Source organism: Lygodium microphyllum, chromosome 30 (assembly GCF_053477565.2).
Source record: "Lygodium microphyllum isolate KBCC chromosome 30, Lygodium_microphyllum_v1.1.10, whole genome shotgun sequence".
Lineage (NCBI taxonomy): Eukaryota > Viridiplantae > Streptophyta > Polypodiopsida > Schizaeales > Lygodiaceae > Lygodium > Lygodium microphyllum.
The window spans coordinates 61,162,353-61,271,257 of record NC_141164.1 but is presented as its reverse complement, the minus strand read 5'-3'; the positions used below and the strand labels follow the sequence as shown (position 1 = coordinate 61,271,257).

Genomic DNA, 108,905 nt, shown 5'->3' with positions numbered 1-108,905 from the left:
CATAAAGTAGCTTATGAAACCAAGCTACCTCACATGCAGCCATTGCTGCACCCCTGTACTCAGCCTCTGTGCTCGACAAGGCAACTGTAGGCTGTTTCTTGCTACTCCAAGTGACTGCAGCACTCCCAAAAGAGAACGCGTATCCACTGGTAGATCGTCTATCAGAAATACTACCAGCCCAATCAGCATCAGTGTATCCATGCAACTGTATGTGAACCCCAGTCTCATAAAATAGTCCATACTGCAATATGGACTTCACATACCTGAGTATGCGTCTAGCCGCATCCAAATGTGGTTTCCTTGGAGCCTGCATAAACTGACTTACCAATCCAACAGCATAGCTCAAATCTGGCCTGGTAATAGTCATATAAATCAAACTTCCTACTATGCGTCTGTACATAGTAGGGTCTTCTAGAAGCTCACCTGCATTTGTGCTCAGCTTCACATTCTGCTCCAAAGGAACTGAAATAGGCTTACAGCCTGTCATCCCATATTTGGACAGCATGTCCAATCCATACTGCCTCTGCAAGAGCTGTATCCCACTTGGTGATCTAATCACCTCAATGCCCAAGAAATAACGCAACTCTCCCAAATCCTTCATCTCAAACTTCTGCTTCAATAGCATTTTCACATGAAGGATATCTTCATCACTGTCACCTGTCATAATCAAATCATCAACATAAATGTCAAGTAGCATAATATCTTTCTCTGTTTTTCTCACATAAAGTGAGAAATCTGCCTTGGAAATCTGAAAGCCAATAGTGACAAGATACTGTCCTATCTTGTCAAACCATGCTCTAGGTGCTTGCTTCAAGCCATACAAGGCTTTCTTCAACCTGCAAACAAACTCAGGATGAATAGCATGCACATAACCTGGTGGCTGCTCCATATAGACCTCTTCTTGCAAATCACCATGCAAGAAGGCATTCTTTACATCCATCTGATGTAAAGACCATCCCTTTGATGCAGCCATAGCAATGATTGCTCTTACGGTTGCTATCCTTGCAACCGGACTGAATGTTTCTTCATAGTCAATGCCATATGTTTGTGCATACCCCTTGACTACTAATCTTGCCTTGTATCTATTCACAGAACCATCTGCATTGTGCTTCACCTTATAAACCCACTTACAGCCAATTTCATTTTTACCTTTAGGCAAAAGTACCAATTCCCATGTAGCATTTGCTTCCAAGGCATCCATTTCTTCATCCATGGCTTTCTCCCATTTTTCTTTTCCCATGGCTTGCTCAAAAGAAGTGGGTTCTGGTTCCTGTATCACTTTGACCATATATGCATAGTGAATGGCTGTAAATCCATCATATTTTAACCTATCCACAGGATACCTAGCTCTCGTAGACCTGCGCAAAATAGATTCACTCCCAGGTGCTCTCAAAACATCCCTGGTCTTCCTTACTCCAGGTGTAACAATAGAAGGAATACCCAACTCATCATCAATGCTCTATTCTGAGCCATTGGATTCACCATCCACATAAGAGTGACCTGCATTCACATCAAACATGGGCTGATCAACCTTCTCTTTTTCTTTTCGTGATACATGCATACCACTATCTGCATTGCTTTGAGAAGATTCCCCTGATCTCAATCTGCCTGTCCATGGCGAAGAATGTGAACCACTGCTAGAGGACGCTCCAGGTCCACTAATATTTTGTGACTGTTGCTGTGAATTCTGTGCAGCATTACCATTTTGTGCATCTACATCATCAATCACATTTACTGGTTTATACCAGCTGCTCATCTCATCAAAAACAACATCTCTACTCATTGTAAACTTACGAGTAGAAGGGTTATAGCATCTATACCCTTTTTGCTGCAGAGAGTAACCAATAAAGATGCACTTCTCAGCTTTTGGATCCAACTTGGATCTCAGCTCATCTGGCACATGTACATAGGCAATGCAACCAAAAATTTTCAAATGAGAAATATCTGGTTTCCTACCAGTATACCTCTCCTCTAGAGTCATCCCATGTATTGCTGCAGTGGAAGTCCTGTTCATTATGTAGACTGTTATAGCAACTGCTTCAGCCCAATAAAAATCTGGCAGGTCTTTTTCATTGAGCATGGCACGAGATACCTCTCCAATATGCCTGATTTTCCTTTCTGCAATTCCATTTTGTTGTGGGGTATGACTGCATGAATATTGCTGCTTTATGCCATGCTCCTGCAGGAACCTTGCAAACTCATTTGAGAGGTACTCTCCCCCTCCATCTGACCTTAGGCATTTTATCTGCAGGCCTGTTTCTTTTTCAACCATAGCTTTAAGAGTTTTGAAATGCCCAAAAACTTCACTTTTCTTTTTCATAAAATACACCCAAACTTTTCTGCTATAGTCATCAATAAATGTGACAAAATAATGACAGCCTCCAAGAGATGCAGCTTTAGTAGTCTACACATCATAGTGGATTAATTCCAATGGCTTCTCACTCTCTTGAACATGTCTAGGAAATGGTTTCCTTGCCTGTTTTCCAAACTGACAGGCTTCACATACCTTATGCATTTCTGCAACCTTGAATTTGGGCAATCCTGCAACAATATTTTGGGCCTGCATTGATTTAAGTCGATGTACATTAACATGACCAATGCGTTTATGCCAGATATCAATATCTGTAACTACACAGGTCCCATGTGCAAACATTGCTGCACTCAATTCAGACATGTCTGCATCCAATGTAAACATTTTGCCCTTCTTCTTTCCTTTTGCTATCAAGCGACCTTTATTTTTCATACCCTCAACAAAGCATCCATGAGGATTAAATCTGACCTGCAAGCCCTGCTCAACCATTTGACCAACAGAAACCAGATTCTTGGTGATATTCGGGACATGAAATACATCGGATAGGTATTTCTTTTTCCCATCCTACATAGACAAAGGAATTTTTCCAATCTGCACAATAGGATGTGCAGTATCATCACCAGTCTCCACAAATCCTGGTTTTTCCATTTTCCTTGCATCCTCCATCCATTCTGCATGACCTGTCATGTGGTTTGATGCACCTGAGTCAACATACCATACATCATTGCTTTCTTCTGCACTTGTCACAGAATTGTTCATGTGCTGCACCATAAACAAATGCTCATTTCTGTCATCACCCTGTCTACTAGAAGATGCATAATTCCCTTGTTGCAGTTTTCCATTCATGATGTCATTCTGCTTTTTATAGCAGTCTTTAGCCATATGACCCATTTTACCACAGTAGTAGCATTCAACATTACTGTTTGCATTTTGGCCTCTTTGCCATCCACCACGACCTCTTTGGCTCCCCCTGCCTCTAGAGTTACCACGTCCTCCTCCATAGGACTGGTTTTCTTGAGTTTGCTGCATATTCTGATTTCTACCACGGCCTCCATATCGGCCTCCTCTACCTCTGCCTCTACCTCTTCCAGCATTTGAGTAGAAGACAGCTTCTTTTGAAGTTCCTCCTGAAGAAGATGCACCACCATTTCTCTGCTCCTCAGAAATTAGAAGAGCAATCAACTCCTCAAAATCAGGAAATCTTTCACGGACGGAAATGGATGTTCGGAACTGTGCATAATCCTTTCCTGGACCATTCAAGGTCACTGAGACTAAATCATCATCTTCCACTGGCGACCCAATGGAAGCAAGTGCATCTGCAATCTTCTTCACCTTCATGTGGTAGTCATTGATGCTCATACTTTCTCTTTGCACATTGTGCAACTCTTGCTTGAGCTGCATTTTCCTGGCTTGCGTATTTGTGCTATACATTTTTGACAAAGTATCCCATGCCTCCTTTGGCGTACTTGCATCTTGAATATGCACAATCATAGAGTCTGAAATGTTGATAGACAGCCAGTACATAACTTTCCTGGCTCTCTCATGCCATGCTTTAAATGCCTGCATTTGCTGTTGATTGGGAACATCAGGAAGAACTGGTTCTTCTTCATTTCCTGCAACAAATTCCCAATATCCTTTTCCCATAAGGAAATTTGTCATTCTAAACTTCCATGCTTGGAAGTTGTTCTTGTCAAGCTTTTCAGTGACAATCTGTGAGAGAGAATCAGACCCCATTACAGAACACTGCAAAAAATTATGTCACTGCAAAGAATACAGCTTTAGCCTCACAAAGGCAAATCTACAAAACTGACGAAAGTGGTATTTGACCACACAGTCACTTCCTAGTGACGATTTTGCATCAATAGGAAACAGGGTTGATTCTGTAACTCCCAATGTCTCTGCGCACAAGCATACAATGCAATTTCTACAGTAACTTTTCACCGACCTGTAGAACAGTGGCTGCATAGCATAAAACTGGGCCTTTTCCTGAGTGCGTGCAGAAAACTTCCGCCTCCAAAACAGACCCTGAAATGGCCTCAAATCAAAAAAACAAGGTCGCCGGGGGCTAAAGCCTATACCCGCAACATATACTGCCCTCTTGCTTCACCGCGAAGGGCGTCTCAACCTAAGACAATGCACTCCTGCACTTTCCGGCTGTGCTACCTGCAGAGATCTGCTCCCAAAACAGAAAATGAAAGCAACACTGCTCCTCTTACCAGAACACCGTGAGCTTGGCTTGCTTTCTTCAGCTCCTTACCACGAACAAGGCTCTGATACCATGTCAAGATTGTGGGAGAGAAGGAAGGAGTCTCACTTGTAGCTTTCTTGCTTGCACAATGGGGGAATACACACAGAGGTGGAGGCTGAAAACAGTTTTCCTCTTCTTAGTTGTGTAAGCCAAAAAGAACTCTAGTACAAAGAAATAGAAGAACCCTATATATGGGTCTCAAACCAAACTCAACTAACTAAGGTGGCATACTAACTGAGCCACGAACTAGAGTAGATAAGGATAGCTATCATGTAGCTATTATTCATGGGTGGTGTACCAACCGCATCTACAACTGACAAGTCGGTGACATAAATGCACAACGGTCACCCTGGCATATCACGAGTGGAGCTCGATATCTCAACATGTTGCACAATGTTAGGAAAATTTGGGCTAGAAAGATGCGCCTTGACCTGAATAAGAACTCTTGAGAAGAAATCTTGAAGAGATATGGCTTGGTTGAAGAGATATGGTTGCTCCAATGGAGGTAGGTAGGTACTGTCTATGGCAACCAAGAGAGATAGAGTGAAGATGGAGGTGGAAGATAAAGGGTTTATGTTAAGATGAGCTAATCAAAGATTGAGAGGAGCTGAAGGAGTGATTGTAGAGCTAAGCCATGCCCGACTAGGCTCTAATACCATGTAGAAAATGTCGAATCTAGAGCATGGCTATGGAGGTTGAAAGAGGAAGAGTGAATTCATGAGGTAACAGACATCAAGACCAAATGTCACACAAGTGGATTAGGTTCCAAGATGGAAACTTGGACTCATAAACACAATCTTGTGTTGTGGACTGACAATGACATAGACACTTTGCTAGAAGTACAAAAGTACTATGACATTGCATTCAAAAGAGAGCAAGTACAATGCTTTATATGAATAGACTAGGCTGCACTTTCCACTACTGTGCATATGGGATTCTGCATCCTAAGCCCACACTGCTCCATATACAAAGAGGCTAAGATGAGTGTGATTGCCGATATCTCAACACCCATAATAAACCCTAATGTAAGAGGAGGCATCATGCAAAATATATACTAATGTTGGTAGCTCCTCTTAATGTTGCTATGCCAATGAGTAGCCAAATGGGCTTGTTAAATAGTAGAATCCAAATGATAAATCCCAATTTAATATAACTAATCAACCACCAATACCTAACTAGGTGGTTAAGCCATTGGCATACCTAGCAGATGATTATGATTATGAGTCTAGTGCATCAAATGTTCTTAGGAAATCCAAGGACACAATGAAGCATTATATTAACATGATATCTGAACAATATAGATAAATAGCCATAGATGTAAACTTATTGAAGAAGCAACAAAACTTAAGAGGAAGTCAATGCCTCAATGCCCTTAAGAGGGTGGTTCGTCAAGGTTTTGTTGTAAATGGTGTGGTAGTGAATACTTCCCTCAAAATTGTCCCAATGTTAAATGCAACTTATGCAAAAAGTCTAGCCACTTAGCCAACACCTGCTAGAGCAAGATTAGTTCCCTTTAGCAAGGATGTAGACAACTAGGTCCTATTAATAGTCAAGGACAAGGAAACAATCTTCAGCAAGATGGGAGACCAAAGTAGATTTTGCAAAGATGAAAGGCTCTAATGGAAGAACTACTAGTGGTAGTGGTGTAAGTTTGATAGGAAAAGTGCATGTTAATGGCACCGATGCTTCTAATTGGCAAGTAATTATGAGAGGTCAGAAGGCCAAAGAGGAAGATAGAGATAATGTAAAACCTATTAAGAAAATCCCTAAATAGGAGTATAAGAGCAAGAAAATTCTTAACCGTGATATGCGAGATGGTCCTTTGAAGGTTTTTGATGGAAAAGAAAACCTAAATAAGAAGTGGATGAAGAAGAAAGTGAAGGCCAAGAAAGAGGCATCTAATTCTATGAAGTGACCAAGAGAGCGAATGGTTTGATGAGAGAAGAGAACTATTGCTAACTTTTAGGAATTTGATTTAGCAGGTTCTCTTTGTAAGGTCAAGTGCAATGTTAACTTTTGTAGTTAATTAAACTATATTTGGGAGTATGTAAGGAGTTTAAAAAGGTCCTACATAGTGGATATATTGTCGAACCCTTGGGTATAGTCTGTGTCGGTGAAGACTAGTTTGATCATGTTGAAAAACATTGCCCAAGGGTGCCAACTTATATTGATGATATATTGGTAGACCATGCCATTGTGGATATAGGATCCTCCATCAATATTATGAGCTCAAAATTGATGGAGAGGCTAATATTAGAGATCGAAAAAGATGCCTCCAAAATTCTAAGGATGGGCATATGATAGTTTGAGACAACCGGAATGTTGTATTACCAAAGTTCATGTAACGATTTGCTAATATTGAATGTATCCTGGACTTTAGGGTCATTAGTTTTGCAGAGTGGCTAAGCTACCAAGTACTATGAGGAAGGTCATGGATCTTGCAATCCAACTACCAAGTCGATGTAGCAACTGGTCATTTGATCTTTGACAGAGGTGCTAGATGAGTTATAATCAATGCTTACCTAGAATCACCTTAAAGTGAAACAACATACATATCCTCAATGGAATCGGATGCGCTAGAGGGGCCTTCTAGTAAAAGTGAGACTTTGTTGAGTGATGAATCAAGAGAGGAGTCTACTATGGAGAAAATTTACCAAGTAAGTCTAAAAAAGCCTATAGAAGCTCAGGATAGAATTCCAGATACAAATGTGATAGAGATAACCTTAGTACATTGAATGATTTGTGACCGATCAAATTAGGGTATATACTTAGTATAGAAGAACGAAGGGACTATGTGTCCTTAATCCAAGAATTTTGTGATATATTCACTTGAAATTATGACAAATCGAGGGGTATTCCCCCTAGTTTAGATGTGCATACTATTACCCTAAAAGAGGGAAGTCGATTGTCCAACAAAAAGTGAGGCACATGCCTTTTGAGATAAGGGACAGGTTATTCAAAGAGTTATAAAATTTATGTAAGGCTAGCCTGATATTTCCTACACACCACATGGAGTGGTGTTCATCGGTGGTTATCAAGAAGAATAAGAAGAATCAAATCTCACTTTGCATTGATTTTAGAGAGCATTTAGCAGGTAGAGATGTATACACCTTTATTGATCAAATCTTAGATCAGTTAGTAGGTAGAGATGTATACACCTTTATGGATTGCTTCATCAGCTACGATCAAATGGCCATCGCAAGAAGAACAAGCTAAAGATGACATCCTTAACCATATTTTGAACCTTTGCATATCATGTCATGGCCTTTAAGTTATGTAATGCACCTAGTTCTTAGAAATTTACGATCAATAAAACCTTCGGTGACATTTTCCCAAAAGAGCTAAAAGTTTTCATTGATGACCTAGGAGCAGCTACCACTAGGGAAAGATAGTTTATAGTTTTGTAAAAATATATTGAGCTCTACAAGAAATTTTGCATTGTATTAAATCTAAGGAAATGTGTATTTGGGGTGCCCTATGGATTATTAATAGGCTTGTGGTTAGTTCGGTTGGAATTGGAATTGATAAGAAAATATTAAAGTCATTGTCACTATGAGTCCACTGAGAAACCCCAATGAAGTGCATAGTTTTCTATCGTCACTCGCATATTATTAACAATTCATTAATGCACTTGTTGAAAGGACATTGCCATTGACAAATTTATTATGCTTCAACTACTCATTTGTTTAGAGTGATACATGTAAAATATCCTTCAATGATGTGAATCAAAAATTGGCTAAAAAAGTGCCAATCCTAAAAGCACCCAAAATAGGTGAGACATTCTATGTGCTTTTGGCAGCCACAATGTATAGCATCAACTGTGATGCTTAGCTCAGCTATGGGAGGAGAAATGGAACCATTTGATTGCATTCTCTAGTTGAAAATTGGGTATGTTTGAACTTAATTATACGTATATTATGAAAAAATTATGCTTAGAAATTATCTTTTCTATGAAGAAATCTAGGCATTATATCCTATACGAGAAAGTAGTATTTTATAAAAAGGAAGAGGGGATGAGTTTATTGTTGAACAAGTTGTAGACTATCTGATTACCTAGTGTAGAGGCGATTAACCGCCAAGACCCACGGACCACTTATTGTTTCAAGCGTTCCAAGCGATCTCTAATGGCTATCTCTCACCTAGTCGACGCGCCTTCAAACCTACGAGTGTAGTGAGCTTACCTCAATGCCAAAGTGAGTTGCCTCCTCCCTCGCACACAACACCGGTAGCTCCACGATCCTAGATGTGCTAGCTCAAGCATCCTCAAGCCTCCTCCATCATGCTCCATCCACCATAGCCGCATGCACAAGAAAAGAGAAGAGAAGAGGAGATGGTGAAGACCTTCACCCTCTTCATCCCTCACTCCCTCACACTCTCACAGTACCTCTCTCAAGAGCACACACAAGTAAGGTGAAGAGAAGAAGAGAGGACTCTTGTTAGCCACACACCAAAGAATGAGCTTTCATTCACTTTTTTTACTTTATATATAAACCCTAAAATCCCATGGGAACCCATCCCCTTTTACATGACCGGCCATTGTGGCAAGGTCCTTTTTCCTATTTTCCTCTTCTAGCCTCATGCCTTAAGCCTACACCTATCCTTTTTTTGCAAATAGCACAAGGGGGAGCCTAGCGCTCTTTTACAAGATTTTTTTAGAGTTTTTTTAGGCGCCTTCCATTTAAAATTACGCTTTTGCCTCAGCTTAGCTTTAGGGGCTGCCTTTGTGCATTTGCTTTTTTTTGTCATTTTTCCACTCTTTGCTTCATATTTCCGCCATCTCGAATTGAGGCTAACATTACCCCCCTCCGAGACAGGTGCCAGTCCCATGGTACTTTGAGCTCTTTGTTGTGGAAGGGTGGATTTTGGGCAAGTGGCCCTTGCCATGCACTTGGGAGGAATATGAGTTCGTGTTCGTCAAGATTCTCGAGATGGCCAAAGCCTTGATTGACAGAGTGAGATTTCTAGTGAGCAAGATCTTAAATAGAGATTGCCCACATCCTGTAGAGCAAACAACAAGCCAAGAGCTAGAAGAGCAAGAGCGATTAGCCGACTGTGACTCTTCCTTTCTACAAAAATGGTATGCTCTATGTCTCCAATGGGAACAAGAGGGCTGCCAAATTATGACCAATGTCGAGTAGAGACAAGCACTCAAAACCATTGAGTACAATCCTACCTATATGGCTCCTACCTCGTTCCCCAGAGTTTTGGCCATCACAAGCAAACGACCTTTAGAGAAACATGTCATGGCCCATCCCTATTTGGATCGACTCCTGATTGAGGAAGAACTACATGTTGCATGCAGGATGAACTCTAGAGACTTCCTAGCTGATGTCCTGATCTACATTATGCAAATAGGCATTAGGCCTCAAAACATGGATAGTCACATTCACTTAGAGTATAACTCACAGTTCTATGCTTGGGTCATGAAGAAACAAAGCACCAGAAGCAAGTGCTTCATGCCCTTAACCCTTCATCCTCCAATCCTAGAAAGGATTTTCATCATTCTTGTGGGGGGGGAGGGTAAGGTGGAAAAGAAAACATGAATTGAAATTTAGAACTTTAAACCAAATTTCAAAAGCAAAAAAGGATGAATAAAGGAAACTTGTACTTGAAGAAAATCTTTTATGGAATTCGTGCTTGGAATGTGTGGATTGCTTGAAGTATAAAAAGTTTCCATTCCTTAGTGGAACACCGCACCATTCCATAATGTTTGATCTTAAAGTTTTCCTTTTTTGCAAAAAATACTCTCAAATGAGCTAATTGTATATTGTTATGCCATAACAAGAACTCAAGATGGTAGGCCAACTCCCGTTCTTAGAGGAAGAGTACAAGAAGTATTGATTGGCCACTAAAATGAAAGTCTACGATTAGCTAAAGTACCACAGCATCAGCAATTTGGGAGAGTTGGTAAACAAGGAAGGTGTGGTGAGAAAAATAGTCAACCAATGCAATCTCCATAGATACATAGAGAAGGTTGACTAGAAGATTGACCATGGCAAGTACACGGAATTCCTAAGGACTTGCGATGTCCAAAGGAATAGTGGCATGGTGACCATTAGGCAAGGTGAAACCTCTAGAAGGGTGGAAGTTGCCTTAATCTAGAAATTGTGGAGAAGGCACTGGGATTAGTAGAGAAGCCAGAGAAGAGGCCAAAGAGGGATGTGCCTTCTCCATGATCCCTCACCCTCACACACTCACACACTCACTCTCTCAAGCACACACAAGCAAGCAAGAAGGAGAGATTACTTTTGCTACACACCAAAAAATGAGCTTTTCATTCACTTTTTGAGTTTATATATAAAACCCTAAATCCCTTGGGTACCCATCCCCTTTTTACATGACCGGGCATCTTGCCAAGGTTCTCTTTCTCCATTCCCTTCTAGTTGCCTTATCTCTTCACCCATGTCCATTTAGACCTTACAACTTGCACAAGAGGGAGCCTGGCACTCTTATAAAATGAATTACATTGCACCCTGTACTTTCCTTACGAGAGCCCTCAGAGGTTCTCCCTCATCCTTAAGAGATCCTTGCTAGAATATTTGGTGCTTTCCAACATTCTTTCTGAGCACCTTGTTGGAATATTTGATGCTCTTCTTCGTCCTTGAGAGCACCTTGCTAGAATCTTCGATGGTCTCCCACATTTTTTTTGAGCTTGCATTCTCCTCCACCTTTCCTACTTGGGCAGAATGAGCTTCTTCATTCACTTTTTGACTTGGGCTTCATCGGTCTTTCCCTACTTCCTTTTGGATGTGTGATCCTTGTCTGTGACATGTCTTGTGACATTGTAACACCATCAAGTATTCGGGTGCTTCCGTTCCCCATTGTGTCAGGTTCTTCTCCCTCTCTTGGTTCCACCTACTGTTAAGCCTTCCTTCCATGCTTATTACATCCTCCACCACTTTGGTCGATAGCACTCTGCATAAGGTGGAGGGAAATTTGAAGGTGAAGTCGAAGGGTTGGTGTCCATTTTCTTTTTGCTCCCACACTATAAGCTCCGCATTCCAATCCACTGGGAAGCATTGCACTCGTGGTGGAATGGGCACTTTAGGGGCTATTATTGGTTGGGCTTTTAATCTTCTCTTGTTTGCTCCAATTGCTCCAACATCCTCACCCTTTTCTTCTTGAGTTTTGCTTTTCTCTTAGTAGTGATGTCCACTTCTTGTTGCATTTCTGGTTGTGGAGAGGGAGATTGTGGTACTAGTTTCTCTTTTGGCTGTCCCATGTCAAACTTCTAGGAGTGGCCTTTGCCTTTTAGCATCACTCCTAGCCTCTTATGGCTCTACTTCCTTGGGATTGGATGTGCAACCTATGTCTTAGAGCCTTGTGGGCAATCTCCAACTTTCTCCTTAATGATCCAACGGCCTCCTCTTCTAATTATGTGGAATCTAAGAGAGTATTGAGGAAGGCACTTTGTTGGGCTTCCAAGCTTATTTGCATGGCCTATGTCCTGCTTTGTGCTAACACCTTGTGACCTTCTGCAAGGGCTAGTCGGCTCACCAAGGCTCTTATTCGTCCTTCACTCCTGCCTACCCATTCGTCTGCTCTTCTTTTCATCTCTTCCAAGCTTTTATCGTGTTTGTGGGCTAAGGCCCTTATTCTCTACTCTTGCTCCTTGATTTCTCTTTCCAGTCTTTTCTACTCTTCTAGCTCCACATTCACCATCTTCTCCAACTTATCCATGTTTTCTTGGTAACTTTGGGCTCTCTCTTCTTCCTCGGTTGCGAGCTCCTCCATGGCATCTTGGACCATCATCATCTATCCTTGCAGCTCTTCTTGTTGTAGGATTAGGAACTTGTACTCCCTTTGAAGCCCCATTAGCTCTTGATTTTTGTCTTCAAGTTTTCTTTGCCAGTTGTCCTCCTGCTCCTTCCTTAACCCTAAGCGCCACCTTTAGCTCACTTATTTCATGTTAATACTGTTGCAAATCAGAGTTGGAGGCTTGAGAGAGTGTGCACAAGAGGGAGAGAGAGAGCTCAAGTACAAGACAAGATCTTATTTAGTTAGTTGCTCAAAGTACTAGTACACTCTCCTCTACATGAGTCTCTACTTTAGGCTATTTATATAGCCACTGGAGGAGTTAGGGTTAGGGTTTCCCCTGTCCTCCAGCCCTTTTACACCTCACTACCCTTATCCTCTCTAATGTAGGGAGAGTTCCTATGTTTATCTTTCAATACCCCCCCTCAATGCCAGTTGGCATCGGATACAAACGTACTCCCCTTAATTCTCAATGAGATGCATTTATAAATCATGCTACAAGAAAAGGTTATATGTAGAGAGTGTTACAAGACTCAAAAAAGTCGGTCACCTGTGGATTGGGAGGTAAAGTTGACCTCCAATTCCTTAAGTACTTCTGGAACACCGAGACACTTACTGGTGATATGCCTGGTCTTTTTGCATTTATTGCACTTCAGTTGTTAGGATATTTCTTCTAGCAGTTGCTCATAATATAGGGCATGATATTTTGTGGTTACAAGTTCATGTAGTTTGGCTTCTAGGTGGCTTTGCGGTTGGCATTTGGACACCCATTTGAGTTGTTGCTTAGTGGTCTTGGGTCTAGCTCCCTTAGATTGCGATCATTTCATTTTGGTAGGGTGGGACAAGTCACGACCCCCCTCCTTAGACCTTGCACACTTGGTTCCTCCACCAGTGGTACTGCAGGCTATGATGGAGCCACGCTACCCTTGATGAAAGCTGTCACTATCTGAACATTGTCAATGGTGAGATGAATGTGCTACGAGTCATAGTCGACATTGCAATGTGCTTGTGTTTTGAATGCCTATCCTAGCAACAATTCCTTACGAGCAACCTTGGTGTTAAGTATCACATAGAAGATCATGGGTAGGCTTTCAGACTTGATAGAGACTGCTATTTTGCATTTTCCCAGTAGTGGGTAGGACTATCCCCCAAATGAGTTGAGTTTGGCATTAGTAAACTACAATTGGGATGACTGACCAATGAGGGTCCAATGATCATGTGCAAGAATATTAAAGTCAACTCCCTCATCAATAAGTATATCAAAGGCATTTGTCTTTTGGGCAATTATTGATATGCATAGTTAAGCAGGTTTATGGCTTCCTCATCCTCATCCTCTATCTCGGTGATGGTGGCAACTCTTATGTTGATAGGGGCTTTTAGCATTGGAGGATCATGTGGTGGGTGCGCTGGTGTTGGTCAATTGCTAGAGCTCCTAGCCATCATGTAGAGTGGCACTAATGGTGGGATCCTACTCTTTGATGGGACATCTAAGATGATCTGACTTTTTGGGACCCACTAGCTGCCCTAACAACCTACTTATAATCTTCCTCATCATCTAAGAATGACAGATTGATGGTGGCTAGCACATGCATCCAATCCCACTCGTCCTCAAGGTAAGGGATATACTTTGTTAGTAGCCCGTAAGAATTCCTAGCCTATGAGTCTCCTTTCAGATAGAAGAGATGGCATCTAGGTCAACCAACATGGTCTTCTAGGTATACATCTCAACTCTTACAACCTCCAATCTATTGCCTAAGAATATAAGACCATCGCCCTAATCTTCTATCACTCGTGAGTTTTGCATCTAGGGTTGGCCTAGTAGAATGTCGTAGTGCACTCCCTTCATGACTATGAAGTTCACTAAGAACTAGACTCCTGCTATCTTTAAGGGCCAATCTTTTAGCACTCCAAATGGTCAAACCTTCATTCTATTAGCTAGCATGATATTAAACCTTGCGGTCTCCACAAGTGGGTTACCCCAATCCTACGAGATTGCATGGCTAAGCTCACTGATTCTAGCTCCTGTATCTACAATTCCCTTTCTTGTAGCATCTCCTAATGCATTTCTAGGTAAGACAGTGTGCATCTCTGTGCCTTCCCAAAAGGCATTTACATGTAAAGACTTAGGCACTAAGTTCAAGGTTATGCTTGGTATGTGTGTTACTGCATCATGGTTAGGCAAGTCAGTCACTCCAAGGTTGTCATGTCATTCTACACACTATTTCAACCTTGTTGTAGCATTGGGTTCTGCCTGAGCAGCTCTTCCAGAGGTAGGGTTATAGGAGTTGATATCAACATTGTGAGCAAGTTGCCAACTACCTACTTTTCATTAGCCTCTACACTCTTTTGCTAATGATCTTGGAAAGTCTGCCTACTCGTGGCATTTAGGCTATGTCTAGGTAGTGCTACGTGTGGTGCAGATGTGTTTCTTGATCTTAATCGAGTAGGCAAGACTAGTGTACTCACACTAGAGAGCTCATCAACCTCATCTTTGATCATGGGTTCTGCATCCTTTAGGTGAACTTGGGCTTCTCTCACTCTCTCATTGATCTTATCAACCACTTCTAATTGGTGCCTCAGATCGAGATATTCTCCAATCAAGAAGCTCGCTTAGTGTAAGGTTGGCTTCTAGTGTTCTCTCCCTTTCCGCATTTGGTCCTATCCTATTTCGGTTGGCAAGCGCCAAGACGCATTGGACCTCACAAATTTCTATGTCTTGCCTCATCTTTTGAGGTCATTGCTCTTGATTTTAGGTAGCTATGCCTTGTAGTGCCCTCCTGGCCAACTTTCGCTCTTACTCAAGATTAGCTATGATGTCTTCAACTGGTCCACTATGATGCTCTATTTTAGTTTGCAAGTCATACTAGGTTATCATTTGCTGGATGTCGACTGGAATTCTCCCCATTCAAGCTTGACATTTTTTAGGTTAGCGCTGGTTCTTGACATGCTGCGATTTCTTGGGTAACTAGGGTATCAATCAAATTGATCAAGTCGAGTAGGGATGTGTCCCTAATTGTGCCTATCATTATTGCTCCCGAAGCGGCTCACCAATTTGAGTCTCTCTGTACTTGGTGATTGGGGCCCTTGCCCACTATTCGATGTTTGGGGTCTCCTCCTACTAGTGGTTCATTCAACTTATCTTATTTTGCATGAATTCCTTGTTATTTAAAACAATCCTCAATGTTACGGGTACTCAGATGCTAGTGGTGTGCTCCTCAAAGTGCACTGTGCAAAATCAGGCTCTCTGCTTTTTTGGTGTGCATCAAATGTTCAATTGATGTAGTGTGCAAATTTAATGTAAACAATACAGTGTAGCATATGCTTTTCCCAATCCTTTTGTGTGTTTAACGGCTACTCTAGCTAGTTCATTCTGGTCTCTATACGGTGGTCTCTATACGGTGTCCTAGATGGGTGGTTTGAGGGGTAGTAGGTTTGGTCAATCAATATGGGTCTCTATTGGGACATGTGGTTGAGGATCAATGGTGGCTGCGGTTGTTTTTCGGACCGTTAGATCATGATTTGTGAGTCTTGTGGCCCTATGAGCCTTTCCATGTGTTTGGAGGCCTACGAGGGTGTCGTCTAGATTGGGCTTTACCCTGGGGTGGGTCCAATTTTCTAGAATTTGGCTTCTATGTAGCTTGTCCGAGTGACAATGTCCAAGTGCCTGACTCGAACCATCCGAGTCCGAGTAGTTCAGATGAATGGGCACTCCGCCATCCAAGGCCAAATATGCGAGCATCCGAGTGGATAATTTTGGGGTGTCTGAATTTGGCCGTCCGAGGCCAAGGTCATCTGTCCGAGGCCGACTGGCCATCTGAGGCCAAATAACATTGTCGAGTTCAGGTTTAGGACTCGGACTGGTATGGTTTGTCCGAGCGAACTAGGGACTCAGACTGTCCAAGAGGCGAGACTTGGACAACTGTGGATCCATCCCGAGTAGTGCGACGCCGCGAGTTTCATGATGATCAAAATCTTGTCGAATCTCATGCACATCTTGATCAATCTTCCATCTCTAATCCTAAGATCAATCATCCAACACAGGGGCACACTCAGAGCTTACATGCAAGGCTTGAAGACGCAATGGTGAAGATCACCAAGCATGAAATGGTTTCTAGCCCTATAGCTCTCTCTCTCTCTCTCTCTCTCTCTCTTGAGCTCTCTCTCTTAACTGACACAAATGAGCTCTCTCTATGCCCTCTTGGCTTCTTAAATCCCTCTTTGCTTAGTCTTTTACATCCTCCTTCTCTCTCTTTGCTGTCTTAATGCCCTAAAGCTCTCTTTTCCCTGTTTTTTCCTATTTTGGGTCTGCTATTACAGCAAAATCCCTACTATGTGTTTCTCTATTTTCCTTGTTTTTTTAAACCTAAATGCATCCAATCACAAGCAACCACTTACACTAATCCAATCTACTTATCTAAATCCAAAAAACTAGAAAAACTTACTTGCAAAGGAGATCGAATACCTCTTCAACTCCCTCGCTTAATACCTATCTCAAGCATCAGTTCGGGCACCCTACTTCAATGCTCGATTCAAAGCGTGCAAGCACTCAAAGCTTGAATCAGTTGGTCCGGACAATGGAACCAAAATGTGGAAGCTTCTCACTCAATCGCCAAGACCCACAGGCCGCTTATTGCTTCAAGTGTTTCAAGCCAAGTGTAATGGCTACCTCTCACATAGCGTGTACGCACTCTCACACCTACGAGTGTAGTGAGCTTACCTTCATGCTCAATTGAGTTGCCTCCTCCCTCAAGCTCTCTGATAGCTCCACAATCCAAGGTGCAAGCTAAGCAAGCTCCATCCTCAAGCTCCAAGCTCCATTGCTATGCGTGAGACAAGAGAAGATGAAATAAGAGAGGAGAAGATAGAGAGAACTTCTCCACCACAATCCCTCACCCTCACACACTCACTCCCTCATATCCCCTCACTCAAGAACATGCTCAAGCAAGCAAGCAAGAAGAAGAAGAAGAAGAAGAAGAAGAAGAAGAAGAAGAAGAGAGCTAGTTTTGGCCACACACAAGAATGAGCTTCTTCATTCACCTTTTGCCTTTTATACAAAACCCTAATCTCCTTTGGCCACCCATCCCTTTTTACATGCCTGGCCATTTTAGCCTAGGTCCTCTTTTCCTATTCCCTTTCTATTTGCATTATGCCTTCACCCATGCCCGTCCACATTTACAAATTGCATAGGAGGGATCCTAGCGCTCTCTTACAAAAATTTAGGGTGCGCCTTTGCATTTAAAATGCACCTTTCCTCTTTTGTGCTCGCCCTAAACTTTTAAGGTTGTCCTTGCACTTTTAAGGTACTTTTGACAAAGGACCTTGGACCAAATGACAAGTTCTTATTTACCTCATGGTGCATATTAGAAATAGGAGTGTAATTCTATTATCCAAATCTACAATCCTCGACAATTATCAAGGGTTTTGATGTGTAGGGGAGGAATGGAAAACTCCCCATCTTTGCTTCTTGGTCTGAACATGGTAGGATCCATGTTTAAAATGATGCTTTCTACAAACAATGCCAAGTTGATGAGCCCCTTTAGCTGCTCATATAAAAATCTAGCAACACTTTTGCAACCTCCATATCATCATTTCCTAGTGGCTCTTGATAAATAGAGGTGAAAAATGTGTAGAATATGGGCCAAAACTACCTTCTCATCCATGCACTTACCTTACTATGCCTCTTTGGTACCTCAAAGTAAGTCAACCAATTAGAGGCTACGAAATCTAAGCACATGAAAATCCTTCCTTGAGTCTACAAGGTTATACATCTCATGTACGTGAGACTTACTGAATTAACTTCCTCTCAAATGGCAGATGTGGATGACACCAATGCAAATTTTCATCTTTAAAGTTCAAGAACAACAATCTAATGAGAAAAATGTCATAATAAAGTAATAATGACAAATGCATGCAACACATCAACTCACAAATAGGCATGTTATGGTGCACTTTTGCTTCTTTGTAGCAGTAGTTAGCCACTTAGGGTGAAGATTTTAAACTATTTTCCTTCTTCTTATTAAAGGGGAGGAATGAGGATCCGAATCATTGTTAGATGATGAAATTCATATGAGTGACCTAGATGGGAAGGAGAAGGAGGTGGAGGTCTCTTCCGACCTTTGCATGAACTGTAAGGGGATTTTGTAGGTCATGTGGAATGTTTCTCTCTATAGTCCTTTTGCTTTCCTTGCTATATGGCTCAGAGATCTCCTCTTTCCTACTTGCATTGCATGTCATTGTAGCTTCATCTTGGTCCACATCCATTCATGGTGACTGCCCAAACCACTATTTTCAACATTCCAAACTAATCATTATCTTATATAGCAATGCATAGGTCTTGAAGATAATAATTAAAACATTTAACTCCTAAACATTTGAGTTTTTTTAAAGACATATTAGTTTTCCATCTCCATTAGCAGTGTTGAAGAGTAGAAAAGCTATACCATCAATCCATTTTCACTTAGTAGCCTCTTCTCTTCAATCATCTCTTAATACGAGTGGCACAGTGGTATAGAGGACATACTATATTAGAGGGTATACTCCCCATATGAAGACTATAGAAAGATAAAAAATTCATTGTAATAGAAGGGACAATACCACTATTAAGTCTATTATGGAGGGATTACATCTTGGGTGGATGATTTCCATTGACACCTCTCATGCCTGGATGAGTATATTTACCAAAGGATACCTTTTCTTATATAGTTTTCACTAGAGAGAGAGAGAGAGAGAGAGAGAGAGAGAGAGAGAGAGAGAGAGAGAGAGAGAGAGAGAGAGAGAGAGAGAGAGAGAGAGATTATATAGTTTTAGTGCAATAGGATAGAAGACTTGTGAGAGAGGTACTCAAAGTTCACATGATGGTTTTGCTAAAGTAGTGGCTCATTGGGACTATATATGATACTTAAAACTTAAGTCCAAGGGCTTGCATAAATGGATAGTTAAAGGTACTAGGCCTATGATAGTAGGCCTCTCCAAATATAAAAGGAGACCCAAGTGAGTGGATTTTGGGGAAATCAGTTTATAGAGAGACTATCCATATAGGAGATAGGTAAGCAACATAATGCATGAGTAGTGAGTGAGTAGAAGAAGAGCCTTGAATGATTTGGAGATATTGAAATACTTAGATTGATAATAAAATGACTTTTTTATATAGAAAAGAGGGTTACAATTTTAGTCCTATAGGCATGAGAAACTTTTAACAAGATCAACAACAAGGAAGAGTAGCAAAAGAAGACACTTGACTCTAAAATAGAAGTGGCTACAATGTTGCTTTGATCCTTTGAGGCAATGTAAAAATATAATGATACTAGATTAGGGTGTAGGGAGGGAGTAACATGGCACTAGTAACCCATGCATCATAATACATAGAAGCTCCTAGAGAAGGCAAAAGAGAAGTAGGAGGATGAGAAAACTTGTTTGAAGGTAGCATGATCACGAAATAGATGCACAAGGATATAATAAATTCAAAGGATCGCTCATGGGGAAGAGAGAGGAAGGGAAGATTTGTGATGCAAGAAAGAGGGAAACTATATTGGACATGTAAAAGTAAGATATCAATAAGAACATGGAGGAGAAGCTTGAAGGGCCTTCATGAAGGATCACACTAGATGTGGACATGTATTATGCTTCAATTCTAAAGCGTCTCTTGTTTTCTTCCCAAGGAAACTTCCTAAAACTATAATTCACTACGTGATGAATATGATTCTCAAAGGAAAAGGAATAGTCCACCGAATTGGCTAAGGTGGCAGATGCTTTTACAAGGTGTGTTTGATAAAAAGGAAGTGTACAAAAAATATTGGCTTAAGGGGTGTACTTCTTGGACTTGGATCTTGTATATGCCATGCCATGGCAAGTAGTAGAATTGGAAGATAATTCCATTAAGGAGTGCTCAATTTGGGTTGAAATATTTAAAAAAATTTACTATCAAAATTTACTTGTGGAAAGATTTATATATTCCTCCACTTGTGAGCCCATTCAAAATAGGTCTACCTACTTTAGGATTCTAGAGAAGAAATTATAATTGGTTATTTAGAGCCATTTTTACAGTATTTTTCATGCAAACTAGATGGTTTTGTTATGTACTACATAATATATCTCATAAAAACCAATAAAAATTAAATTGTAAAGACATATTTGATGGTGCTAAGATGGAGTTAGAAGTGGAGAATTTTGAGATATTTTAGGTTGGAATTTTTAGAGATAAAAAATCAATAAGTGGCAAAAGCAAACACGATATGATATTTTTAGTGGATGCGAGTAGAATTTTAGAGATGGAAGAAAACCTAGGTAGAATTTAGCATATATGCATAGAATTTGGGTCAAGAAGCCATGGGTGGGATTAGAAATAGGTCAGAGATGTGGAAGGGTGCCAAGGGGAACAGGTGCAAGTGTGAAAGTTATAAAATTTGAAGAAGGGAATAATGAAGAAGTTGGAGAGGCCTATCTTGTGAAGAGGGAGTTGCTCAAGAGAGAAAGAGAAGCCAAGAATGTGGGCGCCATAATCCTGGGAGCATGCTAATCATTTGTTGTAGCATTTGCTTTAGATTTATTCATCTATGGGCTGCAAATGATTACTTCTTCTCTCTACTTCCATTCTATTCCGTTCTTGAAGCCTATTTCTTCACGTAGAAGGAGCAATTTATAACAAGATTTAGGAAGGATTAGCAAATATTAGTGGAAAATAAAGGAGATTAGGGAGAATCAAGGTTGCTAGGTATAGAAGGAGAGGAGGAGCACCCACCACTATTATCATACATGGCCTATGATTTTCTTTCTTGAAAAAAATAGATATTCTTCTTTTACTTGAAATGAAAGTGAAATCTTAAGTTTAAATGGTAAATAATGTTAAAAAGGTGGATCTTTTGATTTATGTATATTAAATCAATAGAATGGAGTTTAATTGTTGCTTTGTATGAATAAAAGTGAAGGGGAAGAATACGAAGGGGAAAGGAAGAAGAAGGAGAAGAGGTAGAAGAGTAGGAAGGAGAAGGAAGAAGAGAAGAAGAGTAAGGAGTAGAAGGAGAAAGAGAGAAGAAGAAGAAGAAGAAGAAAGGGAATAAGAAGGTAGAAGAAGAGAAGAAGATGGAGTGAAGACGAAGGAGAAGACAAGTGTAAGAATAGATATAGGAAGTATTTCCTCCTATTTTACCCTTGTTTTTCGAGGCTGATGCAACCTTACATGTTTTAGACTAGCTTTTTCAATAGCCTTCTACTGCTCCATCTTGCTTCGTGTCATGCACTTTGAAGGACTTGTAGTGGAAGGACATACATCCTCATCCCTTATTCTCTTTTCCTTGAAAATAGCATCCATATTATGTTCCCTAGCCAAATATGCATAGGCAATAAATGAATCAATTGGAGTATCCCATCTAATTTTACCTTGTATACTTTGACTAGCTAGCACCTAACAATTCAACCCTTGCACAGGCCAAAGCACATGACCACACTGTAGATTTTGCATGAGCTTTACATGCATGCAAAGAACCATATGATTTCTCAAGTTCCAATCCATATATGGTATCATGTACAGCTACAAATGTATTTCTTGCTGCTAATTCTTCCAATGGCTTTTGCATATCCCCTTGCCAAAGTTTGGCTCAAGAGGCAACCTTGTTTCAATTGCATGAATCTTTCCATCTTTCCAAAACATCAAGTTCTTTGCTTCTACATCACAATAAGCCATACACTCCTACTTTTCATGCTGCAAGTTATTGCACCATATACATCGTCTCTTAAACCGTTCTCTAATAGGCCTTTAGGCTGTTGCCCACCCCTTCTCTTCCACTTTCTCGTCCAATTTTACAACCTCTGAGTGAAGGTCTATCATATTCAAGTGTAATTCACACAATATTTCAACAATTCATCCACAACATATTCTTTTTGGGTGAACGACAGGCATAACAGATTATTTAGCCATAGATATAGATAGCTTTGCTGCAATTTTAGGACTTTTCATAGAAACTATAGGCGTAGATCCTATTCCCAATCACAGTCTTATCCTTTCTTGCTTCACAATCATATTTACAACATTGGTGACATGTGCCCACTCAGATTTCAGCCCAGTTTTTGAGGTTTCATCTTAGCCAATCAATAAATTTCTCCTACAATATAGAGTCAATAGCTTTCAAGAATACTTCAACTTTTTGACTTTCCAAAAACTACTAGTCATTCACATCCAACTAAGCATAATGGCTTTCCAATTTAGACAACAAGGTTGTAGCAGCAAGACCCTTGTTAGGTTTTTCCACCCAATCTATAAATGTCTTTCATGTAACTAATCCTATGTCTTCAAGGAAAAACTCCTCTCTGAGAATCTTCTTAGAGGCAACCAAATCAGCATCTCTTTGATATAATTCAACCAATCGCTCTTGCAATGCATGCATAGTAAGATAGGAACAATATCAGCTCCATGCATACTAAGAGGAACCCCATGAAAAATCATATTGTTTGCATATACCCATAGATAGGCCAATATATTCTTTCCATTAAACTTGTTCATCTCATGTTCCACATCTTGCAAAGCATGCACAACTGCAACATCAAGTTTTTCAAAATTTTGCCTTCTTTATTATTGTTGGGCTTGTTGCTACTGTGACTGCAATAGCAAGACCAATTGATACATAATATCTCATGAACCAACAATCAACGAATCCTCCATGATTACACCGCTTCCGTCGACCTTCACATTGAGTTCACTAATGTTGGAGCGTATAGGGTTGAAGGTATATCGTAGGGATAAGAGACAAAAGGGTGTAGGGAGATTGAGAGAGAAAAGAAGATGAAAGAACACAAAGTGGTAGTGCATCTCAATGTGTTTTGTCCTAGAATGGAACACTGGATTCCTAGCTAGCTATATGCTGCTCATGTTATCATAGTGAATGACAACTAAACCATCTCCCTCCACATCCAAATCACCCAATAACTTTAATAGCCATACCACCTCACATGTTGCCATAGTAGCACCTCTATACTCAACCTCTGTACTCGATAAAGCAACTGTAGGTTGCTTTTTACTGCTCCATGTAGCTGCTGCACTACCAAGGGAAAACATGAATCCGCTACTAGATCTTCTATTTGACATGCTACCATCCCAATTTGTATCTGTGTATCCAAACACCTATACATCCTTACCTACCTCATAAAAAAGTCCATAATGTGAAGTGGACTTCATATACCTCAATATGCATCTAATTGCATCCAAATGAGGCTTTTCTAGCATCTGCATAAACTGACTAACAATAACATCATAATCAACCAGTGCTGCATAACTGACTATACTAATCAACTGGTGCTATAACTATGCTAGATGTAGGTAGGTGCAACAAACTAAATATAATAAGTGATAAGTCAGTGGCCATGTGAGGATCATAATGACCACCAACGTGTTGTGTAGATGTGTGGACCCATCTAGCTAGGCGGTCCATGATCAATGTCTGCATGTGAGTGTTGAGCTTGCCATCTCAACATGGGACGATAGCCCAACACAAACTGAGACTATGGGTCAGTATACATACTAATAAATGAATAATATCTGCTAAACATAATCCACAAGCTGTAGTTAGCTATCATCTCCAAATCTCATGCATACATCAATCTATTGATGGAGGATGATAGGTGGCACTACTGTAGATAAGACATATAAATAAGAATACAAAAATCCGTATAAATATCCTCTATGGACCTTCATAAGCACTTCATCCTTGTAATTATAGTTTTATTACAAAAGCAAAACATGGTATAGATGCAATCCCAAATCCAAGGAAAACTCTATCTTTGTTGTCTATACTTTGGCTACCAAAGGTAGAGATTAAGAATCAAGGGGATAGAACTCAAAAGAAGCCCTATTTGAGCATCAAATCTCCATTTTCAGCTTGTTGTCCTGTTTTTGATTGTTATTCACAGCCCAAAATAGTCCACATGAAGAGCATAAACCCATCATCAAAACTCCTCTTTGATGTTCAGGGAAGGTTCTCCTAATATTCAGGACCAAGAATATAGTGAGAGATCACCTCAAAGACCCTACAAGAGATGAAGATCTTCTAGGAGAGATTGTTGCCTTATCTTCTCTTATTTTCCATGTTTCAAAACAATCCCAAAATACACTCCTCTCTCCTCTCCCATGCATGAGCCTCTAGCCCACTTACTTTCTTTGGCTCTTTCCCCCACCTTTCACTAATTGATCTGATGCATCGAGGATAGAAGATGATTGCAATGAGAGCTCAGATATTGAGAAAAATATGCTTGGTTACATAGGGATTTAAGCAATCATGTGGGGTTTATATCTTCTGATTAACATATATATAAATTGATTTTTAACATTTGATGCACAACCCTTAACATTCCATGTGTAAAATTTCAATTTTGCTGATAGTGTCAATTGATCACTATAGGAGATGGTTTGACCAACAACTCATGATTTTTGAAGAGAGCAAAGAAACTCTAATCCACCAAGAGGATCCTTGCCAGTTGTTTGATTGACAATCTCTTACTAGTATTTTTGTTGCTAGCCTTCCCACCATTAGACTTGGGGTCGTAACATTCTCCTTATCAACTTTGCTTGCATGCATGCTGGTTTGCTTGCTCTGATTCTTATTGGCTTGCGAGGGGCTTTGGTCACTAAGGTGATGGTTTCTTGGTTGGTTCCTTTAATTTGGGCCTCTTGTGGGCAAGCTCTTTTGGATGAACCTCTTTCTTTGAGGGATCCTCCATCTCTTGCCCAATGGTCTTGTTGGCTTGGCCCCACCATCTCCCTAAGCTTTAGAGCCTTCAGCCACATGTGTGGCTAGAGTGCATGTAGCCTTCGATGGACAATTTCTAGCAAAGTGACCATTGTTTTTTCATAGATAACATGCATTAGGAAGTGCCAAAATTTTAATATTGAGAACCATTTCCATATCCCCGTTGATTTGAAGCTAGAGGAACTGTGGTGGCTCATTCCTCTTGTCCTAGAGGACACATGTGCAACCAGTAGACTTGAGCAATCCCCATGTGGTAGCTAGTCTGGGGGCATACGCAACTTTGTCTAGGGTGCTTCTTCCATTAGCTAGGGAGGCATGTCGCAAAACTCAACCCATAATGGGCATTCATGTGTGATGACACCGTCAAGGGAAAAAGAGGACGAATGTGGGAGGGCATACACCAGGTTGCCTTGATATCCAATTGCAAAAGCTAAGAACCAATCTTACTCAGCTTTCGATCCCAAGACCACCATGTAAAAACCTATGCCACAACCAACCTAAAATGAAGCAAGTTGATCTTACCTTGATAGGTTGTTTCGAACCATTTGGAAAAGTCTTCCTCCACAGGAGGCCTTCCTATAAAATAAAAATAAAGCCCACTAGCCAATTGAGCCACATACCATTGTCAAACCCTATTAAGCACCAATGAGACCGACGCTTTGTGTACCCTTGCTCCCTCCTACACCTTTGCCTTACATGCTTCATTGTGATGCTATTGGTGGTCCTTCCTTAGATAGTAGTCTATCTCGGCCATGTCAAAGTTGTAAAATATTACACGGCGCAGCGAACAGAATCTGAGAAAGAGATAGAGAGTACACAACAGATAAGAGGAGAATCAGTAAAATTCTTTAACTCCAAACAACTGATACAAAGATGGCTCTGTCCACCCGTGCGCTTCCAATGAATGAAGCTTAGATGGCGATCTAGACAGAAGATAGGTGAAGAGCTTAAGGCTAGCTGGAACAACAACTCTGACTGGGTGAAAGATGAGTGTGAGATGGCTGCGAAGGGGTTTAGCTTTTATAGCCCGCGAAGGTCGTTAGGTCGGCCTGCTGACCGACCTACCATATGAGCCTCCACTAGTCGGCCAGGGAATATTCCAGGGAATATTCCCTTTACCATCGGGTCGGGGGCGCTGCCCCCGGACCCCCGCCAGGGGGGCCGCTGCCCCCGGACCCCCGCCAGGGGGGCCGCTGGCCCCCCTGGGACCCCCCAGCCAGGGGCCGCTTCCGCGGCCCCCGGACCCCACAATAGGGGCCCCTTTTAACTCCCTTACCACGCAACTCAATGCAATGTGCCTCGAGTTGCTACCAGCATAACCACTCCGTCTAACCCAAAGATTAGACCCACAACAGTCACCTTTTTGCCATCCGGTCACATAGACCTCATCTGATATACAAGTCAGGACTCAACCAATGTCCGGGCTCACATTTGGCTTCTCCTCATAATGGGGGCCTTACAACTTTGAGCACCATGGATCATTGGTAGCACCTAATGAGGGTGGGGCATTGATCATATCTAACACCCCCCCTCAATGTCCACCCATAGGTGAACTATCTCCTCGGCCCAATGCCGAGTCTCTGAAGATGAACTTGAAGCAGATCCTTCGTAAGTGCTTTGGTGAAGATATCTGCTCCATTCTCCTCTGTTGGACAGTAGACCAATTCCACTATCCCATCCTCCATCAAATCACGCACATAGTGATACTGGATCTCTATATGTTTGGTGCGTGCATGAAACACTGGATTTTTGGCAATGGCGATGCAACTCTGATTGTCACATCTCAGCACAGTTGGTTCTTCATCCTGCACTCCCATATGCCATAGAATCCTTCTCAACCATACGGCCTCACATGCAGCAAAACAAGCTGCCTTGTACTCTGCTTCGGTAGAAGACAATGCCACTGTTGGTTGCTTCTTACTAATCCAAGAGAAAATTCCTGAACCCAAAGAGAAACAATAACCAGAAACTGACTTCCTGGAATCAATGTCTCCTGCCCAATCTGAGTCACAGTTCCCCACAAGAGAAGTTCCGAAACTGTATGTGATACCATAGTCAAGAGTTTTCTTCAAGTATCTGAGCACCCGCATCCCAGCCTTCCAATGACTCTCATGAGGTTTGTTTGAGAACCTGCTCAAAACACCAACAGCAAAACTGATATCTGGTCTGGTGTTACACAAGTAGATTAGACTGCCGACCAACCTCCTATACCTCCCAATGTCTGCTAGTGCTGATGTATCCTCAACGGATAACTTTACATTCACCTCCATAGGTGTAGCTATCTCCTTGCACTCGGTCATGCCAAATGCCTTCAAGATCTCCCATGCATACTTCTTCTGAGAGATGAAGATCTTTCCTGGCTCTTGCCAGACTTCAATCCCCAAACAATAGTGCAGCAAGCCCAAGTCTGTCATTTCAAACTCAAAACTCAAAGCCTTTCGAGTTTGGTTGATCATATCTTCATAGTCACCTGTAATAAGAAGGTCGTCCACATATAGGACAATCACTACAGACTTTTTACCATCCCTGTAAACATACAAGTTAGCATCTGAGGCACATCTTTTGAAGTTTAGGTTTAAAAAGAACCTATCTATCCGCTGGTACCATGCTCTGGGGGCTTGTTTCAGCCCATACAATGCCTTCTTCAGTTTACACACTTTGTTCTCAGAATGGGGGGCCTCAAACCCTGGTGGCTGAGCCACGTACACCTCCTCCTTGAGGTCACCATTTAAGAACGCTGACTTAACATCCATTTGGTACACTGGCCACTTCTTGTGGGCAGCCACTGCAAGTACCGTGCGAATAGTGGTCATTCTGGCAGTTGGGGCAAATGACTCTTGAAAATCAAACCCTTCAACTTGTGAAAATCCTTGGGCAACCAGTCTAGCTTTGTACTTTTCTAAGGTACCATCAGCCTTGTACTTTACCTTCCAGATCCACTTGGTGCCAATAATCTTCCGCTTTGCTGGCCGATCCACTAGCTCCCAAGTGTCATTCTTCATTATGCTGTCATACTCCGCCTGCATAGCAGCCTTCCATGATGGATCTGCAAGTGCTTCTTCTAAGTCAGTTGGCTCCTTTACTTCTCTCATAATCTCAACCATCAAGGCCATGTTGACTATGTGAGCAGAAGCCCTCCTTTGCTCCTCTATTCTCTGAGACCTCCTTGGTCCGTCTGCCTTCTCCTCAACAGATGCAGGCATAGGATTATTGTGGTCATAGAGCTGCTTCACCCAGCGCGGCAATGGCTTTTCCGGTGGGGTGATGTCAGGTTGGTGAACTTTTTCCTCATCATCTGAAGATGATGCTTCCTCCTCCTTAAGGATAGGGATAGCTCTCGGGACAGGTTCATAGTGGACTACTTCTTCGCTTGATGATAAAGTGGAAGACCTTGCCTTCTCCTCCTCCACTGTATGCGGATCCTCCTTGAACACCACATCACGGCTCGCGATGATCTTCTTTGCCTCTTGGTCATATAACTTGTAAGCCTTCTGCTCATCACTATAACCCAAGAAGATACATTTTCTGCTTTTTGGTTGTAACTTGTTTCTCTTCTCATCTGGAACATGTGCATAACATTCACATCCAAAAATTCTGAAATGTGAAACAGATGGTTTCTTACCAGTGTAAGCCTCATGAGGTGTTTTTCCCTTGAGAGCCTTTGTGTAGCTCCGATTTAGAATGTAGACTGCAGTATTAACAGCTTCAGCCCAAAAATGGTTAGGCAATCCCTTGCCCTTTAGCATGCATCTTGCCATCTCCACAATGGTACGATTCCTGCGTTCCACAACACCATTCTGCTGAGGTGTGTGAGGCGTCGTCAATTGACGCTTGATCCCTTTGCTCTTGCAAAAGCCTTCAAACTCCTTTGAGTTGAACTCACCACCACCATCTGTTCTAAATTTCTTCACACTTTTCCCTGTTTCATTCTCAACAAGTATTAGCCATTCTTTAAACTTACCAAAAGCTTGAGCCTTATCACGAAGGAAGTACACCCACATCTTCCTACTGTAGTCGTCGACAATCAACATAAAATAAGAAGATCCCCCCAAGGCCTGTGTAGGCATCTTACCACACAAGTCAGCATGCACCAACTCTAGAGGAGCATGTGCTCTATTCTTGCTTTCTTGTGGAAATGCCTTTCTCTGTTGCTTGCCCATCATACAAGCTTCACATGGTTCCTTCAATTCAGTTATTGTAGGTAGGTGAGCAACCATACCTTGCTTTTGCATCTCCTTCAATACTGCAAATCCGATGTGTCCAAACCTTTCATGCCAAAGCTTACTTGTGCCCACTCCAGCGGTGGCTGTAAGAGCACTTAGCTCATACAGGTTGTTCCTTCTTTCTCCTTTGCCAACAATTGTGCCAGCACTATCAATAATTTCTGCACCTGTCTTCTTGAACCTCACTTCATGACCAAGATCAGTTATGGCAGCAACTGATAAGAGATTTCTCCTGATTTCGGGAACATACAACACATTTGAAAGCTTTTTGACTTCACCATTTGCAGCAACAAAAGAAATAGTACCTGTGCCCGCAGCAGGGCATTTAGCATCATTTCCAACCGTCACAGTGATGGATTCTTGTAGAGGCTGCATAGAACTGTATAGACCTTTCTTGTTGGTCATGTGACGGGAGGCCCCACTATCCAACACCCAAGAGTCAGTGGTAGATTCTTCTTGCGCCGAGGAGCACACTTCCTCAATGGTCGCCATGAATAATTCCAACTCTGCTTCAGCCGTATTGGCTGTCTCTTTCCCTTTAGTTTTAAGGGTACCATTCTTTTCATCTGCCTTCTTGACACGACAATCTGCAATCGCATGTCCTTTCTTCTTACAGTAGAAGCACTCTCCTTGAAACTTCTTCTTGCCGCCCTTTTTCTTTTTGTCACCATCATTTTTGGTGGAGGAAACACCTTTGCCTTTTGCATTGGCAGAGAATGCAGCATCTCCATTGTTGCTTCCTTCTCGGGCTTTCAGCCTCAACTCCTCCTCCATTAATAATGCACAAAACTCCTCAAAAGTCAAAGCTTGAGGTCTCACCTGAGTATTAAGGGCAGTTACTAGTCCATCAAACTTTTGTGGACAAATCCGAAGACACCTCCGAGCTAGCTCTTCGCTAGTCTTTTGTATCCCAGCGCCAGCCATCTGGTCGTGCAGATTCTTAATCCGAGTGATGAATGCTTCAACCGTCTCTCCTTCAGCAAACTTCTCCGCTGCTAGTTGATTCTCCAAGTTTTGAATCCTTGTTTGGTTTCGTGTTTCATACTGACTCCTTAGTACATTCCAAGCCTCTGACGCTTTGGTTGTATGCTGAATCAGAGTCAAAACACTGTCAGAACAGCTTGTAACTAAGGCACACAATGCATCTGCATTCCTTCGTTTCCAAGCTCGTAGAAGATCTGCATTCGGAGGAATCATCACACTAGGATTTGATGGGTCGGGGGTAGGCTGTGGTTCTGCGTCAGTCCCCAGCACAGTCTCCAGAAGCTCATAAGAATCAAGGATAGTAGTAATTTTGAACTTCCACAAGGTGTAGTTTGTACCATCTAACTTGCCTTCGCTGAAGGTTGGTGGACGAATCCTCAGTGTTTGAATAGCCGGTACAGCAGCACCACCTCCTGCACCGCTTCCTGATGCGCCAGAACTGCTTCCCGGAGTCGACATCGTTTCTCTTTGCTGTTGAAGCCTTTGCCTCTTGCACTCTCTCCGATCTCTAGAGCCCCCTGGGCTCTGATACCATGTAAAATATTACACGGCGCAGCGAACAGAATCTGAGAAAGAGATAGAGAGTACACAACAGATAAGAGGAGAATCAGTAAAATTCTTTAACTCCAAACAACTGATACAAAGATGGCTCTGTCCACCCGTGCGCTTCCAATGAATGAAGCTTAGATGGCGATCTAGACAGAAGATAGGTGAAGAGCTTAAGGCTAGCTGGAACAACAACTCTGACTGGGTGAAAGATGAGTGTGAGATGGCTGCGAAGGGGTTTAGCTTTTATAGCCCGCGAAGGTCGTTAGGTCGGCCTGCTGACCGACCTACCATATGAGCCTCCACTAGTCGGCCAGGGAATATTCCAGGGAATATTCCCTTTACCATCGGGCCGGGGGCGCTGCCCCCGGACCCCCGCCAGGGGGGCCGCTGCCCCCGGACCCCCGCCAGGGGGGCCGCTGGCCCCCCTGGGACCCCCCAGCCAGGGGCCGCTTCCGCGGCCCCCGGACCCCACAATAGGGGCCCCTTTTAACTCCCTTACCACGCAACTCAATGCAATGTGCCTCGAGTTGCTACCAGCATAACCACTCCGTCTAACCCAAAGATTAGACCCACAACAGTCACCTTTTTGCCATCCGGTCACATAGACCTCATCTGATATACAAGTCAGGACTCAACCAATGTCCGGGCTCACATTTGGCTTCTCCTCATAATGGGGGCCTTACAACTTTGAGCACCATGGATCATTGGTAGCACCTAATGAGGGTGGGGCATTGATCATATCTAACAAAAGTCATTACACTAAAGGGCAAGCTTGTAGTCCCGTAGAGATGATCGGGTCTCCTCTTGCATGTCTTCCACCCTCTAGTGTTTACCCTGTGATGCAAGCATGCATGCATGTGTGCCAAGTGGCTCAGTAGCATAGTGTAAATGCGCTACCATGTTTAGGCCATGAATGCTTGGTAAGTGTGTTAAAATTCTGAAGTTAATGCCACAATAGGCTCCATGTTGCACCACGTTTCACTCCTTTGCACACTTTCAATTTTGTTTTTTGAGTAGGTTCTACTTGCTTGAGAACATCAAAGCAAAGATCAAATGAACACATATATAGAAAATCATCCCCACATGATAAGAAGTCAAGCCTAACTCTTAGTCCATGTATTGTGAGATCTCCCCATCATGTTTATTTGTCTTGTGAGATCTCTCCATCATTTTGAGAGGACCTCTCTCTCTCTCTCTCTCTCTCTCTCTCTCTCTCCATGCCTCCTTGAACTCTTTTTTCAATGTGAATGAACTAACTCGTTCTTTAGTCAATAGCTAGTGGCATGCTCTCCGCAATGGAACAAGCCATGGCCTATCATTTGTCATTGGCTCCTTATTGTGGCATTGATTTTAGTGAGATGATTATGGTTGAGTTTGGTTATAGTGATTATGGTTTATGAGACCAGACATGGCCTATCCTTTGTCATTGGCTCCTAATCATGGCATTGGCTTTATTGATTATGGTTGAGTCTGGTTATAATGATTATGGTTCATGAGATTAGACATGGCCTATCTTCTACCATTGGCCCTAATTGTGGCATTAATAGAGTTTCAGTGAGAGGATTAGTCTCTATGATATCTTAATCTATTTAGGCTTGACAAAAAATAAGCAATGAAGCTCTTTCTCACACTTTAACTAAGCACCCAATTCTTCTATTTATATTTGCATTGTGCATTTATTATTTTGAAAATTACTTCTACTTACTTCTTCTATTATGCCAAAATAGTGGAGTCACAATCATAGTTACATTTGAAGACACATTCAAAAGTGCCAACATGTGTATGCACTGGTCTTCACACACAACATGTATTGTATGAAAATGCAAGTGTTAGTAAATGAACATACACATCAATATCAATCTCCATACACATCACATACTAGCCATATGAGAGAGAGAGAGAGAGAGAGAGAGAGAGAGAGAGAGAGAGAGAGAGAGAGAGAGAGAGAGAGAGAGAGAGAGAGAGAGAGAGAGAGAGAGAGAGAGAGAGAGAAAGAAAGTTATATTAACGTCTTCTAAAGACCAAAACTGGCCTATGAGACAAACTGTGATACAACTGATGAGGTCCAGCTATCCAAAATAAAAGTGTTGAATGAAAAGCTAAAAACTGGAAACTGAAAATACGGTGCTGTGAGTGTGATAAGTGTCGTGTATGTGTATGTGCGTATGTAGCTCTGGTACCCCAGATAATGGCTACAAAAGGGGAACAAATGTCGGCTGTGATAGGGGAACAACTGTCGGCTGTGATAAAGTGGTGCGATGTGTATATGTAACAGATGCAGGGAGATATACTATCCTGGGATGTAGTAGCAGTCGTCAAAGTCGCTAATAGCAGGTGATCCCTCCTGGATGCAGGATGTGGTACATCGGCGGTGCAGAAAGAGCAAACTGGAGATCTGAGATCCAATGTGTCGAGTGTCGAGTGTTGAGAGAGAGAGAGAGAGAGAGAGAGAGAGAGAGAGAGAGAGAGAGAGAGAGAGAGAGAGAGAGAGAGAGAGAGAGCTCATAAGAGACATGTTGTGCTGCTATACCTGTGCTTTATGTATGCTTGTGTAAAGTCAAGCAAGTCTCATTAAACTAGTGACACCATTCAAGATAATGCAATAAGATATGCATAGTGTTTATTTGTTTTTGACCCTCTAACTTATCTTGAAAACATACTCCCATGGATGCTTACCTCCTTTGCATGCTTTAGCATGCACTACCCAATGGGCCTCACATGATTATTTTTCCTCTATCACCTCAAGGGTTGCTTGGGCATGCCCTATTCCTAGGCTTTGCTTGACTCTACATCCTCTACCACCTTAGCCTCCAAGAGCGCAACCTCTCTCTCCAAGAGCTACTCTTTGTCCTTCACCTCAATTGTACTAGTGGCCTCCCCATGTACATCCACTTGCATTGCATTATGTAGAGCATTTAGAAGCATGAAATTGTAAGATTATCATATGTCTATGAAATGAGGATTATCCCATGTGATATTTGGTATATGCAAGGATGTCATGAGTGTAGTTGAAATTTCAACTAATTGTACTTTCATTTTAGATAAAGGGCAACCCCATCAAAACATTACAAGGATTTACATTATAACCATTTTTAGAAGTCTACGAGATACCTTCAACACATGGCACCCTTTTCTCAATCTTCTTAACAAGGTCAGGCTCTCCCTTACAATCTTGCCAAAAACCAAATCAATCTTACGTTGAACTCATTTACCTACTGTAACCAAGTTCATGTTTGCCCATATTTCCTTTTGTGATGACTTTGATGATATTCCACACTCTTAAGGTTTCCTAATCTATTCTCCCCTGATCCCCAAAAAGCATTGTCTTGAGCCTAATGTTGGAATTTAGGCAAGAGCCCAAAACCCATGCTTTAACCCTCTTCCACATAGCGTGTGCTATAAGACAATATCATAATACATGACGTATGGTCTCTTTTACCTTGAGACACATATCACACCGTTGATGGATCTTCTTAAACTTCCCTAACATGTTATTGGTACTAATTTTTAAAGAGGAAATCTTCCACAATGGCAAGTTGAGTTTGTTGAAAGGGTTGTTATCCCAAACCTTCTTGATCTTGGTTCTTCATGCTTTCCAATGCTCTTGAGGGAGTGAATCTTCCATTCTACATGCACTTTGAGAAAGTTGTCATCCTTTCTCACCTCAAAATCTATTCTTCCTTTGGATAAAATAGACTTTTTGTTTTTGCTAGTTTGCAATAACTTAATCAGGTTACATCCTGTGTGGACCTTGGTCATTGGCCACACTTCTTTTTTCCTCATGAAATAGTCCCTCAACCACTTAGTTTGAAGTTCCTTGTAGCCTATTAAATCTCCATGAACTTACATGTTTGATGGTCCCATAGGTCCCACCATCTATTGAGACCATTCTTAGACAATGCTCCACATTTTTGCCAATTTTTCTTGGCAAGGGTATTACAATCCTCCTTGGCAAAGGGGGAGCGCCACGAGTGTTGACTCAAAGAGGGGTCCTCTCTTCTATTCTCCTTCTCTGGCCATTTCAACCCTTTGACCATAAGTTTCCATGCATGCAACAATGCATTGGTTGCCTCAAACTTTTTTTAATCTTGAAATCAATCTCAACAAATACTACATCTTCCCATTCAAGTACATTCCATGAACCAATGGGTGCCTCAGCTTGCTTAATCTAATGGGTTTTTATTCTTGCCCATGGAAGATTATAGTTCATCCTACCCAATAGTTTGAATAGAAATCTACCTAATTTGTCTCTCAACTTGTCCAATCCCAAGCCTCCTTGGGCTCTAGAGTCACAGACTAATCACCAAGCTATAGAATACCAATTTGAGTTATTAGCATATCTACCTAATTTGTCCCTTAACTTTGTCAAATCCCAATCCTCCTTGGGCCCTAAAGTCATAGACTAGTCCCATTTGAATTATTAGCACAACCCCAAATAAAATCTCTAGCCTTTCGCTCCAATGCTTCCCAACAGGCTTTGGAAAATACATTCATTGATGCAACAAATGCAGTTGTAGGATTAACCATTGCATTCAACAAGGTTATTCTTCTACTTAGCCCAATAGACATATTTTGAAACTTGCAATCTTGGCATTTAGCTTAGTGAGCAGCCATTCAAATTTCTATTTTGAGTGACACCCACCCTAAAGCAGACAACCCAAGTACCTAAATTTTCCTTTGGTTTATATATCTGGAAACCATAGTTGTTCATCAAGTCTTCGTTGGCATTGTCAAGTGTCACCCTAGTATGATAAATTTAATCTTGAGTGCAATTGCCTTTGCAATTATCTTGCAGCATACATTCAACTTAGTGAGTGGCCTCCATTGAGAGATGGCCATCTTGTCTCCATAGACTTTGGTATTAAGTTAATTAGCCCATGGTTGACTGATTTTGGGAGAAAGCCAACATGCCTCAAGTGCTTGGCATAGGCACAAATGTATTGGCCAACAGACATTGCATATTCCCTATAGAGTTCAAGTGGCAGTCCATTAGGTCCATGTGTCTTCCCAACTTTCATTTTCTTTAATACAAACTCCAACTCCTCCATAGAGATTGGCCTTGCTAATAGTGCTGCAATATTTGTTGTTACCCTTTCTATACAAGGTGTAAGTAGCTTGTTTAGTGCCTCATCATAGCCTTCTATATCTATCAGTTACTACCAACTATGGTTGAAAGATGATCCACAAAGGCCTTTGAGATAGAGAGGTCATCTTTGTGGATATTGCATTCTTCATCTTGTATGGCAATTATGGTTTCCCTTTTTCTTTTGACCTACAAGGATTGGAAAAAATAAGGATGGTCAAATTCCCCCTCTTCCTCAAATTTGGCCCTCAATTGGACTTTGATACCATAGACTCTGTATTTTTCCCTAGCCTTAAGAAAATCGTGAAGCCACATCAATATTTCGTGAGATATACACTATTCACGACGTGTTATGTGTTTGTTGAGCATTTTAATATTAAAAAATACCTTAGAATTTCAAAGGTTTGGGGTCATCTTACATGTGCTATGCAGGATAGGATAGGTCCTAGGTTCATGAAATCCTACAATTACAATATAAGTATAGACAAGTATAGATAGTTCAAGTATAGATGTGTTTAGTGAGCATTTTGATATTTAGAGATACCTTAAAATTTTAAACCCCCACGCCTAGGTTCGTGAAATCTTACAATTATAATAGAGTATAATATAGCCTAGACAAGTATAGATCATACAAGTTCAGCCGTGTTTATCGAGCATGGCTAGAGACGTGTGCGCATACCTAGTCAAATCACTTGCCCAATGTCTAAGGCGTGGGGGCTGTCTTATGACCTGCTCCAAACGCAGGACTACACGGGCAACGCAAGAAGAGATCTTCTGCTGCTGGTAATACGAACTCCATGGATACCCCCAATAACACATCTCCGTGCAAAGAGAGAATGAATGCAAATGCACTATACATGCAACAATGCATATGCGCTTGGCAGAAGGAAGAAGCAGTTCATCTCACAGCTGAAAGGAGGCTTCCATGTCCGTCTAGTACGCGCAGAAACCTGTCGAAGAAGAATGAAAGAAAAGAATTTTGTTGAGCTTGTGGTTTGAAGACGAACAAACGGGAGAGAATCCTTTACTAGAGAGAGAGAGAGATATTATTGTCTGACACTTGTTGAAGAAACAGAAGTAGAAACAGAAGAAGGAAGAAGAAGAAGAGATTGGTGCCTTGGAGTTTCAGACGAACAACGTGAGAGAATTCTTCCTTTTGAGAGAGACATAGATACACCTTCCTTCCAAGAGGGACATAGAGACACCTTCCGTTTTGAAACCTGTTGAAGAAGAAGAAGAAGAAGAAGAAGAAGAAGAAGAAGAAGAATAGAGCTCTGATTTCTGTCTGAAACCTGTTAAAGAAGAATTAGAAGGAGGAGGAGAGGAGAAGATCATCTTCCTTGTGCCTTTGCAGAGGGACGGACGCCGAAGAATTCTTACTTATGAGAAGAAAGAGCCAAGAGAGACGGAAATCCATTTCGAGGATAAGATTAATACGCGGACGAAAAAAAGTAAGACAAAAAAGAAGAGGCCAAGGATCTTTGATTCCTCGCTTTATAGTATAGTAATAGTAATAATAACAATAACAATACACACTGTACACCTGTGAGGCTATGGCGATTGTGAGGCGAGGGGGTTGCGGGTGCGACCTCCTCCCGTTCTCACATCTCCCGCCTTCCAAATCCGCACAGACAAGAAAACCAGCCTTCGTCCATGGCTTTCTTAAAGAGTTCCATCCTCAAAGGATCACCGCCGTTAGAAGTAGAAACTGCTGCAGTTTTGGAATAAGTTCAATGAGGCCCCCCGCCTCTTTTCACCACGTTGTTGCAGTGCTGTCTGCTGCTGACCAAGCTTGCGACTCCAGGTCTTGCTCTTGGAATACTTAATCATAGATTCATGTTCTCAGGTCTTCACAGCTTCTCGTTGTTCATGGCTTAATGGCGGCTTGCATCTTTAAGTACTACTCAGTTTATCTCTGGAATTGTTTATGCCCTTGTTTCTCTACTTTCAGACCAACAAGAAGTTCCAAACATCGAAATGAAATCGAATGAAATACTTTTTGTTGACATATACTTGTCAAGCATCAAGCAGAAACCTACAATGAAAAGAGTAATTAGAAGTTACACACTTGGGAAACTGATGCACCATTATCTCCCAAAGATTGGGAAATACTTTTACATCCAGTGAATCTTGTGAGCCTTGACATTGTTGCCAATGTATGCATCTCTATATACATGCTACCGGATGCCACATAATTCAGAATATACAGGCTTGTATTCGGTAACCATGCCAAATGAATTGGCACACCAGCTTTGGATCGTAATATTGACACAAAATAAATCGAATTGATATCATACTCATGTTTCTAACATTTATCTTGCCTTTAAAAAATATGCAGGTTTGAACTGGAGTTGACTGTGGGAAGTGAGATTATCCCACACCCGGAAAAGGTAACTGAGCAGCTAATGTTGCAATAACAGCATCTTTGTGCATTTTTGTATGCATTTGCATGTGAATACTAATGCTTGGCTTGCAGGTGGAAAAAGGTGGAGAAGATGCATTTTTTGTGAGCAATTACAATGGTGGTGTTCTTGGAATTGCTGATGGCGTTTCAGGGTATGGGCTTTGCTTAAGATTGAGTACAAAATTCTTGCAAGCTTGAACATTTCTCCATTGTCGTCCTTGTCAGTTTCTGAGGTGTATTTATCAGTCTGATGAATATGCTTCCATGAATTCCTTATTGTGTAATACATTGAATCACTATAGTTTTTGCCCTATTGTCTCTTTTTTCCGGGGAAAAAAAAGTGTGCCTTGATAGTCTTTGCTGTTCTGCTGCTTTCTGTTTTTACATATATTAATTATGAGAAATGCTATTGATCGTGTCAGCTGGGCGGAGGAAAATGTTGATCCTGCATTGTTTGCGCGTGAACTTATGGAGCATGCAGCGGCAGCTGTTGGGAATGAAGAGGTAAGGACTGCACTTGAGATTGATCATGTAAAAAGTGTTGAAGTAAAGGCATTACCAACACTAAATAGTTTCTGCTTCTTGGCATTTTGTGAAACTGGCCTGTTCACTGGGAAGGGCGGTAGTGTACAACCAAAATATATAAATGCTTTCACCCAATTTAACAGTCGCCCACTTTACTTGAACTTAAGGACATAGAATCAAGAAGACATATAGGAAGCTAGAATGCTCCTGTTGCCACACAGACACCCTGTTGGCCCCTAAGTTAGGCGCCTTGCGGTATTTCTTTATTTTTAAAAAGGAGAAAGTACAATGGGCTGTCTTTCACCTATTTTGGGTGAAATTTGACAGCATAACAGTACAATTACTGACCCAAAACAAGCAGACCAGGAGGGGAAACTCTGCCCAAGTCTGAAACTTCTGGTTGGAGTGCTGAATTGACCATTTTGGCCTGCTGTAATTACTGGTTCAGACCTGTTCTGAAACCTGTTTTTAGTTCATGCTGTTCCCTGCACTATTCAGCCCACTGTAATTACTGGTTCAGACCTGTTCTGACACCTATTCTCAGCTCATATTGTTCCCTGCACTGTCCTGCATCATCTGGGCCAAGTGCCCCTTGATTCTGACATCAATTGGGCTCTGAAATACCCTCTGAACAGTCCAGAATCAGTTTTGGTTTAGTGCTGTTTCAGACACTTGCTTGGTGAGGTTAACACCCTCACCTGCCCCTGCTGGGAATTGCAAACAACTGCTCCTATTCCTGAAGAAAAGAGGCTCTTGCCTCATGCAAAAACAGCATATCCCACACAGCTGTACATGAATTAGAAGAAAGGCCCTTGATTCTGTAGCATAACCATACTGTCAGGGAGAGAAAGAGAGAGAGTAGGAAGCAAGCTCAACCCTCTGTGTAGCATAGACAAGGTAGGCCAGCTCCCAAGAGCTCTCCATCTGCAGCAATCCATCTCTCTTTCACAAAACATGAGCCCCCCATGCATTGAAACTCGTTTTTGTGCCGCTCTCTCTCTCTCTTTTGGGAATTTATGCCCAAATTGTGACACATGGCATACATGTAACAATTTTCTTGTTTAAACCTTTCAGTCTAAAATTCTCCATTCTCGGTTCAAAATTTGACCTTGGCACAACCAGAGGATTAATCCTTGTACAAAAACGAAGATAATGATGCGAACAGATTCTGGGGTCCAAAAATAGTAACTACCTGAATTTTAGGAGTTGCTTCCATTGTATCCCCACTAGTCTTCTGACCATCTTTGCTGACTATGGCTGCATCCAAATTTACAATGTAGCTCAACTGAAAGTGAATTTCCACTAATGACCCCACATGGACTAATCTTTTGAAGATTTGTCCATCTTCACTTTGAACTAGTCTCTTCCAGGCTAGTTCTTCAACACACTTGTCCATACACACTTTCACAAGTCTCTTCCAGGCTTGTCAATCTACAGTGCCATCAGTCTCTTCCAGACTTGTACCGGACTTTAACTGTCCAGTCTTGACTCATTAGACATTCCTGTCCGTTTCACATACTGGCCATGCAACTCAGGCGTTTAGATTTCAAGAGGTATCCTTCCAAAAAGAAAAACCAAATAAAATATGTAATAAAGAAATCAACAAAAAGGTAATAGTTGTCACAGTCTTGTGACATTTTGTACTTTCGCTCTTGGTTGAATGACTTTCTGTTTAAAAAACCTAAACATGGCTTTGGCAACATTTGTGTAGGCTGAGACGCCCAATAGGCTGTGATCACACTGTTATCAACCCTGCACAGCTCATTATAGTATTGTGAAAGAAAAACTTTCTGATGTGAATACATTGAGATGTAACTTTGAGAGCAATTAGGGTGGTAGTGAACATTAAGGGTGCAAGACCACAACCATATGCTGTTTGCTAATGCAAGGAGTCAGTTTAAGAAATTGGATCTGAACAGTTGGAGTTAGACTTGAGGCATTTCCTATCATAGTTTTGCCCCAGGCATGAGCTGTACACGTCATTGCACACTATTGTTACTTGATGAAGATGGTGGTCACTGCTTACCTCTCTTGGAAAAGCTCTATCCATGCTGTTTGCCTTGCTGGAGTTGTTTTAGCCTTTGGGAAGTCTTGAAGCACAGCAGTAGAATGTAGAAGCATTATATGGGTAACATTTGCTTGCTTTGTGGAATATCGCATGCAACTAGTAGCATAAGTTATAGAGTGCACAATAATGAACAAGAGAGAGTTCTGAAATCAACAACATTACTTTCTAAGTTAGTTGTTATGGCGAAAGGAGAATAAAGAAATTTAGCACCTCTGAGCTAAAGTGTTTATATTTTTAAGGAAGGTCTCATTGCAGCTTATGCCATTAGAGTACCAGACAACACTTCAGATTCTCACTAGTATTAATTCAGTGTGCTGTGTATAATGCAACCAGTTGGTTTATTAGTAGCGGTAGGGTTACTAGCAGATGGGCCAAGGCAAAAAATGGTCCATCATAGAACATAAGGAAAATATAATTGATTAATGAGAATAAGGAAATTTAGCACCCATAATCTTAAAAGTATGTGTATGTTATGAGGAGGTCTTACCGCAGCTGGTGACAAGGACATACAGGTCATGGGCTGAAGCAATGGCCAACGTAGTTTATGCCCTACGGGTTGATGTTCTAGACTTCAATAGAGGCTATGAGATGAGGGAGTATGGACCTCCTCCCCATTAGGTGTGTGATACAATCTATGATACAGGGATTGAGGGACTTCTCGAGGATTGGCAACTATGGGATGGCTTGCGGGCGAACTTGGAGGAACCAAGCATACTTAGGAGAGCTTGTGTGTACTAATTACAGGTTGATGACTCATGCCATGTAGGATCGAGAGCCAACATCTGTGAAAGAGGCATTATAGTCTACCCATTGGTGGATGGCCATAGAGTACGAGTTGGAGGCTATTGAGCTAAACGGCAAAGAGGCAGAAGACGGAGAAGAGGGAGCAAACGAAATACCTGATAGGTCACCTCCTTGGCAGGACAAAGACTCCTCGGCATTGGATGGTGAGACACACTCATACTCATCCTCACTGATGAGGTTACCATCATCATCAAATGATGGCTCTCTAGGTGGTGGCTGTGTAGGCAAGGGGAGAATGTCATCATTAGGCACAGGATGTGAGCTACTAGAGCCTCGCCTTACATATGCCTGCAAGCCACTCGAACCACCCCTTCTCGATGATGGAGGGTGTCGAATGACCATGCCCCTACTACTACCTACTCGAACTCCTCGCCTACGAGCACGCTGATTGCGAGTGTCACGAGTATTGCTGCTATAAGCTCTCTATAGAGCTCTACAAAAATCATCTCCTCCTCGTCCACCTCCTAATGAAAACTCGGAAGAGTGTCGCTCGTCAACTTGAATGTATCAACATTCACCTACACAATGCAGTGATGCACGTAAGATTGATCATTATAAATGCTAAAGTCTGAATTGTAAAGTATAAACTTCAAAGTTTAAAGCTTAAAACAACAAATTTTAAATGTTATGGTTAAGTGTTTAAACTTTACCTACTTCGGACTACCCATGCTCATCATAGCCCTCATCATGTGTAAGTTAGTGCGGTAATAGACTAGCCGCTCTAACTATCGTGTGCTAAGCTGATTGCAAATCTTCGTGTGAATGAGAGAATAGGCACTCCAGTTTCTCTCACATGCACCCGAATTGCAATCCTGGGCATGACCCTCATGGCTAAGGGTTGAAGGGTCTCCAATGCGTATCCAAAGTTTTGCTACCAAAATTAAGGCTTCACAAGTGACTCTCTCCTCCAACAAGTGGGAGAAGTAAAAGCCACATGCCCTCTCTAATCTGCATAGTATCCTAGCTCCTCTAGCATTGCATTGTGGTCATCCACAAGGGTCACACGAGTCAAATAAGCAAGCTGGTCCTAATGGAACTCTCTATCATCCATGACTGCCGGTGACTTGTAGGTTGGATGTACCAATGCGGCAAAACCATGGATGGGCTTATGCATCTATGCTCATCTCCTCTTTGCTATCTCTAAAACATGTGCACACTGTCTCTGTGATCACTGTACAAGCACGTGCCTTCACCAATGCCGCTCTAAAAAAGTGAATGAGAAGGCCCATGGTAGACTCCTCGCAATCACTCGTACGTAACACCCTATAAAAGGGAGTCACGACAATGACAATGGCATGGAATTTTTGCCAAAAGTGCTCATTAAGGCACAAGTGCTGCATGGCTTTGGCCTCCTCTATCTCATGCTTATCCCACTCATTCCATAGAGCGGACACCACTGTCTAGACCGCACCTCATAAAGGCACTCCAGCAATAATCACATGTAAGCAAAGCGAGTTGAAGAAGGCTTCTTCAACTCCAGTGTGCTATGCTCATGATACATTGCAAGCACCTTTACCTTTACCGTGAAAAATGTGACAATTGATGTAGCTTTGTGAATCACCCGCTTCACCCACTTGAGCTTCCCAATGTCCTCCATGAGCAAGTTCAAACAATGACTTGCACATGGAGTCCACACAATTGTAGGAAACTCGGCCTCAAGCAAATGGCCCATGCGCCGACAATTCAATGCGTTGTCGGTAACAACTTGCACCACATTTGAGGGGCCCACCTACAACCACAATTTACAAATTAGAAAAGTATACTAACAATACTTGGAGGTTAGAGAGAGAAAGAGAGTTAAAACTTGAGCCTTTCAAATTTCAAGTTTCAACTTTCAAGATTCAATAATGAAGAGAGATGGGGGTTGGGGGCCTTGCGGCCCGGGGGGAAAGAGAGAATCGAGATAGATACTAGAGAGAAATTAGAATAGGGAGATAGATAGTTATGCATAAATCAATTATCATAATGAAAGAAAGTGAAACAAATTTAAAAGGCAATGTATACCGCAATGATAGCTTGTTGAATGTAGCGGTAGATGAATGCGCCCGCCATTTTTCTCCCTCTCCTACCGGTATCTACGGCCCGTAAAAAGTAAGTGCAAGTGGACATGAGATGAGTATGTTGATGATGCCTCGTTTCTTACGATCACTTCATCTATCGGTGAGAATGAAGCAACCATATTTTATCTATGCGGCTTGAATAGGATCAAGGGCTTTATCAATCCTCTTCTCTTTATCAATCTTTTTTGTCCTCATGTCATTGTATGTAACACTGGTCCATCTTTCAATATGGATCCACATTAGCAATGGCTTTTACCATCTTCTATTGCTCTTGCTTTAGGACATTGAATGCAAGGTTGCACTCAATCACCGTGCGTACAATTTCAATATCTACAAGTCGTTGCCGTTGCCTTTCTCTAAGAAAGGCAACCGATCCACACACATGACCGGGAGCTTGAGAGAGAGGATTCTCTCTCCGGCACCGCATGAGCCTCCACTCTTTGTCTTTTACTGGAGTCGGATACGGATGTGGAGCCCCCACCACCAATAGTAGAGGCCTCTCCCGCATTGGTTGAAGGTACGCCCACATTTGATACTTCCTCGTTAGTAGGCATAGGAGTTGATGTCGATAAGCCACTTCCTCCTCCTCTTGTGGATCCCCCTCTCATCTTGGCGAGAATCTCCTCCACGATGTTTTGAGGGATCTCCTTGCATGGAGCAAGTTGCCCCCCCATCTTGGAGAAGCCGAGTTGCACCACTTGTATAGCGCTTCCTGTAATACTTGTATGTCCAATGGCAGAAGTTGGACTTCTTTGTATCCCTCTCCACATGGATCGCATGTAAATTGAAGGCCTCGTGCTTCTCATGTGTCATGGTACCGATGAGGGATAAAGAGGCCACACAGAGAGAGAGAGAGAGAGAGAGAGAGAGAGAGAGAGAGAGAGAGAGAGAGTTGAGTCTCGACTCTTGAAACTTGAGTCTTGAAAGTTGAAAGGGAGGGACACTTGAGAGGCCTGAGGATTGGGGTAAAGTTGAAAGAGCAAGAGTGAGAGAGAGGGGATGGGAGATGAGAATGGCAAATGCTTTGATAGGGTGCGGGATAGAGGGGATAGGAGATAAGATTTGAGAATGGCAAATGCTTCGATAGGATGCGTGAAAGAGGGGATGGGAGATGAGATTCGAGAATGAAAAATCACAAGTCCATTCAAAAATCAAGATCCAAGAGAGGAAGATGAGAATGGTAAGTGCCTGCTGAATTAATGTGGAAGCATGGAGGAGAGGAGCACCTTTTGTAGATGAGAGAAGGGTCAAAGTTTAAACAGTCAAAGAGGGGTCAACGATCAAAGAGAGGACTGCTAGCTGGAAGGAATCCAAAGAGGGTTTTGGGGGGGTGGAGTGCATGGAAAAGGGGATGGGATGAGGTATCCAAGGCTTCCCACCATCCCAAAAGTGCCACGCAGGAAGGGGCAACACGCAGGAGTAAAGATGGGGGCACAAGGAACACGGGAGGCAGAATGTTGGACACATAGGTGAGGTGGCCCAAATAGGCGCAAAATATTGTATGAATCCGTATGAATATGTACCGTGTGGTACCGTACGGATCGTATGGTATAAACAGTACCGTATGTTGTACGGAGGCAACTATGCTAGTGATCTACCAAGACTACAAAGGCAATGGTATCTTACCAAGGGAGCCCAAGTGATCACCCCAAAGAGGCCATGGTATTGGACCAAGGGTACTTGTTGGCTGCCTATGGTCCTACCAAGTCCTGCAAAGGTGGATGGAATTAACAATGGACTTCTTTTTGTGTTTTTTTTCGGGTTGAGATTTTTTTTGAGGGCTTTATTTTAGTTTGTCACAAAATTTGTCATCGAGGGTTTGAAATTAGTGTTCGTTCCATTGAGTCATTGTGCCCTGTAGTACGGGAAATAAGGATGGATGGTCCCACTACCTTTATAAAACATGCAAAACAATCCCACACTACTATCGTAAGTGCTTAGGGAGTCCTAAGGGTGTATGTGTATCAATCATATGGAGAATATGTGGAGAGACAAGCATGACGAAGTGGGAACAAGCAAGACAAGCAAAGCCAACATGCAAGCATTGAGAAAAATTGCCTCAGGAGACTATCATATGCAATGCCACGAGTATGGTCCATCCAGAGTCGACTACTCTAAAGGTGATCGAAAAGGGATAAATGCGTACAGATGCATGTTTACATGAACAGAAAGCTAGTGTCCACGGGTAATACAAAGGAATATGTAAATTTCCATGCTTATACAGAATGTGATGTAATGGTGCCACTTGGATAGTGCCCTCACAAGGGAGTTGTTCACTTGCCCAAGCGCCCTTTTACAATCATGTCATCCTGGTAGTGCGGATGAAGTTATAAATGTCTATTATATACAATACAAAATAAATAAATGTTTGAAAGTGAAAAACTGTAAGCATCATCACTATCACTATCAACAGTAGAAAACTACCCTATCTCAAATTGGAAGGAGAAGGAAGAGGGAACCACCCTCTTCGTGTCAATTTGGAAAAGTAGAGGAGGGTGTATCCAAGCTGATCTAAGGTAGAAGATACTGAAGAATCGGCTTGTTGAGCACCTTAGTAAAAATATTTACAAAATTATTACTAGACGGTATAAACTCTAGGCGAATAGCACTTGGGCCAACTTGCTCTTTGGTAAAGTGGAAGTGAATTGCCAAGTGTCGTATTTGAGATGTGATGATCGGATTTCCTACGAGAGCAATGACACTTTGATTGTCGCAGTAGACAATTATAGGCGTCGTATAAGGAAATTGAATTGTGGCCAGTTAGTTTCTCAGATGGATGGCCTTTGTGACACCATTGAAAAGAGCCTGATACTCTATCTTGGCCGTGGAAGCCGCCATCGTCTCTTGCTTACGGCTAGCCCAAGAGACGGTGCCGTACCCAAGGTGTAGAGATAGCCACCATGGGAACACCACGTGTCAGGATCTTCCACCTAGTCAGAATCAGTGTACCCCTGCAAGTATAAACCATGACCATAAGTTAGTTTAGTCCATAATTATAGGTACACCTTAAGTATCTCAACACATGAAGACAAGCAATCCAATGAGACATTCTAGGTGCTCTAAAATATTGACTAGCAAACTAACCGAGTATGCAAGATTTGGTCTAGTATGAATTAACCAAAGTAGTTTCCCTACAATAGAACAATAAGTGTGAGTGTCAAAAGACCGATCCAAGGTATCCTTATGTAGATGGACAACGGGATCAAGAGGTGTGGCCACAAGCCGTGTCTGATTAGTGCAATACTATTCCACTAGTTGTAGGACGTACTTCTGCTGCAACAGAAATATACTCCCCTTAGATTGAATAATCTCCATCCCTAAGAAATAAGATAACAAACCTAAGTCATTCATCTTGAATGTAGTGCAAAGCTTTGCCTTGATTTTTGCTATAGCCACAAAATTTAAGCCAGTGAGAAGTATATCATCAAGATATAGCACGATATAGTTGACACCCATGCTAGTGGTGCGCACATAAAAATTTGGATCATAGGGGGTAGAATGGTATCCATGAGTCCGTAAGAACTTGTTCATCCTATGGTACCAAGACCTAGGCACTTGCTTGAGTCCATAACGAGCTTTCTGTAAGCGAAATACCTTGTCATTCCGGTCATCAGAAGAAAATCCAGGAGGTTGCTGCATATAGACTTCTTGAAAATAACCATTTAGAAAGGCACTTTTGATGTCCATTTGATAGATTGAGCAACCGTGGTGAGCGGCGAGCGCAACCAATAGACGAAATGATATCAATCGAGCAGTAGGTGTGAAGGTTTCTTCATAGTCAATGTTGTGCTTTTTCTTGAAACCTTGTACAACAAGGTGAGCCTTGTATTTGTCTAAAGTATTGTGAATTGGTTCTAAAAATCCACTCCGTCCCTATGATTGGCTTGTGACAAGGACGATCCACCAAGGTCCAAGTCCCATTTCGGTCGATACTATCCAGTTCCTTCTTCATTGCCTCACGCCATAGAGGGTTGTGGTGAGCCTCTTGCCAATTGTCTGGCTCGGAATGTGCAAAGTAATCAGATGTAAAAAAGGATGCATAGGGGCGAGCTGAGTAGGTCTTCTAGGGCTCTTTGGAGTGGAATCTAGTGGAAGGATCCTCGAATTCCGCATGGTTTGCTGGTACCAACGAGGTAACAGGTCTCGAGGAGGGGGCCTAAGAGAGCTGAAGTGTTTGTAGCAAGGTCAAGAGTGGATAGTAGACCTGGCTCAGAAGGCAAGATCTCATATGATGTAAAAGGAGATGGGGATGTAGAGTCCGAGGTAGAAAACTGCACGATGTTCCTCTCATCAAAGATGACATTCCTCCTAACGATCACCTTGTTTGTCTGAGGATTGAATGAATGATAGGCTTTCGCTTTGGAATAACATCCCCCAAAGATCAAGAGATCTATGGGAGGGGTGAGCTTTCCTATCTTGTCATCCAAAGTATGTATATAACCACAACTACCGAAGACTCTGAAGTGAGAAACAACAGGCCGAGAGTCAAAAAATGCCTTGTATGGAGTCTTTTTAGGAACTATTGCAGTCGGGCATTGGTTAAGGATGTACATTGTGGTGTTAACAACCTCAACCCAAAGGTGCTCAGGGAGCTCTGCTACGAACATCATAGAGCGTGCCATATTCATGATTGTCTAGTTCCTATGCTCTACGACTCCATTTTGGGCAAGGGAGTTGGTAGAGGTGAGCTGGCATGCAATGCCCTACTCCTGTAGAAATTCTGAGAACTCATGGGAGGGAAACTCATCACTTGAATCACTTCTCATGATACCCACACGACGTCGTTATGAACGAGTAGGACCCAAGCACTGAAATAAATGAAGGCATTTGATTTGTGCTTGAGGAAGTACATCCATATGTACCTAGAGAAATCATTCTTTATAAAAAAGAAGTACAACGCGCCATTCAAGGTGGCAGTGGATGTGGGACCACAAAGATCTATATGGATGAGCCTAAGGGATTCCTCAGCACGTGTGGTAGATTGCTGTCACTAGGTGGTGATACTTTTTCTAGTTGCTGTTGCTTTTTACCCCTAGAGTTCTCTTGGATTAAGCCGGGATCTTTGCATGGCTAGAAGAGGCAGCCATTGGGACAAATTGGACTAATAGTTTGTCTGAGCCTTGGGACCGGTTCCATATTGAATAGGCACTGAAGAATAGAATGCCAGTGGTTTGGGATTGTGTGCTTAGCCACTGGAGATGGTGCAGGACAATGAGCCTGGCCAAGACAGAAGATGCACATGTGAGAATGCTCACGGAATAAAAGTCACCGTAGCTGAGCCACATTACACTTTTTGACGTGGTTGCAATGATAAAAGTTTCTTAGAGCAACTTGAGGAATGTAGGGGTCACCATCCCTAAAATTTAGGGAGTTACTATTTTTGGACCCCAAAATCTATTCGTGTCATTATCTTCGTTTTTGCACGAGGATTAATTCTCTGGTTTGTGCCGAGGTCAAATTTTGCATCGATCATGGAGAATTTTAGACCGAAAGGTTTAAACGGGAAAATTATTACATGTTTGCCATGTGTCACAATTTGGGCACAAATTCCCAAAAGAGAGAGAGCATAAAAAAAACGTAATAGGCAGGGGGGGCAGATCTGAGCGTGAAGTTTTCAGGGGCTGAGGGCAGATTGTTGTAAGTACAACAGCTATGGAGAGTACTTCTTCGTCTTTGACTCATGTACGGAGGTAGAGCTTGCTCCCTCTAGTCAACCCTCTCTGGATTCTCAGAGGAAATGCTTTGCATGATGGGCTGATTCAATCGAATGTATAGTTCTGTGTTTTCTTTGCTCTTCTACTAAGGCAAGAGCCTCACTGTTCAGGTTTAGGAGCAGCTGATTGCTCCTCCAATGCAGGAACTAAAGAAAGTGTTGACCATGCCACACAATAGTAGGGTTTTCAGCTCTGATTTAGTGCTGTTTGTGGGACTATTATACTGCTTTAATGATGCCAGGGTCAAAGGATTTGTAGTCCATTTGGTATGGAACAGATCTGGAATGGAATAAGGTTGAGAATAGGTCAAGAAACAGGTGAAAAATAGTAAATATAGAGTTCTGCAAATTGCAATTCTACAATTGAATTATTGAGTTATGCTCACAAAAAGTGTTTTCCTACTTGGGATGTTGTTCTGGATATGCTGTACTGTCCTTATGCAGCTGAAATTTACTCAGAAAAGGACGTTGTTCTGGATATGCTTATCCAGCTGAAATTTACTCAGAAAAGATGAAAGCCAATTGTTCACAGGTTTTATACTTTGGAACATTTCATTTTTTGTAACTTTCCATCTTTTTATTGATAAAGAAATACTGAAAGGGGCGCCAGACTTTGGGGCCAATCTGGTGTTGAGCGAGGGACTAAGGTCTCTGTTTGTGTGTGTATGTGAAAAGACCAAGTATTAATTGAAGGGACTACTGCTTTATGTGAGTCATAGACCGGTTTCATGGTTCCATCCCTGGGATTTGAATTCTTTTTTGTAAGAATTTAAGCTCGGACAATTTTGGGTGAAAAGGCCATACACATAGGTTTTACAGAGATTATAGGTGAGAAAGACTACGAGATTTTTCTTTTCTTGGATAAAGTATTTGCTGGGTACAGGACTAGGAGATGGCAGACATGGACAAAGGCAAAGGAAAACTCCCTCATGAAGAAGAGAGTTCTTCTTCTGCTCATAGACACTGAAGAGAGTATTGGTGCACAGGTGTTAGTACCTTCTAGAATCGAGATTGAACAACAGGATGAGGAGCAAGAATAGGAGGACTTGTTTATAGCACAACTCCTCAGTATGGTTGGCTCTTTCCAACAGCTTGTAAAGAATCCTCGGATGCAAAAATTTTTGAAGTTACATAATGAGGATTCTCAGGCTGAGTCATCAGATCATACCATGAAGTGCTAAAAAAGGCAAACCTTTAATGTGTGTGAGCATGTGGAAAAGACACCAAACCTGGAGATAGGTCCAGTGCAATGAGAAGCACAAGCACAGGACCAAAGAGTGAATGGTCAAGGCAATAATGCACAGGTGGCACAACAGACTATTCCTCCTCAGTTTGCTACCTATCCTGGTTACTTTGGTGGTGGGTTAGTTTTTCAAGCAATGGCTAGATTACCCATTGGTTATCAGGGATACTTGCCCGGAGGGCCACCACGAATGATGCCTATTGAGGTAGTGAAGCCACTTTATACTAATATTGGTCTACTGCTCGGTTATCAAACTTTGCAGAGTCCTTATTTGATGCGTGGAGTACAAAATGCAGCGGCTGGTTTTTCTCAGCCTAGTGGGCATATGGCAGCTAAGACAGGTGAAATTAATGTTGATAATGCGCCTAAGGGACTCCCCTTTTTACAGCCACCTGCCTATGACAACTTGACACCAAAAAGTGCAAAGCCTAAAGACTATAAAGAGGGTGGTCAGGCATTAAAGTTTGAAGCCTTCAGTGGTATGCAAGACAAGTTGAAAGCTTTGACATTTATATAGCAGTTTGATGTAGCTTACAGTGCAGGGAATTTTACTAAGACTTCTAAGGTGCAGAAGGCTACAACTTATTTGAAAGGTAATGCTTTGCAGTGGTGGAACATATTGTTGATGCAAGGACATGCATCTGCCACTTGGGCCCACTTTAAATAGTTGTTTGCAGCTTCATGGTTAACTAACACATTTGAAGTAAATATCATGACTGCATGGCATACATTGGACGCAAAAAATTGTGCGGATTTAGAAGAGTACAAGAAGAAAATTTGGGAAGCACTTTTGCCAGTGAGTTCTTATAGGATAGTGTCCCTATTAGAAAAAATTGAAAAGTACTGTTGCGGCTTGCCCGAAACCATTAGGGATTATTGTACCAAGACAAGGGTTATAAATATGGTACAACTAATTGAAAATACTGGTGTGACAAATGCATTGTTGAAAGAAAAAGATAATAGCTTTAAAGGCATTGAAAAGAAGGATTCTCAGTTTAAGCAGGATTCTGGCAAGAAGAAGAAGCAATTTTCAGAAAAGACGAGCTTTACAAAGAAATCTTTTTGGAAGAAAAGTTTTCAGTAGCAGCCTTAGACTTCTTTTAAACATGGCAAAGGACAGAAGATGCCACTTTTTGGCAAATCATTTGAAAAAAGAAAGTCTTTAATGATGACTGGGAAATGCTTTATATGTGAACATCAATCTTTTAAAGATGCGGAGGATAAAGATGCACCAAGTAAAAAGAAGCTCAGTATTGGCTTAGTGCTTGATATGGTGGGAGATCAATCAGCTAATGATGCTACAGAATTGTGCAGAGCTTGGGGAAAGATCAGAGATTCTAGTGCTTATTTTCTTTGATCCTGGAGCTCGTATAAACTTTATCTCACCGGCATTGGTAGCTAAGCTAGGTATACGTCCCGAGGAAATGGGACTAGTTGGACAGGCTGATTTGGTATGCCCAATACATATTGAACCTGTCACCCCCATTCTTGGCAAACTCCGTACGCACATCCAGAGCTATGTGGACACAGAGGAGTTCCATATTATGCCTTTAGAGAGCTATGATGTTCTGTTAGGTGTTCCATGGTGCCACAGGAAGCATGCTATCTTGGATACTTACAACAAAACGATTACTCTTGTATATAGGAGCAAGACTCATGTGTTAGATGTGAAGCTTAAAGAAGAGTATGTCCCAGTTGTTTCTGCTTCTGCAATTACTTCTATAATGAAAAATCATGTTTTTGCGTACTTGGTTTTTGTTGGTGCACAGATCAGATGCCGTAAGCGTGCGTAGTGAGCGTCAGAAGGTCCCCAAGAACAAAAGAACTCTACTTTTTGCACACAAATCAATGTAGAAAGCATGCACGACATGAACAAGAGACCAATTGGGTGCAATCTTCCCCAATGCATTGTGTGAGCGCTCCACAAAGCATGTATTTTTTGTATTAATCATTTTCAAGCTCAAATAATAGCCCAAATTACAAAATAGCACGCTTTTGGCTTTTGAGTTTGCTTTAGTGCCAAATAGAAATAAAGCTAATGGGCGCCCAAGAAGTCAGGCGTATCCAAATACAATGTCCAAATACAAATATTTGAATCGTGCGCCCATGCGCATACAAAAATAATAAATAAATATCAAACGCCTTAATAAATAGGCGCGACAAAATATAGGCGCCATGCCCAAGGTATGCGCCCATCAAAATATAGATGATAACTCGAATACACGCTATTCTCCAATGCTTTCCACTGCCACTGCTGCTATCTCTACACATCAACTGAAGCATTCACAATCGTTAGTAAAATAATACAATTAAACCGACAAAAGTGAATACCTAGCAGTCTTCAACTAAATAAATCAATTGGTTAGAAATCAATCCTAACCTTAATTTATCACGAGCGCATACTCTAAACTCATAAACGTTTATTAATTTAAATATGTATTTTGCGGAATCACCCGCTATGGAATCACCCATGTACACACTAAATTAATGAAACGTCCGAAAAGGATAGGCATCCCTATCAACTTCTCGCACAAAGAATCCACTTTGTGTATGAGCCCCGATAATCAAAGTTTACGAAATCCATTGTAAAACCTCACGGAATCCATCGTGGCACGGTATCCACCGTGTAATATGCCTCCTGGCATCATTTGCAAAGCAAGTAATGAAGTTGACAGTAATGTGCGTGTACTAGATGAAAGTAGAAGGGATTTCTTGGATAAATTCAGTGACTGTTTCTCAGATTCGTTACCAGGAGAGTTACCCCCTGAGAGGCCTGAAGATCATACCATAGATCTTATTCCAGGGACTAGTCCGCCCAATAGGCCACCGTATAGGGTTAGTGCAATGCAGTAGAAAGAGATTATGACACAGGTTAATGAGCCTTTCGAGAAGGGACTAATTCAGCTCGGTAGTTCTCCATTTTGTTCACCTGTGTTGCTAGTTTAGAAAAAGGACGGCTCTTGGCGAATGTGTATTGACTACAGAGCCTTGAATAAGAACACGATTAAGAATAGGTTTCCGATTCCTAGGATAGATGACATTCTTGATCAATTACAGGGAAGAGGAATATTTAGCAGGATAGATTTGAAAAGTGGGTACCATCAGATCAGAATCAGGACAGAGGATATCCATAAGACTGCTTTTAGAACGACATTTGGTCTCTTTGAATTTTTAGTCATGCCGTTTGGATTGACCAATGCTCCTGCCACATTTAACAGGATGATGGATAGAATTTTCCGCTCTTATCGAAGTTTCCTTGACACATTTTTTGATGATATGATTATCTTTTCAAAGAATGAAGAGGAGCATAGAAAACACTTAGTTAGAGTCTTTAATGAGCTTAAGCGTAATAGATTGCTCATTAATGGTAAGAAGAGTGAATTCTTTTTGGAAGAGATTCAGTGCCTAGGCATGTAGTTTCTAAAGATGGTGTGAAGATGGATCCTGCAAAGATAGAAGCAATTGTCTCTTGGCCAGACTTGAAAACTTTTCTTGATGTTCGCAGCTTCCTTGGCCTATACTCTTACTACAGAAGATTTGTAAGACATTTTGCGGAGATTGTTTGCTTTACGTGCGCTTGAAAAGAAGAATGTCAAAGGGCAATGGACTGACAAAGAGAAATCAGCATTTAGATGTATGAAGGGGAAAATGACTACAGATCCAGTACTTATTTTGCTAAATTTTTCTAAGCCATTCGTAGTGTAGTGTGATGCAAGTGGAAATAGCATTGGTGCTATATTAATGCAGAATGGCCGAGTTGTGGCATACGAGAGTAGAGTACTTTTTGGCGTTGAAAGGACTACCAAATTTATGAGAAATAGTTACTGGCTGTGATCCATGCACTTTCTAGTTGGAAGCACTATTTGCTTGGTGCTGATTTTGTAGTGCAAACGGATCATCAAACACTTAGATACTTTCTCACATAGGCTAAATTATCAAAGAAACACATGCGCTGGGCAAATTTCGTATCTATGTTTCATTTTCAGAGTGTATGTGGAAGGCAATAAGAATGTAGTTGCAGATGCTTTATCTTGCAAACCACAGGTGTCAGCTATTTCAATTTCTTATCACCATGAATTGGATGATATGAAAGAGCAGTATGCTGATGATGAAGATTTCTCTGGCTAACATCATGATCATTATGTGTTCAAAGAAGGCTTTATCATGATGCATGGAAGACTATGCATTACAAAATAGCTAAGGCCAAAAGTTTTATTAGAAAGTCATGCTCCACCATATGCAAGACATCATGGGATAGATGCTACAGTCAAAGTGGTAGAGACTTTCTTCTATTGGCCAGCCTTGAGATCTAATGTAGATGCATATGTCAGATCTTGCCTTGTATGTCAAAAGGTCAAATTTGATAGACAGAAGGCACTAGGGTTATTGCAACCACTGCCTATTCCAAAAAGGCAATGGGAAAGTATTGCCATGGATTTCATTTTTGATCTTTGAAGAACTTCTTAAGGGAATGATGAAATTTGGACTATCATTTGTAGATTCAGCGAACAAGCACATTTCATTCTTGTAAGGGAAAAGGTTAAGTCAAAACACATGGCAAAGATATTTATGCATAATATCTTCAAATACCATGGAATGCCACAGTCAATTGCCAGTGATAGAGACCCAAGAATGACTAGCTTGTTTTGGAAAGCATTGTTTGAAAACATGGGCACTGCGCTGAAATTTTCTTCTTCTTTCCATCAACAAACTGATGGACAGTCTGAAGAAGCAAAATTGAGTGTTCTAGATCTACTGAAGTGTTATGTTTCAGATCATAAGATTTCTTGGAAACACCACTTGCCATTGGTTGAGTATGTATACAATAATACGGTGCACTCATCTACTGGCAAAGCACCTTTTGAGATTGTGGAAGGAGGAAAGAAATTGCCTCCCATTTTGCAGACAAAAGATAACATTTTTGAAGCATATCGTTATGTAAAAGATTGGGAAGAAGCATATAAAAAGATCAAGTATGCCTTAGAAAAGTTACAAGCTAAACAGAAAAGAGCTGTTGATAGTCATTGTTTGGAACTCTTGTTCAAAAAGGATGATTGGGTCTTATTGCGTTTTGAAAAGGCACATTTGAGAAAATAGAAGGGCAAGGAACGTTTGTTTCCAAAGGTGAGTATGCGTTACTATGACCCTTTTCAAGTTTTAGAGAAGATCAATGATGTGGCATATAGGTTGAAATTGCGAGAGAATTGGAAAATTCATAATGCATTCCATGTGAGCCTATTGAGGTCTTTTATTGGTGAAGTGCTAGAAGATATGGTTCAAGAGGAACAGCCTGAAGTAGAGGAATTAGATGAGATTCTAGTTCCTGAGCAGATCCTGGCACATAAGGATAGGAAAGTGAAAGGTAGAGTTATAAGAAGATTTTTGGTGAAGTTCAAGAACTATTCATCAATGGAAGGAAGAGGTTGAATTGGCAGATTCGCCTTAGTTATTGCAACTTTAGTGAGAAGCTTTCTTGCTGGAACCTACAATGACGTAGAATGCTTTTTGAAGCAATGTACATTCTCTATTGTACAGTTAAATATTGCATCTCATTGAATAATGCACAATGTATGGTTTACACTTAGCATTAACATGTGTATCATTGAATGAAATCTTAGTGCTTTGAAGTTGTATGTGTTACACTTCAGTTGAATGATTTTACATGTTGTGACACTAATAGTTCGGGGATACGTGCTATTGCCTTGTGTTGCATTTGAAAACATGTATATTAGAAAGGCTCTTAGTAACCATAGTTGGATACGGGATGTGATCCTCCACCTACGTGAGACTTGAACTTGCAATGGTACAAATCGTAGTGCGGAAACTCCTACCATTGCCCCGTGTCATTTGTTAGCAAGTGATACATGCAATGACACTAATAACATGGAGAATCTTGTTATGGTCCTATCATCCATTAGCATGTGTGGCATGAATCGAGGTCGCTTGCTTCTTTCAAGAGGGGGGTATGTCACCAGGTGGTGATACTTTTTCTAGTTGCTTTCCTTATTTACTTATATAAATATATTTTTTTTCTTTTCTTTAGTTGCTGTTGCTTTTTACCCCCCAAGTTCTCTTGGATTAAGCCGAGATCTTTGCATGGCCAGAAGAGGCAGCCATTGGGACGAATTGGACTAATGGTTTGTCTGAGTCTTGGGATCGGTTCCATATTGAATGGGCACTGAAGAATAGAATGCTAGTGGTTTGGGATTGTATGCTTAGCCACTGGAGATGGTGCAGGACAATGAGCCTGGCCAAGATAGAAGATGCACATGTGAGAATGCTCACGGAATAAAAGTCACCATAGCTGAGCCACATTACACTTTTTGATGTGGTTGCAATGATAAAAGTTGCTTAGAACAACTTGATGAATGCAGGGGTTACCATCCCTAAAATTTAGGGAGTTACTATTTTTGGACCCCAAAATCTTCATTTTTGCACGATGATTAATTCTCTGCTCTATGCCGAGGTCAAAATTTTGCATCGATCATGGAGAATTTTAGACTAGAACGTTTAAACGGGAAAATTGTTACATGTATGCCATGTGTTACAAATTACAATTTTGGGCACTAATTTCCAAAAGAGAGAGAGCATAAAAAAACGTAATAGACAGGGGGGGCAGATCTGAGCGTGAAGTTTTCAGGGGTTGAGGGCAGATTGCTGCAAGTTCATCAGCTATGGAGAGTATTTTTTCGTCTCTAACTCATATACAGAGGTAGAGCTTGCTCCCTCTGGTCAACCCTCTCTTGATTCTCAGAGGAAGTGCTCTGCATGATGTGCTGATTCAATCGAATGTACAGTTCTATGTTTTCTTTGCTCTTCTGCTGAGGAAAGAGCTTCATTGTTCAGGTTCAGGAGCAGCCGATTGCTCATCCAATGCAGGAACTAAAGAATGTGTTGACCACGCCACACAAGAACAAGGTTTTCAGCTCTGATTTAGTGCTGTTTGTGGGACTGTTTTACTACTAGAATGATGCTAGAGTCAAAGGATTTGTAGTCCATTTGGTATGGAACAGATTTGGAATGGAATAAGGCTGAGAACAGGTCAAGAAACAGGTGGAAAATAATAAATACAGAGTTTTGTAGATTGCAATTCTACACTTTAATTATTGAGTTATGCTCACAAAAAGTGTTTTCCTACTTGGGATGTTGTTTTGGATATGCTGTACTGTCCTTATGCAGCTGAAGTTTACTCAGAAAGGGATGTTCTTGATATGCTGTATTGTCCTTATGTGGGCTGAAATTTACTCAAAAAGGGATGTTGTTCTGGATATGCTGTACTGTCCTTATACAGCTGAAATTTACTCAGAAAAGATAAAAGCCAAATGTTCACAGGTTTTGTACTTCGGAACATTTCATTTTTTGTAACTTTCCATCTTTTTATTGATAAAGAAATACTGAAAGGGGCGCCAAACTTCGGGGCCAATCTGGTGTTGAGTGAGGGACTGAGGTCTCTGTTTGTGTGTATATGTGAAAAGACGAGGTATTAATTGAAGGGACTACCGCTTTATGTGAGTCATAGACCGGTTTCAATTGTTGAGGAAAGGGTGTATGATGCTACTTACCTAGTTGACATGCTTTACAGACCTCTTGAGATAGTTTTAGGCTGGAAGGCCCTCAAACATCCCTTGATGCGACAACTCATAAAGAGAGTCGTAGCCAAGATGTCCTAAGCAAAAACACCAAAGATGCTTAGAGTTTGTGGACTCCGGCATGGTGGCCAAGGCCTGGAAGCAATGGAACACTGGATCATCAACAACAGTTAGCTCGGTAAGAAAATGGGTCATGTAGTAAAAGCCATTAGACTATGCCTTGCCGCGAGCAATCACGAAACCAATCTAACAGTCTAGGACCTTGATTGTGGTCGTCGTGAAGACAATTGCTCACTCCAATTGGCAAAGCTATTGAACGGACAACAAGTTTACCCTAAGTTGGGGGATATGATAGACATCATCCAGTGCCCTGGTCAGTGGGAAAATTGATGCGACCCTAGGACTGAATCTTGACCAAGGAGTTATTTTCTACACGGACTCTCCCAGCTGTCATCATCTAGCGAAGCTAGATCCGAGCCTTGGTTAGTGATAAAAATTGATGTGACCCTAGGCTTGAATCTTGATTGAGGAGTTATTTTCTATACAGACTCTCCTAGTTGTATGGGCTTGTGAAATGAAAATGTTCTCAATAGGAGACATGTGATGGGTAGCTCCACTATCCACAAGTCAAACAGGTGTTGATGTGCTTGGCTATGACAAGTGGGCCTCTACAGTCATCTCGTCGGGAAGCAACTCACAAATGTGAATGAGACTCATATTTGATGTCTCTAAGGCGATGATGTGGGACTTTATAGACCAGTCAGACAAACCCTCTGGAGTTGAGTAGTTCACCGATTGTGATGGCTGACCGGTGGTAGTGTGGGTTTGGTCTAGTCACTGCCCCTATTGGGGGTTGCCACCACCTTGCTTCCCTTGCTGGGGGTTACCCGACTAGGGTGCGGAGGTTTGATTATTAGATTTTGGTTGTGTGCCTCTTGCCTTAGATTGACACTTGTTATCATAATGATCAACCTTTTGACAATGTTTGACAAAACCTATTCTTCTTAGATACATTTTACCATCGAGGTTTGAGAGTGGATTGTGTGGTTCCTTCCTAAAAAGGGGAAGGGGTGGGTTGCCCTCTCAATGTGATGTCGACTCTTTTCTTTCTCTATCTTCTAATTTTTCATGGTGATAATTGATCAGGTTGGTTAAGTTCAAAGTATTGTCATTCTCATATTCTTCCCTGCACTTACATTATTCCACAAAGAAAGGTTTCAACAAATTAGGTATAATCAAAACAGGTCCTTTACTGATATAGAACTAGAGCTTCAAACTTGACATTCTAGAGGTAGAAAGTAGAGTCCTTGAAGTGTTTGAGAGGCAAAGCCTTTTGCAAGCTAAATGACATGTGGACTACTTTTAGTTACACTCTGCTGTAGGAGACCTATTTCTTGCAGTTTCTTAATGTAAGCAAAACTGTCTTCTGTGCATGAAACCTGTAAGAAACTTCTGCCCACATTGTTTTTATGGCAATAGCACTTTTGCTTTGTCAAATTGTCTATGGATGATAATATGAGGAGAAATTATTTAACTTGATTCACAAAGTCTCCAATAAAGTGCTTGTAAAATAGGCATAATTACCTTTGATCATGATGAAATTTAGAGCTATGATTCGCCATGGTAATCTGAGTCATTTCAGAGCTGTACTTCTCTGTCCCATAGTTTGTGGTCCACTATGAGGTTTCTAGACTGTCTTTAGGATGCTTGTCTCACTCTCCTCACCAAGGATTGGTGGCTCAGTTTGCATGTGTAGAGTGTCCCTTCTATTGTCTTGACAAGCTTTGGTGGTTGTACCATCACTGAAGCTGAGGTGATATCATATTGCTGTCAATAAAAATCTTTTGGAGGAAAAATTCTTGAATTAATGCGTCAAAAGTGGTTTTTCATCTTCTTTTCACTGATGCAGTTTTCTCTCAGATCAAAGATTGTCCTCAACTGCTTCTGGGAAAGGCTCATGAAGCAACTTCAGCAACTGGAGCTGCGACAGCGTATGGGCAAAGTCTTGTCTATTTGCATGTCTTGTAATTAGTTGGTATTGTCAGTTTTGTAATTGCATAGTAGAAGTTCTGTGGGTTCCAGTTTATTATTTGGTTGATTGCGTTGATGGGAAATTGCAATGATTAACTTTGATTTTTAACTGCCAAAGGTTACAATACTGTGTGCTAGGAATCTTTGTGAGGATGGTATACCAGTTTTATCTTTGTTCAATAACCTTGACTTGGACATTTGTTAGACATTGCTATACTGGCTGATTCTCTAGTTGTTGGAAAGCTTTTCTTGCTGATGGCACAAAGTTGATTGGAGCTAATCCCTCTTGCAAGCCTTATTGCTTGCCTTCTGCTGTTCTCTGATCATTATGTTATTTTCTGATTGCAAGCCTTTACATTGGCTTACCCTGTTTATAAGACTAGACAGCAGATAAAGCTCAATACTCTGGTCTGTGTCTATCTTTATCTTCATGCTGTTATCATCACCTTCAGAAGAAGACTTGTCCTCTGGATTGTAAGATTGATAAAGCCAATTAGTTATGGAGCTATGACCAGTTCTTTTTCTTTGTACAGGATCTGGTGCAACTGGCTATTAAAATCTTTCAAATGTGACTGCTGCTTTTTCACACGGCTCTCAATCTGACCAGCTACATTCTTCTGCTTGTAAGCCTGCCAAGTTCGATCACTTTTCATGAGAGGCTACTGTTTTTGCAAAATTTATTTTTCTTTTTCCAATCATGGCATTCTTTGCCTAGGAGTCTCTGATAGCTTGCCATTCAATGGAGAGATGGCAGGCATCAGGATAATTCAGCAGTACCTTGTCTCCTTCCATGGAAGCAAAAGATATGCACAACTCTGATATTATTGTCACAGGACGGAGCTTATTTGATCTCTCAGCTTAGTTTACCATAGTTGTGCATTATAACATCTATTGAACAGATAAATGGAAAAAAACCAAGATAGAGACAGAAACCAGGAGCGTCTCAGGCCAGGTTGTCAGACTGTAGTTATAGCTGTAAAGAGAGTTTTGTAAGGTGATGAGACCATCGACATGTTTGCTAATTAAACCTTCATTACACACGATTTGGGTGGGGGCATCTGCATTGGGTAGCCTAAGTTGGGCAAATAAGTTGACAAGAACATCTTAGGGTTTGGATAGAGGTACATAGGATTGAAGCTCATATGGGGGTGAATAGAGTCATTATGGTTGTATGTGAGCATACAAGAGTCCTCAACTTAGAGAGTTAGATCTCTTTTCCTCATGTGCAATGCAACACCTTAGGTGACTTGTTCTCCATAGGAGCCATTGCCACATGGGAATCTCTCTACAACATGCAGAAACATTTACACATGAGAAAAAAGAAAGGAAACATCTGCAGCTAACTCGGGCACACTAACACAGTACTATTCATAACCAATGTGTGTGTTGACTCCTTATTAATGAAAGCAAGATCATCAGAACAGTCAAGCTCAAAGCATGACATTACGAAATCCCTCTAGCATCTGCAACCCTTCTACTCTTCAATTCTCAGATCCAAATTAACATACTCCAGTGATGTGGGTTGTGATTAATGAGATTTCTCAATAAAGATCTGCTTTTCCTGATGGTGAACCTGAGGATACCAAGATTGCAATGTTCCAAAAGTACCCATGCACTGTAGATAACTCAGAATTCTAATCAATGAGTATAAAAGCAATGTATGAAACAGCACAAGTCATCACTGTCACATCTTCTTGCCAAGCGTGTATATTGCAGCTACAGTGCCTGACAGTCTTCAAATTTAACCTTGAAAGGTACTTTAGTCTACACTTCAGCTGAGTTCATCCTCTCCACCAGGTTGAAGCATCAGCATTTCAAAAATGAATCTAGGAGACCGGGAGTCTATGTGCCTATTGTAACAATCATCAAATTTTTGAAACTGTTGTCTTAGGCTCCATGGAGTAGCATTAGATAGTGGGATGGTTGTATGTCCTTGGACATCCAGATGGGTGCTAGTAGCATTGGTCATAGTGGTAATGAAGTGACTTAGTGCCAATGCACTAAGGACACTTTGAGGTTAGGGCAGTCCAGTCCTATAAATAGGACTCAATGCCCTATTGTGCACATCCATTGTGTGATCACCACTCTTGAACTCTTGGCCCATTGGTGAACACATCTGTACACCAAGATGGTGTGGGCTAGTGGTATGGGAATCTGATGTCCAGTCCCTTTTATGGTGACTTTGGCTTGTGTTGTGTCTTGTGTGCAGGTTGGATCCTAGGGGGTCATTTTATTGGTATCAAAGCATCAAGTTGCAATGGAACGCAAGATCCGATGATGTGCACAAGACCCCCAGGGAAGTGTGATGGTTTATGCCTGACATGTAGTCTTTTATCTCATAGGATTGGATGCTCAATTTTTGAGGTTGGGATAGGACACCCATGGTTTTGAACAAAACATCGGTTAATATACATAGGTTTGTGACAATATGCACAAAATTTGTTCTTTTTAGAAATGTTACGAAAGGCAGGTTTCTTGATAGTGTCCGTGGACGGAGATTGACCTTACGGAAGATTAATACTCCCTTTTCTTTTGTAGAGGTAGGGGTATTGAGCAACCAAAATTAAGGACAGCATTAACACAAAATTATCAGGCTTTAAGTTTTGTTATAGCTCCATAAAAACTTTCGTAAAAGAATTATTTCATTAATTCAACTGTCCAAAAATCCCCTATACAAGGGTGGGCAAATTGTGGTCGCCATCCTACTCCCCAATTTATTCAATCACTCCATCATCATTACATTCAAATCAGGTCTCCACCTTTGCTATCAATTGTTGCCACCTTGTGTTGAGCTAAAAATGTATTAGTTTCACTTAAACAACCCCAAGACATGCTTAATTAAGGAAGAAACCTTGTTTATTTAAAAAGAAATGCGTTCCTAGAGAGTGTTTGTGTTTCTGTGTTATGGTATTTCTTCACATGGTATCAAAGCCGAGTTCTTTGAGAGAAACCTAGGCCTTGATCTGAAAGCTCTACAAAAGAAGCATGAACAACAAAAGGGCTGATGACGTCGAACACTACTTCCGCACCACTTCTCACATCTGAGCTAAATCCGTCGAGGAATGAGTTGGAGTGGGCCTCACAACTTACTTCACAAGCTCCCTATATGGCCAGATAAACATTGGATTATCATGGAGTTCCACGACCTTATGAGATCATTGCAACTGAGTACGATCTCATTTTGATGAATAGAGCCCAACAATAGATAGAAGTTAGGTGTGAATTTTACCCTTTAGATTCAGTGCACCGATCTATTGACCATGCAGGAAGGGCGGAATCTCCAATTAGGACTGGCCATCCACAAGTGGAAACTGGCATAGAATACACTCCATTGCTTTCATACTTATTCTCTTTGGTGCCATGTATGTCTACCATTTCAAATTCTATTAATAATGATTTTCCTTTTTCTATTGGTATGGATGATTTTCATGATGAAGGACGCATGCAAAATAATTTCTGGTTTATGAGGAATGAGGAAGACATATATTTCTTTATGAACTCAAGACTAGGTAAGCACTTGAAACAAGCAACTGTGAGTACTCTTTTCTCTTCTTTTCCTTTAGACAATTTTGTTTTCAAAGGTCAAAATGAAGTAGATGCATCTTCATTATCATTATTTCAATTTAATACATTTAATGGACAAAAGGAACCCACATTTTTTTCCAGATCTACATCTATCACAAATCCATTTAATCTCCCTCCCATCCCACGCTCTTATTCTGCCACCACATCCTTTCATTCTCCATTAAGTGCACTGCATGTTTTCTCTCATGTAGGATCGTATGTGTTTTCATTCACCATAGAGCGTATGAATTGGACCATACAGAATAAGGTCCGTACGATGCTGTCTCATGTTGCATTACCCCATGGTTTTTGGGCAGAGGCTGTTATGATAGCTGTACACTTAATTAATCGGTCACCAAATAGGTCTTTTGCGGGGGGGCGGGAGGGGAGTTCCCCAAGAAGCGTGGTCGGGCAAGCCACCTTCATATGCTCACCTGAAAGTATTTGGCTGCGAGGCTTTTGTGCACATTCGTAAAGAAAAACACAGCAAACTTGAGCCAAACTCCTGTAAATGCATTTTCCTAAGATATAGTGACGAGGGTGAAATGGGTTATAGATTGTGGGATCTTCAGAAAAGGAAAGTAGTACGCAGCAATGATGTTATCTTCTGGGAAGATCGCATGCATAAACAACCCGAAAAGACTGAGGAGGTCCATAGGGTTGTATTCCGGGAAGAAAACCTTTTGGACAGCAAAATGTGCCCGCTGTACAGCAGCAAATACCTGCTGTAAATGAACTTGTAAATGTAGAAAATAATGCTGGAAATGATCAGCCAGCTATTGCCCATGATAATGAGCCACTACATGTGCAGGAAGAGCCAGGACAGCAAGTTGTTAATGCTAATTTGTAGGTTGAAATGCCAGGACAGCAAGCTGAAAATGCTCAACAACCATCAAACAATGATCATTGGGCTAGGAGATCGTCTAGGGCTACTAGACAACTTGATAGATTCATTCCTGGTGTAAAGAATGTGGACTGTGGTGAACCATCTTGCTTCAACTTGATAGATTCATTCCTGGTGTAAAGAATGTGGTTGATTATGTCATGTTGACAGACTGTGGTGAACCATCTTGCTTCAAGGAAGCAATGGACAGACAAGACAACAAGAAATGATATAAAGCCATGTTGTTAGAAATGGAATCTCTTGAGAAAAATGATACTTGGGACTTGGTGCAGTTGCCTAAAGGGCAAAAAATACTTCCCTGCAAATGGTTTTATAAGTGGAAGGTCACTTCTAGTTCCTCATTAAAGTACAAAGCAAGATTGGTTGCAAAGTGGTACAAGCAGGAGCATGTAATTGACTTCGATGAGATCTTCTCTCCTGTAGTCAAAATGTCTACATTAAGAACCATTTTGGGCTTGGTTGCAGTTGAAGATATGGAGCTCATACAGATGGATGTAAAGACTGTATTCTTACATGGTAATCTGCATGAAGACATATATATGCAGAATCCTGAAGGGTTTGTAGAAAAAGGGAAAGAGAAGATGGTATGTAAACTCAAAAGAAGTTTGTATGAGCTAAAACAAGCTCAAAGAGAATGATATCATAAATTTGATACATTTATGTAATCTCAAGGTTTCCATAGAAGTCAAGTGGATCATTGCTTGTACACTAAGAAGGCAGCAGATGGCAGCCTGATTATCTTGGTTTTGTATGTTGATGACATGCTGATTGTTGGCAGGGATACTCATGCCTTGGATTCACTGAAGCAAAGTCTTTATGGCAGCTTTAACACGAAGGATCTTGGTGATGCAAATCACATTCTTGGTATGTGAATACTCAGAGATAGGTCAAAAGGATTGCTCTATCTATCTCAGCAGGAGTATATTTCCAAGGTTTTGCAGCGTTTCAATATGGAGGGGGGGGGAAAACAATTGGGGTTCCATTACCTCCATATGTGAAACTCAGTGCAGAGGACAACCCTACATCTGATGATGAGAAGGCAGAAATGGCCAAGATAACATATGCTTCAGTTGTGGCAGTTTGATGTATGCTATGGTTGCTATACGTCTTACATTGCCTTTGCAGTGGGAGTGGTTAGCAGATACATGACAAACCCTAGCAAAAAGCATTGGGATGCAGTGAAAGGTATTATGAGATACCTCAAAGGCACAAAGGAGTTGTGCATCTGCTTTGGAAAGAAGAAGGCATCTGTTGTTGCCTTTACGGATGCAGACTATACTGGTCATGCGGATTGCAGAAAGTCCACTTCTGGGTATGTATTTACTTTCACAGGAGAGGCAGTCTCTTGGATCTCCAGGCTACAAAAGTGTGTTGCATTGTCTACTACAGAGGCAGAGTATGTGGCTACCACTGAGGCATGCAAGGAGGCTTTATGGCTTTGACGTCTGGTGGGAGAGCTTGGCATCATAGAGTTACCTGTTCTTCATTGTGATAGTCAGAGTACTATCATGCTAGCATGGAATCCTATCTTTCATGCAAAGGCAAAGCATATACAGGTGAAGTACCACTTCATTAGAGATGTACTTGACAGCAAGAGCTTTGAGCTTGTCAAAGTGCATACAAATGATAATCCTGCAAACCTTCTCACGAAGGGTCTTCCAGCAGAGCGGTTTGCTCATTGCCGATAGATGATGGGAGTTGGATAGATATATGTATTTCAGCTTTGTCCATACCTAGACTTAGCTGATTCTTTTCTCTTCTTAAGGCACATTGCCTTTAGGTGGGAGGTTGTTGGGAATAAAGGCCCTTGTGCCTTTGAATGTGCTCGGGTGTGAATATACCCTTAGCATTTGTACTTATATATATATATCTATCTAAAAACCTAAAGTGGTACACTCGTCATTGTACCCACAAATCGTGCGCACTCTCTACTCTGCTCTCTCTCACTCTCTGTCTCTCCTCGCCTAAGGAACAATGATTGTCTTGATCTTCGTGCCTTCCCGTCACTACACGCGTTCCATAGCTCTTCCAGGCATTAGCCGCATCTCAAGAGCCTACAAACAATGAGCGTCTTTTGCATTTCTGCCTAGAGCATCTTGGCTATGACTCTCTTTATGAGTTGTCTTGCCGTGAGATGGTTGACGGCCTTCCTTGCGTGAAGCTAGCTCAAGATGTCTGTAGAGCATCTCAGCTCGGAAAGCAGCATCGTATCCACTTCCTCAATAATCTACACATAGAGTTGAGGCGCCTCTTAGATTGATTCATGTTGATCTTTGTTGGCCCACATCCACTGCTGCCTTGAACGGCGCAATGCACTTCTTTTTGATAGTGGATGATCATTCGAGATACGTGTGGGTGTACTTCCTCAAGCATAAGTCCGATGCTTTCAGATATTTCTCTACTTGGGTGTTGTTGGTTCATAACGAGATGGGTTGTCGTGTTGGTTGCATGAGGAGTGATAGCGGTGGTGAGTTCATCTTCCACGTGTTTCCGAGTTTCTACAGTAGTATGGCATCTCTCACCAGCTCACCTCTATCAACTCCCCCTCTCAGAACGGAGCCGTAGAGTGTCGGAACTGGACAGCCATAGAAATGGCATGCTATATGCTGTTCGCAGTACAGCTCCTTAAGCACCTTTGGGTTGAGGTTGCTAACGCTGCGGTGTACATCCTCAACCGGTGCACGATTGTGGCTCTTCCTCAGAAGACCCCGTACGAGGCATTTTTTGACTCTCGGCTTGTGATATCCCACTTTAGAGTCTTTCGGTGTCGTGTATACATATACACGTTTGATGATAAAATAGGAAAGCTCACTCCTCGAGCTATTCTCCTTATCCTTGTTGGATATTCCTTCAAAGCGAAAACCTGTTGTTTGTTTGATCCTCGGACGAAGATGATGATCGTTAGGAGGGATGTCATCTTTGATGAGAGGGATATTGTGCAGTCCTCTGCACCGGATTCCGATCCGATTCCTCCTTCCACATCATTGGAGATTGTGCCTGCTGAGCCTGGTCTACTACCTGCCCCTGTTCTACTTAAGGATTCTTTAGCTCCCAGGCCCCCTTTGCGAAACCCGTTACCTCACTGGTACCAATAGACCATGTGGGATTCGGGGATATTACCACTGGATTCCACTTCGGAGGGACCTAGAAGATCTGCTAGGCTTGCACCTTAGACATCATTTGCATCGTTGTTTATAGTTGATTACATAGTGCATTTTGAGCGGGATACATGGTAGAAGGCTCTTCAGTACCCTCAATGGTGAGATGCCATGAAGAAGGAGTTAGAGAGAATTGACTAAAATTAGACTTGGACATTGGTGGATTGTCCGAGCTACAAGAAAGTCATCGGGAGTGAATTTTTAGGATCAAGCTAAAGGTTGATGGGACTTTAGACAAGTATAAGGCTCGCCTTGTTGTGCAAGGGTTTTGACAGAAGCATGGTATTGATCATGAAGAGACCTTCGCACCTACTGCGCAGTTGACATCTTTTCGGTTATTACTCGCGCTAGCCGCTCACCACGATTGGCCGATACATCAGATGGATGTCAAGAGTGGCTTCCTGAATGGTTATCTGGAGAAGAAAGTCTATGTGGAGCAGCCACCAAGATTTTCTTCTGCGAACTTGAGGGATAAGATATTCTGCTTGCAGAAAGCTCTTTATGGGTTGAAGTAACCACCATGGTCTTGGTTCCATAGGATGGACGAGTTCTTACAGACTCACGGATACCATTCTACGTCTTATGACCTGAACTTATATGTTCTATCTACTGCAAAGGGGGTTAGCTACATCCTACTGTATGTTGATGACTTGCTCATCACATGCTCAGATTCTACTCCCATAGCAGAAATCAAGGCAAAGCTTAGTGCTACATTTGAGATGACAGACCTTGATTTGTTCTTTTACTTCTTGGGGACGGAGGTAGTTCGATCTGGGGATTGTATTTTTGTGTCACAGCAGAAGTACACACTTCAGCTCGTGGAACAGTTCACTACGGATCAGACATAGCAATGGCTACGCCTCTCGATCCTACTGTCCACTTATCAAAGGATATCCTAGGTTAGCCCTTCTATGCGCATACCTATAGGTCAATTGTAGGGAAACTTCTTTGTTTAATTAATACTAGGCCAGACTTAGCTCACTCAGTCAACATTCTCAGTCAGTATTTTACAGCACCTAGGATGTCACATTGGATTGCATGTCTTTGTGTGTTGCGTTACTTATGGTATACTTATTCTTATGGCCTCACTTATGGTTTTGGTTTATGTTTCCGGGGGTACATTGATTTTGATTGGGCAGGAGATCCTAACCCCAATGTTCCTATCGTGGCTACCTCTTCACCTTGGACACGACTCTCATTTCTTCGTCCAACCGTACGTACGAGATGGTGGCGGCTTGCACGGCCGAGGCTTAGTATAGGTCTCTCTTTGATGGCATCATCGAGGCCACCTACTTGAGGAGCTTATTGGCGGCACTTTACTTCCCTTCTGACTCTCCTATCATTGTCTACTGTGACAACCAAAGTGCCATTGTCCTTGCGGGTAAATCGATCATCACACCACGGACATGGCATGTGGGAGTCCACTTCCACTTCCACTTTTTCAAAGAGCAGGTTGAGCTAGACAGTATCCGCCTAGAGTTTATGCCTTCATCAGACAATTTTGCAAACATTTTGACCAAAGCGGTCAACTAGCCGGTTCTTCAGTACCTTTTACCCGGATCAACTTGGATACACCCTCCTCTACTTCTTTAGATTGATGAGGAGAGGAAGCTTTCCTCTTGCTTTCCCTTTTAGTTTGAGAGGGGAGGGGGGGAGGGGACTATTTCTCTTAATAGTGACAGTGATGATGCTTACAATTTTTAGACATTCATTCATTCATTTATTCTTTTGTATTGTACTTATGGACATTTATAACTTCATTTGCATTGTCAGGATGACATGATTGTTAAATGGCACTTGGGTAAGTGAACAATTCTCCTGCAAGGACACTGTGCAAGTGGCACTGTTGCATTGTATTTTGCGTGGGCATGGCATCTTGCATCTCCCTTTGCATTACCCCGTGCATTGGCATTCTGTTCATGTAAACATGCATCTGTGCATATTTATCCCTTTTCAGTCTTTTGGAGTGGTTGACTCTGGATCCACCATATTCGTGGCATTGCACATGGCAATCTCCAAGGCAGTTCTCCCTAGCTTGCTTGCTTTACATCTTTGCTATATTTGTGTCACACCCAGATCTTAGCCATTTTCCTTTTTCATCGACACCTAGTAATGGTGGGGATAATATGCTTCTTTTGTGAAGGTCTTAGGTCTAACCATCCCTTATCACTCTCCCATTTGGGGCATGGATACTCAATAGGACAAAAACTGATTTCAAACCCTCCCTCAATGTTAAATCTATAAAAACTATAAAGCTCTCAAAAAAAAAAAGAAAGAAGAAAAAAGTCCATAGTTAATTCCATTAACCTTTGTAGGACTTGGTAGGTCATTGGGTAGTCAACGTGCATCATTTGTTTGATGCCCTAGCTTCTCTAGGGTGACCACTTAGGGTCCCTTGGTAAGATAACTATTGCCTTTGTAGTCTTAGTAGGCCACTGGGTAGCCGATGCGTATTCTTTGTCTGATGCTTTGGTTGCTTTGGGATGGAATGCCTTGGGGTAAAAGAAAAGATAAAGGAAAAAAAAAGGCTTGGCTGGCCTACTTCTCGTGGCATCATTGTTGGGTTTGAGAGGGGGTGTTGAGCTAAAAATGCATTAGCTTCACTTAAACAGCCCCAAAACATGCTTAATTAAGGAAGAAACCTTGTTTATTTAAAAAGAAATGTGTTCCTAGAGAGTGCATGTATCCCGTAAGTACAAACCCACTTGGGAGGGCCCAAACTTTCTATAAATAGATATATTGTCCTCCATCAGCTTTAATCTCGTTTTTGCAAATTTCAGGTATCGCAGCTTGCTGCCCACACCCTAAACGTGGTGGACATTGCGGTCCAAGCTGGCCATTGTTGTTTACAACAGTCCAACGCCTGTTTCCAACCCACTTGGGAGGGCCCAAACTTTCTATAAATAGATATGTTGTCCTCCATCAGCTTTAATCTCGTTTTTGCAAATTTCAGGTATCGCAGCTTGCTGCCCACACCCTAAACGTGGTGGACATTGTGGTCCAAGCTGGCCATTGTTGTCTACAACAGTCCAGCACCTGTTTCCAATCTACCACACACTGTTCGGATCTGATTTCAGTATGTTGATTGTTGGTGCTGGTTTTTTCTGCATTTTTAGTCTTTCTCTCATGTAGCCTCCGTTTGCTGTTTTCTCTCTCCTCACGTGCGTTTTTAGTATTTCTCTCTCCTTGTGTTTTTAGTCTTTATCTCTCCTGCATTGCCGTCTGCATCAGATCCAGTCTTCCTTGGTTGCGTTTATTGGTGTTCGACATTTGGAAGCTGCCTTGTTGCGATTCGGGATGTGTTCGGAGTACGAAACTCTCTCTAGCTCATTACCCCTGCCCTGATCCTTGAGATATAGGACTTCAAGGTATAGTATTCATTCACTGCACAGCGTATTTGCTGCATGAGCATTGCATATTCAATAGTCATATCATTTCATTCATTCTTTGTGTTCATTTTCTCGGAGTTATTCTAACCCTAACTGTGTTTTTCTATCATTCTGTGCTTTGTTGTATGGTGCTATTTGTGTTTTTGTATTAGGGTATTTTTTCTCACCTTGCTGCTACACCCATTAGAAACACAAATAACACCGTATGATAAAGCACAAACTGATAGAAGAACACATTTAGAGTTAGGGTAACTCAGATACAATGAACACAGAGAATGAATGAAATGATATGACTATTGAATATGCAATGCTCATGCAACAAACACACTATGTAGTGAATGAATATTGTACCTCGAACTCTTGTATCTCAAGGATCAGGGCAGGGATAATGAGCTAGAGAGTGTCATACTCCGAACATATCCCGAATCGTAGCAAGGCAGCTTCTGGATGTTGAACACTAGCAAAGGCAGCCAAGGAAGGTTGAATTTGATGCAAATGGTAGTGCAAGAGAGAGAAATACTAAAAACGTTGGCTATAGGAGAGAAAACAACAAACGTAGACTGCAGGACAGAGAGAGACTAAAAACGTAGGAAAAATCAATAGCAGCTATCAGCATGCTCAAATCAGCTCTGAACAGTGTGTGGTAGGCCGGAAATGACACCATACTGTTATAGACAACAATGGTCAGCTTGGACCGCGATGTCCTCCACGTTCGGAGTGTAGGCAGAAAGCTGAGATACCTGAAATTTGCAAAAACGAGATTAAGGCTGATGGAGGGCAGTATATCTATTTATAGAAAGTTTGGGCCCTCCCAAGTGGGTTTGTACTTATGGGATACATGCACTCTCTAGGAACACATTTCTTTTTAAATAAAGAAGATTTCTTCCTTAATTAAGCATGTTTTCGGGCCGTTTAAGTGAAGCTAATACATTTTTAGCTCAACACTCCCTCTCAGGTGGCCCAAGAACGGTGCCACGAGAAGTAGGCTAACCAAGCCTTCTTTTTTTTTCTTTATCTTTTCTTTTACCCCAAGGCGTCCCAGCCCAAAGCAGCCAAAGCATCGGACAAAGGGTGTGCGTCACCTGCCCAATGACCTACTAAGACTACAAGGATAATGGCTATCTTACCAAGCGAGCCCAAGTGATCACCCCAGAGAGGCCAGGGCATTAGACAAAGGGTGCACGTTGACTGCCCAATGGTCTACCAAGTCTTGCAAAGGCGGATGGAATCAGCTATGGACGTTTTTTTTTTTGGGAGTTGGGGGGGCTTTGTAGTTTTAATAGATTTAACATTAAGTGAGGGTTTCAAATCAGTTTTTGTGCTATTGAGTATCTGTGTCCCAAATGGGAGAGTGATAAGGGAACTATCCCTACCATTACTGGGTGTCGATGAAAAAGGAAAATGGCTAAGGTGTGGGTGACATAAATATAGCAAAGATATAAAGCAAGCAAGACAAGTAAGCAAGCTAGTGAGAACTGCCTTGGAGACTGCCATGTGCAATGCTACGAATATGGTGGGTCCAGAGTCGACCACTCCAAAAGATCGAAAAGAGATAAATGTGCACAGATGCATGTTTACATTAACAGAATGCCAATGGATGGGGTAATGCAAAGGGAGATGCAAGATGTCATGCTCATGCAAAATGCAATGCAACGGTGCCACTTGGACAATGTCCTCGCAGGGGAATTGCTCACTTGCCCAAGTGCCCTTTTACAATCGTATCATCTTGATAGTGCGGATGAAGTTACAAATGTCGATAAGTACAATACAAAAGAATAAATGAATGAATTACTAAAAATTGTAAGCATCATCACTGTTACTATCAAGAGAAGTAGGCCGCTCCCCCCCCCCCCCTCCCCTCCTCCTCCTCAAATTGGAAGGGAAAGTAAGAGCGAAGCACCCTCTCTCCGTCAATTTGAAAAAGTAGGGGAGGGTGTACCGAAGCCGATCTTGGGTAAAAGGTATAGAAGAACTTGTCGGTTGACTGCTTTGGTCAAAATGTTTGCAAAATTGTCTGATAAAGGCACAAACTCTAGGCAAATAGTGCCTAGCTCAACCCGCTCTCTAGAAAAGTGGAAGTGGACCTCTACATGCTGCGTCCGTAGTGTGATGATCGGATTGCCCACAAGGGCAATGGTACTCTGGTTATCGCACTAGACAACGATGGGAGAGTCACAAGGGAAGTGAAGTGTTGCCAGTAAGCTCCTCCGGTAGATGGCATCGGTGGTGCCATCGAAGAGAGCCCCATACTCAGCCTCGGCCGTGGAAGTCATCACTGTCCCTTACTTACGGCTGGACCAAGAAATGGGAGCCGTGCCCAAGTTGAAGAGGTAGCCACCATGGCAACACCGGGTGTTAGGATCTCCTGCCCAATCAAAATTAGTGTACCCCTTGCAAACAAAACCTAAACCATAAGTGAGGCCATAAGAATAAGTACATAGTGAATAACGCAACACATGAAGAGATGCAATCCAATGTGACATCCTAGGTGGTATGAAATGCTGATTGAGAATTCCTGACTGAGTAAGTTAAGTCTGGCCTAGTATGAATTAACCAAAGAAGTTTCCCTACAACAGACCTATAGTATCCTATTTTATCATCAGGGGTGTGTGTGTGTATGCATGACACCTGAAGACTCTGAAGTGGGATATGATAGGTCGAGAGTCAAAGAATGCCTGGGGTCTTCTGAGGAAGAGCCGCAGTTAGACACCGGTTGAGGATATGCACCGGAGTGTTAGTAGCCTCACTGTGAATAGCATAGAGCGTGGCATCTCCATGATTGTCTAGTTTCGACGCTCTGTGACTCATTCTGAGAGGAGAGTTGGTAGAGGTGAGCTGGTGAGAGATGCCATGATGCTGTAGAAATCGAAAAACTTGTGGGAGATGAACTCACCCCTGCTATCAGTCCTCATGCAACCAACACAACGACCCGTCTGGTTATGAACCGGTAGTACCCAAGCAGAGAAATATGTGAAAGTATCGAACTTATGCTTGAGGAAGTATATCCACATGTATCTCGAATGATCATCCACTATAAAAAAGAAGTACAATGCGCCGTTTAAGGCAGCAGTGAATGTGGGTCCACAAAGATCGATGTGAATCAATCTAAGAGGCGTCTCAGCTCTATATGTAGACTATTGTGGAAACAGGGTATGGTGTTGCTTTTCAAACTGAGATGCTCTACAGACATCTCGAGCTAGCTTCAGGTGAGGAATGCCCTCAACCATCTCACGGCGAGAACTCATAAAGAGAGTCATAGCCAAGATGCCTTAGGCAGAAATGCAAAAGATGCTCATTGTTCGTAGGCTCCCGAAATGTGGCTAATGCCTGGAAGCTATGGAACACGGAGCCCTCGGCTGTTGGCTCGGTAAGAAAACGGGTCATGTGGTATAGGCCATTAGGCTGTGCCTCACCGCAAGCAATCTCTAAACTAGTCTGAGAGTCAAGGACCATGATTGTAGTTGCTATAAAGAAAAGTGCTTGCCCCTACCGGCAAAGGTATCGAACAGATAAGAAGTTCACCTCAAGTTCAGGGATATGGTATACATTGTCCAGCGAAGCTAGATCCGGACCCTTGTCAGTGGAAAAATTGACGTAACCTTGAGCTTGGAACTTGACCAAGGAGTTGTTTCCTATGTGGACCCGCTCGGCTGTAGGTGCTTGAGTATAGAAGATGTTCTCTACAGGAGTCATGTAATGTGTAGCTCCACTATCCACAATCCAAATAGGTATTGATGTGCTCGGTTGTGATGAGTGGGTCTCTGCAGTAACCTCGTCAGGAGGCAACTTAGAGATGTGGATGAGACTCGCATCAGATGTCTCTACAGAGACAATGTGGGTCTCAACAGACGAGTTAGACAAGCCCTTTGGAGTTGAAAACGTTGTGGACTGAGATGGTTGACCGGTGGCAGTGTGAGTCTAATCTTTCCATTGCCCCTTGCCATCACCCTGCCTCCCCTGATGGGGGTTGCCCTTGATTGACACTTGTCGTCAAAATGGCCAGCCTTTTGACAATGGTGACAATACCTATTCTTCTTAGGTACATTCTGCCACCCGGTTTGAGTTAAGACTGGGAGTTTCCTTGTGATTTCCCTACTTGTTTTTGATTTTGATTTGGTTTACACTTTCCGTATTGCCCCTTCTGAGAATGAGCAACAAGAGCCCTCTTTGAGAGATTATTCATACGAAACTGATCGAATAGTCGTGCATAACGCAATAACTAACATTCAAATTCATAGAATGTGGGTAAATTGGGTAGAGAAATCACTTGTTGCACAAATTTGAAGTATTTACGCGGTAGCTTGTTAAGAAACAATGTGACCTGATCATCACAGGACTTAGGAGTCTCGGTAGTGGAGAATTCGGCAAGGAGACACCAGTACTCAGCCAACTTGACTTTCAAGTCATCCCGGTCAGAGATTTTGAAGTTTTGAATCTCATGGTTAAGATTCATTCGACAAGTCCTATCTCGAGTCGCATAGCGGTTAGTTAAGGCCCATTCCTTTGACGCTAAGTCAAAATGTTGAAGCTGAGAATAAAACTTAGGCAATAAGCCTTGCATGAGCTATACAATAGCGGAGGCATGCCTAGCCTTCCATGAGCAGACGACCTCATATGGAACAAGTATAGGATTGGGTTGGGGTTCCAACCCCTGCACAAGATCCCATAGGTTGTGTGAGTCAAGGACATATCTCATCAAGTTCGACCAAGTTGTAAAGTTTGGCCCGTTAAAATGAGTCTTGTCATTGAATGCATGCTTGGTGGAAGATGAGATAGAACCATGAGGTTCTGGGAATGTGGTGTAAGATGGATGTGGAGGATAAGATGGTGGTGGTGGAGGTGTTTGATAAGGAGGGGGAAGAGGTGGATAGACAGAACTAGGCTGTGAGTGTCCAATGAATATCGATTGATGTGGAGGCACCAGAACATGAATGTTTCCATAAGGTGCGGGTGGAGGTAGAGGCATTGGGACACGTAAGCCCTGTCCAAATGTCGGTTGTGATATAGCATGACTAGAGGGTCCACTAGGTAATGCCATGGAGGCAAACTGTGGCACCAATTGATCCACACTTAGGAGAGATTGGGGGGAATACCCAAGTTGCAATATTCCGAAAGTGTGTGAGGAAATGGTTGAACACCACTCGGGTGAGGAAGAGGTAAGGTCCTAATGATTGTGCCTAAGTTTGACCAACCCCCCGATGTGGTGAATGAAAACACATATAATTCCACATGAGAGGCAACATGCGCTGCACGTAATGGAGGTTGAAAGGATGTGGCAGTAGAATAAGAGGGTGGGATGGGAGGGAGATTAAATGGATTTGTGATAGATGTAGATGTGGGAAATAATGTGGATTCTTTTGTCCATTAAATGCATGAAATTGAAATAATGATGATGAAGATGCACCTACTTCATTTTAACCTTTGAAAACTAAATTGTTTGAAGGAAAAGAAGAGGAAGGAGTACTCAAAGTTTTGTTTCAACTGCGAACCTAGTCTTGAGTTCATAAAGAAATATATGTCTTCCTCATTACTCATAAACCAGAAATTGTTTTACATATATCTTTCATCATGAAAATCATCCATACCAATAGGAGAAGGGGAATCATCATTAACAGAATCTGAAATGGTAGACATACCTGGCATCGGAGAGAATAAGTATGAAGGCAATGGAGCATACTCTATGCTAGTTTCCACTTGCGGATGGTGCGGATGGCCAGTGCCCTTCTTGCATGGTCAGTAGATCAGTGCACCGAATCTAAAGGGTGAAATTCAGACTTACCTTCTATTTGTTGCTAGGCTCTATGCATCAAAATGAGATAGTACTTAGTTGCAATGATCTCATAAGGTCGTGGAACTCCATGATAGTTCATTCTCTAGTCCAATGTCTGTCCGACCATGTCAGTGTCAGAGTGCAGCAATGTGGAAGCGTAGGACATAGGCTGAGAGAGAGTGAACACAAAGAAAAGAGAGAGAGAGAAAAGGAGACAGTGTAAATGCAGAAAATCTGCAGTGTAATATGCTGTATAAGAGTGCAGAAATATACACGGGGGCAGAGGTAATATCTGTGTGTGTCTCCGACTTGATGACCTCGATCTCTGTCAGCCCGAGCACAGTCTGTCTTAGCCAATAGATCTCAAGACCAGAATCTGAAATGAATGAATGACTGAGTGTGCCACCAACTGGCTATTTATAGCCAGAAAATAGGAAATACCAGCACCAGGTCGGCTGCATTAAATGCAGCCGACTTCAGTAAAAAACAATAAAAAATAGTCCGACTGCAAACAGTCTGACTGCAGCTATGCTGACGTGGCATCCTGCTGCTGATGTGTCCTCTGCCGTATGCTGTATACTGTTGGATTGTGTAGAAACCCTAACATAGCTTGTCCAGGGGATGACTCTATCTCTAACACAGCCTCTCAGATCCTGGATGAGGCATTAGACTGAGGGATCTGGAATGCTGACGAAGTAAAGCCTGGGGAAGTGCCTTGGTGAACAAATCTGCAAGATTATTCTTTGTCTTGCAGTACTCCACATCAAAGGTCCCATCTAGAAGCTTCTCCCGAATGAAGTGATACTGGATCAACAAACCCTCGGTGAGGGATGAGTCTAAACTCTCTTCCAATGCTCGTGTGGAGTTGACCAAGGCCCAGTCTCATTGGGACAAACTGAATTCTAGGATTCGATCTTTTCTGTTTCTGTCTTGCACTATAGCCGTGATAGCTCACATCGAGCACTTAACGGTGGCTTGAGAGATATGACTGGAGCTTGATCAGATGTACAACCGGATGACCCTGATGAAAAGGGTTTCTTTGGAGGTGTAGATGCGGACCTTGTCCGTGAATAAGTCTTCTTCGCTTTGGAAACACATCAACAAGCTTCGGTAGCTTCAGATTTAGGTTCAAAATGCGGGGAAGCCTATTTCCTCCGAAGACATGGCGATTACTTTACTGTCCCAGTTGCCGCCACAATTCGGTACTTTTTATTATGCTCTTATTGCATTAGGGAGGGAGTCGACTCTTCGGTGGGAAGAGTTGGTTCCTATGGTCTTGGACCAGGAGGAACAATTGAAGGGACAAAATGCTTCCAAATCGGAGGCTTTGTTTGGTCAAGCCTCTTAGAAGAAGGGGAAGGACCAAAAGAAGGAGGAGGATAACAAATCCAAGAAGGACAAGGAGAAGAAATCGACTTGCCATATTTGTGGAAAGACCGGTCATTGGAAGAAGGATTGCCTCGACAAAGATAAGGACACCAAGAAGGACACGAAGGATTCTGGAGCGGTTGCTGCATCCTCATCAACTACTTTTCTACACTTAGCAGTCATTGAGGCAGCAATCCCTCGATTGAGCTTCTCAATCTTCCTTCGTCTATAAGGCTATGATCAATTTGTATTCTTCAGAGGTCAGCTTGCCTAGCTTTTCTTCCATGTAATCAGAAGTGTTCTTTACCATGTTGGAACTTTGTGGAGCAAGTTGATCGGCCCACTCTCGCTCGGTTCTCGGCATAGTTGATTCTGGAGACTGAATTAGTGTTGTTGTGTTTGAAGTCATTTAAACCTACTGTTGTTTTTGCTTCTTGTGTAGAGCTTTTAGATCAAAGCTCTATGTTTCTCAGAGAGTACTGAGCTCTGATTCCAAGTAAAAAAATGCCCTAACATAGAAACATAAACAGAAATTGTACGACATAGCTCAAATTGATAAAAGAACACAGTTAGGGTTAGGATAACTCAGAGACAATGAACACAGTAAATGAATGAAGTGATATGACTATTGAATATACGATGCTCATGCAACAAACACACTATGCAGTGAATGAATACTGAACCTCGAACTCCTGTATCTCAAGGATCAGGGCAGGGGTAATGAGCTGAAGAGTGTGTCGTACTCCGAATGGAACCCAAATTGCAGCAAGGCAGTCTCCGGATGTCGAACACCAATAAATGCAGCAGTAAGAAGCTGGATTTGACGCAGATAGCAGTGAGGAGAGAGAAATACTAAAAATGTAAGCAGCTGGTGAGAGAGAGACTAAAAACGCAGGCAAGACAGTCTGCAGGAGAGAGAAAGACTAAAAACGCAAGCAACAAGATTGTGATGACGTGGTAGGCTGTACGACAGTAGGTCTACACAGGAACAACAGTTGCCTGATTGGAATTAGCTCCAAGATGTGTGAAGAGGGCTGAAAATTAGGTGCCAAATTGATGGAGACAGCAATGGATAGCTTCAGTTGAGATGTCCTCTGCGAACGGGGTGTGGGCAGCAAGCTGAAACACCTGAAATATGCAAAAACGAGACTAGACAAGAGTGGAGGGCTGGCTGTCTATTTATAGAAAATTAGGGTTTTAGATCCTCTCCCACTTAACTCTCTCGATCCGCTCCCCATTTTAGGGTTTTGGCTAAAATAAGCCTAAAATAAGCATGTTTTGGGACTGTTTAAGTGGCTAAGTGCATTTCTTAGTACAACATGCTTTTCTATCTAAAACTAGCTCGCATTGTCTGTAAAGCTTGTCAGCTCAGAAAGCAGCACCGTACCCTATTCCCTCAGCAGTCTACATATCGTGCTGAGGAGCCTCTTAGATTGATTCATGTTGATCTTTGTGGGGCGACATCCACTGCCGCCTTAAATGGCACACTATACTTATTTTTGATAGTGGATGATCATTTTAGATACATGTGGGTGTATTTCCTCAAGCATAAGTTAGATGCTTTCATATATTTTTTTGCTTAGGTGTTGCTAGTTCATAACCAAACTGGACGTCGTGTTGGTTGCATGAAGAGTGATAGCAGTGGTGAGTTTACCTCCCACGAGTTTTATGAGTTTCTATTGAAGCATGGTATCTCTCGCCAACTCACCTCTACTAACTCCCCCTCTTAGAATGCAGTCGTAGAGCGTAGGAACCGGACAGTAATGGAAATGGCACGCTCTATGCTGTTCACAGCAGAGCTTTCTAAGTGCCTTGAGTGCCTTTGGGTCAAGGTTGTTAACACTTTGGTGTACATCCTCAACCGGTGTCCGACTGCGGCTCTTCCTAAGAAGACCTTGTATGAGGCATTTTTTGGCTCTCGGCCTATCATTTCCCACTTCAGAGTCTTCGGATATCGTGCCTACATACACACGTTTGATGATAAGATAGGAAAACTCACTCCTCAAGCTAATCTCCTTATTTTTGTCGGATATTCCTCTAAAGTGAAAGCACATATGCCTGATGATAAGATAGGAAAACCTACTCCTCAATCTGATCTTCTTAATTTTGTCGGATATTCCTCTAAAGTGAAAGCCTATCGTTTGTTCGATCCCCGGACAAACAAGGTGATCGTTAGGAGGGACGTCGTTTTTGACGAGAGGGATATCGTGCAATCCTCTGCACAGGATTCCGCTCCTATTCATCCTTCCACATCATTGGAGATCGTACATATTGAGCTTGGTCTACTTCTCGCTCTTGACATTACTGCGGATTCTTCATCTCCCAGATCCTCTCCGCGAGATTTGTTACCTTGCTGATACCAGCAGATCATGCGGGATTTGGGGATCCTACCACTGGATTCCACTCCCGAGAGACCTAGAAGATTTGCTCGGTTTGCTCCTTAGGCTTCATTTGTGTCGCTGTTTATAGCCAATTACATAGCGCATTCTGAGCCTGATACATGACAGGAGGCTCTCAGCACCCTCAATGGCGAGAGGCCACGGAGAAGGAGCTCGAGAGTATTGACCAAAATGAGACTTGGACATTGGTGGATCGTCCAAGCCACAAGAAAGTCATCGGGACGACAAAGTGGATTTTTAGGACCAAGCTAAAAGCTGATGGGACTTTAGATAAGTACAAGGCTCGCCTTGTCGTGCAAGGGTTTCGATAGAAGCATGGCATTGATTATGAAGAGACCTTTGCTCCTACCGTACGGTTGACATCTTTCTGGTTGCTTCTTGCGCTAGCCGCTCACCATGGTTGACCGATATATCAAATGGATGTCAAGAGTGCCTTCCTGAATGGTTATTTGGAGGAGGAAGTCTATATGGAGCAAACAGTGGGCTTTCCTTCGGGGAACACGAGGGATAAGGTATTCCGCTTGTAGAAAGCTCTTTATGGGTTGAAGTACCGTGATGTTGGTTCCATAGGATGTATGAGTTCTTACGGACTCATGGATACCATTCTACCCCTTATGACCCAAACTTATATGTTCGATCTATTGCAGAGGGGGTTAGCTATATCTTGCTATATGTTGAGGCGACTTACTCATCACAGGCTAAGATTCTGCTGCCATAGCAGACATCAAGGCAAAGCTTAGTGCTACTTTTGAGATGACAGACCTTGGTTTGTTGTCTTATTTTTTGGAGATGGAGGTAGTTCATTTTGGGAGATGCATTTTTGTGCTACAGTAAAAGTACGCAATTCAGCTAGTGGATCAATACACTTCGGATCAGACACGGCCAGTGGCCACGCCTCTTGATCCTACTGTCCACTTGTCAAAGGATACCCTAGGATAGCCCTTCGATGTACATACCTATCGCTCTGTTGTAGAAAAACTTCTTTGGTTAATTCACACTAGGCTAGATTTAGCTTACTCAGTTAGCATACTTAGTTAGTATTTCACAGCATCTAGGATGTCACATTGGATTGTATGTCTTTGTGTGTTGCGTTATTTACGGTGTACTTATTTTTATGGCCTGACCTATGGTTCTGGTTTATGTTTGCAGGGGTACACTTATTCTGATTGGGCCGGAGATTCCGACACCCGGCGTTCTCACGGCAGCTATCTTTTTACCTTGGGCACAGCTCCCATTTTTGTTAGAATATCAAGCTCTTTCATATGTGTTTGACCGACATGAGCTGGACACAGCTAGTCTAGCTATATTAGTCAGGTATATTAAATAAGTCGGTACTCTAGTCCTTATGGTTGGTGTGAATGGTCCTTCTGGACTTGTAAATACTTGACCTATGTCTTTTCAGTAAATGAGTAGAATAAGAGTGGAAGCATGTTGCTTTACTCTGTGTGTTGCTCTCTATCTGCATCCATGAAAGCTAACATGGTATCAGAGCCATGAATGGGCTCACTGGTGGAATGCACTGAAGAAGAAGACTTGAAGATTGACCCGGAGGGCTGGAAAAGGAAGAGGACTGACAGTCATTTCCATCAATGGTCACACAGAGGTATGCATTGCTAAGCATTGGAGTCTCATTGCTTGAAGGAGGAGCTGTGGCTTGCTGAGGAGTCTCCCAAGGATTGGTTGAGCACTAGTGAGTGCCTCATCATTAAAATAATCAGTAAATCGTGCAGCAGCAGAGGTCAGGCCAGCCAGCGTGATTGTGCCTGTTTTCCAGGCTGAACTCCATGGTTGGGATTTAGTACATGGACTGCTCACTAAGGCTCCATTGAGCATTAACAAGTGTGTGGCTTGTTTGGAGACTCACCAAGGCTCCATTGAGCATCAACAAGTGGGCATTCATCATCATCACCATGAAATCTGATCTGAATATACTCTGAACTGTCTGTGTGGACTGTGCCTATGAACAGGCTGCTCTCATTGGCTGAGATTCAAGGTGAATAGCACTTGTTAAGTGGCATAGAGCATGGATGCATACCAAGGAAGGTTCTTGAAGGGTATACTTTGCTATTGCCCCTGTGGGAGCTCATGTGTGAGCTGTAATAGAGTTGTACAGATCTGAATACACAGGGCTGAACTGTTATTGAAGTTACAGGGACATTATACACTTGTGATGTCTGCATTTTGGATGCTCTTTGGCATGTACATTATCTATGAAAGTTTGGGACATGTATGACATGTATACCACTCAGTTTTGGGCTTGAAACCACTGCTGGTCACTCACAGAATTATAGTTTTCAGACTGCATGCATGTACCCTGGCATTGAGGTTGCAGGAGTTCAAACCGAAGTAAATACATAGCATTTGCACTGACTATTTTACCCACAGGTTAAGTCACTTGTTTTTGGGCTGTCTTGGGTTGTCAATGGGCTGAAATACCTTGGTTTTTTACTGCAGGCAGAAAACTGTCATAAACAGTTCCGGGCTGAAGTTGAACTGTTAAGAAGATCTTGGTTTGTAGGTAGTCAGGCAAGGTCTACAACATGGCAAACGCTGATAGAACTGATAATGTAACCCAGATTGTGGGAGAAAAGCTTGATAGCAACAATTATGCAATATGGAAGTTCCGCATGGAGAACTTTCTGATAGGCAAAGGATACTGGGACTTAGTGATAGGCGTTGAGGTTGAACCTGAAGTTCTAGAAAGGAATCCTACAGCTGATCAAAGACGAGCGCATCGAGCTTGGACGGAAAGAGCTCGCAGGGTTTTACATTGGTTGTCATTATGTATCTTGGATGCTATGGTGATGCAGATTATGAACTGTAAATCCCCAGCGGATGCATGGAATATATTGGTCAAATACTATGGCACAACCACAAGTGCTAGGAAGATACAATTGAAGCAGAAATTCAATAACATGGAGAGGAAGAACAGATCCATACAAGATTATGTCACAGAGGTTAAGACCATAGCAGATCAGTTGGCATCTGTTGGTTCACAGGTTGAAGATGAAGATATGGTTGCAGTGATTTTGAATGGCTTGGGTCCTGAATACAAGTCTTTTGATACTTCAGTGTCTGTGCGGGCTGAAATGCCTGACTTTAATGAGCTGGTTGTATTATTGATTCATGAAGAGGTGAAGCTTGGCTTAGCTACAGGGTCAAGCAGTTCAAAGAATAAGGATGCAGTTTTTTACTCGAATCAGCGTGGCCGTGGCAGCCATGGTAGGGGCTATGGATTTGGCAGAGGAGGCCAGCAGAATGCATCCTATGATAATAGCAATCAGCCGTCATAAAATGCAAGAGGTGGTGAAAACTTTCGAGGCAGGGGGAGATCTAACTCCTGTGGCAGAGGCTCATGGTAGCAGTAGCGTCAGTCAGACAATCCAAATAAGGTTAAGGATTGTCACTACTGCGGAAAGTATGGGCATATTGCGAAGGATTGCTGGAAGAAGCAGGGAAACCAGAAGGGCAAGCAGCATGGACACTATGCTACGTCCAGTCAGGAAGATGACTCTGGTGATAGACTGTTTGCCATGCAATATGTCAAAGATAAGGCTGCTGAAAAATCATCTGATGATGCAGTGTTATACATTGACTCAAGGGCATTGAATCACATGACCCCTCATGGTGACTGGTTCACTGATATGGTGGCTGAAAAGTATGGCTATGTATGCACAAGTGATGGTACGCAGCATAGCATTGAGCATAAAGGCAAAGTGCCTCTTGTGGTTCATGATGGCAGGAAGAAAATTTTGCATGATGTCTTGCATGTCCCTTCAATTACGAAGAACTTATTGTCTGTCGGTCAGATGACGGAGCAAAACTTGCAGGTGAGATTCAATAAACATGGCTGCTTTATTGAAGAGTTTGGCAATGGATGCAAGTTGATAGCTCGTGGTCACAGGAATGGCCAAATGTTTACTCTTGATGCTTCTTTGACAGAGCTGAATTCAGCTATGTTTGCCCATGGTTCTGGCACTGTTAGGGATTTGGAAATATGGCACAAGAGAGTGGGACATGTCAATTTGCAAAGGCTGTAAATTATGCAGAAAAAACAGCTGGTTACAGGTTTACCCAAGTTCCAATATTCAGATATTGGTCATGTATGTGATGCTTGCCAGTTCGGTAAGCAATTTGGATTGCTGTTTGTCAGGCATGTAAGGCAGAGTACACGTCCATTGCAATTACTGTACTCTGATGTTTGGGGGCCAGCTCATAATGCATCTATGGGAGGTTCCAGATATTATGTATCTTTCATTGACGACTACAGTCGCTATACCTGGCTTTACATATTGTAAACAAAAGATGAGGTCTTTGCTGTTTTTCAGCAATTTAAAGCACAGGTTGAGAAGGAGTTTCAATGCTACATCTCTTGCTTGAGATCTGACAGTGGTGGGGAGTATGTATCAAATGAATTTGATGATTTCTTGGCTGAAAATGGCATTTGTAGGCAGCTAACCTGCAGCTACACTCCGCAGCAGAACGGAGTAGCTGAAAGAAAGAACAAAGTTCTGATGGAAGCTGCTAGGGCCATGATGAATGAAAAGCATATGCCGCTTTACTATTGGGCAGAGATTGTTATGACAGCCGTATACATTCTGAACTGGACTCCCACTGCAGGTATTCATGAGATGACACCGTTTGAGAAGCTATATGGCTATAAGCCGGATGTAAGTCACATGAAAGTCTTTGGCTGTCTTGCTTATGTGCATATTCCAGATGAGAAAAGGAAGAAGCTGGATCCCAAAGCGTATAAGTGTGTTTTCATTGGATATTCGCAGGAGAAGAAGACATACAAATGCTATGATTCCTCTACCAAGGAGACTTTGGTAAGCAGGGATGTTATCTTTGATGAGATGGGCTCTTGGTATGTATCACCAGTTGCAGTGCCATCGGATATGCCTTCCACTCATGTCTCTACAGTTGATTTACAGCAGAGCATTGCTATGACAGGACCTCGTAGTCAGACAGTATCCCCATGGACAGGGAGATTGAGGAGCTCGCCGTCCACTGACACCAGTATGTTAGTGAGGGGGAGACATGATGTCTTGGACAGCAAAGGAAAAGAGAAAGTTATTGAGGATGCATCTGGTATGATGACACCTAGCAGAATGACTTCTGGCTATGAGTCTGCTGATACTTTAGACAGCGAACTTGGTAGTCCGACTGTCTATACGCCTGGCACAAGGCAAAGCAGGTATATTCCGCCTCATGAGAGAGGGGAATCGAGTAGTGCACCACAGCTTAGACACTCGCAAAGGGTCAGATACCCTGTTGACAGGTTGACATACAGTGGCTACTCCGCAAAGCATTATGCTTACATGACAAAAGTGATGGAGGTAAAAGAACTAGATACATATGCTGAGGCAGTGAAAGATGAGAATTGGTGTGTAGCCATGGATGAAGAAATGAATGCCTTGGCTGAAAATAAGACATGGGATTTAGTGCCACTGCCTGAAGGAAAAAAGACCATTGGCTGCAAATGGGTCTACAAAATCAAATGCAAGTCAGATGGCAGTGTGGAGAGATATAAAGCCAGGCTGGTCGCAAAGGAGTATGCCCAAGAATATAGATTTGATTATGAGGAAACATTCAGCCCTGTTGCCAAGATGGCAACCATTCGCACTGTGATTGCCTTGGCTGCTGCTAAAGGCTGGAAATTGCAGCAGATGAACGTTAAGAATGCATTTCTTAACGGTGACCTAGCAGCGGATGTTTATATGGTTCAGCCGGAAGGTTATGTTCACCCTGATTTTCAGCATTATGTATGCAGGCTGAAAAAGGCATTGTACGGGCTGAAGCAGGCTTTGAGAGCTTGGCATGCTAGGATCAGTAACTACTTACAGAGATTGGGTTTTGTTGTTGGCAGGGCTGATCACAGCCTATTTACAAAGAAGACTGACAGTGGCTTGGTAGTGCTGGTCATATACGTTGATGATTTGATAATCATTGGTGATGATGACTTGGGCATACAGCATGTAATGAAGATGCTGAAATCTGAAATTGACATGAAAGACCTAGGAGAACTGAAGTATTTCTTGGGCATTGAGGTAGTTCCAACTGACAATGGATTATGGCTGATGCAGAAGCACTATGCCATGGAGATGCTGAAGAAGTATAGCATGGCTGAATGCAAACCGTTGGATACACCTCTTGATCAGAATGTCAAGCTAGACATGAACACTGGGGCTGAAGTAGAGGATGTGACTATGTACAGGCAGATGGTTGGCAACTTGATTTACTTGACCATCACTAGGCCTGACTTGAGCTATGCTGTAGGGCTCATAAGCCAGTTTATGCAGAAGCCTAGAAAGCCGCACTTGGATGCAGTTAGATGCATTATGAGATATGTTAAGTCCACCGTAGAGTATGGGTTGTTCTATGTCAGAGATAAGCCCTTGACATTGACTGGATACACGGATGCAGATTGGGCAGGTTGCTCATATGACCAAATTTTTCGACATTCATTCTTTTATTCTTTTGTATTGTATTATGGACATTTGTAACTTCATCCGCACTGTCAAGATAATATGATTGTAAAAGGGCGCTTGGGCAAGTGAATAATTCCCCTGAGAGAATCTTATCCAAGTAGCACCGTTGCATTGTATCTTGCGTGAGCATGACATCTTGCATCGCCCTTTGCATTACCCTATGCATTAACATTCTGTTCATGTATACATGCATCTGTGCGCATTTATCCCTTTTCGGTCTTTTGGAGTGGTCGACTCTGGATCCACCATATTTGTGGCATTTTCCATGGCAGTCTCCAAGGCAGTTTTTCCTTAGCTTGCTTGCTTGCTTTGCGTGTCTTTCTTGCCTCACTTATTTGCTATATCTACATCTTAGCCTTATTCTTCTTCACCAACACCTAGTAATGGTAGGGATAGTATGTTTGTTTTGTGAAGGTCTTGGGCCATTTTTTATCATTCTCCCGTTTGGGACACGGATACTCAATAGGATGAAAACTGATTTGAACCCCATACTTAATGCTAAACCTATCAAATTTAAAAAAAAAAAACAGTCCATAGCTGATTCCATCTGCCTTTGTAGGGCTTGGTAGGCCATTGGATAGCCAACATGCTTTCTTTGTCCGATACCTTGTCCTCTTTGGGGTGATCACTTGGGCTCCCTTGGTAAGATAACCATCGCCTCTGCAGTCTTAGTAGGCCACTGGGCAGCCGATGTACACCCTTTGTCCGATGCTTTGGTCACTTTGGGGTAAAAGATCTTTCTCATGGCACCGTTGTTGGGCTTGAGAGGGGGTGTTGAGTTAAAAATGCATTAGCTTTACTTAAACAGCCCCAAAACTTGCTTAATTAATGAAGAAACCTTGCTTATTTAAAAGAAATGCGATCCTAGAGAGTTTCTGTGTCCCATAAGCACAAACCCACTTGGGAGGGCCGAAACTTTCTATAAATACATATATTGCCCTCCATTCAGCCCTCAATTTCGTTTTTACAGATTTTAGGTGTTTCAGCTTGTTGCCCAAACCCCGTTCGCGGAGGACATCTCAGCCGAAGTTGTCCATTGCTATTTACATCAGTTGGCGCCTGATTTCCAACCCTCTTCTCACAGTTTGGAGCTGATCTCAGCTAGGCGACCGTTGTTCTTGCAGAGATCTGTTGCCGTATTACCTGCCATGTCATCTGCAACCTGCATTTGGTAGTTTTCTCTCTCCTTTAGTTGTTGCCCAACTTCTATTGGCTGTCGCCAGCCTACGTTTGGCAGCTTTCTCTCTCATGCAGCTTGCATTTTTAGTCTTTCTCTCTCCTACAGGCTGCCATGCCTACGTTTTTAGTATTTCTCTCTCCTCACTGCCGTTTGCATTAGATCTAGCTTCTCACCGCTGCGTTTGCTAGTGTTCAACAACCGAAGGCTGCCTTGTTGTGATTTGAGATCCGTTCAAAGTAGACACATTGTCCAGCTCATTACCCCTGCCTTGATCCTTGAGATATAGGAGTTCGAGGTTTAGTATTCATTCACTGCATAGTGTGTTTGCTGCATGAGCATTGTATATTCAGCAGTTATATCACTTCAGTTATTTTCTGTGTTCATTGTCTTTGAGTTACCTTAACCTTAACTGAGTTCTTTTATTAGTCTGTGTTTTGTTGTATGATTGTTATTTGTGTTTTTGTGTCAGAGTATTTCTTTACAGGATGGACATCACCAAGATAGATTGAGAGAATATGGATCTTACTAGGATTGCTACTTGGCATGAAGATAGCTTTCTGCAAAGGCCATCTTCTCAATCATTTTTATGATGGATTTGTTATCAGACATGGATACATGGATATCTGTACGTAATTTGGGATGAGATGTGAGGAAATCACACTAATATTGTGTGAGCTATACAAGCTCTGGTACCATTTCAGGAAATCACATTGATACTTTGTAGTTAAGCTCTGGTACCATGTGAGATACTTTAGAGTTTGCAGAAAACAGTGTATGAACATGACTAACATATGAACTTGGAAAGAACACAAATAAAGAGGAAAGAGATTGAATGATGGCATGAAACTCAATGAACAATACTTGTACATGACTAACATATGAACTTGGAAAGAACACAATTGAAAAGGAAAGAGAATGCATGATGGCATGAAGCTCAATGAACAGACTTAGTAGGTGGTGGTTGAGCTTTCCAACAGCTTTAGTATCTTGTGGGAGTGGGCGAAGGGATGGAGTATGTTGTACTACAATGGATCTTGAGTGCAGCAAGCCAGCAATCCTTGATGCCGAGTTTGGATGTGGGCAACCAGGCAGCTACGGTGAAAGAGAGGACAGCCAGCATCTGGCTTTGAGGGAGGTGTCTGAGGCAGCTATTCAGTCCCAGGATAATCAAAGCCAGCAGGGCAGCAGAAGAGACTATGAAATACAGCTAATTGCAGGTGGATCTGGATGCAGGTAGTTGTATGTCAAGGCACCTCGATGAAATGCCATCTCTGGATGTGTAGAGGCAGGGTTGGGACTTCTAGACAGCAGGACAAGGATAAAGGGCAGCAAGGAATGATGTTGCCACAGCTGGATGATCACATTAGCAGGAGCAACAGGTTAGGGCAGCAGATGGTATCACTGAGGGTGCAGGGCTGGCATTGATGAAAGCTGTGGCAACAAACAAACAATTATGGCAATTAGATGATGATAGCAAAGGCTGATGGTGAGCTGGTGAAGATGTGAGATATTGGGATAAAGTGTGGAAATGAACTTTCTGACTAGTGGGATAACAATCTCTCTGAGGAACCTTCCCTTTGCATTTACCCTACTTGATGATGTCTGACTTGGATGAATCCCTTGTCATCTGTTGTCAAAAGCCAGGCCATAAAACCTATCCCATGAAAGATGCCTCAAGTAGCTGCAAGGTGCCTATGTGAGGATGATGGTGCTGAGCTGCCCATAAGGGGAAGTGTCCCACAAACTGTCTGAAGACCACTGTTTTGAAATACTTCTTCAAGCTCATGTTAATTAGAGCTGCTTACACAAGAGAATGACATGCAAAATGGATGGCTGGGGGGCACCAATAGGCTGCCCCAATGTGACAGGAAGTCGGATCAGGGCAGGCAACTGTAGTGGTTGTGCAGGGGTGGTGGTTGCTGGGAAGGGCGTCTGAACCCCCTTGGGGGGGGGTGCCACTTTGTGAAAAAAAACATTGTATAGTATGCCGCTGATTGAAGACATGGATTAGATCATCAGAAAAGCTCAGGAGGAAATTTTTAGGGTTCAGTGGATATAGATTAAGCAAGTAGAGTTCCAAGGTCATTGTAAATAAGTTAAACAGGAAATTTCTAAGGTGCAGTGAAATAGATAAAGCAAGTAGATTCCAACTCCATAGGCATTCAAATCTGATGTTCTGCTGGATGTAGAACCATCCATGTGAAATTCCAAAACAATCAAGTGAAAGGGCACTGAAGCCTTGATTTTCTGGTTTTTGTTTCCACAGTTTGAACACAACGTCGTGTTGTGTTTCTTGTGGGGTATGTGAAATATCCCTTTAAATTGCACAACGGAGGGAGATATACCCTCTATTTCAGCATTGCATATTTGGAGAATTCAGTGGAAGAATGAACATTGGAGAACTTTGGAATACTCCTTCACTGTAAACAACGTTGGGAGAGGAAGGACTTGGTTTCTTGGGGATTGTATTAGCATGGGAGAAATGGACAGTTCGCCCAACTTTCTTATTACTTCCACAATTAAAGGAAGTGTGGACTTCATCTATGTCGTTTATGTTCACAATGTTTTAGTTTCTGCTTCACTCTAGACTTTCCTATATTTCAAGTTGAAACTTTGCAGGTCTCAAATGTTTTGCAAGTCAGATTTTTATGTGAATCAGCTGTAGATGCTTTCACACTTGGCCTTTTTGCAAATCAATTCAAGGTGATGTTCTAAAAGAAATGTGCATCGGATATGTATACGCGAGGAATTTTCCCATCTTTGGAAGATATAATAGATGCCTGATTATGCTCTCTTGTTGCTCTACAAGTATTTGGCATGATGGAGGATCTATATTGTCACAATAAGTTGGTTTTCTAGTTCACTTGCATTGACAATAGACACTTTATCAACCTTTGCATAATCACATTTGTGGCTGCAATGGACATCAATGGATAGATCAGATGCATTAGTATATATTTTACCACAAATTTTAATGTAATATTTAAAAACCTCCTGCAGTGAGGGCCCTTCTTGTATCTTGAAGGAATAGAAACATGGATTTAGTGGGGGGGGGGGGGGGGGGGGTGGGTGTGTGTGTGTGAAGGGGGGAAGTTGATTGTGTGTGAGCATGTGTGGAAGCATTTACATTTTCTGAAATGGCAGCATTGTAGCAATTCTTGAGAGAAAGGACGGTGTTCTTCATGTTGCCAACCTTGGAGATTGTGGATTGCGTATTGTAAGGAAAGGTAGGGTAATTGCAACCTTATATTGAACGTCTCATAGAAAGATAGAACATTGTTCTCAAAAATATTTCATGTCAAGATAAGAACTGAGAAGCACTGAAATTTTCCTTAAGTGAGATAAGTACCGGTGTTTCAATTTCCCTGATCCATTTTGCAGGTACAGTTATTTTTGCAACAAGATCTCAAGAGCATTATTTTGATTGCCCTTATCAACTTAGTTCTGAATCAGGTGCTCAGACATCAGCTGATGCCATGGTATGTGTTCAAAATCTGCTTTTCAATAATGTTGGTTATGGTGGCAGTTCACTTTATGCACTAAATTTTCATTACCATGGCTGATGCTTCTGGTTTGACCTGGATATTCATATACTGTAAGCTATTACGAAAAGCACTGCAGAGTTCTTTTCTTGGTTGGGGTTGAACTTGTGAATTAGGATGTAAATAGACTTAAATTTCAGCAGGCACATTTACATGGTTGAATCATTTTAGAAACTTTTTTCACCAGTGGCGTATAGCTTCTTTATTTCAGTGAACAATCTTGTAGGATTATGTTTTCTTGTCTGTTCTCTCATCCTAGTGCTGAAGTTGAAAGACATGTTTGTGCTAGGTATATGATGTACATGTGATGGAAGGCGACACCATTGTCATGGGATCAGATGGTTTGTTTGATAATGTCTATGATACAGACATAGAAACTACTGTAAGTCATTTTCATGGACATGATAGAGATGCTGCTCAGCGTATTGGTAAGAGGCTATATTATGCATTTTAAAGCCTTAAATCAGTGCTCAAAATGCTTTTTTGATAATGTTTTTAAACATGAAGTGGTAATGTAGCTACTGCTCTCGCTTCACTCGCAAGAAAGCATGCAAATGACCCCAAGTTTGAGTCACCTTACTCTCAGGAGGCTATACTGCAGGCAAGTAGACTCATGATCTGGTTAACATATTGATCATCCTGTTGTGTTTTAAGCTTGATAGTGGGGTTGGTGCTAATGCAGGGCTATGATGTTCCTTGGTGGAAGAAGGTTCTGGGCCAGAAATTAACAGGTGTGGAAACTGACTTGACTCTGGATTCTGCCATTAGGGCATCTACATTGTGTGTGCTAATTTGTATATGGTTGTCACTGAGCAGGAGGAAAGTTGGATGACATTACGGTCCTGATTGCAAATGTGGTGTCTGTTGAAGCAGCACCAGAGCATGAATTGCAATCTGGAAGCTCTTATGATGAGGCTATGTCATCTAGTCCACATTCAACTCCAAGTATATCTTAGTTGGAGCAGTTTCTCTGGTTAGCACTCAACCCTAATGGTCATCAGCAACTTCCTTTGTGGCCATATTGGGGGAACATCCATTGCTGACACCCATTGCTTACATTTGTAGTTGTTTGAAATTTGAATCAAATACCATCACTTGTGAGCAGCGTATGATTAGGGGTAAGATCCCATTGCAGGCATTCTTGGGCAGATTCTTTATTGGTTGATATTGGTTGACGAATCTTCCCTTCTCTGTTCATGTACATTCCCTTAAGCCAGGGAGACCCATGTTTCCTCTAGAAAATTTGTGTATAGCTTTGTCACATGTCTAGAATTTTGAGGCAGACGTGTGCCGTGGGTGTCATGGATACCTTATGTCTAATCTTTTTTATAGCCATGCTTTTTAGCCATATCTTTGAAATTAGATTTATGAGTAATACCTGTTACTCCAAGTACCACTATCCACATTCTCCATTTGTTCAAGTCAACATTCTTTGGCTTAAAGCACCTTCTCAATAGGAGATCTTATTATGCTGCACTTGTGGTGTAACATTGCCAATGATTGAAGCTTTCAATATGATGATTCCTCACTCAATTCATAGCAAGGGGATCATAATCTTGCAATGTCTCTCTGTTATACTTAAGGTAAAAGTAACCAAACTAAGAAGATAAGAAAAATTATACGAGGGCTTGCACATTTTCTTATTTAGTTTTTGTTGTTTCCTGTACCTGCAAGACGAGGAAAAAATCCACTAGTATACTGGCTTCTCCCTCAAAATTCATATATTCACTGTTGGAAGCAAGAAAGAAATGGCATAAAGTAAACAGGAAGTAGGTAACCATTGATCAAGGTCTAGAAGATCTAGATAATCATTTTATTTCCTTGAAATATCGTCTGAAGTAGTCTTCCTAACTGTGTTAAAGATAACTTGTAACATGGTTGTAAATGAACAACAGCTGCTTTTACAACTGAGCTGAGCCTCTAGTGCAGTGTTTTGGCAGGAAAGCTTGAACTTGTAGCTGAGCTTCCACTCCTGTCAGCTTGTGCAGGAGGTATCGATCTACATCCTGCATGCAGGGGAAGAGGATTGGAGATGAATATTATTCACTATCTAGATTGCGAGATCATTAATAAGGGTCAAATCTCATGATATCTGGGAGCTCTAGTTGGTTTGATGGTCACTATGGCTCGAAGGTGAATGGTTGATGGAGTTTAGACATGGGTCAAAAAAAGAGCCTCTTGGTCTTGTTGGAAGAATTACGACACTCAAGTTCTCTGTGGCCCTGATCATGATCTTTAATGCCATGTTGTTTGCTTTTTTTAAGTGTTGTTGGAAAAAAGTTGGAATCTTTGTATTTTCCCTTTTGTTGGTCCTTTGGAGGAAGGGTATAACATCTATCTCTTGCAGAAAAATCACCGTCCCTATGGGTAAAGGTGGGTTAGGCTTGCTGGACTTATTTGCTAAAACTACCAATCTATCATTCTAGCTCCTCAAGAGGTTGGACAATGATCAACTATGGGCATGTATCATGCTAGTAAAAAGCTTTCAGTCTGTATGGTTAACAAAGGAATCCATAAATGATGTGATGCTCGGGATATTGTTGCACTATCCCTCTGGATTGTGAGAAATTCTTAGACCAGAGTACAATCTCATTGATATAGAAAGCCATTGGATACACAATGTGACTGCAGAGGTAAACCCTCACATTAGAGCTTGGAAGAGATGACTCAAAAAACCTTGGAAGGTTACCCATTATTATAAACTCAATCTTGCCTTATGAAGGCTCATTGCATATAAGCTCCCATGGGATTGTTGCAAGCATGAGGAAGAAACTATTAAAAACCTCATATGGGATTGTTTTGAAGTTAGAGAACGATGTAAGCTTGAGAAAGGTGTTTGTATTATGAGGCTGCATCACAATATAAGCTGGAAGCAAGCTCTATTGTTGGTGTTTGGGGGGGGGGAAGAGAGATTTTAGATAACCTTAATGAGGACTCCAAGGAATGAACCACTTTTTGGTAAAAGATATTTTGGAATGGGTGTAGAAGGAATCATAGTTCCCAAGCTCATGGGTGATGCAATAGCTAAATCCGATAGGGACAAAGAATGCATATGAGGTTAAGTTTACAAAACTCAACAATCACTACCTAGATCCATGCAAGGTGCAATCCGCAATGGCAATGTATTAAAATATGCATGTTGAAGAATATAGTGGTAAATTGTAATTCATCATTGAATTGAATGAAAGTGAGGTCTTAATGAAGAGCTTAAAAGAGGCACTGTCACTTTGATGAATAGATTCTTAGAATTTGACAAGAATTGTTGAGATATCAAGCTCAACACGAGTTGGTCCTCGCGTATCTAGATGATTGTTTTCGCATTCATATCACTAATGTGGTTGGTGCTTGCATTGGTATATCTTTCCAGTGATGCTTTACAATTGGATATCAATAGTCTATCTATGTGAGTTATAGGATGTATATCTAGTCATCTTTCTACTTAGCATGTCTACACTATGGATTGCTTTTGTATTATGTATGTTATACTCTTTTTTTTTTTGGTACTCATATAGTGAAGAAGAAGAAGACTAGGGTTTTTAGCATTTTGTATCTTGTAAGAGCCCAAGCTCCCTCTCTCCCCTCATCTTTTCATGGTATTAGAGCAGCATTCAAGCAAGGATCAGTGAGTTGCAAGTCTTTATAATCTTGGAGTGCTTGAGAGAGTATTATAGATCTCTGGTCTACACCTTTGGGGTCGGATTTTTATTTTAGGTGCATTTTGGTCTTGGTTTGGGAGTTAGAGGTTGTTTGTGTGGATTTAGTAAGATATACCAACTCTTATAAATATTGTCATTTTGCAAACTGGTTATAGATTTTGGGTATGGCAGATTGTATTTGAATACTATCAGACACTTGCTTATGTAATGAGTTTAGTATGGATGGTAGTTTATATGAATTAGCAAGTTTTTGATAAAAGTGGATATGTGGACTATATTGTATAATGCCGAGGGATTTAATCAGATTGTCAACAACAAGCTTAACAAGTATAACTTTTATACTTGCAAGTTCAGATTAACCAAAAATTTTAAGGATAAAGGTTATATTCTAAGACTCTGGAGTTATCCACACCTAAGGAGACCAAGGCATTTAAGGAATGGAACCAGGGTGCTTGGAAAGTTGTATATAGCTCTTGCAAAAACTTGGAATAACTCGATCAAATTGTTTGGTACAAATATTAAAGCTTGAAAGGTGTGTTGAGATTGGCTCACAATCACCTATACCATACTTTGTCAACATATCGAAGATGCATTGTCTTTGTGAGAGCTACATCCCCTTGGATGTTCTTATTATCTCAATGCCAAGAAAGTACTTTAGCTCTCCTAAATCTCATGTCAAATTCCTACTTGAAAAGACTCTTCACATGCTCTACCTCTTGCATATTATCATTCCTAACAAGTAAATCATCCACATTCAAGGTAATCACAACAATGCCCCTGTTACTTTAACAGCCATAAAGTGAGTGATTTGCATTTCTAACATGAAAACCAATTGAGATGAGATTATGGTATCTTGTCATGCCATGTTTTGAATGTCTGCTTTAGTCCATACAAGGCTTTACATCGCCTACATACATAATCGGGGTAAACCCGTGTGGTGGTTGCTCCATGTACACTTCTTCTTACACCTCACCATGCAAGAATGCGTTCTTTACATCTAGTTGATGTAAAATCTAAGCTTTTGTTACACCCACTACAATGACAGCTCTTATAGTTACCATCTTTGCTACTAGAGCAAATGTCTTCTCATCATAATTAATCCCATAAGTTTGTGCACAACCTTTGGCAATGAGTCTTACCTCACACTTGCTCCCTCACACTACTATTATAGTTACCATCTTTGCTACTAGAGCAAATGTCTTCTCATCATAATTAATCCCATAAGTTTGTGTACAACCTTTGGCAATGAGTCTTATCTCATACTTGCACACACTACTATTTGCATTATATTTTATATTGTAAACCCACTTGCAGCCTATAGCTTTCTTCCCCTCTGGCAATGGTACCAAATCCCAAGTCTGATTTATATCCAATTGTGCACAACCTTATAGTTACCATCTTTGCCACTAGAGCAAATGTCTTATCATCATAATTAATCCCATAAGTTTGTGCACAACCTTTGGCAATGAGTCTTACCTCATACTTGCTCACACTATTATTTGCATTATATTTTACATGGTAAACCCACTTGCAGTCTATAGCTTTCTTCCCCTTTGGCAATGGTACCAAATCCCAAGTCTGATTTATATCCAATGTAACCATTTTTTCATCCATGGTTTTCACTCAATGCACACGACTGATAGCTTCCTCAAAATATGTGAGTTGAATCGATTTTATAAACATTCGTAATATATGCATAATGGCAAGAAACATAACCATAATATATCAATTTGTTTATGGGAAATCTTACTCTCGTTGACCTATGTACTTATGGAGCACTCAATAATCCCTTTACATCAATCTTAATTTTTCGTACACTAAGTGTATGAACAACCGGAATACTAAATATCATGCATACCTTGATTTGAGCAATTAGACTTACCATCTACTTATGAATAGATTGCACAAAAACATCTAGTATACCAAGTGACACAACCACCTTTGTTTTCCCTTGTGTGATACATTTTCTACACTTGTAAAAGAGATTCGCATGCAACTTACCACTCCATGGTCTCTTAATGGATCTATTAGAAGAGGACTCTTTGGGCCCACTCAATATTTGTGACTATGGATCTACATTTTTTCAAATCACCTTTCCTTTTATATAATCTATAACAATATGTTTTTCGACAACATACCAACTGCTTATCTCATCAAACACATCTTTGCTCACCTGTAACTTGTATGTAATTGGATTATAACACTTGTAACCCTTTTGCTCAAGGGAATAGCCAACAAACACACTTTTTAGCGTTTGGATCCAATTTTTTTCTTGGCTCATCAAGAACATGTACTTATGCAATGTATCATAATACTTTAACGTGACGAATTTGGTTTATTGCTAATAAACTTCTCCTCTGGTATCACATTATGCACTACAACAGTGGAAGTCATGTACATATAATATACATAGTTATAGAGATACCTATGATCCAATAATATTAAGACATTCTTTTCAACCATCAAGGCTCATGCAATTTTTACAATGTGCATGTTCTTCCTTTCAGCAACACCATTTTGTTATGGAGTATACTTGCATGTAGACTGTATTTGAATAATATGTTGTTTTAGAAAATCAGTGAATTCATTAGAGAGGTACTCTTCCCCTCAATTTGATCTCAAGCACTTATCTACATACTTGTTTGTCTCTTAATTAAAATTTTAAAATCTAAAAGAAAAAACATTGTATTTCTCCTTCATGAAATGCATCCATATCTTTCTTGAAGGATCATCAATAAAGGTTACATAATACTTACATCCATCCATTGATGCAGTATTTGTAAGACCTCACACATCTGAATGCACATCAAGTAAATGCATGCTTGTATGTTTATCATGAGAAAATATATGCCTTATTTGTTTTCCAAATTTACATGCTTCATACACTTTTTGTATACTAGCCACTTTGAACTTAGGCAAGCCCATCACAATTTCATGTGACTGCATATTTTTCAATCATGGCACATTTACATGGCCAATATATTTATACCAAATATCAACATTAGCCACAATTTCTACACCTTGTGCAAACATAAAAGCCTTTAGCTTAGAACATTTCCATTCAAAGTAAATATCCTTTTAGCATGCTTGCCTTTTGCATCCAAGTGATATCCATTTCTAATATCTTCTACAAAATAACCATTCTTATTGAACTTTACTTCTAATCCCTACTCAAACATTTGCCTAATAGAAACCAAGTTCTTTGTCATATTAGACTAACACATCAACCAAACACTTACCTTTTCTATCATGTATAGAAAATGGGACACTCCCAATATAAGCAACATAATGCATTAATTTATCGCATATTTCAAGCATTTCAAGATTTTTCATATCTCTATCCGTTCTCCATAAGACGTCATATGGTTAGAGGCACGTGAGTCCACATGCCATACATCATTAGTCATTGTTGCTAATACATCTATATTTACTACATTCATCATGTGGTGCATAACAAACTTCTCATTATCAACATGATTACTTATAGATGCATAATTGTTTTGTTTTCTTCTCCCATTTATGTTATTTCGACCTCTTTTTTTAGACATTCATATGAAATATAACATTTTTTACCACAATTATAGCATTCTTTATTGTCATAATTGCATTCTGTCTGTCACATCCTCTATGGCTCCCCCTACCTTGAGACTAATCTCTACCACCTGTATGTGACTACTCTTGTGAGCCATGAGATTACCCTTGATTTTAACCATAATGGCCACCATCGTGACCTCTACTACCACAACATCCGCCTCTACTTGTGTTAGAGTAGAGCACCTATCCTGAACTATTCTTGCTTTGTAACAAAGATGCAACATGACCCAAATTCTTCTCTTCAAATACCAACATAGATATTAGATCTACAAAATCAAGAATGGTGCTCCTTGTATTAATAGACATTCAAAACTGCATGTACTCCTCACCTAAGTCATTCCAAACATGCATCCATTATATCATCATCATTGGCTTGCATTTTAATAGATCCAAGAGCTTCAACAATGCTCTTAATATTCAATGCATAGTCATTAATAGATAGAATTCTACCCTTGACATTGTCCAACTCAAACATCAACCACAATGTAAAGCTAAGTGTTGATGTGGGTGAGATATTGGAGGATCCCATGATGTATAGAAAGATGGTGGGAAGTTTGATTTTCACCACTATCATCATTCTACATTATAACTACAAAGTTGTCTTGGAGAGTTAGTTTATGAAGGTGCCTCGTAAGACTTACTTGGTCACATTAGATCATATAATCTTTATGAGGCTTACTCAATGGTGTAGTTATTCAAATACACTCATGTAGATTGGACAAATAATATTTTGACAAGAAGTCCACTAGTGGTTATGTATTTTCCTTTGGGAGTGGGTCTATGACTTGGATCAGTAAGAAACAACCCATTGCTGCATTATTGAGTATAAAGGCAAAGTACAAGGGTGCTGCTATGGTAGCATATGAGGTAGTTTGGATGTGAAAGCTACTTGATGATTTGGGGATACTGATAGATAGGTGAGTTGTTATTTATTATGACAACATGAGTAGTATACGATTGGCCAGGAACCCAATGTTTCATGTAGGCATAAAACTCATTGAGGTTTATTACCATTTTATCATAGAGTGGGAGTGGGTCTTGGTAGGTGACATTGATCTCATGTATGTAAGCACGGAGAAGTAAGTTGTAGATATTTTCACCAAGGCCCTGGAAGCATAAAAACTTTGGTATTTTCAAAGCTTACTTGGAGTATAAGTCATGGAGTTGGGCTTAAGTGGGAATGTTGAGATGTCAAGCTCAACATAAGCTAACCCTCACATATCTAGATAATCATTTTCGCATTCATATTACTAACCTGGTTGGTACTTGCATTGACATATCATTCCAGTGATACTTTATAGTTGGACATCAGTTAGTCTATCTATTCGAGTTACATGATATCTATCTAGTCATCTTTCCACTTAGCGTGTTCACACTATGGACCACTTGCATATTATGTATGTTGTACTGTCTTTCTCTTTTTTTGGTAGACTCATATACTAAAGAAGAAGAAGAAGAAGAAAATACTAGGGGTTTCAGCTTCTTATCTTGTGTGCATTCTTTCTGTGTGTTTTGTGTCTTGCAAGAGCTTAAGCTCCCTCTCTCTCCCTCCATCTTTTCAAAAAACAACCCAAGTAACTTCAATATTCAATCAAAATTCCATGTATGGTGGCTTGTTGCATATGAAGCTCCTAAGGAAACATTTGAGATGCTATAACTATTCTTTACCCACATAAGCATTCCAAACATCACTGATTGCCAAGAATAAGTGAGATGTTGTTAGTTGAAGGGTATGTTGAATACCTAGTTGAATGACAGCTTGTAAGGGACTTGAAAAATCTTGAAATGCATGTGTGGAATCTCTAATGATGCAAATGTAAAATATCGATGCCTGCATTGCTTGACAAAGAGGGTGGAAGAAAAGGACGGGAAGAAGAACTGGCAAAGAGTGACAAGTGCTACATTGATATGTGATAAAGAAGATCCCATATGGAATCCCATTTTCAACATTCCATTGGATCATATTCACATTTGTTCATTATATTCTTTTATTAGAATTATGGAGAAAATTGTGTATGAATATACTTTCTTCGCTTATAGAATGCAACTAAAAAAAGAAGCCATTGTAACGTGTAAGAACATGGAGTGAGTGCTATCAAAGATTGGGCTATAGAAGCATCAAATAACGATTGAAAAGTATGAGAATAGATTAGAAAAATATGGTAATTTTCCAAAAAATCCTTGCTTTGGAGGAGCCAAGGCTAGAAAGTCTCTTTCAACATCGATCAATGAGAAAGGGAATGTCATAGTTTGCAGGCTACAAGACTATAACGAGTGAAAAAAACTACATATTTTGGTTTTTGATTGAAGTAATGAAGGAAAAACAAGGTTGGAAAAAGCCAAGGTTCGGATTAATCTCAATAAATTGGCTCCTTTACTTCGAAAGATGGTGTTTGATAATGGAGATAAATAAGAGTTTACTCACATTGTACATAGCTTTTATGAAAACATGGTATAAGCATGGGGTAAAAGTTCTATCACACATAATATGATACATACAAAATCAAAAACTTAGAAGTATACGTTTTGTGTATGTTATTCTAGATATTTTTATTCACATGTGATGTATGTCTTTGTAGCATATTCTCGAGGTGTATGGGATAACTTTGTAGAAAAGAAAAGCATCCAAGTTTGGTCCACACAAGGGACAAACAATTCACATTAGATAGTGCACGATGCATACCAAAGAAAAATCAATCATAGTGGAAGGCTCGGGTAAGTTACCCATGAATATATGTGTGCATGACGTGGGTTCAAAATAAGGTATTTTTAAAATATAAATTTTATACATTTTTTACATATAGAGGGGTGTGATATAAAGGGATTATTTACATATTGAATAGAAAAGGGTTATGTTTTATTCATGAAAAATTCACAAATAAGAATATTTATAAATAGGCCTTGAATGCACGTGATGTAGAGGATATGCATATAGTAACTTCATCGAGGTGGAAGGGTGAATGGCATCAATCCAATGATCCAATCGGTATCCTGGTTGGTGGTACATGATGATAGTGGTAGATGAAGCTCAACTCTCACATAAGAGAGCAAATAAAAATACTAATGAATTATATGTAGACACAATTGAATCACATCATGGTATTAAAAGAGCATGTTATGATACATCAAGTGCCAAAGAAAACCACGCCAAGTGGCTAGAAACAAGACTTTAAGAAGGCAATAAATGGATTAAAAAAGAGCTAATATAGTAAGATAAAAAAAGCATTTAGTTTGAGTGAAATTTAATATTTAAGAGAGAAAGAGAGAGTGTATGTCTATGTGAATGAGTTTTAAAGTTTAAGCACTATATTTTAGGGTTTCACTCTTTATCTTATTCACTAAGGTTCCAACTCTCTTGCTATGTAGAAAGATGGCAATGCCTAAGGTAGCCATGGAGTAGCTTCCTCTCAGAGTCTTATATAATATTTAACTCAATTGAGCATCTAATAGCTTAGTTGCATTCTTTGACAACAATACTTCACACCCTTCAAATGGACCCCACCCCCTTCTCAATCTAATCTACCTTCCTCAAGACATTCTCAACATCCCCACAAGAAATGCAAGTGGAGGCTAGGTACAATGGCCCTAAGAGAAATCAAAAAGTATAAATGCTCTTTTGATCTCATCATTCCAAAGGCTAGCTTCTCAAGAATTGTTCTTGAGATTGTACAAGACCTCTACTAGACAAAAAACAGGAGGTGGTTTTTGGCATAAGCTCAGGATAGAATTGATTGCTTCGTAAATCAATATCTTCATTATCTATAGAGGAGGATTTTTTGGTAGAATTAATAGCTTTTCCCTTGATCTTGTGTCTTTCATTATTCCATTGCATGTTTTTCTCTTCTAACATGCTATCACACATCAAGGTTTGGTGATGGAGCTATATTGACTAATGTGTGATTCATGGTCTTTGCAGATTTACCTTGTTGTGTGAGAAGTACACGGAGAAAACCCAAATACAACTCAACAAGAGAAAAGAAAGGAGCACTGGTGTGACAAGGGAATGTGGCTTGGTAGTAAGGTTCAATAAATGTAAATTTTTGGTACTCGTGAACCTTAGATCAATTAGCTAGTGCAAGAGAGGAAAAATGACAATCAACTTGTAATAAATCTTTAAGCAATGAAGGATGCATTCATTCCAATGGAATAAATGTGTTTTCTTGTGATGCCTTTTTACAATATTTATGGTGTAAACTTTCTAATGACTAGTAATTTGAATGTTAATTCCTCGATAATTGATCCATCCATAATTTTATGTAGAGTCATTTTAAAAATACCAAACTTCATCGGAATGTTACAAAACTTCACACTATACCTATTAGGTGGCCAAGGGTCTAGGAAAATTTTTTGGTTTATATAAAAGCCAATAGAGGCCTAGTTAGAAGTTTGGTATTTGGAGTCAAATTTCACAAAAGTGGTTCTAAACACCAAACTTCGACATGAGCTAGGGCCATGCTAGCATTTTTTCTAACAAGGGGCTCCAGATGCTAGACTTAGGATCAAGGATGTGCTAGCAGTTTTTTGACAAAAGAAGTTTATTGGACTCTTGTCCACCTAATGGGTGCACCTGTGAAGCTTTGTCATATTCCAATAGAAGATTATAGATTTACAACCACATAATGAACTATGCGCATGGAATTGCATTTACCCAATTTAGGATTTAAATGGGTTGAAAATTCGTTCTTCTTCTAATTTTAACATCTTGCTTTCTTTCTTTCCTCTATTCTCACTTCCCTAGCTTCTATCTCTCTTCGATCCCTCCTTGAGCTTGCATGGCATGCATCAAGCAAGCAGCTCACTATTTCCTAAAGAAGATAGTGCACATGGTCCCACAACAATAGGTATTGTCCCCAAAAGCGTGAAGACCATAGAAAAAGAGGTGATGGAGATTGGGTACTATTTCCCTATGCGAGATAAGGCGTATTTAGTGTGGCTATGAGCTACTTATCTCGAAGGCATCCTTCTAGAAGGTGGCTTAGACAATTTTGCAAGACATACTACTGATCAGGCTAGAAAGGTACTTGGTGCAAGTGGCTGATATGGCGCATGGCCATGCAAGTGGAATAGGGTAGTCATGTAGGCCTTGCAAAGGCTCTATAGGGGGTCTTCTCAATGATCTATTCAATGATGCACACACAATTGGCAGTCATCCATGCAAAGCGTATATTTGTCATTGAAAAAGATATGAACTTCATCATTTGGCTTGGACATGGCAAGGGATGTTTCCCATAGGATTATGCTACTTGTGATGCAAGCTCTTGCCATGTATGCTAGAGCTTGGAAAACCAAAACGTTCTATATACTATGTGACAATGGAATGCATATATATATTTTGTCTCATGCAATGTGTACTTAATTCCAATAATTTCAATTAAAGTTGTCTCTTTTATTTCTTGAAATACACAACCATCGGCTTTGTTTAATGTACGTATGCATCACAAGTAGTAGTAGGTACACATATCGCACATGATGTACAACACATGTACTGTATAAATATGAGTTACATTACCATGTATACATGATCGCATGTGCATGTACCACATGCTTATGTAATGAAATCAAATTATGCCAACATATGCAAATGGATCCTACATTATAGCATGCAAATACACAACCTGTCAACCATAAGATATTCATGTACCACACATTATCATCACATTCACATGAATGACACATTTACTTAGTGATTTTACATTTATTGGGACAAATACAAATGTCAATCTTGTAGGGGTAGCAACCAAGGTGATTGAGGAAGTTGAGAAAGCTTGCTTACCCACACTTCAATGCATGGCTATTGATCTAAGTAGTGAACTCTTGCGGGAAGGTCAAATCCAAAGACCAAGTAGTTGTTTGCAAGCACCTCATCTCCACCCAATAGGAGATGTACCATAAGGCAATAATGACTATAATAAAACTCTAGACAAACCTAGTAGAGGAGTTGAAGCCCCAATCGGAAGTAGCCACTACTACTTTGGAAGAGATTGACTTTGGAGAAAAATTCAAATTGATGACATATGAGCCTACTAAGGAAAGATTGTATGCTTATCTCCACCATGCAAGGTATGATGATCATAAATTAAGAGACCTGTAAGCATTAAATATTTAAATGTGCATTTAAATTTCTAAGCCCTTTCAAACATTAAATATTTTTAAATGCATTTAAAAGACTCATATTTGACAGTTGCATATATTAAAGGAAGATAATAATTTCTATGGCCTATTAGTTGGCCTCGCCATTTTTTGACATTGCCAATGCACCCCCATTTACTAAAACTATAAGAGTGCATTCACATGCCGGTGAGCCTCAAAAGAGAGGACATTCTTGTTTCTCCTAGTAAGGAGAATGGGAAGAAATAGAAAACTCTATGTTTCTAGGCTAAATAGATCCTATACATAAAGGGTATTAATGCCAAAATTGGAGAGAAAAGGTCCAAGGCTCGTAACGCATGCAAATATTTGTTTCTGGAGAAAGAATGAAATGTAGTACTTCGATGCATGGTTGCAATGGACCATGACACCTTTTGAAGCCCCCTCTGCATCCATATATGAAAAGATATAGAATCTAAAAAATCATGAAGATGGCCTCTAAAGAAGAGGGAATATCCACCAAGTGCAAAAGTAGCTACTAGTAAGAATTGGGATTGATATGGAAGGTGCTAAACCTAGGTCTCAGAGTAGGTGCTAAAGATGTCCTTCTAATATTGAGTGTAAGATGGATGGTGGTGGAATCTATATACATAGATTCAAATATGAGCGAGTGGAAATGTACTACCCCTATGGAACCATGGGTGGTGGATAGTAAATTTCATAAGGAAAATATTGTTGAAGACAAGCTAGGGTGGAAGAAAGGAATGATAACAAAGACTAAATGGTGTGTTGGGGGCAAAGGCACATGTGTGTAGCTGCCCATGTATTACTACATTGATAGTACCCACACACCTATACACTGTAGGTGGTGGGTGCTCATCATTGTCACTTTATTCTTTATTCTTTCAGTGACATTTGAATAAGGGAAGGCCGGTCAGACATTGCGACTGTTCGAGTTCCCACATCTTATGTCTCTTTCTCTTGTTCCTTCCACCATAGCTCTTACATCCACTCACGTATTTCTAGTTCAAGCTCACTCCCTTCAACTAGTATCAGAGCCTTGCATCGACATTGAGGAGCTCTTCCCCACTAGTTTGCTTTAGCCAATGAATACCTATAGTAGTTCATTTAAGGATAACCATGGATCTTTCACTCCAAGGTATGCTTTAGCTTGTGAATATCTACAACACTTCATTTCAGGACATCGATGGATCCTTCACTTCAAGGTACGCATTGAATTCCATCTCTTCTCGGATTCTTCCCATCACTTGAGGCTTGTTCCAAGACTTTTGTAAGATATATTGGAGCTTTCATTGTGCCTCATTTGGCCCATCAATAATAGTAGACGACATCAACAAATCAACGTGATTTGTGCCTATTTGCAAGCCCCCCATCTTTGATAAGCTTGATCATCACAATCAGCACCTGAAGCTCTCCTACACTTAGCCACACTCTTGGCACCTTCCTTGGGAATTCTTGGTTGCATTGGAGCACTCTCTTGAGTAGTACATGCTTAGACATTGGTTGGATATTCAGACATGCCTATTGTCACAAGTTTGGATAGCATGTAACTCATTCTAATGTACCTTTGTAATGCTCATGGTGCTTGCCTTTGATTCCCAAATGGTTATTCAATGCTTGGGAGTCCCTTTTGGATTGGATTGAGCTCAAATAGCTCAATTTTAGCCTCATTTTAGCAGAGTTTTCACTACTGTAATATAGTGGATAACAAGCTTTTCTCAGGGAACACTGAATGCCTATCACTCTCTCTTGGATGTCATTTAAGTGCTTCATACAAATGTATTGATGCTTAGAATTGGTCTATGCACTTGAATATGCTATGGGATGATTTTGAGCCTCAAATTTGAGCTTGGCAACATTCATCTTGACTGTGGTTACATGCCTTGGTTTCTTTAGTGGCCTATACAGTTACATGCTTGAAGTCTATATTGAGTTTTATGCTTTTGGATGTATGCTACATGGATCTTGGATGTATGGATGTCATCATCATCATGTTTTGAGCTTTGCTTGGTCGTTTGACATTCGACTTCTATTTCAGTGGGAGTTATTTGGATTTATGTATTGAGTCGCTTACTTGACATTGGAAGTTCTATTGCACATTGGATTGTAGTTGAGCGTGATCTTCACTTCATGTCTATGCTTTCTTCTTGTTATATGTATGTAGTGATGGATGCCTAGTGGGCTGATCTGCCCTTTTTCTTTGGGTTGGCGCCACCTACCTATGTCAGATCATCATCAATGATGCATACACTTGACATGGCTATGTATTGAGCTTCTATTACTATTGCTTAGTTAATTATGCCCTTGGTAGGTCTCTTTTGGTTCTTGTGAGACCTATTACATGCATGATTGTTATGCCATTGGATGTATTCTCCCCTAACACTTTGAGGTTGACAACTTTGGGTACTAGTCACATGATTGCTAGTTATTCATACATATCCTCATTGTGTAGGATATCCTTGGTAGTTTTAGTTTGTAGTTTATCAGTGATAGCTCCTACTTGGCTTTGATTTTTTACTGATATAATATAGTTTCAACATATTGTTATTGCAAATCTCTGCACTATTTATAAGAGCAATTACCTTGTCTTAACTATAGTTCATGGACAGCTCATTATTTTGTTAGTATCTCTTACTTTTGGCTTGATTTAGCAGTGGTTTTGGGGTTGATTTATAGGGTATTACAACAGCCCCTTTTGCCCTTCAGTGCACTTTCTTGGTCTCATTATGGCTAGTGGTTCCAATAGTTCTATCTTCAATATTGAGAAACTGGATGGGACCAACTACAACTATTGGAAGACCTAGATATGGCAGATCTTAGTGTAGAAATTGCCCAGAAATTGTAGGTTAGATCACTCAAAAATGGGGATGCCAAATCCGAAAACATTACGACTAAGAATTTGGATGAACTATAGCAAGTTCACAATCATTTTATCACTCTTTAAGCAAGTTCACTACAATGTTCTAATTGAAAATCAAACTTCATATGAACTTTGGACACAAATTAAGAATCTTTATGACAAGTAAAGTTCTGCATCTCAAATGTATTGGATGAAATAGTTGATGGATCTTCGCACGAAGGAAGGGACTTCTATATCTACACACTTGAATGAGTTTCACTCCTTTATCAACAACCATTTAGCTTTGTAGGAGATTGAGTTCGAGGATACTTTGCATCCTTATTTTTTGTTGGTACTCTACCTGAGTCATGAGACATTTTTTGTACAACTCTGTGTGCTAAGGATACGATGAAATTGCAAGATGTTGAGAGTGCCCTTTTGATAGAAGAGGTAAACTAAAAGAATGTGGATGCTTCCCATATGTCACATGCATTGACCGTGAGAGGCCAACATGGATGGAAATGGCCATGGTAGAGACTCTAATTAGTCTCAGTCTAGGATACATGGATAGGTTGTTGGGGGATAAAGGCATCTGTGCCCCTAGCCACCTGTGTATTAC

General features: G+C 41.2%; 1 protein-coding gene across 4 annotated transcripts; it reads left to right on the top strand.

Annotated features, from left to right (window-relative positions):
- The first annotated feature begins 37,371 nt into the window (after positions 1-37,371).
- On the top strand, positions 37,372-94,352 carry LOC148009908 (putative protein phosphatase 2C 26). Of its 4 annotated transcripts, none has more exons than XM_087673079.1 (13): positions 37,372-37,691; positions 38,226-38,277; positions 38,364-38,443; positions 38,714-38,795; positions 60,214-60,284; positions 82,026-82,190; positions 91,692-91,774; positions 91,929-92,026; positions 92,379-92,517; positions 92,608-92,690; positions 92,772-92,820; positions 92,906-93,062; positions 94,069-94,352. In XM_087673079.1, exons 1-12 carry the CDS (start codon positions 37,441-37,443, stop codon positions 93,043-93,045), a joined length of 1,293 nt encoding a protein of 430 aa, XP_087529205.1. In that variant the 5' UTR covers positions 37,372-37,440; the 3' UTR covers positions 93,046-93,062; positions 94,069-94,352. The 4 variants fall into 4 exon arrangements, 2 of the variants coding, with proteins under 2 accessions (XP_087529205.1, XP_087529204.1); XM_087673078.1 differs by having other exon boundaries at positions 94,019-94,352; XR_015689736.1 differs by having other exon boundaries at positions 37,374-37,691; positions 92,906-93,858; positions 94,019-94,352.
- The last annotated feature ends 14,553 nt before the right edge of the window (positions 94,353-108,905 follow it).

What these genes read in the sequence shown, in the direction of transcription:
- LOC148009908 (XM_087673079.1), top strand. Translation starts at nt 37,441, where the DNA reads ATGGCGATTGTGAGGCGAGGGGGTTGCGGGTGCGACCTCCTCCCGTTC. An exon ending in AGACATCAGCTGATGCCATG is followed by an intron (nt 92,027 to 92,378) that starts GTATGTGTTCAA and finishes TGTTTGTGCTAG; the next exon opens with GTATATGATGTACATGTGAT. An exon ending in TCTGGGCCAGAAATTAACAG is followed by an intron (nt 92,821 to 92,905) that starts GTGTGGAAACTG and finishes GTCACTGAGCAG; the next exon opens with GAGGAAAGTTGGATGACATT.